Genomic DNA, 103,048 nt, shown 5'->3' with positions numbered 1-103,048 from the left:
CTGTCCCCCTGTCCCCCCTCCCCAAACCCTCTTGTCCCCCATCCTCCCTCCTGTCCCCTTGTCCCCCTCCCCTCCCCAAACCTCCCTTGTCCCCTTGTCCCCTCTCCCTTGTCGCCCTCCACTCTCCCCCCTCCCCTCTCCCGTCCCCTCTCCGTGTCCCGCCCCTCCACACCTCTTGCTCTACCCGCCCGTCCACTAGGGGGCGCCGCAACACGCCCTCCCCCCTCGCGGCCCCGCCCCTTCCCGGCACCCCTCGTGCCTCCCTTCCCGACACGCCCCGCGCGGGCGAGGCGGGAAGGCGGCCGTCAAGATGGCGGCGGGGCTGGCGGAGAGAAGCTGCCTGGAGCTGAGCGCCGCGGGCCGGGCGCCTTCTCGGCCGCTTCGGGACGTGGTTTTCAGCCCGCCGGGGACGGCCCCGCTGCCCGCCGGCCGCTACGCGGACAGCGCGGGCGGGTTCTGCTACCAGGAGAGCGCGCAGCTTGCTGCCGCCACCAGGAACCGCTTCGTGCGCTGGTGAGGGCGGGCGGGGGGGCCCCGGGCCCGGCCGGGCCTGCCTTGCTGCGGCCCGCCTCCCCGCCCTCCTCACCGCGGCCTCTTCCCTCTCAGGACCACCTCCGGGGACACGGTGGAGCTGGTGGAGGAGTCTCTGGACGTCGGCCTGCTGAACAACGCCGTGCGGCTCCGCGTCCGCGGCTGCCCGCTGCTGCCGGGCGGCGTCCACCTCTGCGAGGTGCAGAGCCACCTGGTCGTGCTGCTGGTCACGGCGCAGACGGTGCATCGCCTGCTCCTACCGCACCCGGCCCGCGCCTCCCGCAGCGTGAGTAACGGCCGCGGCTTCCCGGCTGCCCGCCCCGCGGGACCCCGGCCATCGGAGCGGCCCCAGGAGCGGGGGCAGAGGGCTGCGCCCGCCGGCGCGGCTCCTGGCTGCGGGAGGTTCTGTTCCCTTACGCTGGGGCTGTGCGTGGGACCTGTGCCTGGAGCAGCGGTGGCAGAGCCCGGGTGGTGCAGCGTTTGCCCGGCCCGGCTTATCACAGAGATTCACCACAGAGCTGTGGGGGTTGGGAGGGACCTCCAGAGCTCATCGGGTCCAACCCCCTGCCAAAGCAGGGTCCCTAGGACAGGTCACACAGGTTGGCATCCAGACGGGTCCGGATATCTCCGGAAAAGGAGATTCCACACCCCCCTGGGCAGCCTGTCCCAGGGCTCTGTCACCATGAGGGTTCTTCCACAGATTGGTGTGGAAATTTTCAAACTGCCCACCACATGAAGGGGTGAGGGGGTGGGTGCGACCAGGCAGATGAGCCAACCTAACCAGAGGGATGTTCTTTGTGTGCTTGGCAGTGAGAGGGAGAAGAGGGGGTTTGGGGTCAGGGTTAGCCACCTTTTGCTCGGGAAACAGCTGGGTGACAGTCTATCCAGGCTTTGTCTCCCTTGTTTACTTCTCTCCCCAGCTTTGTCCATTGCTTACCAAGCGATTATTTTATTTTTCCCCACAACCAAGCGAAGAGTGGGGCAGGTGACCAGTGCTTGGGGGCTGGCTGCCTTGGTATTGCTTTGCTTGGTTTTATTTTCTTATCCTTCCTCTTTCCTCTGCTTATTAAGCCATCTTTATCTTGACCCACGTGTGTTTGCTGCTCTCATTCTCCCATGGCTGGCCCACCACAACCGATTTGGCAGGGGTTTGTACCTCTGGTGTTTCTGGAGGTGCAGAGCTGGAACCTGTCAGGTTCCTCCTGGGTTTTGTGGAAGACTCTGCACTTCTGTTTCTTCCTCTCCAAACTTTTCCAGTTCAATTTCTTTACAGATACTTTAAACTGTTAAACTCCCAAGGCTCCAGGCTCTTTGCCCGATACAGCGGTTGTGTTCACTGGCGCAGGGCAGCTCTCGGTGTGGGAGAGAGGACTGCTGGGGAAGAGAGTTGGGTAGGAAAAGCAAGCTGGAAATCCTTCACTTTGGAACTGAAGGTTTTCAGGCCTCAGCCTGGGGATGCAGTGGCTGAAGACTTGAAGCGTTTGCCCCGGGGCTGGGGATGTTTCAGATTGGTGAATAGGGCCCCAATTTTGATGAAAGTTGATGTTACGACCCAAAATAATGATCAGGGATGTTGCAGGTGGCTCTGCTGATGGTCCTGGAGCCCAGCTTTGAGGTAGGGACTGAGTCCTTCAGGGAGAGGCCTGGCTGTGTTCGTAGCTTGCCTCTGCACATGGCATGGAAGATGGCTCTTACGCAGAGTTTACACCACGTGTACGCGTTTCCCATCACTTTATCAGCCGTGTCTGCTTCTTGTATGGCTTGTCAGGTCCCTTTCCTCTCCTGGGGAGCTGCTCTCTCGCTTTTAGGCGGCTTTATCTGAGGGGTGAAGTGCTACCAAGGAGCTGTTCCTCACAGCACTTGTTACCGGTGTTTTACTGCGAGCCACCTCAGAGCAGCTGACAGACGGTGGAGCTCCTTGGGGGTGTGACAGTATATGAGGCAGGGAGGGAGGGAGCATTCTACTAGCAAACCCCAGGTTTTGAAGCCCCTTTCCCATCCTTATAAAGAGCAATGGTTCTGGGTGAGCAGTAAGGGAAAAGGGAGTGGAAATGACGAGGGGTCTTCCTGGAAAAATCCTCTTTATCCAGTAGCAGCGTTGCAGTTGCTGTTCCACAGCTGTCTGCTTGTTTTTTCCCGTGTACGTGGCGCTCAGGCTTTGTTCTCTCTGCTGCTTTCCCTCCCCCAGGATGTGATAACGGAGAGCCACATGCACTCCGTGTTTACGGACATCAGCAAAATCAACTTCAGAGATCCTTCAAATTACTACGTGATTCCCAGCGTGCCGGGCTTGGCCTCTAATTCTGTCGCCTCGGCGGCGTGGCTCAGCAGCGAGGGGGACGCTCTCTTCGCCCTGCCCTCTGCTTCGGGGGGAATCTTCGTGCTCAAGCTGCCTTCCCACGATGCGCCCGGTAAGGAGCGGGAGTGGGAGTGGGCGGCTTCCTTGCAGAGCGCCGCTCCGCATGGCATCCCCATTCCAGCTCTGAGCCTGGCTTCACGGTCGGGTTTTGGCACATGTGTGGTACGGATTCGCTCCGCGCACCCGAAAGCTCTGTGACGTTGTGCCTGTGAAGCCCCCTGCGGTAAATACCCTGGTACCAAGCGCTTTGTACGTGTCCCTTAACCCCGCTTTCGTTTCAGAAGGGACGGTTTCGCTCGTGGAATTGAAACAGAGCTCAGTGGTGCAGCGTTTCCTCAATGGCTGGATGCCAACTGCCATCAGGTGAGTGTCTGGTGCCGAATAAGCGGGACTGATGTTGTCTCTTTGATTTCCTTGCCTGGAGTTTCCAGCTGAAGTCAAAGACTTAAAAGTGAGCTGGGTGGTGGGACCTATCGTGGTTTGGAAGCTGGGATTTGAGCTGCAGGTCGTAACGGGGTCCCGCTGATCCCACGTGTCAGTATCTGCAAATGTGGTATATCTAGTAATCAGCCTCGAAGGATTTGCCCGGGGTGTGGCTCACAGCCAGCACAGATTAAGGATTACGGCACTTGGATGTTCTTGCCCTTGTTCTGAAATGTCAGGCTTGTTCCTGCCTGGCAGAGGTTACATGTGGGTCACACGGGCGCTCCGTGTGCAGTCTGGGCTCGGTGTTGGATTGTGATCCTTACAATATCTTAGAGCACCCAACCAAATTCCAGGCCGTCTTGCTTGGAATTGGGATGCCCTGAATGACTTTGACCATCAGCCGTGCATTGCTCAGGGCTGGCTGGATCTTTGCTTCCCACCGGATCCTGTGTCCGTGTTGTGCAAGCACTGGGCTGGGGCTGGGGAAGCTGGGGATGGGCTTCAGCTCTGCCAAAGCTGCCGAACAACCAGGCGTTGCTGGTATGGTGGTGTGGTGGGTTCCTCTGCACCTCAGGTGCTGACTCACACCATCCCAAAATGCTGCTTGCTCCTAGTATCGTGCCACTGATACTTCGCACACGGTGCAAAGGAAGCCTGTGGTGCCTTGTGTCTGTGTGCCAGCCTCTCCTTTCCAGCTGTTGAAATGAACTCTCTTTTCAGAGGCGACTGTGCCCCGTCAGACTTGCCCGTCAGCCTCTCCGTTCACTGCCTCGATCACGATGCCTTTCTCTTTGCTCTCTGCCAGGACCATAAACTTCGGATGTGGTCCTACAAGGTGAATGAGGCATGGGTTTGGGGGAGCAGGGCCTTGCGTCACCGCTTGGGTGGCGGAAGGAGGGCTGGGGTGGCTGCCGTAGATTTGATCCCCTGTTGCATTGCGGTTGCGGCTCCTGCGTGCTGGGATTTGGGGTGGTTTGTGAGGCCTGTTGCAGTGTGTGTTTGTCGCCATGTTTGCAGAGTGGGTGGGTTTCCTCTCCAGAAAAGCTTTATGTGTAAGGTAAGAGGCAGCGCTAGGTCATTTCCATGCAGGGGAGTGTTCAGGGAGGCAGGCAGGAGCGTTTCGAGGGCTGAGGTTGTGCATCAAATATCCTTCCTACTGTTTTAGCAGCAATAAGTGCTGTAACTTGGCTCCTTGTCAACAAGAAGTTAATACCAGCCTCTGCTCACTGCGTGCCACTTCCTCCAAATATCAGAGCCAAAGCTAATCGGCCAGCACAACTGCTTTCACGGCTCATCTGCGCTGGAATGCGTTACGGGAGGGAGGGGAAGGTTTCTTGTTCATGCCTGGGCCCCAAAAGCCCACGTGCTCGAGGCAGAGGCGCAGGGAGAGGGCACAGGTGAGTCAGGGAGAGTGGTGCAGATACCTGTAGGGATGCTGTGCTTCCACCCTTCAGGGGAAGATGGGGAAGGGTGAAGGAGATGAAGGAGAAGGGGCAGTTTCTCAGTTACCTTTCTGATACCTTTTATCTTGTGCAGGATCAGATGTGCCTGATGGTTGCAGACCTGCTGGAGTTCATGCCAGTCAGCAGAGACCTGCGGCTGGCAGCGGGGACCGGGCACCGGCTGCGCCTGGCCTTCTCCCAGTCCCTGGGGCTTTACCTCGGCGTGTACATGCATGCACCCAAGCGAGGGCAGGTATGGAGGGACGGGGCTTCCTTGCTGTGAACAGTGGGTGTCTTTCTTGGGCTGCACGGAAAATAATGTCGTTCCCCCTTGGATTTTGGGTCTGTAAGGCAAGAAATAGGGGACAGCTTCACGTCTGACCCTCTGGGGAGAGCAGTATTTTCGGGATAAACAAAGTTTTTATTCTCAAAGCACTGCATGGCCCGTGGGAGCAGGGCTGCCTGTGTGATTAAGCTGATCTGCGAGTGTGACTTCACTTGCTCACCTCCTGTTTGGGTAGGATCCCAAAAGCATGTACGTGCCGTGGGAAAAGGGAAGGTCCAGAAGGAGCTAAAAGGATGGAAATACTGATCGTGTGTTTCTGTCAGGCTCCTGGGACTGCGTGAACACGTGGCTGTGCGTTGCCAAGCCAGTTCTGTAGAACTTCTGCTTCTTGCGGTGAATAATAAATTTAGCAGGGCAGGAGTGACGGCACAGAGTGGTCTCATCTGTTGGACAGCTTGTCCTTTCCAGTCCCAGGGGGATTCACATGTGGAGTAGGAGGATTTATCATGAGCTCTGCTGTCTCGCTAGCGCTCTGCTTGCTGTGGTGAGAACACCCAGAACTTGGTTTGTAGCAAGGGCCTTGAGGATTCGGGGCTTTTCAGATCAGTGGTTTGCTCAGCTTGGCCCAGCTCGGAGGGTTCTGGTAACCGCAGCATCAGGCGAGGAGAGGGACCAGAGAGACAAGCTTCCCTGTGATGCACTGCTTGTTAGTGTTGATTTCCTTTAGCAAATCACTTATGAGGCATGTTTGTAGTTCTGTGTCTTCCAGCTGGTGAGCACCGAGAGCAACCGCTACAGCCTTGACCACATATCCTCCCTGTTCTCCTCGCAGGTGAGTGCCCCAGAAGGCACTGAGCCGAGTGGGAGGGTTCTTACAGGCAGGCTGGAGCCCTGAACTTGTGGGGATTTAACTCTGGGTGAAGAATTCTTTCCCAAGTGTAGCTAAATGATATGAAGGAACATTTTTGCTGCTGTAACTATGCATATCTCTGCTCTGCTTGAATCTCTGACAAGAAGATAAACACGGACTCTCTTTCTTAGGAGACTCTCATTGACTTTGCCTTAACTTCAGCTGAGATCTGGGCGCTGTGGCACAACGAGGAGAACCAAACTGTTGTGAAATACATCAACTTTGAGCAGTGAGTTTCGGCCCTGGGCTGCTGGTGTTGGTAACCTCGTGGGGGTAGATGCAGCTCGTTTGAAGAACCGATCCGGGTTGACCTTTCTCCTGTCCCGCTTTCCTGGCTGAAGCGCCTGGAGATGCAGCGGTGCCCAGCTCTTCCTATCACAGAGTTTGTGTCACATGCACAGCTCTGTCTTCCTGCAGTGGAGATTACACCGTTTTGGGGGTGTTTTGTTTTCGCTTTATCATAAAGCGATAGCTCAGCTGCAGGAATGTGAGGAATGTAGAAAGCTGAGCAGCAGGCTCACCAGGAGCAGCGTCCTCTGCAAGGGCTGGACTCCACAGAGAGCTGCTTCGAAACAGGAATGGCTAGGCTCTTCCAAGAAAGACAGTTTTGAGGAGCCCAGCGATGTGAAAGCATTGGCTCTGTCAAGCTGAGAGTGCAGGCACAGTGCATAACGAGCCGGGGAGTCTAATTTGGGGTGGAAAATGCTGTGAGCGTGCAGGTTTAGGCAGAAGAATCCCATCTTCTGGTCGGTCTGGGAGTTGCTTGCTGACCAGGTGCAGTGGGGAGAGTGTCGATAGGAATTAAGGAATCCAACCTGCTGCTTTAGCTCAGGGCTGAGCATGCTGCTGTTCAGCTCCTCTGTCACCACATCTCAGGAGCCGGGACTACTCTAAAGTCCACAATCACTGGTGAAATAAGGGACAGGTCTGATTCTGGCACCTGCTCCTTGGCACGCTGTGTTGGAGCACTGTGATGCAAAAGCTGATCCTGGTTTTTTTTACCTCCAGAAATGTCGCAGGCCAGTGGAACCAGGTCTTCATGCAGCCTCTGCCTGAAGAGGAAGTGACAGTTCGACACGACCAGGACCCCAGGGTGAGCTGACTGTGAAACAGCAACAAAAAGTAACGAAGCTTCTCTGCCCAGGGGAACGTTAAGACAAGTTCCAGTGTGCAAAATTATATCGATGCAGTCTTAAATTTACCCCGAATTTAAGGGGACAAGCCTTAGCCTCTGTTACCATGGCATTAAAGTGTGGTTATGAAACCAGAACCTGAGGGATAAGGAGAATTTTAGGTCAGTCAAGAGGGAGCCTTGAGACCAGATATATGAATGAGCAAGATCTGGAGTGCATAGGGACAAGCGAATGATCACAGCTGCTAGGGGGACCGGAAGGGGGAAGCTTGGAACAGGTTGTAGGTGTGAACTGAAGCTGGCAAGAAACACGGATGCCGGGAATGAGCTGGAGAGTGGGAGGAAAGATGGGAAGTGGCCTCTTGAATGCTCTCCTCTTGACACATGTGTTTCCTTAAACCACGGTCTTTCGCTTTGCAGGAAACCTACCTGGAGTATCTCTTCATGCCTGGCCGGTTCACAAATGCAGCTATCCAGAAGGCTTTGCAGGTCAGTGGGAGGGCGTTTGCTGCGCTCTGTCCAGCTTTTCCTTTACAGCCTTCTAGCTGTGAGGCAGCAGGGTTCCTCGGAGCTCTTGGTGGGCGTCAGTTTGTGTTTGATAGCATGCAGACCTGTCAGTAGTCGCTGAACCGAGTTAGCGGCTGTTGTGCTGTTCCTTGGCCAGTGTGTGCTGACTGCAGGAGGCAGAATGTGGTGTCCAGAAGATGTTTTCTGTTAGGATGGTGGGTTGCTGAGCTTCCTTTTCATTCCTGCTGCTTTAACCAGGTGAACAGAGACTCTCAGCCCTCCGCAGCACCGTTTCTCAGAATACACCCGCTCAGGGCTGGCTCCTCGAGGCCAGGGCAAGGCAACACATGGTGCCTTCTCACCGGAAGCAGAGCTGCCAAACCTCTGCTGACACTGCCTGTTCTGAGTTTTTTTGGTCACAGTAACCCCCAGCAGCGCTGCAGGCGTGGGTCAGGGCAGCTGGAGAGCTGCCTGGGGAGAAGGACTTGGGGTGTTGGGGGACAGCTGGCTGGATGTGAGCTGGCAGTGTGCCTGGGTGGCCAAGAAAGCCAATGGCATCCTGGCCTGTGTCAGGAATGGTGTGACCAGCAGCAGGGCAGTGGTAGTTCTGTTGTGCGGCCTCACCAGAGCTGAGTACCTTGAGTGCTGTGTCCGGTTTTGGCGCCTCACTGCAGGAAGGACATTGAGATGCTGGAGCACATCCAGAGGAGGGTGATGAAGCTGGTGAGGGGTCTGGGGCACAAGTCCTGTGAGGAACAGCTGAGGGAGCTGGGGCTTTTTAGTCTGGAGAAGAGGAGGCTGAGAGGAGACCTCATCGCTCTCGACAGCTCCCTGCAAGGCAGCTGCAGAGATGTCAGGGTCGGTCTCTTCTATCGGGTGACAAGTGATAGGACAAGAGGAAATGGTTTAAAATTGCCATTGGTTGGATATCTGGGAGAATTTTCTGTACTGAAAGGGTTGTAAGACATTGGAACAGGCTGCCCAGGGAGATGGTGGGGCCACCATCCCTGGAGGGGTTGGAGAGGCGTGTGGATGAAGTGCTGAAGGACATGATCTAGAGGTGGGCTGGGCAGGGTCAGGCTGCTGGTTGGATTTGATTTAAAGGGTCTCTTCCAACCCAGGTGATTGTGTGATCCTTCATGCTGTGACCTGACCTTAGGAGGGCTGCAGCGATGTACGAGAGAGCTGCTCTGAAGGTGTGCAGCATTTGCCTTACGCCCCAATGCCTCCCTTTCCACGGGAAGAGTGAAGCTGCCCGTGCATCCCTGTACCCCACTGTCGTGGTTTTACCCCAGCTGAGAGCTGAGATCCACGCAGCTGCCTGCTCTTTAAAGGAAAAGAGCAGGGGAAGGGGGGGAGGGCGAGGCAAGGGAAGGGAAAAGGAAGGGGCAAATAACAACCCCAAAACCAAGAAACCAAAAGCCCGTGGGTTGGGATAAGGATAGTTTACTAAAATAGCAGAAAGATAAAATATAACAATGCTAACAGGACTTCAGAGCAAAAATATATGAAGCTGTTGATACACAATGCAGTTTCTCACCAAACCCACAACTCAGGCCGTGCCACCCAGAGCTGTCCCAGAACCCGACCGTCCCCCCAAAAACCGCGCGTCCTGGAGCCACTCCTGCTCCTCCTCCCATCAGCCCCCCTTTATACTGAGCAGGACGTAATTGGCATGGAATACTCGCTTTGGCCTGTTTGGGTCACCTGTCCTGGCTTCGCCCCTCCTTTCTCATGAATAGAGAAATATGAAGAACTGAGAAAGTCCTTGACTGTCTGACTCAACTAAAAACATCAGGGTGTTATCAGCACTGCTTTCATTTTTACTCTCAAACACAACATTCCATCTGCTGCTACAAAAGAAGTTAACTCCATCCTGGCCGAAACCAGGACACCCGCCTTTAGCAAACAGTCATGTGTCTCGATATTTGCATCCCACGGAGCGCTGGTCCACGCTCTCACGCTTGGTTTGCGTTGCTCAGTGCTGTTTGAACATCAGGGAGGCAGCTGTTGCTTTGACGTAAGAGTTCACTGTGCTGTTTTTCAGATCTTTTCCCAAGGAACTGAGACAAACGTGGAGCTGACGTGGGAGGAGTTGAAAAAAGAGGTTACCTTAGCTGTGGAAAGGGAGGTGAGTTGTTTTTTCCTCCCACAATATTTTCTTACGTCTCGTATTCAGTGTTGTGATGGTTTGGTGCAGTCAAATGAGATGCAAAGTGACCCCAGGCCTTGTGTTGTCCTTTGTCTTTCCAGGGCAGTTTAAAAATATACAGATCTTCATCCTTCCTGCCCAGCTTTTCTATTCCCTCCTCTCCTTTGGAGTCCTTTCTCTTTTTCCTAGTGTTCTGCTGTCTCTGCTCCCAGGGCATGCTTTGCTGGTCACACATTCCATAGTGCCTGTTCACAGCTCCCTGCACGTGGGTGCTTGCCACCACTGTGCAGAACTATTGGTCATCATTTTGGGCACCAGAAGATAATCTGCTTAAGGGACGTAGCTGAAAGATAAAGGGGCTGTCCTTTTGGGCCTGAACCTTCTCCATTTCATCCTTCCTCCTCGACGCTGTTCGGACTGTTGATACAAAGTTCACGCAAAAAGGCAGTTTTGTATCTTCTGTAGCATGGTGGTGTTAGAGGTCTCTGGTTCTTTATCTGAGGCTCTGTAGGAGCAGCCCTGGTGGGCTCTGTTCCGCTTGGCTGTGTGATTCACTGCTTTAGGGAAGACACACCTGTAACATGTTGATGAGAAGGTGGTGGGGAAGGGAACTATAACTGGAGTTGATAAACCTTGTGGCCATCCCAGTGTGTTCCCCCTAGTTCCAGGGCAGCATGACAGAGTACGAGTGCTCGCCGGAGGAGTTTTGGCAGCTGCAGGTGGAGTTCTGGTCCAAGTTCTACGCTTGCTGTCTCCAGTACCAAGAAGCGCTCTCGCGGCCCCTGGCCCTGCACTTGAATCCCTACACCAACATGGTGTGCATGCTGAAGAAGGTGAGGATGGGCATGGTGTTGGGCTCTTTGGCCCACCTGAAGCTGTGATTATTTCGGTGTGTATTTGGGGAGCTCACTGAAGGGCTTTCTCCTCACCTTTCTAGGGCTCCCTGTCTTTCCTCATGCCCTGCTCCTTGGTGGACCACCTCTATCTCCTTTCTAACGAGCACCACCTGAGTGAGGATGATGCTGCCATCTTTGATGGTGAGTGAGAAGACATGGAGCTCTCACGGTGTTGGAGGCTGAAACGCTGCGTGTTGGGAAGTGGCAGTTTCCACAGAGGCCTCTTGCAGTGCTCCCAGCTCCGTGATTATCTCCACGGAGGTAATTTTGTCCATTGGGCGTTGGTAGGGAGCTTCACTTTGTGATGCCTGCCACTGCGCTCAGGCCAGACATTGGAAGATACTGGCAGAGCTCCAAACCTGCCACGACTCATTTTGGGTAACTTTGAGAAGCCCCTTAGATGTCCCAGATGCGTTGGTGGATCCTTTGCCCTCGAGGCCTTACGAATGGCCTGTGTAGGCTGTGGTTGGTTAGCTGGCGCCGCCTTCATGCATTCTGTGGTACAACTCTGCCACGTTGGAGCTCAATAGTGTGCTGGCAGGTCCCCAGTTGTGTTGGGGAGAATGGGATGGAGCAGCTTGTGTTTCTGAGCATGGTGGTGGCTCCCCCAACACGAGCCCAGTTTAACATGGGTGCTGGCTTGGCTTTGCTGCCCCCTTCAAGAGCCATAAGGTCTACTCTGACATGGCACAAGCGGTTCTGTTTCACAGACACTCATAGCGTAAACAACTCCCTTCAGAGATTCCAGAAAAGAAGGACACTTGTGGTCCTCTGAGCACCCTGGGCTCGACTGCCTGGTTCTGCCAGCTTTGTTTTCAGTGAAATGTTGTAGTATAAATGTTCCTGTGTAAGCTGCAGGAAGGACTGTGCCTGTTCCTGTCTCAGGGAAGCAAACCCCAGTGTGCTTAAGAAGTTGTCATTAATATTGTCACCACTGCACTTTGCTGGCCATGGAATGACGTTTCACAAGAAAAAGGCAGTGGAAAATCTTGCCTAAGCTCCACTTCCATGCCTTAGTGATTTTTATTTTTTTTAAATATATTTTTATAAAGAAGAATCGTCATCCACTTGGTCGAGCTATTTCTGGATCTGAGGGAAGGGACACTGGAGGCCAGGGCTGGGTTTGGGAGGCTCGCAGTTCCTGCCTTTCAGACTTCTTTCAAACTTCTCACCCAAAAAAAAAGTGATTTGATTTTAAAAACTCAGATGTGAAGGGTTGGGTGGCAAAGCAGTGGTTTAAAGCCTAGGCATGGGATTTTCCCTCTCTTGGTCATGCGAGGCGATGCTACAGACAGGTAGCCACTGTAAAGGGAGCATTCTGCTCGGTGGAGCTAAGTGGAACCCCTTGCTCTGGGCCTTGTGGGGCTTTTTCACTCTTACACTGCACTAATTACTTCCTTTCAACCTGTGACTCGGGGGTGGGGGGGAAATTCCTGGGAGGGAATGTCCTTGTCTTGTTGCTGTGGCAGTGTTTGTACTTTGCAAAGCCCAACTCCTTCCCTCGTCAGCTCCTCTTAAGTGTTCATTTGGCCTCAGAGTTAACGGGGAAGGGTCAGTCTGACAGGTGGGACTGAGACTAACTTGCTGCTGGTGGTTTGCTAATGGAAGCTGAACTAACTGGTTTCTGAATGGTCCTCCCACCTTCACTTTGAAATCCCTCGTGAATGTACAGTTAGATTCTTTCATTACAGATTTGGAGATGTCTCGTGATGTTGTCTGTCTTGTCCAGTGCCTTCAACTGATCGGAGAATCAATTTCCATGGAAATGGCATTCATCATGGAAATGGCTTGCTTCCGCCTCCAGCCTCCAGAAAAGGCTGCAGAGCAGATCCTGGAGGACTTGATAGCTAATGACACGTAAGGAGATGTTTCTGCAGAAGGTCCCTGGATGGCTGAGCAGGGATTGCCTGGAGGTGTCCTTGATTGGCATCAAAGCGCTGTTTGGGAAGTCTGGGCTCTCTCCCTGTGCTGCAGGAGACTTTTCCAGGGCTCCTTGGAGATGGGAGGTGCGGGTATTGGTGACGTTGGCAGGGTTTTCCATCCAAAATCCTCTTCCTGTCGCCTGGGGCCCTTCTGAAAAGACATTTGGGGGATTCTCAGATAAGACAGAGCGAGCAGGAGAGGAAGAAGTTCCTCTTAGATGATCACTGCAGTGTGGAAAGCAAGTGCCTGCAGACCTTATGTTAGGTAGAGGTCAGAGCCTTGGCCAAGCCCTGTGGTTATTGTGCTCACCTCCTGCAGCCCATGCTCACCTCCTGTTCCATGGAATGCCAGCTATCCGACTGTTATTTCCTGGTCGCCTGGGGGAGCGCAGTAAATACACTGGTTACTGCAGGTGCTGCAATAAAACTCGGAGCCAGAGGAGGAGTCCCTTCAGGAACGTCTAGGCTGATCAGATACGCAGTAAGGGAGGAAGAGGAGCCCTCTTGTGTTTAAACATCACGTGGCTCACTTACTATCTTTACTTGCAGGGAAAATGTCATGGAGGACATACACAGCAAACTGCAGGAGATCAGGAACCCCATTCATGCCATCAGCATGCTCATCCGAGAGATGGACTACGAGACAGATGCTGAGATGGAAAGAGGTGAAGTCTCTGCAGCTTGGGCTGGGAGAGCTCAAGTGTTGTTGTCCTTCTGGTTCCTCCCCTTATCTCGGTGATTTTATCTTTCAGCCCATCACCTAAGCATGCGCATGAACCTCACCCAGCTGTATGGTAGCAGCACCGCTGTCAGCGTGGTTTGCTGCGGGGTCTGTAAGATTGCCACGATCCGTTTCCTCATCTGTCGGGACCTGTTGATCCTCCAGCAGCTGTTACTGCGGCTTGGAGATCCTGTGAGTACAGCCCTGAAGTGCCGCCGTGCTCTCTGAGCTTTTGGATCTGGGGCTCTGCTGGTGACAACCTCTGAGCTCTGCTCTTCCCACAAAACACCAGTGGCTGCTTGAACTAGCCCAAGGCTCGGGCAAGCCCTGTTCTCTCCTCAGCCGCTTCTGTCACCCTAAGCAAAGCAGCGGTGCGCTGCGCTCACGCCCTAACTCCCTCTTTCCGTGCTGAGCATCCAGGAAGCAGGAAGTAAAACCTTCTTTGTGGGCATCATTTCAGGCTGCCTGAGCACATACTGTTCTCCCACACCACCGCACAGTGCAGCACACGTGCGATTGCAGCCTGGTTCTCTGGCAGTGCAGCACTTTTGCGTCACAGCGGCGGTGTTAACCCAAACCACCATGGTTTCGGCCTCTCTGAGGCAGCTCTGGCCAGTGCAAACAGCCACTGTAGTGGCAGCTGTGTTTGTGGTTGTGGGGCTGGGCTGTTTCTGTTCTGTTGGCTGTGTGGCCACACAAGCAAGGGTGCTGATGGTTTGGGTGGATGCAGGGATGTGGAACGAGTTCCTGGACAGGGGGAGTGTTGTTTAAACCAATATTTACCTGGAAACTGCTGCAGTAGTTTCTTGGTTGAAAATAAATCCCCTTTCTCCTGGGTAAGCTTGCCCTAGGAGCATTTAGAGCCGGCTGCAAGGTGCCCTTCTGGAACCAGGCTCTCGAGGCGAGTGACCTGCTGCTTGCTTGCTGAGAAATTGCTCTTTTGACACACTTGTGTCCTTCCTGTGTCACCCAGCCATGTTGCTCTCAGCTGGAGCGTGCAGTGGTGCTGTGCCTGGCTGGCAGGGCCCAGCCCAGGGCTGGTCTCTGCAGCAGAGCTGCAGTTTCACTCTCAGTGAAGCACCTTTCTGCTGGTGTCCCAGGTGCTGGCGTTTGCAGGTTAGAGAAGCACTTGTGGTGCATGTAGGTCGGTTTGTTAAGCTTTTCCCGTGGGGTCTGGGTCACCAGAGCAGCTTACTCGCCCCTTGGTCCTGAGGTAATGCTGTATTTTGTACCTGGGTTACTCTGGTACGTGCAGGAGTCCTGCTGGTCTCCCAGGTGGGTTGAGTTAGTGCCCGGGCTACTTGCAACCGTGGCGTTGGCAGGAGAGATGAGCTCAGCCTGATACGGACTTCCACCGATCGCCCTCGTCATGCCCGCTCTGCACTTGGCCTCTCAGCATGCTCGCCTCTGTGGTCTATTTGCAGGTGGTTTTGGGAGGGGGACAGCTCTTCCAGTCCCAGCAGGACCTGCTGCACCGTACCTCTCCCCTGCTGCTGTCCTACTACCTGATCAGGTGGGCGAGCCAGTGCCTGGCATCAGACGTCCCCATCGACACGCTGTAAGTCTCTGCTGTGCCTGTTCTGACTCAGGATGATTGTAGGTTCCCTCTAAATGCACCTGAAATGCCCTTCCTGCTGTGCAGAACCTGTGGGAGCACTGCTCCAGGAGCTGGACCGTGCTGGGGAGGGCTGGGTTGGGTTTCTTTTTTTGTTTGGGTGACTCTTTGCCTGGTGCTAATCCTGTCTCACTGTTCTGTGTGCCATTGCCTTTTTCAGCAGTAGGAGTCATTCGGGTTGAACCGCCAGCATAATTAAAGCAGGAGGCGTTTTGTTGTCTCTTGGCTGAAGCCTTTTTTTTTTTTTTCTTTCTTTCTTCTCCAGGGAATCTAATCTGCAGCATCTATCCGTGTTGGAGTTAGCAGACACCACTGCCCTAACGCCCCATAAACTAGGTGAGGTGCCTGCAGGTCATCAGCTCTCTGCTCCTGTTATTTATACATCTTGTACTCCGTGTCTCTGCCACCCAAGGGAAACACTTCCCGCAGAGAGCTAATGAAGTGCCCGGTTGAATGACCCCATTCTGAGTGGAGATGTTTGTCACGCTCCCCGCCAAAAAACAACGATGACAACTTAGTATCTTGTAGCATTGGACTCGGACCAGAGACATGGATCTTATGCTTGGCCTCGCTTGGCCAGACATTAATTCTGGCCCTGTCAGTGCCAGCCAAGTTCACCTCTTGCTCCTTGGATGTTATCATGGCCGTAGTGGGCCAGGTCCATCCTGCTTGTTAGCCCTTATCCCACAGGGAGCAGGAGCAGCAGCTCGAGGATGCGGAGACCGTAGAAATACTTCCCAAAGGTTGCTGGTGCTTCCAGTGCTTTGCAGTTCAGATGGGAGCTCAGACAGCTGGTACCTCCGGGGGGAAATGGCAGACAATAATTTGCTCACGTTTTAAGTCTGGCTGCTAAGACCTGCACTCCAGGTTACTGTCTTGGGGGAGAAGCCCTGATGGGGGAGGACATAAAGCAACTTAATTGGGAGGATGCATACCTTGAAGTGGTTAGAGAGGGAGGTGCTGGGAGGGTAGGGGAGGGAACGCACAGGTAAAAGACTGCTCTAACTGGTCTGTGTGGTGCTCTGAGGCTGAGACACTTCAGGGGGAGCTGAGAAACAGTGACAAACAGGCAGCGGTGCCACATGTGAAGGGCTGTGAGCTGAAGAAGTATTTCCTCCGCTTGCTGACAGACCCAGGGCATCTGTGCTCTTTGGGAGCGGGCTGCAGTCTCTTGAGTCTGAACCCTCCCTGAATGAAAGTCTTGGTTCAGGAGGCAGTTCCCTCTGCAGAAATGTCAGTGTGTGAAAGCCGCATTGAAAACATCCTTTGTGTTGTGCCGGTGTCGTGGGTTATTTCTTGGCCCGCTCATGAGGAAAGTCCTGTTTGGCTGCTGTGCTTTTGGGGGAAAAGTATGTGAAACGTGGGGAAGATAGAAAGGAGGTGACCGCTTGGGGAGAGGCGTTGAGAACAGTTAGCTGGTGGGAGATGGGGCTGCTTGGGGTACTGGAATGAAGGAGGGAGGCGTTTGAGCAGAGCCCGATAGCCAAATCAGCACTCCCTCCGCCCTGCCCTGCAAAACGCTCCTGTTGTGCCGGAAAGCTGGAGATGGGTTGTGAATAGTGCAGCCAGAGAGAGAGCACAGCCCTTTATTCTTTGTGGTCTAATTGAGTTGCGGTTAATAAACGTTGCAGTATGTGGTGCTTTGATCTCCTTCTGCTCTCTCTGACTTAACCAGACAGCAAGAGAAACCCAAAACCAACAAGTTTGAGTATTGAACGTGCTTATTGTTTTGCTCTGACTTAATCCCCGACATTCGGGCTGACGAGCGCCACATGGAGTAGTGAGCCCAGGATCTCTGCTGCTGTCCCTCTCCTCAGTGTTTCTTTAACTTGTGTTTGTAGTGTCCGGCCCCCAGACAATCGTGGAGCTGTTCTTTCGGGAAGTGGCCAGAAAGCACATCGTATCTCGACTCTTCTCTCAACCGAACACCTCTTTGGCTGAAACAAGTTTGAACTGGCCCCATCTCATTACCGCCATCGTGGCCGACTTTCTGCCGCTCCTGTATCCTTGGCCGTAACTGGGCGGGTGGAGTGGGTTAGTTTCTCTGCCACGTGGCAGTGCCAGAGCCCCTGGGTGAGTTGTGAGAGGTCACATGGCAGCTGTGTATCATGTTCCAGTGGTGATGCTGGGAGCGTGGTGGGATGACAGGAGGAGGGTTGAGGCCAGCAGAGAGGGGTCAGGGAGGGAGCCACACTGTGCTGTAAGCTGGACGTTTCCACCACCAAGCCTTGCGCAGTTCCAAACTCAGTGTCTTCCCCACCTATTTTTCAAAGGCAAATCCCTTGAACAAGTGCCTGTTGTTCATGTTAATGAGATTTGTGGGTATTTTAAGATTTCATGGAATCCACCCCGTTGAGGTGCACAGTAATGAAGGATTTGGGGGTTTGACTTTAAACCCCTGAGCTCTAGCAACTTGACTTGGCGGGGTGTGTGGTGCTGGGAGATTTGGAAGGGTGACAAGATTTGGGTAGTTATGGATTAGATGTACTAACGGGTTTGTTGTAATATGGATAAATCTTATTACAGAACAACGACTTGTATAAAGAGCAGCTTAATCTCTTCTCCTTTCCCCCAAAAAAACCCTGAGCACTGGAGGTCTGCTGATTTTCAGACTAGTTCTCCAAGCTTTCTGGACTGGATTGTCCTCTGTTCCTTAACCTCGGCACAGGTGGCCCAGCAATCCCGGCTTCCTCTTCCCTGAGTGCCTGATGGGGAGCTGCCAGTACACCCAGCTCCAGGTGAGTCCCTTGCTGTCTCTCTCCCAGAAACTGAACAGGGAAGAGCAGGAGTGGGTCCGATAGACCCTTCTGTGTGGGGGTGCAGGTCTGCACCTTGGCCCATGCAGAGGTGGGACGCAACGTGAGTTCTGTGCACAGCCACGTTAGCTCTGCTTAGAAAAAACTACCCAAAATACCCTCTTCCCAGTTGCTGGAGTTGGTTCTGCCTTTCCCTAGTTGCTGCTTTCTGAGCTCAGCCATGAGCTAACCTTCCCAAGTATGCTCTGCTTCCACGTCTCCCTTTTGGAGGTGGTGGGCTGGAAGTCTGTCCAAAAGTCTGTTCTCCAAAAGGTTCTTTTGGAGAAGCGTTAGAAATATCTCCTACAACTACCACAGCATCAGTGCAGTGAACAGATTGTAAGGTAGCAAGTGTCTTTCACCTTCCTATCACGTCCCACTCGTTCCCTGAGTGTCCCCCTCAACCTTTGCTTAACACAAGGGCTTTCTGCTAAGTATCTCGTGCCTAGAAAATGCCACAGGGTCTATCAGACAACGATTCAGGATAGCAGTCTTACGGGTTTTATCTTTTACCTATTTTCAAGAGAATCCAGGGGTAGGTGCTTAGGATTATTATACACCCTTTTCATGGAAGAGTTAAGTCTCATGGGGCCTGTCTGACAGCGTGATACCATACGCAAGAAGCGTCTTTGCAGAGCGTGTTTATCACAGCAAGCTCGTAATCCGGTAGCTCGTTAGCTGCTGATGTACCCGCTGCCTTTCCTGTGCTGCAGGCTGCCTGCGGGATGGGCGGGTCAGAGGGCTGCTTCAACCCAGCGGCAGACCTGCTGTTTTGGGAGGGCTCTTCTCTTCCTTACATGCCCTTAACTAGTGACAAACGGCAATAAGAAGCTTGTGTCTGTTGTGTCTCCCTCACCAGCTGCGCTCCTGATACCTGGCAGCAAGGCAGACAGGCTGCTTTTTTGGTATTCAGCTGTCCCCATGAAGCGCTGTATTTCAGACCACTGGTTCTTCACTGTCTCTTCAGGGCTTGGCAGTTGTGGCTGCCTGTGTTTGAGCCCTGAACCCACCTGGTTTCTTGTCTGCAGTGCTGTGCAGCGTGGCTCGTTCTCTGGCTGCTGGTGGCCCTCGAGGCACGCGAGGCCAGGCAGGTTGTTCTTCGCAATGCATTGATTCTTCCCCCTGTGCTTAGCAGAAACCCTTTCATTCTCACAGCCCCTTACACTCGGGGGATGAGTTGCTTTTTTTTGTGTGCCTGTTCATGTTGCTGCTGTAGGAGGAATGTCAAACCCGCAGAGCTTTTGAGCCAGGAAATGCCAGGGCGGTTTGGGCAGCATCGTTCTGCCTCCTGGCACGTGTGCGCTCTCGTGGCATGAGCAGGCTTTCAATTTCCTTGCATTGCTTTCGCCACGCTTGCGTCCCGCCTCGAGGAGATGCAAGAGACTTTTATCTCTGCAGGAACGGGCTCTTCCTTCTACCTTCTGTCACGCTTACTGATCCCAGGCGGTCACGTAAACTTGGATTAAGTGCATTGACCTCAGGGAGCTGACACCAGATTTGCTGCGAGCGTGAGCACGGTGACCCAAATAGAGGTGAAGATTCAGGAAGCTCCCTGCGAGTAACAGGCGGGCACAGAGAAGGTCTAGTGACCAAAGCACTGGCCTGGGACGAGGGCCAAACCTCTCCTCCTCGCTTGTTCGGCATGACAAGCTGTTGAGCAGGCCTGGGGTGGGAGTTACTGTTGTAGCCAGCTAATCTGTGCAGTGAATCTGGGCTCAGAGGAATCGTTGCCATGAGGTTTGTAGTGGACCGGTGGCTGGGCTAGGGGAAGCACTCGTGCTGCTGTGGTTACACGCACACGAAGGTGCAGGTTGGACAGTGAGACCTTGGCTTTATCTCCAGGCCTTGGCTTCTCCTTTCCTACCGAGTCCCAGAGCCCTGCTAGTGGGACATCTCCGCTTCTCTGAGCGTGAAGAGCGTATGCCGCTCTCCCAGGCAGGAAGGATGCCAGCTTCAGAGTTTCCATCACGCCTCCTCGCTGCTTCTTGATAGGTGATGACACTTTGCAGCCCCTAGATTACCCTGACAGAGTGGGCACGGGGCCAGGCTGTGTCATATCACCCCAGTCAGCATTTGCATTGTGGTTCTTTGTGCGGTGTGTCCTTGGTGCTGTCACCTCTCTGCCCCATGCCTGGCAGTTTGTTGCTGCAATCTGTGGCCTTCCTTGGCTGCTCTCCCTCTCCTCCTGCCCTGCTGCTGCTCTTTAACACACGCTTTGCCTGTTCTCCCACTGCCTTCACACATGCGTGCTCCTGGCCAGGCTCTGTGCATGCTAGAGTAATGTTTCCTTTGCAGCTCTCTACTGTAGGTTTACAGCAGTTGTAGAGAGCATTGTGTCTGATTTCTGGGGGTGTTGGGTGCTGTTTGAGGCGTTTCTTACAGACACTTGAGCTGTTCAGAGCAGGTTGTTTCCTGGAACATGTTGGGAGACATGTCTCCCCATCTGTGCACCGAGGAGACGCTGGGACTGGGGGAAATCATCCCTCGTGCTGGAAGAGTGGGATTTTTGTGAGCAGTGTAGCTAAAAGGGCCACCAAAAATACCACTTTGGTGCTTGAGACCTACCCCTTCCTCTGACACAGGGTGTCTGCAGGCCATGGCCTTGTACTAGCCTGAATTGAAACTTTGGTTCCTCCTCTCCCATAGGAATACATTCGCCTGCTGCAGCCGTGGTGCCACGTGAACATGGGCTCCTGCTGCTTCATGATGGGCCGGTGCTACCTTGTCATGGGTGAGGGGCACAAGGTAAGGCCCTCATCTCTTGGCACTACCTCCCTCTGGGATCCAGGGCATTTTCCCTTGGGAAGGGGGAAGTGCACAGCCTTGTTTCTGCTGTGTGGGTCAGGAAACTTCCATCTCCTCCTCTGCTTCCTTCAGACAGAGAATGGGATTAGAGGGGGATGGTGGGATCTGCCCTTGGGGAAGTTCTCATTCGTCCTTTCACCAGTAGAGCAGACTGGTTCAGTCCCCCCAAAGAGCACACACACAAACTGTTTTCTGGTGCTCTTCCAGGCTTTGGACTGTTTCTGCCAAGCTGCATCAGAGGTGGGAAGAGAGGAGTTCTTGGACAGGCTGATCCAACCCGAGGAGGGTGAGGTGGTCTCCACTCCACGCCTGCAGTACTACAGCAAGGTAGGGCTGAGCCGCGCCGGCGCCCACGATCCTGACTGAGTAAATCAGCACCAAATCGTTCCATGCAGATGCTGCTTGGGGAGAGAATTCCCCCTTGGTCCCCAGCTTTCAGAGGAGAGGCTTTGCGACTCAGCAAACATACCTTTCACCTCCCCAGAAACCCTTAGCGTAGGCTGGTTACTTTGGGGGGTGGTGGCGAGGTAAGTGCAGCGTGGCAGCTAGACACTCTCCACCTGACAGCAGAGTACTCGGTTATCCAGCAGAAAAAGGCTGGATGAGATACAGCTGCTGGAGGCAGAAGCCAGACATGTCCAGGCTCGATGTAGGGTGCTGCGTACAGGGAAGGGTATTAAGCTTTGGGGCAAATGACAACGAATATCTTACAATCAAGAGAGGATCTTTCTTCTTGAGCAGTGCCGTAGTTCAGGCAGGCCATGAGTTTGGACCAAGGCTCATGGTAGGGGATTCCCTGACTTTAAAATCCGGAAAACAAGGATGGCCCTTGGAGAGGGAACTTCTCTTATACAGCTGCGAGTGTGCTTGGGGACAGGATCGTTACCTCTGTCGCCGTGCTTTGCTGTAACTGCCCATGCTAAAATGCTCCCGGTCTGCAGAGATGAACCCTGCAGAAAAGCCGTAGCCTGGCCCTGTCGTGCTGGGATCTGATCCAGATCTCCCCGACTTACCAAAACCTCTTCCAAAAGTCTGACCGCTTAAAGACATTGGCACAGTGACCACTCTGATGGTTAGTAGGGGCAGGAGCAGCTCTTCCAAACAAACACGTCCCCCTTGCCAGGTCGAGCCCATTCTTCAGTGCTGCTGCAGCCAGCCCTAGAGCATTGTCTTCTCCAGGTCCTGCGCTTGTTGGACATGGTGGGTTTACCGGAGCTGGTCATCCAGCTGGCTACCTTGGCTGTCATGGAATCGGCAGATGACTGGAGAAGCCAGGTACCGGTCACTTCTTTTCTGTCGAGGTGTTTCCTCAGGGAGCTTCTATGGGACTTTCCTCTTCAGATGTACAGCTCACAACATGCCGGTTTGTGCTTTTTGGTGTTTTCAGGCTACTTTGAGGACTTGCATCTTCAAACATCACTTGGATTTGGGCCACAACAGCGAAGCATATGTAGCCTTAACGCAAAACCCAGATCCAGGCAGGTGGGTGACAGCTTTGTGCCTTTACGCTTGCTTCTTTTGGAGCTCCTGTACAGATTTTTCCATCAGACTGAAAGGAGCTCTGTGATCCTTGGAGTCCCTTCCAACCCTGAACAATCTGATTCAGGGAAGAGCAAAAAACTCTGGCTAAGGAATTGCATGTGGCATTCGTGTATTTTACAAAGCTGTGGGATTCACATCAGTTTGGTAAAGTCTTGGGGTTGAATTTCTGTTGGAATACCTTCTGGGCAGTGAGGTGGGAAGAGGAAGCTTGACCCTAGCAGAGGAGGGTGTGATAAGCAGGGATGGCTGGAACGGACCTGCAGAGGAGAAGTGGGAATGTGTTTTAACTGAGGCTGAAGAAAATCTCACTAAATAGAGCCCTCCCAAGAGACCCTCGCAGAGAGGTGGGTCCCTGTTCTCCGGGATCCCCCTTTCCAGGGCAGGACAAGCCAGGCATAAAACCCTCTGGAGCTCATCAGAGCGGCATGCTGGTGTCTTTAAGCCAGCGCCCTGGCCGTGGGCGGGTTCTGCTCCTCCCGAGCCCTGTGGCTTCTCTCTTCGCAGGCAGCTGGACTGTCTGCGCCAGCTAGTGGTGGTTCTGTGCGAGCGGTCCCAGCTCCAGGACCTGGTGGAGTTCCCCTACGTGAACCTCCTTAACGAGGTAAGCGGCTGCGCTGGGAGGGTGGAAGGCAAAGCCACTCTGTTCCAAAGGGATTTTTGAGCCATCCGAGCCTCTGTGTGCCACAGGTGGTGGGAATCATTGAATCTCACGCCCGAGCGGTGGACCTGATGACCCACAACTACTACGAGCTGCTGTACGCCTTCCACATCTACCGCCACAACTACCGCAAGGGTAACGCGCAGCGTGTGGGCGCGTTGTGGTGTGAGGACCTGCTCGCCGTCTCCCCACGGCGCAGCCTATCCCGGGCCCTGACTGATGTCTTCCCCTTGTCTCCTCAGCTGGCACGGTGATGTTTGAGTACGGCATGCGCCTGGGCAGGGAGGTGCGGACGCTCCGAGGGCTGCAGAAGCAGGGGAACTGTTTCCTCGCAGCTATTAACTGCTTACGGCTGATCCGCCCAGAGTACGCCTGGATAGTGCAGCCAGCTTCTGGAGCTGTGGTAGGAAACACTTGAGCTTGCTATGAAGCCTCTGACCAGAGCTGTCCTGCCTGGGGGCACACTGACAGCTGTACATTAGGGAAGAGCTTCCAAAATCCTTTCTGAACATCAGTCCTGTCCCTCACCCTTGGGTTGTTGCCCTTTTTTGGAGCAGGGTGGAAGCAGGACAGCTTCTGGGAGTGGGGTGGTGGGTCTGTGTGGGAATGTATCAGCTTTAGTTGAAGACAGAGAAAATCCTTTGGGGAGGATCCGAACAGCAGGAATACCAGTCTGAAAGAATTAACGTAACACGGTTTGCGTTTCAAATCTCTTCACGGGGAGGTGGCGACCGTAGCCTGGTCAGCTAATGCCGTGCTTCTGATAGCCAGAGATAAGGGTAAGCTGAGCTGCTGAGTGGTGGCGTGTCTCTTGTGATTCAGATCAAGGCTTGAAACGGAGAGCTGGGGCTGTGTCTCACCGAGGGCATTTGTCCCGTGGAAACCAGGTGGGCATAAACCCTCTTTCTGCCTTTTTCTTGCAAGTACGAACGTCCGGGAGCGTCCCCCAAGAGAACACATGACGGGGAGTGCATGGCTATTCCAAGTAAGTGCCTGGTCCCAGTGTTTCCTCCCAACTGTGTGCCCCACAGCATTTCCCCTGTGGCCTCTGAGCTCAGCTGCTCCCACCTGAGCTGGGAGAAGGCTCCGGGCAGCTCTTGCTTCTGGCAGATCAATCATTTGGGGGATTTTAAGTTCGTCAACTCTCCCAGTGTTAAGTATCTCCTTTTTGATGTGTGTTGTCATGTAACAGCCTCTGCGCATGCTCCTCTGCAGTTTGTCCTGTGAGCACTTTCGCTTGCAGTGGAAATAATCTGTAATTTAAACAAACAAACAGCCAGAAGCCTTTGTGAGACAGTTCCTGGTTGTTCAAGGCTTCTGGTGTTTGTGCTCTCGGACACCCCGCTGGCGCAGTGGTAAGGTCTTTGGTCCCTGGAGTTACACCGCAGGCTAGACTCGCAATCCTCAGTGCTACAGTAGGAGAATACAAGGCCAGGCATTTATTTTTACAACAGTTATTCCTGAATGAGCTCTTCTGTGCTGTATGCTTAGGGGTCAGAGCGGCAGCTGTAACCACACATCAGATGTATCTCATGAAGGTTTGTCTCAAGGGGACAGGCACAGCTTGAGGTAGCAAAGAAGGGGTGACAAAACCTGCCCCCTCCTGCAGTGTTTTGTGTGGAACGACTCCTCTTAGGCTGGCAGAGGGATGCAGACGGTTTGTGTGGTGCCCGAGGAGCCCTTTTGGAAATGCTGAGAGCCCTTTATGTCCATCTGTTACAGCAACCTGCCAAATTGAGATCCTGGAGCTGGAGGATTTGGAGAGGCAGTGTGTGTTGGCCCGGATCCGGCTGACTCTGGTGCAGCATGACCTGTCAACAGCAGCTGTGGCAGGTGAGAGGGATGCAGCGCAGCCACCTCGCGCTTCCTCTGAGGCCTGTGCTAGTCACAGCGCTTTCTGTCCTCAGCACTGGTGGGGAAGCACCGATTTGTTTCTGACCCAGCCAAGAGCTGGCAGGTACCGACTTCTCAGTTGCTCGGTTTGCCTCCCTTGCTGGCAATGCCCCCTAGATGAAGTAGAATTAAAAAGGATTAGAAAAAAGGCACTTGTGAGACTGAACTGATTGTCCTGGACAAGCTTGCTTCGTGACACAGGGTTAGCTTATCTAAATTGTTCCTCGTTGGGGAGCAGAAGGCTGCAACTCTCCACCATTGGCCCTTTCAGTATGTTCTGCCGCTCTCTGATGTGAGCTACACACCATGTCTGCGTTGTCCCCCTTCCAGTACCAGGAGGAGATGACTTCCCAGGCTGTGATTGCAGGGAGATGATTGAACAGCTGGTTGGAGGGCAAGATGGTAATGCAGGGAGTTGAGTGCCACACTTTCATCTCCTCTCCTGCCGCTGCCCCTCCTGCCTGTGCTGGCAGAGTGGAGCTGGTGCTTTGTTCACTTGGATGCAAGCCCACTGTGCCAGCAACAAGGCTGTCCCCTCACTACTCACCCATGAGCAGTGGCAGTGCTTGACCATGGGCTGTTTGTTGCTGCCTGCATCCCTCCCTAGCTTCCATGCTCTGGGCCAGTGACGAGGAGTACCTCTGCAGGGTGCTCTGCTGTTAGCATGGTGCTGCTGGAACTCCGCCGCTGAATACCACAGGGTTAAACCCCAGTAAGCACTGGAATGTAACTGGGAGAGGCGCTTACCCATTCCTCCTTCCCTGCAGGCAACTCTACGCCTGAGGAAACGCTTGCACTGCTGGTCCGGGCGGGCCTCTTTGACACCGCCATCACCCTGTGCCAAACGTTCAAGCTGCCCCTGACGCCCATCTTCGAGGGACTCGCCTTCAAGTAGGTAGCGAGCTTCTCGCCCCCCACCCCGCCTTGAGGGATGTGCGCTGCATGGTGCTGGGCAGGGCACAGCTCCCCCGGGGTCAGAAGCCAGTGCTGTCCTGACCCGTCTGATTGCTGCGGCTGCTAATGCTGTGCACAGCCCTGGCGGCTGCTGGCTCAGCAGTTTTGAGGTGGAACTCAAAAGAAGGGAGCCTTGCTGAGCGGGTAGTGGAGGGAAGAGGTTTCCCCTTGATCTTGGGGGTGGGGAGCTGGTGTCTGGCAGTCTGAGCAGCTCTTAGAGCACTTGCAGTTCTGTCTGATCTCGGTGTGAACCTCTTGCTCTCTCACCTTGCCTCTGACCCCAGGATTCCTCTTCTTCCTGGTCTCCCCATGCTTCCAGAAGGTCCGTTGTGCCCTCAGTTGTTGAGGAGCTCTGTTGCAACCAGTTCCTGTGGCTTGGGTACACAGAGGGCATCTCTTACCAAAGCTTGCTAACATCAGGGCCATTATTAATTCCTCTCTGGCTCTTAGAGCAGCTTAGAAATCACTCTGATAGCTGGCCTGGCAGGAAGAGAAAGCTAATGTGCAGCCATTAGACCCAGCGGGGGTGTCTTCAATGCTGGGAAGGCCGGGCGGAAGGGCTGGGTGACCACCCTGGTGCTGCTCTTATCTTCCAGGTGCATCAAGCTGCAGCTGGGAGGGGAGGCAGCACAGGCAGAGGCCTGGAACTGGCTGGCAGCAAACCAGCTCTCATCACTGGTTACCACCAAGGAGTCCAGGTAGGTCCTGCTCCATGGGGGGAGAAGATGAGAGCCACATTTCACAAGGGAATTGTTTCAGGAGGCAGAAAGCCTTGCAGGAAGCCAGAGGAGTCCACTGGTTCATTACAAACCCCCTTAAACCAGACCCGCGGGACAGGGATGTGGGGAGAGCTGTGTTTCCATGCTGTCACTGTGCTTTCTCCCCGGCCTGTTGGATGCAACTGAACCCAGGCAGTGGGACAGGTTCCCAGAGCACACTGTGACCTTGCAGACCGTGTCAGGGGCTGCCGCCATGGGTTTCAAGAAGAAGTGTTGCCTTGCAGTGCCACAGACGAAGCCTGGCGGTTGCTGTCGTCCTACTTGGAGCGTTACCCGACTCAGAACAGCCTGTACCATCGCTGCGTCATCAACAAGCTCTTGGCACATGGGATACCTCTGCCCAACTGGCTCATTAACAGCTACAAGGTGAGAACAGGGAGAGAGAGGTCACTGTTGCCTGCTGGCCAAAATCCCAGCTGTCCCTTTGCTTCACCAGGCACCTTCTCATCACAAGCTTTGCCCTACCTTCCCATTCTCAGCCCCAGATACCCACACTGGTTGCTTTGTGCCTGTTCCTGAGGCTCAGAGCAGATTCCTCTGGGCATCATGGCAGTTCTCAGGATGAGGTTCCCTGGATGAGGTTTGCCCCTCTCTGCTTGCAGAAAGTGGATGCTGCCCAGCTGCTGCGGCTCTATCTGAATTACGACCTGCTGGAGGAGGCCGTGGATCTAGTCCTGGAGTACGTAGATGCTGTACTGGGCAAAGGACACCAGTACTTTGGAATTGAGGTGAGCTCACCTGCAGCATTGGGATGAGGAGGACTGGTCCTAGGGGCAGAGCCCGGTTTGGGTTTGGTGCCCATGACTTGCATGTGGTGCTGCCTGCGGGAGAAGTGGGTGTGGGTCTCCCTACACCCTGGGAGAGAGGGGACCTCTTAGTCAGGCAAGCAGGTGTTGGGATGTGGTTTGGGAGCTTTTCCTCACTGCGGCTGCCATGAGGAGTGTTTCTGTCTCGAGCATGGTGTGACACAAGGGTTCCCCTCTCCTCCAGTTCCCGCTCTCTGCCACGGCACCCATGGTGTGGCTGCCCTACGCCGCCATCGACCAGCTGCTCCAGGCACTGCGGGAGAGCACCGCCAACCATCACAATGTCGTGGTAGGTACAGCCGTCCCATGGGAAGGGAATGGTGTTGGTAAACACCCTGCGGCAGTGCCCGAGCCGAAGGGAAACGGGAATGGGGTTGGAGCGTGGGATGGGGTGGGACAGGACGGCAGCCCTCATCTCTGCTACCTGCTCTGCCCCTTGCCCAGCTCTACCAGAAGCTGCATGACAAGATAGAGGACTACCATGAGAAGGTCAGCATGGCCACCCAGGATCGCCTGTACCGTCACAAATAGCGACAGCTCCATCCTTCAGCTGCTGTCCGCAGGCCCCCGTCTCCGCCCCGGGACGGCACCTGCCTCAGGGTGCCATCCCACCCCATGCTGGCTGAGCCGCTGGTGCTGTCTTTACTCGTCTTCTCCATAAGATCACGGTTTGGGGAGGTGGGAGTGCTCCTTCAGCACGTGCCCTGGCTCCCCCTGTCCCTTCTGGGGGGTGGTCTGCAATTAGCAGAGCACCAGCGTGTGACCGTTGCCACAGCAGGCCCCTCGCTCTCGCCCTGTACCATACGCAACAGGTTTTTGGCGTTTCTTTTATTTATTGTTGTGGTTTTTGATGAACTTTAATAAAATCAAAATGTTATTACTAGTCTGTGTCAGGGTCAGTGCTTCTGCCTAAGCACCCCTGGGGGTGCGGTGAGGGTTTTCGGGGGGTGAGGCAGGTGGGGGCTGTAGGCTTCCTCGGCTGTCTGTGCTCAGTTTCTGTAGGACTGTTGTATAGGGTGCTGTGCGGCTATAGGGCTGTGCTGGGGGTTGGCACCCTGCTTTGGGGCTGAGGTGCAGTGCTGTGCTGTAGGGCAGCCTGCCCCAAAGGCCCAGCATCCCCCTGACCCCCAGCTGTAGGCTGGAGGACTGGGCTGTGCTGTAGGCTCTAGTGGAGCCCCTACTTATGCTGTAGGTAAGGATGCAGCTGTACGCCTCAAGGCTGGGGGGCTGTAGAGGCACCCTGCTGTAGGGCAGGATGGAGCTGTACCCAAAGGAGCACCATGCTGCTGTAAGCAATGCTGTGTGTATATGTAGAAGCTATGGAGGCACCGGCTGTGTGGGGTTGGAAGGGGCCCTCAAAGCCATCCAGTCCCCCCCTGCAGTGAGCAGGGACATCCTCACTAGAGCAGGGTCCTCGGAGCCCCTTCCAGCCTGACCTTGAATGTCTCCAGGGCTCGGGCCTCTACCACCTCTCTGGGCAACCTGGGCCAGTGACCCACCATCCTCAGAGTAAAGAACTTTTTCCTAATGTCCAGCCTCAGTCTCCCCTTTTCCAGCGTAAACCATCACCCCTCATTCTATTGCTCTATGCCCTGCGGAATGGTTCTTCCCTAGCTTTCTTACAGGCACCTTTCAGGGACTGGAAGGCTGCTATAAGGTCCCCCCGGGAGCCTTTTCCAGGCTGAAGCAGCCCAAATTTCCCAGCCTGGCTTCACAGGAGAGGTGCTCCAGCACAGGTCATTTCTGTGGCCTCCTCTGGATGTGCTCCAACAGGTCCATGTCCTGAGGGCTCCAAAGCTGGACACAGCACTCCAGGCAAGGTCTACTTAGATCAGAGCAGAGGGCCAGAACCCTCCCTCTGGAGCTGCTGGCTGCACTCCTAGGGGTGCAGCCTGGGATGCTATTACCCTCCTGAGCTACAGTTGCCTGTTGGTGGCTCCTGGCCAGCACCACTGGTAATGACATCACCAAGTCCTCTCCCAGTGAACTGGGCTGTGTGGACAGAAACTGTATTGAAAGGCAAGCTCCTCCCTTAAGGAGACAGGAGCACTGAGGTGATGGAGGGAGTGGAACCCCTTCCTTAGGAGAGGCTGATGGAGCTGAGCCTTATTAGTCTGGAGGAGACTGAGGCATGACCTTATCCATAAATGACCATGTCCATAAATATGCAAAGGGTGAGAGGCGGGAGGCCAGAGCCAGGCTCCGCTCAGGGATGGCAGCGACAGGACACAGGGCAGCGGGTGTGAGCTGGAGCAGAGGCAGCTCCATGGGAATGTCAGGAGGAACTTTCTCCCTGTGAGGGTGCTGGAGCCCTGGGACAGGCTGCCCAGAGAGGTTGGGGAGTCTCCTTCTCCGGAGACTTTCAAACCTGCATGGACACGTCCCTGTGGGGTTTAGTCTGGGTGACCCTGCTCTGGCCGGGGTGGGACGGGGTGAGCTTTCGGGGTGCCTTCCACCCCCTAACGCTCTGGGATTCTGAGAGAGAGATATGTTTTGCTTTTATATGTACGTGTTTATAGACACACACAGGCACACAGAGAGCACCAGGCCGCGCTCCAGCCTGAAGGGGCGTGAGGCCCGCCCCCCGCCCCGCCCCTCGCTCCTTCCTCCCTCCCATCGCGCACGCGCGGCCGCAGCCCTGAGGCGCCGTTCCCGCCGCCTCCGGCCTCCTCCTCCTCCCTCGGCCGCCATGGGGAAGAAATCCCGAGCCGCTCCGGGCCGCCGGCCCATCCTTCAGCTCTCCCCTCCCGGTCCCCGCCGTGATGAGGCGGCGGCGGTACCCCCGACCGAAGGAGCCGATTCGGGTTCCGAGCCGGGTAACGACGGAAGGAAGGGATGGGGAAGGGAGGCGGCGGCGGCGGCGTGGGGGGGGGGAACACGACGCTTTGTTGGCGGGGCGCGGCCTCGCCCAGGCCTCGGCGCGGCCTCCTCGTAGCGCTGCGGCCTAGCGATGGGGCAAGCAGCGGGGAAGGGTGGAGGGGGGAGGACGCAGGCGCCCCTGCGTCACCCCTTCCCCCGCCATCTCCGCTCCCGTTGCCCCCGTATCTAACGGCTTTTCCCTCACAGACGATCCCGAACCGGTGACCGAGCCCCCTCGCAGCGCGCCCAACCCGCCTCCCCCCGCCGTCAAGCCCACAGGTACGATGTGCTTTGTGGGGGGAGACGAGACACGCACCCCCCGCCTCAAAAAAAACGCTGTTCGGAGGGGTGTGTGTCATTCCCCCCGGCCTAATCCTAAACAAACCGGATGGGTTTTGCCCTAACCGTGGGGTTTGGTTGTTTTTTAAGGGGGCTGTGGTTATTTCTTCTCTAAATCTTTGGGGGTTCGGGGGGCTCGTTGTGTCCTTTCCCCCAAAACCTTTTCCTTTTTTTAGGGGAGGGGTAATTAACTCTATCCTAAACCATTTCTTTTGAGGTGATTGTTCTCTCTCTTTTTGGGGGGGGGAGATTTGGATGTATGGTTATTCCTCCTCAACTATTTTTTAAAATCACTATTGGGGTAGTATGATTACCCCGTTCAGTTCAGATGTTTTTTACTATTATTATTACTATTTGGGAGGAGTGAGGCAATCCCCCCCCCCCCAATTTTTTTGAGGGTGGAGGGTGTGGAGCAGGGTCATAGCCCCTGCTTTACCAATCCAAGGTGGACATATGATGTGAACCCCCCCCCCTTAGTGATTTGCAATGGTGAGATGATTTCTTGCCTTAAAAATCTGGATTAGAAGATGATAAGATTCTGCCCTGTGTGTTTTTTCCTGGGGGGATGAAGAAGGGTATTTTTTCCTCTCTCTGTTACTATCATAAACTGTTAATTAGTGCTTAAATAAATTAAACATCAATTTAATAAGTAAGATTTTGGGAAGCAATGACTTTGGGTTTTTTTCCAGACATGAGGAATTGTTTTTTCCTCCTGGTGTTATTCTGGATTTTTACCCCAGGGGGGTATTTCCTGCTCCCTGGGGGGCTGGTGTGTTCCCTCCTCCTTCCCCCCCATCCCCCCCCCCCGACTTCAGGGATGTCCCCAGGGATGTTTTGAAGAGGGATGGATGGGGTTTATTGCTTGACCGTTTGCTGGGGGGATGTGCCCGTTCCCCTGAAATGGTCCAGTGGCTCCCCACGTGGCTGCTCACCCCTCACGGGACTAGTGGGGTGATGGCAGGACCCCCTGCTCAGGAAGGAAGGGTTGGATCTGCTTTATCCCCGCTGCCCGCGCTGGTGGCTCCGAGGTGGGCTGTGCTGTGCTGTGGACCCCTCACTGAGGATCTACTGCTCCTCTCTTTACTCCTCCCCAATCAGGAGGCTTGTGTCTGCTCGGTGCCTATGCAGACAGCGACGATGAGGAGGGCGAAACCCCGGAGAAGTCAGCCCGTTCCGCAGACGCAAACGGCAGTAATTCGGCAGACATTGACAGCACGTTGGCAAACTTCCTGGCGGTTAGTGCGGTTCCGGTGCAAGAAGGGAGAGGACGGAGGGGAGTTTTTCCCTGGAAGGGAGGAGGGATGCGGAAAGAGGGCGGTTTCACACTCCTGAGATGTCAGCTTCGCATCATGACGTTGTTTTCGCAGGAGATTGATGCCATCACGGCTCCTCCACAGCCCGCTGAGCCCTCCGCCACATCCTCCGCGCCACCCCCGACGCCCCCCCGCCCAGAGCCGAAGGAGTTGGGCCCGGGCCAGTCCTCAGGCACCGCCAACGGTGCAGGCTCTGCGCCGGCCCCGGAGTGGCAGTATGACACCCAGTGCTCGCTGGCAGGAGGTGAGCCTGTCACCCACCCTGGGGCGGGGGCAGGGCTGTGCTTGCCACTGGGGAACGGTTGTAGCGGGGGGTGACAGCACCCTGGGGAACTGATCCGGTCAGCGGTGAGGTTCTGTGCATCCCGTGGGTGACAGCCTGTCCTCTTCCTCCTCAGTAGTGGGGGAGCTGGAAATGGGCGACTGGCAGGAGGTGTGGGATGAGAACACCGGCTGCTACTATTACTGGAACACCCAGAGCAATGAGGTGACGTGGGAGCTGCCACAGTACCTGGCGACGCAGGTCCAGGGCCTGCAGCACTACCAGCACAGGTGGGTGAGACCCCCCAGCCCCTCAAGGGGAGGCGCTTGGGTTTTGTCCCCAAGCCTGCCCTTCATACCACCTCTCTTCCTCAGCAGCACTGCGGCAGGCGCCAACGGCAGCTTTGTGGTGGCTGCCGAGCTGTATCCCCAGGAGAAGGGAGCTGCCACGGGTGGTGTTGGCCGTGGGGCCAGTCTCACCAAGCGAGAGGTGAAGAAGGTCAGTCAGTCAGGCTGAGCGCCGGGTTCTGGTTACCATGGGGGCTTGGAGGCACTCCCTTGGGCTTCCTCAGCAGCGGGTGGGTTGTTCTACTCTGTTTGCAGCCCAAAGAGGAGCCCTGGGAGCGCAGGGGCCGCATGGGCTCCTTCCTCTGTGGGCTGTGGTCTCCCTCGCTATTCGGGGGAGGTGCAGGGCTGGGGTGAGGGGGCAGAGAACAGCAACAGCAGCTGCTTGGAAAGCTCACACAGGGCTCAACCTGCAGGAAGTGAACGAAGGCGTGCAGGCCCTCTCCAACAGCGAGGAGGAGAAGAAGGGGGTGGCTGCGGCCCTCCTGGCACCACTCCTGCCTGATGTGGTGAAGGAGGAAGAGGAGCGCTGGAGGAGAAAGGTGATCTGCAAAGAGGAAGTTGAGCCGCCCCCGGTAGAGGAGACAAAAGCAGAAGAGGTGGCAACTGGCCCTGAAGAGCCAGAGCCCAGCAGGGATCCCCTGGAAGACACACCGCAGGAGGACCTGTGCAGCGTGGTGCAGTCAGGGGAGAGCGCTGAGGAAGAGGAAGAGCAAGACACCCTTGAGCTGGAGATGGTGCTGGAGAGAAAGAAGGTAAGAGGAAATGCGTCTCTCACAGAAGTGAGGAACAGCTGGAAGTAAACCAGGAGCAGATGTTTCCATCTGTCCTGGCTCTTTTGGGAGAGGGACCCTGCATTTCCCGTGCTGCTCCTGCACGTTCTCTGGATCCATATAGATCTGGACACAGATCAAATGTGGTTTCACTTGGACATTGCTGATGACAAGTCAGCAGCCGCTGGCCAACTCCCGCTCTCTCTTTGCTGCCATTAACACGGTGCCTTGATGAGAGCAGCTCTTTGCTCGTTGATCTGCCTGAGGGCAGGGAGGCTCTTCAGAGGGATCTGAACAGACTGGACCAATAGGCTGAGACGAATAGGATGAAGTTTAACATGGCCAAGTGTAGAGTGCTGCACATGGGACATAATAACCCCATGCAGCACTACAGGCCTGGGGGAGACTGGCTGGAGAGCTGTCAGGCAGAGAAGGACCTGGGGATGTTAGTTGACTGCAAACTGAATATGAGCCAGCAGTGTGCCCAGGTGGCCAAGAAAGCCAGTGGCATCTTGGCTTGTATCAAAACCAGTGTGGCCAGTAGGTCTAGGGAAGTAATTGTGCCGCTGTACTCGGCATTGTGAGGCCACACCGTGAATACTGTGTGCAGTTTTGGGCTCCCCACCATAAGAAGGACATTGAGGTCCTCGAGTGAGTGCAGAGAAAGGCAACCAGGCTGGTGAAGGGGCTAGAGGGCAAATACTATGAGGAGCAGCTGAGGGAGATGAGACTGTTTAGCTTGGAGAAGAGGAGGCTGAGGGGAGACCTTACCACCGCCTACAACTACCTGAAGGGAGGTTGTAGAGCGATGGGCGATGGTCTCTTCAGCCAGGTGACAGGAGATAGGACAAGGGGAAATGGCATGAAGCTGTGCCAGGGCAGGTTTAGATTGGATATTAGAAAAAAATTTTTACTGAAAGAGTTGTCAGCGCCTGGAACAGGCTGCCCAGGGAGGGGGTTGAGTCTCCTTCCCTGGATGTGTTTATAAAAAGGGTTGATGAGGTACTTAGGGATATGGTTTAGCATAGAATGGGAATGGTTGGACTTGATGATCTTCAGAGGTCTTTTCCAACCTTGTGATTCTGTCTCTCCTGGGTGGCTTGTAACCACCACTGGTCCTTGGGGCGGGCTCGGGTCCCTGAAGTGCCGCTCACTGTCGTGTCTCTTGGCAGGCAGAGCTGCGCGCCTTGGAGGAAGGTGACGGCAGCGTTTCAGGCTCCAGCCCGCTCTCTGACGGGAGCCAGTCGGCCTCGCAGGATGCGACCCGCAGGCTGGCCTCTAAGCGAGGGAAATGGAAACTGTTTGTTGGAGCCGCCAGCCCCGAATCCACGAGTCGAGGCTCCAGCAAAACAGGCCGGGAGAGCCCGGAAGCTGGAGAAGCAGGTAATTGGAAAGGCTCCCTTGGGAGGGAGAAGCAGGTGTTCGGAAAGGCCGCAGCCCTCTCCCGACAGGGTTTCTGTACCCTGAAGACGCACGGCGCATGCGGGAGCTGGGATGGGTGGTGAGGTACGTGTGCTGGGCAGGGGACAGGCTCAGGACAGAGCAGGAGTAAGCTGACGCTCTGCCAATTATCTCCATGATCCTATAATTAAGGAAAATAAATGGGAGAGCGCCTGCATTCAGCACTGCACGGGGGAAAAGTGAGTAGGAGAGTGCCTGCACTCAGTGCTTTGTCAGGAGGAGCACATGAGTGTGGTAATGGCTGCTTCACGCCCCACCGCCTTCCACTTCCCTCCCAGCCTTAGTCAGTGGCATGTGGGGAACCGTTACCTTCCTCTTTTAAAGTTCTGTTTCTAAGCTGCCTGGTAACGGTCGCCACATTTCCCAGGTGTTCCCAGAGAGCCACTCTGGCTCCGTGCTCATTGGTGCAGAGGAAGTGTGAGGCAGGACCTCTTTGTGAGGAAGACCTAGCCTTGTGTAGGGGTTGGTTGGTACCCAGCACGCGTTGGATACGTGGCTTGAGACACAGCAACGCTGTGCCTGTGTCTGCAGCCCTGACTCCCTTTCTGTGCCCCAGAAGGATGGCTGAGAGGGAGATAGCTGCTTTTCCCAGGAATAAGTACGGTAGGAAAGCATGCTGAGCTGTGCCCTGCTGAAGTGGGGGACAGGGCCTGCCCCAAAACAGGTTTGATGTGGCCCTGACAGGCATCTGCTTCAGACAGAGATGTCATCTGGATGGCAGGCCTGGCACTGCCATCAACAACGATGGTGTTTGCCATGGGTGGCTCTGAGGGATGGCTTTGCTGGAGGGCTTTTCCTTCTGCCTCGCAGAACATCCCCAAAGCCGGCTCTTCCAGGGAACAGGAAGCTGTTACGCTAAAACCACTTGCCAGGGCACACCAGTGGCTGTGTTGGTTTTATTCCCCCTGAGGGCTTTTGGTAGGAATCCCTCCAAATGTTTCATTCACTCCCTGGAATTTGTTGCTTGGACAGTGAATTAATTGGCTGTCCTGTGATGCAGCTGACATGAAACCTTACGGTCTTGACAGCTTTTTAGGAGCAGCTCCATCTTTGATGAGTGTCCCAGCTTAACCCTCAGTCCTTTTCTTGACAAATAATCTAAACTGACAGAGTTTGATGGTTGCCTGCTGGGCCGTTGGCTCTCTTCACGCCTCCTGTAGCCCCCTGCTTCAGGCTCTTCCTCCTTTGCACCTGTAACTCCCCGCTTCCACACTGTGCTTCTGGAAGGACCCCCACCATCAAAGCACAGAGGCGGTGACCCTCTTTTCTCTTTAATTTCAGGCTCTTGTCACTGGCTTCTGTAGGAAGAATTCTGGCTCTTACCCAGCCCTCTCCTGCTCCCTGGCACGGTGGCTCCCAGCTGTCCGTTGGCAGCACCGTGGTGATGGTGGGAGAAGGGCTCACCTGTCATTTCTTCTTCTGCAGCTGTGAGCACAGAAGCGCCTGATGCAAATTCAGACAAAGAGGCAGATTCTGAGGAGCCCCAGGAGAAAGCCAGAGTGCAAGGGGCACCAAAAATAGAAGAGGAGGAGCAGGACCTAAAGGTACGGAGACAGGGAGTTGCGTGTTGCGGAAGGGACGTGGCTGGGTGCTTGGCAACTCCCCTAAGGTCCCAGCCAGTTTGCTGCTCTCAGGGATCTGCCATGCTGCCAGCTGTGCGGAGGGATGCGCCAGCTCCCTTGGCCACCTCTGGCCAGGGGAGGCCAGCAGGGACACCAGAGCTTTGGGCTGCAGGTTTGGCACAGCTGGTGTGACCTTGTCCGTCCCCCATGGTGCCAGTGGGATGGCACTATGCCCCCGCTGGAGCTCTCAGCTTCAGATCCCAGTGCAGCTGCACGAGCAGCTTACCCCAGGAGAGAACGGCCCTGCGGGATCGCACTGGCATCTCTGCAGTGGGAGCCAGCAGCAGAGGCTTCAAAAAAAACCAGCAACCTAAAACAACAAGGGTCTGTGTGGGGTGTAACACCTGAACCCTGGGGCTTGTGAGAGAGAGAGCAACACCTTTGCCTTGACTGCCTGTTCACCGGAAATGCTGTTCCAGTCCTCTGGCACCTGCCTGTTTCCAGGCAGAAGGCTCCTCATCCGTAACACCTGTGTCTGGAGGCTGCCAGTACCCATTGCTCTGCCCTTCTCCTGCCACAACTCTCTGGAGTTGTGAGATGCAAACTGGGGATCCCCGCAGCTTTGGGCTGATGTTTTCTGTCCTGAGCCTTGGTTTGCTCTACCTGGCTGCAGCTGAACGATTCCCAGAGCCCCACTGTGCTCCATGGTGGTCGCACACAGAGCTGCAGGCGCTGGGCAATAGTGACTCGGAGTTGTAGGGGAGATCTTTCCTTTTGATTCCCTGTTTGTTCGTTACCCTGAGATCTCCTGCAGCCTTAAATTTGGCTCCTGAGTCACTCCATTTCATTTCCCAATATTGTTGCCTCCCTGTGCTGGATGGCTTATGAATGGGGAATCGCTGGCTTGTGGTAGAACCCGAGTGACAGCTGAGCTCTGGCACTGCCCTCATTTCCCACCACTTAATCACTTGTCCAGCCTGAAAGGGAAGGGCTTCCTTGCTGTCCTTGGGACAGATGTACCACGCCGCCAGGGTTTCAAGATGTGAAGTTCCCTGTCCCAGACTGCCGAGCCCTCCCTACTATAGCATCCACTAGAGCCTTGTCTGATTAATTTATTTCAAAAAGAAAAAGCCTGCTGCAGGCCCACGCTTGTTGGCTGCCGAAAGCCACCTAAGCTGTCACATTTGCTGTCCCCTTTTCTCCTGGTACTCTGTGACAGACCGTGTGCTGTAGTGTGGCGCTTTCCCATGCAGGATCACTTTGTCGGAGGAGGAATGCCGTCTCCTTGGGGAATGGGTACCGTTTGCTTCATTGGCTCGGGTTAACCTCTCTTCTGCCGGCTCTCTGGTTTGCAGGAGACCTGGGTCCTCCGCTGCGACGTCACCCTCTGCTGTGGAATCTTCCCTGGCTTCTCCGTAGCCACGTTAACGTGGGAATTCGTTCCCCTGCCTCAGGCCTCTCTAGTGCTGTTTGTCTGTCTGGCCCAGTCCCAGGGACATAGGCTGCCTTCTCGGCTTTGGGGACCTTCCAAAGCCTCTTCTGACAAGTGAAGGGAACCCCCACCCAGCCCCCAACATTTTTAAAGCCCTACTTAAAGCAATCATGATGCCCTTGTCGGCATCCACCTCAGTGATGCTCTTGATTGCTTTCTGGCCTGTAGCTGCTTTCACGCAGCCCCCTCAGTCAGGGGGGATTGAGACGGGGGATCCCCGTATCCCCACATAGTGCCTGAATCAGAGGGTTGAGTCCTGTGGGATTCTGGGGCTGAGTAATGGGTGTCACTGCAGCTGGCCCGAGTCTTGGCTTAGATGCTGTCTCTGCTCAGGAGTAAATCCAGAGCTGCTCCCCGTCTCCCATGCTTTCCAGCTAGTTCCTCCGGAAAGTGGGGACTGCAAAGTCCAGGATCCTGTCATGGCCATCCCCCCTGGGCAGTGGTTGAAGTTCTTTTTAACCCTGTGTGCCCTGGCAGCCGCTTCGCCATAACTCCAGAGCTGGGGTGCCAGAGCAGACGTGAGCCCCCTACCCTCCTGCAGCTGGTTTGGAGCGGTGACTGTGCTGGGAGGCACTGGGGACTGTGGCTGGGAGCAGGGAAGGGTCTGCAGGGAAGAGTTGGGGGTTAGCTGGTCCCTCCTGCAGCAGCATAGGAGGTCCTGTCCTGCTGCCCCACACTGAGCCTGTCCCTGGGGCGCAGGGGATAGCAGGGCTTGGAGGAGGAGGGGGTGACAGGCGCAGATGCTCAGGGTGATGCATCCCGGTCCTGCCAGGCTGAGGAGCCGCGGTCCGTCCCAAGTCCTGTTTGCCGGGGAAGGCCTCGAGCCGCGGGGCCGCGGCAGCCCGGTGACACTACCCAAGGGCGGCTCTTGACTATCCCCTCTCTCCCTGGCAGTTTCAGATTGGAGAGCTGGCAAATACTCTGACTAGTAAATTGGAGTTCCTGGGCATCAACAGACAATCTATCTCCAACTTCCACATGTTGCTGTTGCAGACAGAGGTAACCAAGCCTTCGCCCCTCGCTCCGGCCTTCTGTTCCGAAGCGGATCAAATACTGTCCGCCGTTCGAGCGCCGGTGCTGCGTGAACCTTGTGGCCGTGGCGGCGCCGCACTGCGCTGTGCGCCCGCCTCCTGCCAGGGCCCTTCCTCCGTGGGGGGGAGAGCATGGCTTTGCGCGGAGGCCGTGTCTTCCTCCTGGCCCTCCCCAAGTCCCGTGCTGTAAGGGAACTTCCCGGACCTCGAGTCCTGTCCCCAGGGCCGCATGCAGCCTCCCTCAATGGCTTCCCCCGGTTCTTGCCCTCTAGACCCGCATTGCAGACTGGCGAGAAGGTGCTCTCAATGGAAACTACCTCAAACGCAAACTCCAAGATGCAGCCGAACAGCTAAAACAATACGAAATAAACGCCACCCCTAAAGGCTGGTCCTGCCACTGGGACAGGTACGCGCTCTCCTACCTTTCTCACCTTTCATCTCTGACATCTCAGACATGATTTGTGACCATCACCACCCGACGACGTGGCGCCATCCCTCTGGGAGACTGAGAGCAGCTTCTGTTAGCAGTGCTGGGCAGGCAGAGAAACATCCGGCACTCGCAGAGTTTGGGCCAGACACCAAACTGGAGGATCCAAACGGAGTGCTCAGTGCTTTGAGACGGAGCTGATTCCCTGATCGGACAGAGCTGGTTTTCACTCTCACGAGTGTAAAGCGCTGTGGAGGGCGGGCCTGGGGGGTCGCGCATGCGAGAGCTCTGTGAACTTTGCAGGATCTCTGGATCACCTCTTCTGACCAACAGCTCTGACAAAGGACAAACTTCAACTCACCGACAGAGCGAAGAACAAGATTTCTGTCTCCTGCCAGCAGGTCAGACCCAAACATTTCTTTGTCTCTTTGGCTTTCTTGATTGGTTTTCCTGTGTTTGAAATCTTTGCTCTTTTGTTTTTCAGCTCCCAGATCCGCTCCCTCTCTCTAGCATTCACTGTGTGTTTGACACCAAGAGTATCATAAAAGCGACCTCCACGCACCACGGGGTAGGGGGGCAGCCGCTTCCCTCCATTGGGCTGTTCCCCGGTGCCTCTTCTTGGAGGGCGACTTCCAGCCAAGGCGGCGGCTGAAAGTCCCGGTGTTAGCGAGACGTCGCTGTGCCGCGTGCTGGCCCGCGCTCGCAGCCCTTCCCCTCCCTCGGAGCGGGGGGACTCGGGGCGACGTTCACGCGGCCAGCAACGCAAATAGCTTTGAGCGAGCCGGCTCGGGCCTTTCCTGCCTCTGTCCTCAAAAGTTGTTCTGGCACGTTTGGGAAGAGCGGCAGCCCTGCTGCGGAGGGTCTTCCCTGCGAGAGCACACCGCTGTCGTAGGCAGGCTCGCCTCGGAGTGTCGGTGGCGGGGGAGGGAATCTGAAGCCTCCTTCTCTTTCTTGTGATTTAGGGAGCATAGACGCTATTTCTATGTTAACGAGCGCTCGGGAGAGTCACAATGGGAGTTCCCCGATGGGGAGGACGAAGATGAGGGACAGCGAACCACTGACAGAAAAGCCGACAGTCCTCCTAAACCACCTCCAAAAGACAAAGGAGAGCACGCCGAGGACGCCGCCGAGCGCTCCACAGGTACAGACTGGCAGCAGGAATGGGGGGGAGTCGCTGGGTGTGGGGGGCGTGTGGAAAAGGGGGGGTGTTTGGGCCCAGAAGTGGGGTATTGCGGGGCCCCACCCAGCAGCTCAAGCCAAACATGGTGTTCCCAGCCTCCCTCCCCAGGCGCTTTGTGGCAGCTTTAGCGAAGCTGAGACAAGTGCCACTCAGAGCTATCCCCGTCAGTTTTAGGCTTCGACGTGCCAGGGAAGGTGGCATGTGGCTCACCAGTTGATGCTGTGGCCTGAGCTCTGCCTGCCCGCTCCCAGGCAGGGCCCTGGCAGGGAGGCAGCCGGCAGGAGCAGGCAGCGCGGTCCATAGCATGGGTTTTCAAGCCTGTGTCAATATGTATTCTTCAGGCTCCCTTTGTAAAGAATCCTTCTCAGGCCAAGTTCCTGCTACGTCTCTCATGCCGCTCACTCCATTTTGGACTCTGCTTCAGTCCTCTGTCCCGGTCCTCCAACCTCCTTTGCCTTTGGAAATGCCTCCGCCGCCTCCGCCTCCACCAGACTCGCCCCCGCCGCCGCCCCCACCGCCCCCGCCTCCCGGAGAAGACGGCGAGATCCAGGAAGTGGAGATGGAAGATGAGGGGGGTGAAGAGCCACCTGCCCCGGGAACGGAAGAAGATGCTCCACTGAAGCCTCTCCTGCGCCCAGCTGCCAGCGCCAGCCAGGTGAGTGATGGTGCTGGAGGATGGGGCTCGGTCAGTCCCCCCGCCCCACACCTGGCGGGTGCAACACCGGGGAGGGGACACTTATTCAAGCGTTTGGGAGGGGGGCTGTGCTGCTCCAGGCTCAGCACTCACCTCAGCACCCTCCTCCAGGGCACCACTGAACCCAGCCCAGCCCCACTGCTCTCTGCCAAGCCTCAGAAGAGGAAAGCAGCGGAGATGAGCCCGGGGCTGATGCAGCGCACGGCCACCATTGGCAGCTGCCCCGTCATCTACAGCCAGCCCCTGATGCCTGCGGGCAAGTACCAGCCTTCAGCCGTGCCCCTCGCCTCCCTCCGGCCACGCCAGCGACTGCAGGGCGAGATCCAGGGCCGCCCCGCTCTCCGCATCGCACCGGGCCAACGCGGTCCTCAGCCCACTGCGCTGGGCCTGCAGTCTGGCTATCTGGGTGTGACGGCACCCACTGCGCCCTCTGTCATGAGCTACGCCGAGTGCGCTGCTCCCGTCAGCCTGGCAGCTGCTGCCGTGCAGCCAGCTCCGGCGCGGGGAGCCCTGCCCGCTGCCAGCACCGCCGACCAGCCGCCTCCCCCACCACCGCCACCCCAGACCCCCCCACCTCCCACCCCCAAAGCGCCCCCGCCGCCACCGGAGAAGGAGAAGCCAAGGAAGGGGCGAAAGGACAAGGTAGGCGGCCACTCCTGTGCTGGTTCCTTGCTAGCACACTGGGCACCCCCCTCCCTTTCCAGCCGCCCTTACTGGGGCCTGTTCTGTCTCTGGCACAGGCCAAGAAGGGCAAGACGAAGATGCCGTCACTGGTGAAGAAGTGGCAGAGCATCCAGCGGGAGCTGGACGAGGAGGAGAACTCCAGCTCCAGTGAGGAGGACCGGGAGACCACCGCCCAGCGGCGCATCGAGGAGTGGAAGCAGCAGCAGCTGATGAGGTATGGGGTCTCATGAATCCGTCATAGCAGCCCCCCCCATGGGGCACAGCTCTGCTCCCTGCTGCGGGGTCTGTTCCCCTGCCCTCTTAACGCCGGCAGGCAGGAGGGTGGGTTCTGGGGACTGGTCACATCGTGCTGCCCTGGTGCTGACGCATTGCTCTGTCCCTGCAGTGGCATGGCAGAGAGGAACGCCAACTTCGAGGCGCTGCCAGAAGACTGGCGCGCACGGCTGAAGCGGAGGAAAACCGCGTCCAGCACGTGAGGCGCGCCGCACCCCTTTTTTACAGATGTACAGTTCAGAGCCCTTCACCACTTAACCGTTGTCCAATAAATGGTAGCAGTTTGGGATGTATTGTCTGGTCAAGCGGGGGTTGGCCCTGCCGCTGGCGTGGTGGCAGTTCGGGGCTAGTGTGATGCTGCGGGGGAACCTTTGTGTCCCTGGGCCTCTGCCAGGATAACTAAATCCCTCTGGCTCCTTTCCCGGACTGCCTTGTCCCTCCCCAGTGCTGACTGGTTGCTCAGCGACCGCGTTCTTGGCGCAGCTAGGCCAGGAGAAGGGTCTTGCCGCCACCTCGCAGCCATGGAGCCTGGGGCATGTCCCACTGCCCAGCTCAGGGAGGGGGCACTGTGGAAGTTTGGAGGGGCACTGCTCCCTGAGCCCTACGACAGATTCATGCACAGTCACCTGCGCTACTACGGCTACTTCCAAGGTGAGCCCTGGCCATGGTGGGGTCCCAGCCACTGCCCCATGTCCCCTTGGTCCCTTGCCGGGGGGCTGCAGCAATTCTGTCCCCCCAAGGCCCGAAACAGGGTGGGCAGAAGAGCCCCGAGTTCCTGGGGGGTCTCTCCACGCAGCATCCCACTGAGGCACCTAGCACAGGCAGCACTGGCCCCTCTTGCCTGCAGGGTCCTGGGATGGAGCTCAGCTGTGAGTGAGACCCCCCCCTGGGGCCCAGAGCTGTGTCCGGGGGGGGGGGGAAGTGGGGGTGGGGGGTGGTTTTCGGGTGTGTCCCCACCCAGTCTCCAGCCTGGACATGTGCTGTGGAGCCAGGAGCACACCATGTCCCCCCAGCCCCCCCCTGGTCCCCTTGCAGCCTCTAGGGTGCTGGAGCCGCCCCCCGAGCAGGGCACACCGCTTCCCTCGCTGCGGCACCGCGGGGCCCTGGGTGAGCCGCGGGCTCTCTTCGCCCTCCCCTCGGCGCGGGGCCCCCAGCCCCCTCCCCGCTGGCCTGTCGAGTGCGAAGTCATTGAGGAGACAGTGGAGCACATCGGTGAGGGAGCACGCTGCCCGCCCCCTACCTGGCCCTGCGACGGACACTCGCTGTACCCACAGCACCCATCTCTGTCCCCCACCCACAGAGTGGGTCCCCCCTGAGCCAGAGCCCTTCTGCCAGGCTACTGGCTGTGAGGGGGTCCCGGACACCCCCAGTGAGGAGCGGGACACTGTTGTCTACCACCTCAGACCAGGTAGGGGGGAGTAGGCAGCACCCCTAGGTGCCCTCTCGGTCTTTCCAGGCCCCCACCCCCATTCCTCTGGGCTTCCCCCCCACAGTACCCCAAGGCTCCTGCTTCACCCGCGCCCGCATTGGGGGGGCACCAGGCCCCCTCTCTGTGCCAGCAGCCCCCTTGGAGGGTCCCCAGGACACCACGCTGCTCTTTGAATCCCGCTTTGAGAGTGGCAACCTCCAGAAAGCTGTCAAAGTGTAAGAAAGAAGCTGAGGGGGGGGTTGAGGGATAGCAGTGTCAGGGCTCCAAGCCAGGGCATGGCCCATCCCACCACGCAGGGGCCCCTATGCGTATGTGCTGACGCTGCGGCCAGACCTGTACACCACCAAGCACACCCAGTGGTTCTACTTCCGCGTCCAAAACACCCGGCGAGAACCTCTCTACTGCTTCACCATCGCCAACCTGGCGAAGCCCAAAAGCCTCTACAGCCAGGGCATGCTCCCGCTGCTCTACTCCCAGCGGGACGCCCAGAGCCGCGGCGTCGGCTGGCGACGAGTTGGGACTAACATCCGCTACTACCGGGGTGGTGGTGGGGAGGAGCCGGCCTCCTTCTGCCTCTCCTGGTCCATGCATTTCCCCCACGATGGCGACACCTGCTTCTTCGCCCACTCTTACCCCTACACCTACTCTGACCTGCAGTGCTACCTGTGGGCGCTGGCCCGGGACCCAGTGCGCTCACAGTACTGTGCCGTGCGGACGTTGTGCCGCAGCCTGGCTGGTAACGTCATCTACCTGCTGACCATCACCAGCTCCGCCGGCGCGGCGGCCAAGCCGGCGGTGGTGCTGAGCGCCCGCGCGCATCCCGGGGAAAGCGGTGGCTCCTGGGCCATGCAGGGCTTCCTTGACTTCATCCTCAGTGCCCACGAGGATGCCCAGCTCCTGCGCCAGCTCTTCATCTTCAAGGTGGTGCCCATGCTCAACCCTGATGGGGTGGTGGTGGGCAACTCCCGCTGCTCCCTGGCGGGCCGTGACCCCAACAGGGCTTATGGCACGGCGCTCCGCAGCTCCTTCCCTGGCGTGTGGCACCTGCGGGCCATGGTCCAGAGGTGAGGTGGGGGCACGGGGAGTTGGGAGGATGGCGCTGCTCCTGATGCAGTGCCCATGGCCATATCCTGATGCATGTAGGGTGCTGGCAGAGCGGGAGGTGGTGCTGTACTGCGACTTCCACGGGCATAGCCGGAAAAACAACGTCTTCATGTACGGCTGTGACAGCAGCAAGGATGTCATTGGGCTGAGGCTGTGTCAGCGTGTCTTCCCCCTGATGCTGAGCAAAAATGCTCCTGACAAGGTGGGAAGTTTTGAGGCCAGGGAATGGTGTCCTGGCGACGCTGGATGGTGTCCCCCTGGGGCTGGGGAGGGGGACACATCCCCCCTGCTGCACTGACCCTGTTCTCTTTCTCCAGTTCTCTTTCTCCAGCTGCAAGTTTAAGGTGCAGAAGAGCAAAGCAGGGACAGGCAGGGTCGTCATGTGGCACATGGGTGTCTCTAACAGCTACACCATGGAGGCAGCTTTCAGTGGCTCCACGCTGGGTGAGGGGCGGCAGTGGCTGGGCAGTGACAGTGTCAGGCATGTCACGATGCACAAGGGCCCTGGGTTGAGAAGCTGTTCCTTGTTTTGGTGGCCCCTGTCCTCTCCAGGCGGGAGGAGCTCACACTTCACTGTGGAGGACCTCAAGTCACTGGGCTACCACCTCTGCGACACCCTCCTGGACTTCTGTGACCCTGATGCCACCAAGGTGGGACAGCAGCCGCAGTTCAAACTGTGGCACCCAGGCCCGTGCCATAGGAGTGACCCCCAGCTCCATTCTGCAGTTCCAGCAGTGCCTGTCAGAGATGGACACGCTGGTGCGGCAGCGCCTGGGCTGGGAGCCGGGATCGGGCGGCAGCTGGAGCGACGTGTCCCCCTCGGAGCTCGAGTCCAGGTAGGCCCCGGCCGCGCCGCCCCAAGGAGCCCCATAGCTGCAGGGGGCTGCAGGGTCTCGTCTCCCCCCCGCGCAGCACCAGCGGCTCCGACAGCTCCGCGTCCGACGCGTCGCCGGCCCGGCCGGTGAGTCCGCGGGTTCTGCCGCTTTTGGGGTGGGGGCAGGAGAGACTGGGCGCCGGGGAGGCGGGAGGGGCTGCGGGATGCAGACCCCCCGGCACCGCTTTGCCGTCCGGCGCAGCTGCAGCACCGGAGGAAGAAGCGGCCGCGGCGACAGAAAGCGAGGGATGCCCCGCGCCGGCCGGGTGCGGCGTCCCGGAGGAGCCGTGCCCGGGCCCTGGTGAGCCCCGGCCCGCCCCGCAGCCCTCCGGGCCCAGGGGGGACGGTCCCGCAGGGACGGTCATCCCCAGCGCCGTCCCAGCGCCGAGCCGGCACCCCTGGAGCCGCGGGGCGGCCTGATTCCTCTCCCCTGACCCCCGCCAAGGCCAAGTCGGGGCTTTCCAGGCCCCGCCGGCGGCCGGCTGTCCCCGGCACCTCCCGGGCAGGCGTCGCGGCGGTAGCGGGGCTCCTTCCCGGCGCGGCGGGACCGGGGTACGGCGCCCCGGGCGGGCCTCGGCCGGACGGCGGCACAAGCGCGGCGCGGAGCCATCGGCCGCCGCTGAGCGCCCGCCCCGCCGGCGCTTCCCCACCGGGGCCGGCCCGGGGAGCCGCTGCCCTGGGGCGCACGCCGTGCCCCCGCTCCGCCGCGCCGCGCTGCCGCGCCTGTGCTGGGGACTAGAGACGGCGCCGCGGCCGGGCCTCGGGGACGGGGACGGGCGGGGGCGGTCCCCGTGCGTTGCCGCCGTTACCATAGCGACCCGTCGGGCCCGCCCCCTCGGCGAGCGGCCGGAAGCGGGCGGCGGGCGCGCCGGAAGCACCGGGCAGCGGAAGCAGCGGCAGCGACGGCGGTGTCCTTCTGGGCCCGGGCGGCGCCATGGCGGACGCGGCTTCGCAGGTGCTGCTGGGCTCGGGGCTGACCGTGCTCTCGCAGCCCCTCATGTACGTGAAGGTGCTGGTGCAGGTAAGGAGGGCGGGTGGCGAGGGGATGGGGAGCCGGGGGGTGGGGGCGCGCCCCGGGCCCGGCTGCAGGCTGCCTGTCCCCGCTGCAGGTGGGTTACGAGCCGCTGCCGCCCACCCTGGGCCGGAACGTTTTCGGGCGCCAGGTCTACCAGCTGCCTGGGTTCTTCGCGTACGGTGAGTCTGGCCCCGGCGGCGGGACCGGTTTCCCCGCGGGGCCGGGGGGCTGCGGGGTGTGCTCTGCGCGGCGTGACGGGGCCCCTGCCGTCCCCAGCCAAGCACATCGTGAAGGTCGACGGAAGAGCTGGACTCTTCAAAGGCCTCGCCCCCCGCCTCTGCTCCAGCGCCATCGGCACCGTTGTGCACAACAAAGTCCTGCAGGTACAGGGGAGGCCCCAAGAGCCTCGGGGTGGGGGGGCTCAGGCCCAGGAGCAGGGTATGGGGACACCCCACATCTCACCGCATTGGCCGGACCCACCCTGGCCACACTGACTCTGTCTTTTCCTCCTCAGCGGTACCAGGAGGCCAAGCAGGATGAGGTAGGTGCAGTGCCGCTTCCTCTGGTGCATCTTTCCCTCTATCCCTACCCTGCGTCCCCAGGGCTGTGGGAAGAGGCAGCCCGGCACTCTGTGCTGTCCCCAGGGAGAATCTTGGGGTACAGAGGGCTCTGGTGGAGGGCACGGGTCCCTTTGGGGGCTTACAGTGTCTTTTAGGAGAGGGGGGTGCTGCTATTCCTTGTCTGATGCTTCTTCTCTTGGCCAGCCTGGAACCACCAAGAAGGAATCCGTGTCCTCCCTGGAGCAGGTCCTTAAGGAGGTGAGGAAGAGGAGGAGGAGGGCGCTGGGTGTCAGCCTAGTGCCCTGAGACCCGCCCCAGCCCCCTCCACCCCCTGACAGCCCGTTTCTCCCTAGACCTCCCGAGAGATGGTCGCTCGCTCTGCGGCCACGTTCATCACCCACCCCTTTCACGGTAGGTGCTCCCCCCGCCTCCCCTTTCCTACCCCTGTAGCAGGCGCACAGGCCTGGTGACGGGTGCTCGTCGCTCCCGCGTCACCCGCCTGTCTCTGCCCGCAGTGATCACCCTGCGCTGCATGGTGCAGTTCATCGGCCGGGAGACCAAGTACAGGTAGGGGGGCTGCTGGGGGTGCTGGGGCTGCAGCAGTGGGGGCTCCCTGCCCACGGGGCCTCATCTGACCGTGATGCTCTCCTCTTCCTCCCTGGCCCAGTGGTACACTAAGCGCCTTCACCACGATTTACCGAGAAGAGGGCATCCTGGGCTTCTTTGCGTGAGTGCCGTGCACCGGGGCCTTGGGTTGGGGCCAGGGGGTGGGGGGGAGCAGGGCTTCTCCCCCAAAATCCGTGAGCCTCGCTCAGGCGTTGCCCCTTGTTTTGGGTCTCTCTGGCAGCTCCCCTCTGAGCCTGCGTCCTTTTGCTCAGCCAGGGTGGGGGGAGTTCACTCTTCACCTGGCTGCTTCTCTTTCAGCGGCCTCATCCCCCGGCTCCTCGGGGACATCCTTTCGCTGTGGCTCTGCAACATGCTGGCCTACCTCATCAACACATACGCGCTGGAGAATGGGGTACGGGCTCTGTGCCCCACTTTGGAGGGGGGGGGAAAGGGTCTCTCAGGGGACAGAGCCCCCGTCAGGGTGGCGGCACAGCTCCGTAGGGGTTGAAGGTGCCTTTTCTCCTCCCCCAGGTCTCAACCATGACTGAGATGAAGAGCTATTCCCAAGCAGTCACTGGAGTGAGTACAACCCCTGTGCCCATGCATGACACTGTCCCCATGCAGGGAGGGTGAAGAGAATTGACTCTTCCTCACTTTCCCTGGGGAACTGGTGTGCTCCCAGCATCCCACCAGGGTCGGGGAGCAGAGCTGAATGCTGTGCTGGGCTCTGGAGCAATTGGCTCACAGGAGAAGGAATGCTTTGTGGAGGTGGCATGTGGTCTTGCATGTCCTTGGGCTTGCTGCCTTGGCAAGGAGTCTGGGGGAGAAGGCTCCCCCTGCCCTGGGAGGGGGTCCCTGGGGATCTTTTTGGGTGTGTTATCCTCACGCTGAGGGAAATAAGGGGGGAATCCCTGTGGGGTTTGTGTGCTGCTGCTAACCAGCCCTGCTCCCCCTCACAGTTCTTTGCCAGCATGCTGACCTACCCCTTCGTGCTGGTCTCCAACCTGATGGCTGTGAATAACTGCGGGTGAGTCTGCCTTCTCTCCCACCCCCCGAGGTTGAGCCCATGCCAGGAGGGGCTGGCAGGGGGTGGGGGGCTGGCGGGGGTCAGAGGGCTGCCTCCCTCAGCAACGGCTCGACTCCCAGAACTGCCTTGCCAAAGCTCCTGTTTGCCAAAGAAGTTTCAAACTCACTGTGGGGTCGACCCCTCCTCTGGTAGCACTGTGGTGGGGGAGGGAGGAGCCCTGCCCTGAAAGGGCTGTTTTGGGGCAGGGGAGTCAGCCTAGCGTGGGGCTGCAGAAGAGACGGGTGCTGCCCTGTGAGTCTGGGTGGAAATAATTCCCTGTGGGTCTCCCCTCTGTTCCCCAGGCTGGCTGGGGGCCTCCTCCCTTTCGCACCCGCCTACTCCTCCTGGCTGGACTGCTGGAGCCAGCTGCACAGGGAGGTAAGTCGCGGGGGGGGGGTTTGTGGGGAGGGGGGCCCACCCCAGGATCATGAGAAGCCCTGAATCACCCGGTGGTGACTGTCTTCTCCTTCCAGGGCAACATGAGCCGAGGGAACAGCCTGTTTTTCCGCAAGGTGCCCGCAGGGAAGCGATACGTGTGGGAGGAGAGGAGGTTTCGTTGAAGCTGGGAGCAAGAGCAGAGTCGTGAAGCTGACGGGCTCTGGAGGCAAAGAATGACAGGAGGGGTGATTTCTATAAATGTTTTTTTTTAAATCATTTAATGCTGAGAGGTGAAGGCAGGTGTGTGAGAGTGTCTGTCCTGGGGCTGGGAGCTTCCTGGGCAGGGGGAACAGCTGGTCTCCGGCAATCTCTGCCCCCCATCCCACCACCATCTCTGGAACTCCCTATTTTTCACCTGACCCCTTTTCGTCAGCCCAGGGCCAGCCCAGACGCTTCTGGGTGCGGCTGCTCTCAGCCCCGTGAGATGTCATCATGCCTGTTCCTGGCCCCACTGGTGCCTCTGTCCCGAGGCTGCCTGGTCCCGCTGCGGCAGCACTCCCTCGGTTTGCTGGGATCGGGGGCCTGGAGCCTGGCCCCGGCCTTGGCCCCACTTCTGGATGTTTTGGCAGAAGAAATTCCCCCAGGAGGGAGCAGGGCCGGGACAATCGTCTCCTTAGGCGGAGCTCTGTGTTCTAAATAACTGTTGCACAAGTGTCACTGGCACAGGGGGGGGTGCGGGGGGGGGGGAGCCCCGGGGCGGGGAGGAGGGGGAGTTGGAAATCCCTTGTTAGCAGCTGGGGATAATTGTGGGGTGGGGGCTCGGGAGGAGAGCGGCTGCCTGAAGGCCTTGTGTGCCTCAGTTTCCCCTTCCTTGGGGTGTTGGGGGCAGAGAGCAAATCGCTGCTGCTGTTATCCCTCAATGTGTGGCACCCGTGGGAGTGTGGTAGCACAAGGGGGGGGGTGGGGGTGTTGCACACCTGGTTGTGCAGCTGGTGGGGGGGGGCTAACACCTAACCGGAGGCTGCACAGCTGGAAGGAGAGCAGCACACCCGGGGAGGGGGGGACTGCGCACCCCACAGCAGGGCCGCACAGCGGGCGGGGGGCATAAAGCTGGGAGGTGGGATGTACACCGGGGGAAGGGGTCGCACCCCCGGGGAAGGGGTTGTGCCTCTAGGAGGGGATCGACCCCCGGCGGGACCGTCCCACAGCCCTTGGCCAAGGCCTCCGGCACCACGGGGCGCCCGGGGGCGGAGTCGGGGAGGCGGAGCAGGGGGCGGCCGGTCCCGGACGTCCTTCCCGCCGTCCCTCCTCCCCTCCCCCCTCTCCCGTACCGGAGCCATGGCGGAGCCGGGTGCGGACGACGGCGGGGGGTTCCTGAGCAGCGGAAGCGAGCGGCGGTGCCGGGCGCGGCTGGCGGCAGCGGCGGGGCGGCGGGGGGCGGCGGCGGTGGCGGCGGCCGTGCTGGTGCCGCTGTGCTCGGTGCGCGGCCGCCCCGCTCTGCTCTTCACGCTGCGCTCCCGCCGCCTGGGCGGCCCCCACAGCGGCGACGTCAGGTACCGGCGGCGGGGACAGGGCACCGGGACCGGCCCGGCGCTAACGGCGCCGTTGCCTCTTGCAGCTTCCCCGGGGGGCGGCGGGACCCGGCGGACGGCGACGCAGTGGCCACGGCGCTGCGGGAGACGCGGGAGGAGCTGGGGCTGGAGCTGGGAGCCCCGAGCGTCTGGGGGCAGCTGCGGCCGCTGCCCGACCGGGTACCGGGGCAGGGGGTGGGAACCGGGGTGGGGTGCCGGGGACACCGGGGGATGGGGATGGAGTGGGTGCGGGGGGCCCGGAGCGGCCGTGGACACCGAGGGCAGGGCGGCCGGGACGCGGCGGTGCCGGGTGCCAGGGTCACGGGGCTCCGGCTGCGGAGGGCGTTGGGTGCCGGGCGGGGCCGGGTCGGGTGCGGGGGGGGGGGTCATGGTGCGCCGGTGACACCTTGCGGGGTGGGGAGGAAGGGGTCGGGGTGCGCGCCGTGCCCGCCGCTGGCTGACACACCTTCCAGCAGGGCCTGATGGTGGCTCCCATCGTGGCTAACCTGGGGGCCTTGGAGGACTTGACGCTGACCCCCAACCCCGACGAGGTGGGTGACCCCGCGTCGGCTGGGGGGGTTGGTTGAGGGGAGGAGGAGGTGGTGGGCTAAACACCCCCTTCCCCAGCTCCCCCAGCCCCACAGTGTGTGTGCCAACAGGTGGAGGAGGTGTTCACCATGCCCCTGGCTCACCTCCTGCGGGAGGAGAACCAGGGCTACACCCACTTCCGCACTGCTGGACGCTACGGCTACACCCTGCCCGTGTTCCTCAACGGCCCCCACAAGGTGTGGGGGCTCACGGCCATCATCACCGAGCTGACCCTGGAGCTGCTGGCGCCCGGCCGCTACCGCAGGAAGACCCACGTGCCGCCACGCAGCCCTTCGGCCCGGCACCTCGAGGAGAGCTCTGCCTGATGCAGGGATGCAGGAGGGGACTGACGGGCTGTACAGGTGAAGCGCTCCCCAGCCTCAGCTCTGCACCCAGATGGTGACCTCACTGCGCCCACAGAGACAGGCAGGAGGGGGCTGCTGCTGAGACCGACCCTGTTGTCCCCCCTGCCACCATTGGTGCGCCACTGCCGCTGGGATCTGCATGGCCCCAGCTGCCATCAGACCCCAGGAGTGAGTTAGTAAAAGAGCCAAGTGTTGAACCACTCCTGGTGTGTGGATGGTGGTCAGTACTGGCACCATGGCACGGTGGGCACAAGCACCCACCCTGGCACTCGTACGGGCAGGTGCTGGCCCAGTGCCACTGCTGTGGGGGACAGGGAGCACGGCGTCCCAGGGGAGGGATGTGTGGCTGGGTGATAGCTGTGGCTGCACCGTGCTGCCCAGAGCACAACCTGGAAACTCATGGAAAGGCAGGATCTCCCCCTCACAGGGGTCCAAACCTCTGCTGTGTGATCCCCCAATTGCTGGGGATCTCCTCTCTGGGGAGGGCCCCTTCCCCCTGCTTCTACACCCACAGCCCCCTACCCCAGCAGGGAGAGGAGCCTTTGAGTGCAGCAACTTTATTGAGGACCCCCCAAGCTGCTACCAGAGTTGCTCTCCGCCCCCGGAGCAGGAAGCGGCAGGGCCACCGGCGCCACCAGCCCACGCTCCCCTGCCAGCTCCTTATGCCGATGCTGCTCGGGCTTTGGCCTCACCGTAGCGCCGCATCCTCTCCTCCAGCTCGGGTCGGAAGTGGCGGATGAGACCCTGCGCAAAGGGATGGAGTTCGTGGGGCAGAGGAAAGGCCACTGGGCTCCCCCCAGGCCCGCTCCCAGCCCCAAATCCCCCACCAACCTGCACGGGCCAGGCTGCACCATCCCCCAGGGCGCAGATAGTGTGGCCCTCAATCTGCTTGCTGATCTCCCACAGCGCATCGATCTCATCCACCTGTGCGTTGCCCTGCACGAACCGCGCCATGACCTTGTTCATCCAGTCGACACCTGTGGGGGGAGGAGGAAGGGCATGAGGGGCCTGCCCCCTGCCCCACAGACCCCGCCCCCCCACCAGCCCCCTCCCACTCACCTTCCCTGCACGGGGTGCACTGCCCACAGCTCTCGTGCTTGTAAAACTCAATGAGGCGAGCAATGGCTTTAATGACATCAGTCTGGGGAGGGAGAGGAGTGTGAGGGCCCTGCCGCGTTGCAGGGGTACGGGGAGGGGGGATCCTTCCTTACCGATTTGTCCATGACAATGACGGCGGCTGTGCCAAGCCCGCTCTGCGCCTGCACCAGGGAATCGAAGTCCATCAGCACGGTCTCGCACACCGACTTGGGCAGCAGCGGCGTGGAGGAGCCCCCAGGGATGACAGCCAGCAGGTTGTCCCAGCCCCCACGGACACCCCCTGCCAGAGACAGGGGTGGTGACAGGACGGGCTGAGCCGAGACCAGTGCTGATCTCGTGTGGCATCTCGCGGCGCTTACCGGCGTGCTTCTCGATGAGCTCCTTCAGTGGCACCGACATCTCCTCCTCCACGGTGCAGGGGGTGTTGACGTGACCCGAGATGTTGAAGAGCTTTGTCCCCGAGTTGCGCTCCCGCCCAAAGCCGGCAAACCAGGCGCCACCACGCCGGCAGATGGTGGGGGCCACCGCCACCGTCTCCACGTTGGCCACCGTGGTGGGGCAGCCGAAGACACCTGGAAGCAGTGGGAGCTCTCAACAGCTGCCTTGTCCCTGCGATGGGACGGCAGCCCGAGGACAAGTGGCTTTGCCCAGTCACTGCCATTTTCTCCTGCTCTCTTGCGTGGCAGCTGGGAATGAAAGCTTGTGCCACCGCAAGCCGGTGGCGGGGGGAGCAAAGCGGGGAGGGCCGGGGCCTTACCCACGTCGGCAGGGAAAGGGGGCTTCAGGCGCGGTTTGCCCTGCTTGCCCTCGATCGACTCGATCAGCGCTGTCTCCTCCCCACAGATGTATGCTCCGGCGCCCCTCACCACAAAGACATCAAAGGCGTACCCCGAGCCGCAGGCATCCCGCCCCAGCAGCCCGGCCTCGTAGGCCTCCCGAATGGCCACCTGCAGTGGGGAGGGACAGGTGGGTCTGGGCGCTCTCGCCCTCGGTGGGTCGTGGTTCCCCCTCCATCCCACCCCCTCACCTGTAGGTTGGAGGCCTCGTTGTAGAACTCGCCGCGGATGTAGATGTAGGCAGCGCGGGCGCCCATGGCGCGTCCTGCCACCAGGCAGCCCTCCACCAGCTTGTGGGGGTCGTGGCGCATGATCTCCCGGTCCTTACACGTGCCCGGCTCCCCCTCATCTGCGTTCACCACCAGGTACTTGGGTCTGGGAGAGGGGGGGGGTGGAGATGGGCGGTATCAGCACCGGGCTCCCCGCGGGGGAGGGAGCGGTGGTGGTGCCCATACCGGTCTCACCTGCCATCCGGTGGTTTGTTCATGAAGCTCCACTTGAGGCCGGTGGGGAAACCGGCGCCGCCGCGGCCCCGCAGCCCCGAAGCCTTGATCTCGCCGAGGATCCAGTCCACCCCCTTGAGCAGGATCTCCTTCGTCTTGTACCAGTCGCCGCGGCGCAGGGCGCCCTGCAGCCTAGGGCACAGCGCGGCCGCTGGCACCGGGCGGGGGGGGCAGCGCGCCGGGACTCCCCCCGCCCGCCGCCCGCCCCCCGCCCGGGACTCACCGCCAGTCGTGCCGCCCGTAGAGGTTGGTGAAGATCCGGTCCTCGTCCCGCAGCGACCCGAACTGCGTCTTCTTGGGCGCCGTCTGCGGGGACACGCGGGATCAGCAACGCTGACACCGGTACCGGTACCGGTACCGCTGCGCCCGCCCCGTTCTCCCCGCCCCCCCCCCCGCTCACCGAGAAGGAGGCGGCGGGCAGGCGCCGCAGCGCCAGCAGCTGCCGGGCAGCCATGGCGGGGCGAGGCGGCACCGGGCCCACCGTCACCTTCAGGCGCCCCCGCAGCGTCGCGACCCGGTGACGTTGGCGGCGGCGCCGCTGCTGCTGCGGGGAGGGAGGGAGGGGGGGGCGTGGTCACGAAACGGGGCGTGGCCCCGACAAGAGGAGGGCGTGGCCAGGGCTGGCGCCGCGCCCGCGCGGCCACGTGCCCCGGCGACCGGGCGCGGGTCGGGTTTCGGCGCTGAAACCGGAGGCGCCCGGCCCGCCGCCCCCCGGGGCGCCCCGCGCCGACCCCCGCAGCGCCCCGGGGGGGCCGGCTCCGCTCTGACCCCCGCAGCGCCCGGGTGGTGTGGGGGGGCCGCAGCGCTCCCCGCCGCCCCCCCCCACCGTCCCACGAAGCGCCCAACGCCCCTGGGCGGGTTCCGCTGTGCCCCGGCGCATCCCCCGGTTGGGAGCCACGTTCCTTCCCCCCCCCGCCGGCGGTGGCTTCGTCCCGGCGAGGCGGTGGGGTCGGGACGGGCCCCAGGGGATCCGATTTCCCTCCCGCCCGGCCCCGGGGGTGGTGAGAGGGAGCGGGGGCCGTCGGCGAGCGGTGGGACGGGGTGGCCGGCAGCATGTTCTTCCTCTTCCGCGGGCCCCAGCGGCGGGGAACCGGCAGCCCCGCGCCCCCCGCCTGCCGGGGCACCTCCCGCCCCCGTGGCCCTGGAAAGCGTGGCGGCCGCCGGCTCCGGACGGCCCTGCAGCTCGGGGGGCTGGCGTGTCCCGGCAGCTCGGGGAGCTGGGGCCGGCCCAGCCAAGGTGGTGCGTCCCCCGTGGAGGGTCGGCGGGCCGCCGAGGAGCCGGGGCCCCGGCTGCGCCCCGCTTTTGGGCAGGTAACCGGCGGCAGGGGAGAGGGGCTGGGCTACGGCGGGGCCGTCGGGCGCCGGGGAGGGGTGGGCGGCCCGAGTGACCCCACGGGGAGGCTGGGGGCCGGGGAACAGCTGGGCGGCTCCCCACATCTGGAGCAGGGCGGCCGATCAGGGAATAATCCGGGGGATTATGCATGTGCGCGGGCGCGGCGCCCCCCCGCCTGCCCTGCATATCCCCAGATATTCCATAAAAACCTCAAATCCCCGCGCAGCCACGGCCGCGATTGCACCCCCCCGGCCGCGGCGCCCAGGCCTGTGCCAGCCGGCCCCCCGGGGCCAGGCATGCCCTGCGGCGCTGGGGCGGCCCCCGGCCATGGGCAACTGCACCAAGACCCCTGAGCGGAGGCTCCCCAAGGTAAGGCCGGCCATGGAGGCGGGAGGAGGGCAGTGGATGTAGCCCCGGCTCGGTGACATTCCCCCCCCCCCGACAGCCACTCGCCGCTGACGCCTGCTCTACCCACAGGATGGGAAGCCACGCTCCGGCACCCCGGGCCCCGGTGACCCCGAGGAAGCAGCGGAGGTGGCGCAGTCCCCCCCGCTGCAGAACTACTCAGTGCTGCAGGGGCTGGTGGGGCCGGCCTGCATCTTCCTGCGGCAGAGCATCGCCATCACCCAGCTGGTATGTGCCCACCCTCTCCCCATGCACCAGGTGTGCCTGCTGCACTGGGCACTGTGATCTCGGCTGCACCCCCTGAGTTAACAGGGGATTTAGGATCCCTGGAGAGGGGAGGGGTTCCATGGCTCTTCCCGCTTTCTTTTTCCCAGGACCGAGAGCTGCGGCCTGAAGAGATAGAAGGTGAGGTGCTGCCCGCCCTGGGGCAGGGGGTGGGTGTGAGCAGGGCGGTGCTGCGGTGCTGGTGGTGACACCACACTGTCCCAGAGCTGAAACAGGCCTTCCGGGAGTTCGACAAGGACCGCGACGGGTACATCAGCTACAAGGACCTGGGCGAGTGCATGCGGACCATGGGCTACATGCCCACCGAGATGGAGCTCATTGAGCTGTCCCAGCAGATCAGTATGTGGTGGGACATGGGAGGGGGGTATGATCTCTGCCCCCCAGCAGCCGGGCATGTCCCTCTCCCCGGTGATTCCTCCCCTCAACCTGGTGACACCCCCTTTTTCTGCCGCAGCTGGGGGCAAGGTGGATTTTGATGATTTTGTGGAGCTGATGGGCCCCAAGATGCTGGCAGAGACAGCAGACATGATTGGGATCAAAGAGTTGCGCGACGCATTCCGTGAGGTGAGGGGACAGGGGGGACAGTGGCACAGCCCAGGCGCGGGCAGGCTGGCAAGCTGCTGGCAAGCTGCCGGCACACCAAGCACGGTAGTTGCCAATGGGGTGCTCGTTGTGCAGTTCGACACCAACGGGGACGGGCAGATCAGCATGGCGGAGCTGCGGGAAGCCATGCGCAAGCTGCTGGGGCAGCAGCTCAACTATCGGGAGGTGGATGAGATCCTCAAGGACGTGGATCTCAACGGCGATGGCCTGGTGGACTTCGAAGGTAGGGGCTGGGAGCAGGGCTGGGAACATCACTGGCTTTATTTGGGGTGTTCTGTACGTGTTCTCTCCCGGGCAGAGTTCGTGCGGATGATGTCGCGCTGAGGGCGGTGCGTGCCAACACGGGACCCAGGCCCTTGTCGTGCCTTATGAAGAGGAGAGGGCCACCACGGAGGAGATGCCTGGCTCCAGCTGCTGCGGATGGGGCCGTGCTGGCGCAGCTGCGGCGCCCAAACTCCGGGGCAAGACCCTCACTTCTTCAGTGACTCACCCTCAGCTGCACGCCTGCCTGGCTGCTGAGGTCCAACCACAGTGTGGGGCACTGGGGCCAGCGCCGGGCCCCTTTGCGGCACGGACCCAGCCAGGCTTCGACCGCTCTTATCCTGATCTCTGCTCTCTCCTGCAGCATCCCCTCCCCCTCCAACCTCAAAGAAGTTGTCCTCCCACCCTCCACCCTTCCTTCTGAGCCCTAGATCCAAGGCCGAGCCCCTCGCCTTGACCCCGGCTCCCTCCACACTGTGCTGGCATAACCCACTTCACCCTATGGTGTAACCCACTGCCCGTCCCCCGTTAGCCGCAGTTGGAGTTCACACCTCCCGCAGACCCTGCTCTGTCCCGCCCCACGCGGGTGCGCCATCCCTCTCCTTCCCAGGCTGCCGCGGGCCCTCACGGATGCTCTGTCCAACCCCCAGCGCAGGGGGCTCCTCGGGGCTTGGGCACCCTGGCGGAAAGAAACTGGGAATAAAGCGTCACCCTCCTCCGCCCGGGAGAGGCGTTGCGGGCAGGGCTGCTGCTGGCACCCTACTTGTGTGGGCTCCCTGCGGGGCCACTTGGGGTAATCCTCGTGCCCCGAGGTGCGCTCCCACCTCGGGGGGTGGGCGGGGGTGGGGCCTGTGCCCCCTGCGCGGCCCCAGCGGGGTTTGGGGTTTGTCCCTTTGCCCTGGGGAAATGCGGGACTCCTCTCCAGCCTGGCTTCGGCCTCTCCCGAGGGAGAGCTCAGCCGCCGCCGCAGCCGGTTGTAACCCCCTGCCAGTCACCGGCCGCGTCTCCCCACGGCAGGAGCCCCGTAGGCCCTGCGGGGAGCCGGGAGCCCCAGTACCGGGAGCGCCCTCGCCTGCGCCGCCCCGGGGACGGGCGGGCCCCGCTCCGCTCCGCGCCGCCCTGAGGCGCGGAAGACAGCGGGGGAGCGGGAGCAAGGGGGGGGGGGGGGGCGGGGCGGGGCGGACGCCGCGTGTCTCCACGGTGACGGGATTGGGGGAAGATGCGGCGGCGCGGTGACGTCGGCGGCGGCGTCGCGCGCATGCGTCATCAAGGCGAGCGGCCGTGCCGGCGAGAGGGGGAGGAAGGAGTGGGGAGAGGCCGGATCGGGTCAGGCCAGGCCGCGCCGCCGTGGGCCCCGAAGCGGTACCGTGCCGGAGCCACCGCGCTCCGCCGCCTCCCGCCCGGGCCGGGTCCGCGGGGCTGAGCTGAGCTGAGTTGCGGCGGGAAGCGGCGGCACCACCGGCGGGGCGAGCGCGGGGGCCGCCAGCCGACCCCCGCCGCGCTCCAGGGAGCCGGGAGCGGCGGGCGGCCGTCGGGGATGTCCTACAAGCCCATCGCTCCCGCCCCTGCTACCCCCGGAGCCGCCAGTGCCAGCCCTGCCCCGCCGGGGCCTGGGGCACCGCCCGCCGGTGAGAGCAACCCCCGGTCACCGCGGGGGCAGGAAGGCGCTGGGGGGGAGGGGGGGGGACACGCGGGCGGTTTGCCGGGCGCGGGGGGGAGCCAGCGTGCAAGCGGTGACCTTTCGTTCCCCGCAGCCACGAGCGTCCCGTCGCCCTCCGGCTCCGTCCCCGGCGCCGCCGCCCCTTTCCGGCCGCTCTTCAATGACTTCGGGCCGCCGTCCATGGGTTACGTGCAGGTGAGGCGAGGGGCGGCGGGCGGCGGGGCCGGGGGCGGCGGGGCTGGCTCTCAGCTCTCCGTCCACCCGCGTCCCCCCCCGCACAGGCGATGAAGCCCCCCGGGGCGCAGGGCTCGCAGAGCACCTACACCGATCTGCTCTCCGTCATCGAGGAGATGGGGAAGGAGATCCGGCCCACCTACGCCGGCAGCAAGAGCGCCATGGAGCGGCTGAAGCGGGGTAGGGGCGGCGGGGGGGACACGCACACAGCCACCTCGGCCGGGCCCCGGTGCCACATGTCCGGGGAGCCCCGGCCCCACGGAGGAGGCTGACGCCGGGTGTCCCTTCTGCTTCTCCCCGCAGGCATCATCCACGCCCGGGCGCTGGTCAGGGAGTGCCTGGCAGAGACAGAGCGAAATGCCCGCACGTAACGGCTGCTGTCACCCGGGACGCCCCCGGGACCCCCGGTGTCCCTGCCCCGCCGGCGGCGGAGGGGGGGGGGGGGTGTCACCGCGCTGCCCGCGCCTGCGGCGCGCTCTGCTCTTTATAAACGTGTGTTTTTATAAATAAAGGACGTCGTTGGGACTCCGCCTCCGGCCGCGTCGCTTGGGGGGGGGGGAAGGAAGGGGGGAGTCTCGGTGGGAACGCGTTACCGGTACTGGGGGTGTCAGCGCCCCCAGGGGCTGGGGCTGGCAATTGGGACACACCGGGGGGGGGCCGGGCCTGGCGCCGCGGGGCTGCGAGGGGGCTGTGCCCGGGGCAGTCCCGGGGCTGTGCCGGGGAACGTCCCCCCGGGCCTGGCGGTGGCTGCGCCCCTGCCCGCAGGAGGGGCGGGGGGGCGGGAGTGGGGGCGGTGGGAAGCGGCGGGACCGGTCCCGGCACACGCGGAGCGCCCGTGAAGCAGCGCTCGCCTCCTTCCTGTGTCTGACGTCACGCCCCCCTCCCTACGTCACGGCCGTCTCCGTGGGGACAGGCTGTGATGTCACGAGCCGAGGGGCCGTTTCGGAGCAGCGCAGGTTCGGCGGGGCCGGGGCACGGAGGAGCGGGGGGGGGGGCGGGCGGCACGGGGGGCGAAGGGAGCCGAGAGGAGCCGAGGGGAACCGAAGGCGGGCGGGGCCGAGCGGGCGGGGGGCGCGCGTTGCCATGGGAGCGGGGCGGGCCCAGCAGCCTCGCAGCGGGCTCCGGGCCGGGCCGGACCGGGCCTGGGCGAACCCAACTGAACCGGGCCGCGCCGCGCCGGGCCGGACTAACGGCCGCCCCCGCAGGCGCTGCCCCCCGCCGCCATGCTCATCAAGGAATACCACATCCTGCTGCCCATGAGCCTGGAGGAGTACCAGGTGGCCCAGCTCTATATGATCCAGGTGGGGACGCGGGGCTGAGCCCGGCGGGCTGGGGGCTGCGGGGGACTGGGCCCGGGGGGCTGTGGGGGACTGAGCCCGGGGGTTTAGCCCGGGGGTTTAGCCCGGGGGACTTGTGGGGGACTGAGCCCAGGGTCTGGGGTCTGTGGGGGGTTGAGCCTGGGGGGCTGTGGGAGGCTGAGCCCAGGCTCTGGGGGCTTCGGGGGGCTGAACTTAGGGGGGCTATGGGAGTCTCTGCTCGGGGTCTGGGGGCTGTGGGAGGCTGAGCCCGGGGGGCTGAGCATGGGGGCTGTGCACTGTGGGGCTGAACATGGGGGCTGTGCACTGTGGGGCTGAACATGGGGGCTGCCAGGGGCTGTGGGGCTGAGCTCGGTGGGCTGAGGACTGTGAGGGGCTGTGGGGCTGAGCATGGGGGCTGCCGGGGTCTGTGGGGCTGAGCCTGTGGAGCTGGGGACTGGGGGGGGCTGCAGAGGGCTGTGGGGCTGAGCCCAGGGCCTGTGGGGGGCTGTGGGGAGCTGAGGGCTGCAGGGAGCTGTGGGGCTACACACAAAGCCTGGGGGTTGCGGGGTCCTGCAGCTGCCCCCAAGGGTTTGGCAGGGTGTGGGGGGGTCTCACTGAGGTTTGGGTGGGTTTGAGGACATGGACCTGAGGGCTGGGGGATGTGGGAGGGCAGAGAGGAGAGGATGGGGACCTGGGGACCTGTGAGGTGCTGGACTTTTGGGGTATGTGGGCCTCAGGATTAGGGGATGCTGGGTGGTGGTGGGGGGGGCTGTGCTCACGCAGCAGCTCCCCCCGCAGAAGAAGAGCCGGGAGGAGTCAAGCGGCGAGGGCAGCGGCGTGGAGATCCTGGCCAACCGCCCCTACAGCGACGGTCCCGGTGGCAGCGGCCAGTACACCCACAAGATCTACCACGTGGGCTCCCACATCCCCAGCTGGTTTCGGGCGCTGCTCCCCAAGGCTGCGCTGCAGGTAGAAGAGGAGTCCTGGAATGCCTATCCGTACACCCGTACCAGGTGGGCCCCAGCAGGGTTTCGGGGTGGGCTGTGGGGCTGACCCTGCTGCCCGGGCTTAGCTCTGTCCCCACCCGTCCCTCAGGTACACCTGCCCCTTTGTGGAGAAGTTCTCCATCGAGATTGAGACGTACTACCGGCCGGACGCAGGCCAGCAGACGAACGTCTTCAACCTGAGCGCGGCTGAGAAGAGGCAGAGGATTTTGGGTGTGTAGGGTTGCCGTGAGGCCGGTTCAGGCGCCGGGCAGGACCCCATGCCCGCCGGGGTTCCCACGCGGCGCTCCCCGGGCCGGGTACGTGGGTGTGCCGCGGCGCCCGAAGGGTTCAGGTTCTTTGCCAGCGTTGGCAATGTGTTCGGCTTTGCTCTCCTTGCTGGCCCTTGTGTTCTGGGGACAGTGATGGGGGAACCCTGGCAGGGGTAGGCGCCTGCACCCCAAGCTTCCTGCCCTGAGCTTCCCGCCACCTCCCTTGGCAGCGCTGCTAAACCAGAGCCTGCATTAAAGGTGTTTTGGGGGGAGATTTTGCCCTCTGCCTTCTTCCCTCGCCTGTACACTTGCTTGCAGCTCCCCACCACCCGCTGTCAGCCTGCTCCTCTCCCCCTCTGTGTCCCAGCCCTTTCTCCATGCGGTTTGGCATAGCTTTGCCCACCTCAGCCCCTCTCCAGGGGGTATGTGGAATCCGTGCCAGGCTCCTGCGAGGCATTTCAGCTCAGCTGGGGGGAGCTCGAAATGTGCACCCCCATTGCCCCACCCCCTGTCCTGCTTCCCCTGCTCCCCAGGGCTTTGCTCCAGATCGTTCTCCGGGTCCATGCACCCCCAGCTGCTGCTTGCCAGGGGGATGGGTGGGCAGAGCCAGGAGCCTGGGGTGGGATTCTTCCCTTGCTGGTGGGTTTGGCGCTGGCTCCTGTGGCCTCCCTTTCCCGGTGGTGTTGAGCTAGTTGTTTTAGGTGCCAGAGTGCAGAGCGTGACGTGCTGCCTCTTAAAATGGAGGCCTAAAATAGGCACTCGGAGGAAATGATTCATCTGACCTATTTCTCTCATTGGTTCTCGTGGCACTAGGGATGTCCGGCCGGGATGCCAGCAGCTTGGGCCAGGCAGGGGGGACAAATTCTGCTCCTGTCACCGCTGGGTAGCAAGCGGGACGTGGCGCTGTGCCTGCCGCCCTGCCCAGTCTCCCCAGCCCCACGGGCTTTCGGCACAGCACACCCATGTTTTGGGTGGCTGCTGCCGAGGTGGGACCAGCCCCGATGTGGTGCCCGCGGGGATTTCCTTTGCCAGCTCCTGCTCTCTGCCCTCTGTGCCAGATTTAAACCCCGTCTCGTGTTTCAAAGGGCAGCAGAGCAAACAGCTGCCCTCTGGGCTTCCTGGGTGAGCCGTGGGGCATAACCCGCCTCCTTGATCCCAGTGGTAAAAGCAAAGGGACCCGGCGGTTGCCATGCTGCCGGGAGCTGCTTGAGCTTGGCAGGTCTGGTTCCCAGCTCTTTGTGCCACCACGTGATGGGTCAACCTGAGGGGTGCTGATTTAGGGGCCCATGTTTGCTGTGCAGTTCTGGTGCTGTTTTCTCACCCCATGGCGTGTTTGGGGGAGCTGCAGCGTGTTGTGTTTTGGCAGCTGGCCCTGGGAAAAGCCCCTCTTGCAGTGCTCCTGGCCTGTGGCTGCCCCATGCTCTCTGAGACCTTCCTCCCCCACAGTTTTGTTGTGTATTCTTAGCCTGAGCTGGAGCGGGGAGACAGTGGGCATCTCGGTGGGGCTCAAACATAGAGCCTGGGGACAGACCGGGGTTGGCTCTGTGGGAAGGCCCCGGAGGGCAGCGGGGTGCCCTGGGAGCCCCCAAACAGGGGGCTATCAGGAGCTGGCTGGAGACAGGGGTGAAGCAGCCAAACCGTGGGGGACTTTGTGCAGGGTTGAACCCAGACAGTCCCCCAGGGTCTGCTGAATCGTGTTTTCCTGGGTGTCATCCGTGGCCGCCTGCCCCAGTTTTGGGGACCCTCTCTGTATGGGGAGAGATGTGGCTGTCCCAACCCCCAGCTTAATGTGGGGGGGCTCCTCCTGGGTCATGGGGTGACGTTGCTGTGCTCCATGTCTTGTCGTTGAGGGATCCTCTGAGGGTCTGGGGAGGGGAAGGGGATTGGCGGTGGGGGGTGCAGCTGCACTGCGCCACTCAATCCAGCTGTCCTCGTCACCAGCCTCCACGTCCCCTGGGGTCGCCGGGGCCGCTCTCCCAGCTGCCAAATCTCCCAGCTAATGCGCGTATGTGTGTCAGCCCCGGCTCTTCGCACGCTCCGCCGCCTCCATGTCCCCCTCCTGCAGCTGTGCCGCTCCCCGGGGCGTTGGATCAGGCCCTGCGCAGGGACAGGATGGGACCTGTTATGAGTTTGATGTCATACCTGCGAGATAGGGAGTGTTTGCTGCTGTCCCTGTCGGACACTTGGCCTGTGGGGATAAATTGATGGATGCCCACTCTGATTTCTTTCTCCCCAAGGAGAGCTCCCACCCGCCCGTGTCCCCTCGCTGGGCGCTGCGGGGTGACAACCACTGTTCCCCTCCCCAGACACCATCGACATCGTGCGTGACCCCATCTCCCCCGGGGAATACAAGGCAGAGGAGGACCCCAAGCTCTACCACTCGGCCAAGACAGGCCGGGGCCCGCTGGGGGATGACTGGCTGGAGGTGGCTGCCGGCGGGCCCCTGATGTGTGCCTACAAGCTCTGCAAGGTGGAGTTCCGCTACTGGGGGATGCAGTCCAAAATTGAGCAGTTCATCCATGATGTGGGTGAGTGTGAGGAAGCAGCAGCCGGGAGCCCGCTCCCTTGCTGGCACCTTGGGTTTGGGGAGCCCCCTGGGGTCACGCCGGGTTCGTTTTTACCCACCCATTGGTCACAGGGCTGCGGAAGGTGATGCTGCGCGCCCATCGCCAGGCTTGGTGCTGGCAGGATGAGTGGACAGACCTGACGATGGAAGACATCCGGCAGCTGGAGGAGGAGACGGCACGGATGCTGGCGCAGAAGATGGCCAAATGCGGGGATGCCGAGGAGCCCCCTGCTGCTGGGCCCAGCCCCGAGGGGCGACTGGAGCCAGGGGGTGCCAGTGGGCAAGAGGGGCCTGAGGCGCAAGGAGTGGCCGATGCGTCCCCTGATGACAGCTTTGCCAAGCAGTGGTCCACATCTTCCCGGTCCTCCTACTCTTCCCAGCATGGAGGTGAGAGACCAGGTCCTTCCTGGGTGGGACAGGGGCCCCCAGCACCCCAGGCTGCTGCTGTGCTCCACAGGAGATGTCTTGGGGGACCCTTGCTTCCCTGGGTCACCTAGGGGTGGAGAGGGGAGCTGGGTCTGGGTGGAGCCATGGCGCAGGAGTAGGGGTCTCACCTTGGGGGGCTCTGGGTGCTGACCCCGTGCCGGTGGCAGTGGGGGTGTCTCCTCAGAGCCTGTCTGAGTGGCGGATGCAGAACATCGCCCGTGACTCCGAGAACAGCTCTGAAGAGGAGTTTTTTGATGCCCATGGTATGTGGTGCAGCCCTGGGGCTCAGTGTACCAGCCTGGGCCACCTAGGGGTGGATGCTTGATGGGTGTGGGTCTCAGGGTGCTCCCCCCACCCATGGCCCCCTCCATGCCGCTGCAGAGGACCTGTCCGACAGCGACGAGGTCTTTGCGAAGGAGATGACGAAGTGGAGCTCCAACGATTTCTTGGACACGTTGGAGCGGCCAGCGGAGCTGGACGAGGCGCTGGGTGAGTGCCAGGGGGGCTGCGGCCCCCAACCCCAGTGTGTGGGTGTCCTGGGAGGGGTCTGAGCCCTGCCTGGACACCCCAGCCGGGCTCACCGAGGCCGTGTGTTCGCAGGGGATGGAGCCAGTGTGTCCAAGGCGGATGGTGAAGGATTGGGGGTGTCCAGTTTCCCCGAGGTGTGTGTGCTGCTCGTGTCTTCCCTCAGGCTGTGCCCCCAGCGCCGGCACCGACAGCAGCACTGTCCTTCCCGCAGGGTGGCTCAGCGGAGAGCACGGCGCAGGCGTGCCGGATCCACGCCCTCTTCCTCATCCTCCACAGCGGCAACATCCTGGACCAGGGGGCGGGCGAGCCAGGCTCCAAGCAGGCGGATGTGCAGACGTTGGCGGCCACCTTCGATGCCGTCACCCGCGTCCACTTCCCCGAGGCGCTGGGGCACGTGGCGCTGCGCCTGGTCCCCTGCCCACCCATCTGCGCTGCCGCCTATACTCTTGTCTCCAAGTATGGATGGCAGTGCTGGGGCCCGCGTACCGCGCGAGGAGGGGGCTATGTGTCTGTGTGTCCCTCCCGACCCCCCGGAGGGCCATCCCAGAGCTGTGGGAACTGGGGCGGTGGTGGCTTCAGAGGGGGGCTTCCCTTCCCCTGCTGCAGCACCCAGGGCAAGCAATGGGATGGGGATGCTGCCTGGTGTGGTGTCTCGGGACGAGCAAGAGTCATGAGATGGGGTGGGGACACCAAGGTGGCCCCCGTGCATCCTCCCCCTGCCGTGTCCCCCCTCCTCCAGGCTCAGCCCCTACAGCCACGACAGGGACAGCCTGTCCAGCAGCCAGGACCACATCCCGCTTGCAGCTCTTCCACTGCTGGCCACCTCCTCAGGGAGCTACCAGCATGCCGTGAGTGCCGTCATCGCGCGCGCCAACCAGGCGTACAGCGCCTTCCTGCACTCTGGGGAGGGGACCGGCTTCTGCGGCCAGGTGAGAGGGGATCTGATGAGGGGAGCTCTGCTCCGGGCTGTGGCTGGCGCTACATCGCTTCTCCCCCGTTCTGAGGGCTTGAGGGGGCTCCATCCTTCCCTGCCCCCAGCATGGGTGCATGCTCTCCGCAGGTGGTGCTGCTGGGGGACTGCGTCGGCGGCATCCTGGGCTTTGACGCGCTCTGCCAGAGCCGGGTGGGCTCAGGGGGCAGCCGCAGCAGCAGCCGTCGCGGCAGCCTGGTGAGTGCCAGTGCCCTGCGACCCACCGGGGCTAGGGGGGTGGGAAGGGGCTCGGCATCCCCTGGGGGCAGGGTCGGCAGGGGTGTCAGTGGGGGCTTTTAAGCAGTGGCTGGGTGCTCGTTGCCTCTTGCAGAGCACGGAGCCCATCTCCCCTGAGCTGTGCAGCGGCAGGGATCCCCTGGCCGATGGGTCGGATGGAGCAGCAGTGCTGGGCCCGGAGCCGGGGATGCAGCAGCCTTGCTGGGAGCCAGGGAACAGCCACCAGCATGGCTCCTCGTGCAGGTGAGAGTGAAGGGGACGGCCAGCAGTGCTGTGGCCCGTCCCCATGAGAGCGCTAGTGACCTCCTGACTAATTTTGTGCTTTATGGAAAGGGCGAGGTTCCCGTCTGCACCAGCTTGGGAAGGAGCATTGCATGGGGGCATCCTGCCCCAGGGATGCCTTGCTGGAGCTCCCCTGCTTCCAGCAGCTCCTCCGGGCTCACGGGGCTATGCTGGGCACAGCCTTGTCCCCCGGGCTGGTGGGAGCGGGACGATGCCATCCCTCCCCATGCCCACTGGCCCTGCTGTCCCAGCCCGCAGGCCGGCGAGGCTGTGCTGGAAGCAGAGGCGCTGCGAAGTGGCACCGCAGCGCTGGACGGGGCAGCGGAAGGTGCCGGCACCTGCCTCAACTTTAAGGTATCCGGCTTCTTCCTCTTTGGCTCCCCGCTGGGGCTGGTGCTCGCGCTGCGCAAGACCGTCATGCCTGCTCTGGATGGTGAGGATCCCCTGCCAGCCGCGGTGCTAGAGCCCTTGTCCCCAAATCACACTCCCTCCCTCTCCCCCCCTGCTACCCCGGCAAGCCTGACACCTTCCCCAACCCTGCCCCTGGGATGTCCCCAAAGAGCCTTGCTTGGGTGTCAGCCCCTTACACGCCCAGCCCTGGCTGTGCACGTGTTGTTGCGGGCCCGAGCATCCCCCTCCCTGCTCTGTGCCAGCCCCAGCCGGTCCCCCAGCTGTCACCAGCATCCTGGGTTGTCCCTCCAGCCTTTCCTGTGCCAGGTCCCAATTTCCTTGGCTGCGCCGCCCCATCCCCTGCTCCTCTCTGTGCTGGCTGAGCATCCCTGACTTTCCCTCCCTCCCTGCTCCATCCCTGACCCTCTCCCTCCATCTCTGCCCCCCGATCTCTGCTCCAGTGGCCCAGCTGCGTCCTGCCTGCGAGCAGATCTACAACCTCTTCCATGCTGCCGACCCCTGCGCCTCTCGCCTGGAGCCCCTCCTGGCCAAGGCCTTCCACGCTGTCCCGCCGCTCAGCGTGCCGCGCTACCAGAAGTACCCCCTGGGTGATGGCACCTCCTCCCTGCTGGGTGAGCAGCTCCCGTGCCAGGCTAGTCCCACGTACCCCAGGGTGCATTATAGGCTCAGGTGTCATGCCAGGGCACGTAGAGCACCGACAGCGCTGTAGGAGCCTGTCCACGGTGCTCACCCCTTTCGGGCTTTGCTGGGGAGGAGTCCCAGGGTACTTGGTGTCCCTGGCGGAACTCTGGGTATCCTCATCCATCTCTCGCTGCAGCGGAGGCCCTGCAGATGCACTCTGCCCTGTTCCTGCCAGAGGTTGATATGGCTGCACCCCCCACCCCCACCGGCAGCTTCGGGGGCTTCTGGAGGGGCAGTGAGCTGGGGGAGCCCCCCACTCCCGCAAGCACCAGCGAAGTCGTCAAGAGTAAGTGTCGGCCCTGCCTGCACTGGCACCTCAGGATGCACGGCAAGGTCCAGGGAGGGATTCATTCGGCTTCTCCCCACAGTCCTGGAGCGTTGGTGGGGCCCGAAGCGCATCGATTACTCACTGTACTGCCCCGATGCCCTGACTGCCTTCCCCACCATCACCCTGCCCCACCTCTTCCACGCCAGCTACTGGGAGTCTTCTGACGTGGTGGCCTTCATCCTGCGCCAGGTACAGTGGGCATGGCAGGGCGGGTAGCACAGCTCACCAGGGCTGGTGGAGGCTGAGCCATGGCTGTGCCATGCTGCAGGTGATGGAGAAGGAGGGACCGCAGCCGGCAGAGAGCGAGGAGAGCTCTATCTACAGCCCCGCCATCCCCCGGGAGAAGTGGCAGCGCAAGCGCACCCAAGTGAAGATCCGGGTCCGTGCACCCTGGCTGGCGGGAGCCTGACCCTTGGCCAGGGCAGCGTCCCAGCCAGCCCTGGCCGTGGGGTGATGTGGCTGGGAACATTACTGCCAGGATGATGCTGGGAGGGTCCCATGGGCCGTTGGGCCCCTGGGTGCTGGCGCGGGCTGCTGAGCTCCCCCCGTGTCCCTGCAGAACGTGACAGCCAACCACCGGGCCAGCGATGTGATTGTGTGCGAGGGCAAAGCGCAGGTCCTCAGCGGGCGCTTCATGTACGGACCGCTGGATGTGGTGACACTGACCGGGGAGAAGGTACTGCAGGGCTCTGGGAGGGGACACGAGGCTGGTGTCACCTGTGGAGCAAGGGGTGCGGTGAACAGGACCCCGTGGGATGGGGGGAGAGGGTCACAGGGGCCTGAGGACACAGCGGGACCTGGGGGGTTTGGCCCATGCTCCACCCTGTCCCCTTTCCCAGGTGGACATCTACATCATGACGCAGCCGCTGTCAGGGAAGTGGCTGTACTACGGCACCGAGGTGACAAGTGGCAGCGGGCGCCTGACTTTCACCATCCCTCCGGAAAAGGCTCTGGCCATCGGCATCTACCCCGTGCGCATGGTGGTCAGGTGAGCTGCAGGTGTGCGGTGCTGCCCCAGCTCCTCCCCCAGCCCTTTCGGCAGCGGTCAGAGGGTGCTGAGCCTCCCCACTCTCCCGTCAAGGGGGGACCACAGCTATGCTGAGGCGTATCTGACGGTGGTGGCCCGGGGCACTGAGTCCGTCGTGTTCAGCATTGATGGATCCTTCACCGCCAGCGTCTCCATCATGGGCAGTGACCCCAAAGTGCGGGCAGGGGCTGTTGACGTTGTACGGTAGGTGTCATTTTTGAGGTGGGGACAACTTGATTGGGGAAGTCGGACTGTCAGTGTGGGCTGCCCTCCCAGGGGATGAATCGAGGGGGGGAATCTCCTGCCACCCCCTCACCCAGGGGGTTTTCACAGTGGAAGGGCATTCCGCTCCCAGTTTCAGCCCCGAAGTCTGCCGTGATACCTACCCCCAGCTCTGCTGCACGTTTGGCTTGCCTGAAATCCCCAGGGGCGAGGGAGGTTTTGGTGGCTACATCCACATGCGATGTCTTGGGAGATGGATACCCACCCAGGCTCCTGCCCCTGATGCTTGTCCCCTCCCAGGCACTGGCAGGACTTGGGCTACATGATCATCTATGTGACGGGACGCCCCGACATGCAGAAGCATCGTGTGGTGGCCTGGCTCTCCCAGCACAACTTCCCCCATGGCGTTGTCTCCTTCTGCGACGGGCTTACCCATGACCCCCTGCGCCAGAAAGCCGCCTTCCTCCAGAGCCTGCGCACAGAGGTGGGGACAGGGCCGCTGCAGCATGGGGATGCGGGACTGAGCAGGGTGGAGGGGCAGAGGGGCAGCACCTGCCTGCAGACATTGCGACTGTCCCTTGTGAATCGAGGGTGCCCTGGTCACCTGGGGACGTGTGTCCCTGTGGGAAGGGTTGCTCCCTGTCCCAATGCTCTTGTCTGTGGGCAGGCGGAGATCACCATCGTTGCCGGCTACGGCTCCACCAAGGATGTCTCAGTCTACAGCTCGCTGGGGCTTGCGCCGGCGCAGATCTACATCGTTGGCCGCGCCGTTAAGAAGTTCCACAACCAGTGCCAGGTACGGTGGAGGGCCTGGGACTGGGCCGGGGCAGCAGTGGGATGATGGCTGACTCTACCGGGGCAAAGGGACCCCGCCATGGCCAAAGGCCACTGACTCAGGCCCCCTGTGTGTCCCACAGTTCCTATCCGAGGGTTATGTCGCCCACCTGGCTCAGCTGGAGGCAGCAGCCCTAGCCCACTCGCCCAAGGGACCCCCACGGCCTGTGCTAGGCAAAGGCACCTATGGCTGCCCGGCCCCCGTAGACTTCCTCCGCAAGCAGAGCCAGCTCCTGCGCTCACGGGGCTCCAGCCAAGCCGAGCGGGAAGGGGGACCCCCACCAGCACCCCCAGGCCTGCCCCGGGCCAAGCCCCGCAGCGTCAGCCTCAAGCTGGAGGGTGAGGAGTGAGGGCAGCACGGCCACCGCCTCCCCTCCCCACTGCTGCAGCCTCTGTTTCCCGCCCCAGTGTTCCTGGGGCCAGAACCCACCATGAAGCTGTGGGCCAAGAGCAAGGAGATGAAGGCGCTGGGTCCCCAGAGACCACAGGACCCCGGGGTCAGCACTTTGAGCCATGCTGGGGGCTGGAGCTGTCCCCTCAGGGCTGAGCTGCCCCTGCTGCCCCCCAGCTCTGCCTTCCCCCAGTCCTGTGGGGCCCAGGGGAGCTGGGGTGCTGCCCCCTCAGCTCGTCCATCCCTGGGTGGCGTGCTTGAGGGGGTTGGGTCATGGCTTTGCCCCTGGGTGAGCAGCACCTCCCTGCTCCCCACCTATTTATTTCCCTTCAGTGTTGCCGGCCGCGGGGCAGGGACAGGCCGGGATTCAAAAGCAGTTCCTCTGTTCTCTTCGTTTTGGTGTGAAATAAACCAATGTAAAGATGAGGTGCTGGGGTCTGTGTGATCACTCTGTACCTGCCTGCTGGCCCCGGACCTGGTGTCATGCAGGGAGGTGGCCTTGGGGCCCAGCAGTGAGGTCTCAAGGAATTCGGGACACATCCTGGGGGATAAAACTCTTTCTTTCTGGGCGGTCCCGTCGTGTTCAGCTACCTGTTGATGCCCACGTCAAGCCGTACAGTGTGTGATTGGCTAAATAGCTTTCCCCCAACGATGGCCATGGGGTGAGGGCAGGGATGGAGGGACTGAGGCCGGCTGCGAAGTGAGGGCAGGGATGGAGGGTCTGTGGGGCAGGAGGCTGCAGGAAGCAGAGCATGGCCACAGCAGCTCCATCCCCCTGCCCTCACCTTCGGTCTGGGAGGAGGGTGAGGGCCATGGGGGGTGGGGTGAGCTCCTGCAGCATGGGACGGGGAGCGGGAGGGATGCCCCCGTGACAACAGCTGTAAGTGGTAGAGCTGGGTTTACACCACAAAGCCCAGGATAGAGCTTGCTGGAGTCATCCTGGTTCTAGAACTGAAGTCACCGAGCAGCTGGAGCATCCGACATGGAGCCCAGTGCATCCGTGCTGCTGTGCAGTGAGTTTGTGAGGCCTCAGGGCCAGGGGTGGTCAGGCTCCCCACCCCATTCCTGGCCCACCCCAGTTTTACTTTACCTCAGTCCCCTCTAACAGTGATCTCTGAGTGACCAGATGCCTACGACCAGTTTTACTTTTACCCTGGTGTAGCACAACCAGGGTTTCCCCTGGGTAGTGGTGTGGGAGATCCAGACATACACACATGGATCAGGATGATCAGGTGAATGCCGTTTATTCAAACCATTCATCTGCTTATATAGTCCCACGCCAAGTGCTCGTGTCCGGATAGCTCCATCCCGGCTGTGTGCACAGGTCCGGCCCCTATTGGCTGAGCACACACGACCACGCGCCCCAATACACTCTGTGATTGGCTACAAGCCTTACAGCACGCGTGCAGTTGTTACAATTCAAAGGCTGGATTGCTCACATGCCCATTGTCCACTAAAAAGCCTCCAACTCAGCAGTAACAAGCAGTTATTGTATTTAAAATATCACCGATGCCGACGTGATGATGCAGTACAGAGGGAACGCGGGCGTGGGATGACAGCAGCAGCCTTGCGACGTGACGACGCGGGATGTGGCACAGAGTTGCGGGCACGCAAGGGTAAGAGACGGGGCTGAGGCTTGGCACCGGAGCCCCCGGGGCTGCCACCCGCTCAGCCAGCCCCGGGCGCGCTGGCTCAGCCCCGACATACAGTATAAAAACCTCAGCACAAACAATAAAACCTCAACGAAAAAACGTGGCGGAGAGCGGGGGCTTGAGCTTGCGTGGCCCCCACGCATCTGTTCCCGGCGTAAACCGTGAACGCAGCCGAGAGCCCGGTAAGGAGCTTCGCTCTCCAACTGCGCTTCACCCGGGCACTGCGGTTGCCATACACTGCTTGATGCTGCAACGGAAGCGCGCGGCCGTGTCCCCGGGGCTGCGGCCAGCTCCCGGGTCGCTTTGAATGACTTCAAGTAAGTAAAAGTTGTATTAAACATTAATAAACATCGATGAACATTCCACATGTGGAATATCTAAAAAAGAACATGTTCAGAGAGTGCTGGGCTCTCCGGTGCGGCCGTGGGCTCTCTCTACTGTGAGAAGATGCCCTTGAAGCGAATCTTGTCCTCGGCATCCTTCTCGCGCAGGCGGGATTCCAGGCTCCGCAGCTCCTTGGCGACGACGGGGCGCAGCGAGGGATCGAGGGCCAACACTTTGGCGAAGTCAGCCTGGGCTTCCGCCACGTTCCACACCGCCGCGTGGGCTTTTCCCCGCTTGAAGTAGGCTTTGACGTTGTCTGCAGGGAGAGAGCTGCTGGATTGGCGGGGCGTTTGGTGGGCAGGGGGGAGCCCTCCTGGGTACCCGCTCACCCTGCTGGCACCCATGGCAGCCGGCTGGGCTGGCCAGCGGCTCCTTACCCTCGTATTTGTTGAGAATGGAGGAGCAGTGATCCAGCACCTCGTAGTACTCCTCGCACTGCAGCTTGCACTGGCAGTAATTTAACAGCAGCGGCGTGATCTTCTGGTCCAGCTCGATCCAGTCTGGAGAGCCGGGCTGCTCCTGCAGGAATGAGATGGAGTGGGGGGGGACACAATGCCATGAAGGGAAGCTCCCAAGCCCTGTGCACCAGGAGGGATGCGGGGAAGCCTGAGTGCACCCCCCAGAGAGGGCCCAGGAAGCTCCACCTTCATCTGCAGGTTCTTGAGACAGGCGATAGCATCATAGTATTTGGCTGCTGCCTCCTGCACCTTGCCCTGCCGGTACAGCTCATTGCCTTCCTTGTGGATCAGGGGTACAGCCTGCAGCTTCTCCTCGTCCGTCATGGCCCATGGGTCCTGCTGGTAGGAGCCGGGTGCCTCCACCTGCCGGCACCTTGAGATGAGGGCAGAGCCCATCTCCAGGCCAGGCCAGAGCCCCAGCACCCTTCCTCCAACACCATCCACCCAGGGACTGGGGTTGGGGTGGCTGTCCCCAAGCTCCCCACGTCCAGGGTCTCCCCGCTGCCCACCGGCACGAGCAGGCGCCTCACCTTGAGCACCTCAATGTCGAAGATGAGGGGCTGGGGGTTCTTCTGGAGCTCATCGAGGTCGGGGTAGCCCAAGGAGTAGTGGTCGTGCAGCTGGGCAATGCTGCAGCAGTGCCGCTGCCCCTCCAGCGGGTCCTTCCCAGCCGCGATGTTCCGCAGGCTCTTGGCCACCAGTGGGTACAGCACCACGTGCTGCGGGGAGGGAAGGGAACGGGTTGGGGTGGGGGGTAGGGGGGCATGGCGCTGGGCCGTGGTATGGGAGTGTGGCCGGGGGGAGGGGGGGGGGGACCAGAACGCTCGGCCTCGCACCCCGGGACACGCCAGTCCCCGCCCCAAGCACAAGCCCCGCCCCCCCCCTCCCCGCCCTTCTGGAACGGCCCCGCCCCCTCGGGGTTAGACACACGAGCCATGAAGCCCCGCCCCTCCGCCAAGCCCCACTCCCGCTACCCCGCCCCTCATTGGGTCCCGCCCCTCCCGGCCCCCGCCCATCATTGGCCCCGCCCCTCGAGCCCCCGGCCCCGCCCCACCTTGGCGTCGCAGCGGAAGCGCGCGCGCTCCCCGGGCCGCATGGTGCGCAGCGCCGCCTCCCACACCGGCAGCTTGAACTTCTTGCCGGCGATGAGCTCCATGGGCTTCCCCCGCGCCCGGCTGTCGTCCAGCGGCGCCTCCTCATCCCCGCAGCGCAGCGTGCGGTAGTGGAAGGTGGCCTGTGGGCGCCAAGCCGGCCGCGGCGTCACCGCGGGGACGGCGGGGCGCATGCGCGGATCGCTCCAATGCCCTGCCCCCCCCCCCCCGCCCCTGTTCCCCGCGGCCTTCCCCCGCAGCGGGTCTGACCTTGGTGCCGTCGCGGAAGTCGGGCAGCGGCCCGGTGCCCTCCCGCAGCACCTCCTTGTACACGCCGTCCGCCCGCAGCTGCTCCACTTGCTGCGCCATCGTCCCCGGCCGCGCCCCGGCTCGTCTCTCTCCGCCGCCGCTCGGGTCTTTCCGGAAAGGCGCCGTGGCGCCCCCTGCCGGCGCGGAGTGCGCCTGCCGGCGGGGCGGGGCCAGCCCGGGCGGTGGTGGGTTCGGGTCCCGCCCCGGAGCCCGGTGGCTCCGGAGACACGGGCGGGACTCCCCTATAAAACCCTCCCGGGACACCCAGCCTCTTTCCTCGAAGCGTCCCGGGGCGAGGCGGGGGCGCTCCCGGTGCGCTGCCGTGAGGCGCAGCTCCCGCTGGACCCGTGCCGCGTCCCGCTGCCGGCCCCAGCGGCGGGTGTGTGTGGGTCGAGTTTCCACCCGCCCCCGACGGCTGCTGGGCAGGACGGGCGGCCCGGCGGGCGGTGGCGGGGCCGCCCCGGGGTGACACGGTGGCGGTGGCAGGTGGCGGGTCCCGGCGCTGGCGGAGCATGGCGGCAGGTGGCGGTGCGGTGCCTCAGGTGTGCCCCGCGGCCCCGCCGGCAGCAGGCGCTTCCCCCCGGCACGGTCGGGGTGTCGCCAACGGCTGCCGCCGCAGGTCTCGGGGCCCGTCCGCTGCCACCGCTCTCTGGGCCTGTTCCAGCGCTTGCGGTGGCTTTGGGGTTACGCAGCTGCAGCTCGGAGCCCGCCCCAGCCCCCCTCTGCTGCATCACCTACCCTGTATGTCCCCCCCCCGCTGCATCACCTCCCCCGTGTTCTACCCTTGTCCCATCTTGGCCGCGACTACCGGCACCGCTCCGTGACGCCGGAGCCTGGCGGGTCCCGCGGCCGTGGGATGCTCAACCCTGTCCTGGTCCTCGTCCACCCTGCTCCCTCCCGCCTCCGGTGCCCGCGGCTTTGCTGGAGCTCGGTCCTGTGCCCCCCTCCGTGGCGTCGCCGCGGGCAGATACCGGCCCCACCGGCAGCGCTGCAGGTGGCTGGGGAGCCACGTGTGGTCGGTGCCGGTGCCGGGTCCCCGCCTGGGCTCAAACCGCCTCTTTCCTGCCCGCAGCGCGGGGACGTGACTGCCGGCAGCGCGGGCAGCACCGCCATGTGCTGCCGGGCTGTGTGAGGGGCTGGGGATGTGCCCCCTGCAAACGCCATGGTGAGCTGGGGGCTGCTTTGTGTAGGTGCCCTCTGGGGTCTCCAGGCACCCCAGGCACAGCAGCACCCCAAGAGTGGGACCCGACAGACCGAGACAGTTGGGCTTCACCCGGTGCTGGTGCTGAGGGCGACCCTGCGAGGGAGACGCCTGTAGGTTTTGGGCAGAACCCCATCGCCATTGGGCCTGGGCACTTGCCAGGCTCAGGCAGAAGGGTCAGCTCCATGGGGGACATGGGTGGGAAGGGTCTGCGTGCCTGGTGCCAGTGGCAAGTGTTCCAGGAGGTTTGGGGGGGCTGGCTCTGCCCAGGGACATCCGAGTGCCGACCCACAGTGGCGAGGTTCGTGACGCCAGAAGAAGAGTTGAGCTTCATATTTGGGCACAGAGCACGTTATTGGAGGGTGGGAGATAACCCACCTGATAACGGCTCACAAGGTGCTGGGTCTCCATTGGCTCCCAGCTGCGACGCTGCTGCCTATATATCACCCGCCCCGCACTGGGGGGGTTCCGCTTGGTATGATGGTGGCTGTCAGGGTGCTGGGGCTGCTCCTCTGCCTGCGGCTCTGCGGGGGTGACTCCTCGGAGCTGGGGACAGCCATGGGGCAGGGGACCACCCCTTACTCTACGCAGCCCCCAGCCATGCTCAGCACCCTCCCTGCTGCAGGCACCTGGGAGCTGCGGCTGGTGAATGGAGGCGGGCGCTGCGCTGGCCGGGTGGAGGTGAAGCACAAGGGCGAGTGGGGCTCCGTCTGCGTCTCTGACTACCACTGGGAATCCAAATGGGATGCTGTGGTGTGCAAGTCCCTGGGCTGCGGTCCGGTGGTCCACTCGTCTGTGTATGCCCCGTTCGGGCAGGGCACCGGCCGGATCTGGCTCCAAATCTTCTGCCGGGGCAGTGAGGAGTCACTGCAGGATTGTATCCACTTAGACTGGGGAAATCACTACTGCGACCATGATACAGACGTGGGGGTGACCTGTGAAGGTGAGGTGGGGAGAGGTGGCTGAGCTGGGGTACCCACCCCATGCCAGGGCATCTGCCAGCGTGGCTGAGGCCATGTCGGTTCCCTGTGCAGATGCGCTGGAGCTGAGGCTGGCTGACGGCAGAGGTCCCTGTGCCGGGAGGGTGGAAGTGAAGCTGCGGGGACGCTGGGGCACCGTGGGGGATGATGACTGGAACATGGACAATGCTGAGGTGGTCTGCCAGCAGCTGGGCTGTGGCTCGGCCGCTGGTGCCTATCCTGCCAGCACCCTCTTTGGCAAAGGCACCGGCTCTATCAGCCTGGTTCGGGTTGACTGCCGAGGGGATGAGACCGCGCTCTGGTACTGCAAAATCTATGGCTGGGGACCCTACCGTGGCACTCATAACTACGACACCGCCGTCATCTGCCAAGGTAGGAGCCAGGCAGCATGGGGGGAACATGCTGGTTCCGGCACAGCCCCCAGGACTGATCCCCGTGCCTCTCCCCACAGGCTTTTCCAGGCTGGTCAGCAGCGACATGGCCTGTGCTGGGCGGCTGGAGGTGCGGCAGGGCCGAACCTGGACCAGAGTCTGTGAGGGGGACGTGGACATCAAGGCCGCGCAGGTGGTCTGCCGGGAGTTGGGCTGCGGCCCAGCGCTGGCCATCCCTGGTGCCGGCTGGTTTGAAGCGGGAACGGGGCCGTTCTGGCAGGGGGGGTTCCAGTGCACAGGCACTGAGCCCCTCCTCTCAGCCTGCACCCGGCGGCTGCCCAGCAGCGAGGGCTGCAATGGCCACGCCACCATCATCTGCTCCTGTAAGCCCTGGGGATGCCGAGGGGATGTCGGGCTCCACACATGCCATTGGGCCCCCACAACACTCTTTCTTCTGCAGCCTACACAGGTTTTCGGCTGGTGGGCAACAGCTCGAGCTGCGCTGGGAGGGTGGAGGTGGAGGCGGGGGGGACATGGGGGTCCCTCTGCGCCAGTGACTGGGACCTGCTCGATGCCCACGTCTTCTGCCACCACCTCGGCTGCGGCCCTGCTGTCACTGTGCCCCTGGGAAGCTACTTCGGAGGGGAAGATGGGCTGCTGCGGCAGGACACCTTCGGCTGCAGTGGGAGCGAGCGTCACCCAGGCCAGTGTCACACGGCGGTGCTGGGGCAGCCTGCCTGCCTCCCCAGGCACGCCGCTGCCATCAACTGCTCAGGTCTGTACCGCACATGCCTAACGGGGCTTTTGGGACACCCCAGAAATCAGGAGCAGGGGCTAGAGGGCCATTTTGGGGCAGGGGATGGGCTGAAGCAGCCTCACGGCACTGCTGGGGATTTTGCAGGTGTTGCGGAGCCGCTGCGGCTGGTGGAGGGGGAGAGCCGGTGTGATGGGCGGTTGGAAGTGGCCACCAGCCTTGGTGCCTGGGCCCGTGTGCCAGCGGGGCTGTGGGATGCCCGGGGTGCCAATGTGGTGTGCCAGCAGCTGGGCTGTGGTGTGCCAGAAAAGGTCTACACGGTGCCAGGCTCCAGCCCCGCAGTGCTGCAGGGGCTGTGGTGTGCCGGCACCGAGCACAGCCTGGCCCAGTGCAACGTCTCGGGGATGGCCGCTGCGCCGACTGGCAGCCCTGAAGAGGTGGCTGTTGTCTGCTCAGGTGAGTGTCCTGGGGAGTGCCGGGGGGAGTGCTGACACCCTGAGCAGCCACCCCAGCCCAGACCCCTCTGTGCCCCACAGGCAGCCGGCAGGTGATGCTGGTGGGTGGCACCGGACGCTGCGCCGGGAGGGTGGAGGTCTACGTCAACGGCACATGGGGCAGCGTCTGCCGGGACGCCTGGGACCTCTCGGACGCCACCGTGGTCTGCCGCCAGCTGGGGTGCGGAACGGCACTGGAGGCACCCGGATCGGCTCCCTTTGGTCCCGGCACGGGGCCGCTGTGGCCAGATGCTGGTGGATGCGCCGGGACCGAGGCGTCGCTCTGGGACTGCCCGGCCTTGGCACCGCGTGTCTGCCAGCACGGTGGTGGGGCGGGAGCCATCTGCTCAGGTTGGTGTTGTGCGTCCCCTGATGGGAGATCGGGGGGACTGTTCTCCCATGGGGGGCCCTGGACAAGCCCTGCTGTGACCCCCCCCTTGCAGAGCAGCTCTCCCTGCGGCTGACGGGTGGCAGCGGCCGCTGCTCTGGGCACCTGGAGGTGCTCCACAACGGCACGTGGGGCCGCGTGTGCAACAACGGCACCAGCGCTGCCACGGCCACCATCGTCTGCCGGCAGCTGGGCTGCGGTGATGGGGGGACGCTGATGGATTCCCCTATCTCGGACGCGGCCCCCGCCTGGCTGTCCTGGGTGGGCTGCGAGGAGGGGTCCCGCTTGCTCTGGCGATGCCCATCAGCACCGTGGCACCTGCACACCTGCAGCCCCGGCGGGGACGCCTATGTCACTTGTCATCAGGAAAGCAATGACGCAAGTGGAACTCCTACCCCATCCCCAGGTAGTCACTGCCGCCATGGTGCACTTGCACAGACAGCTCTGCCTGTGCCAGTGGCCCCCCCATCCCTCACCCTGCCGGGGTACCCCCGTCACGCTGCCTGGTGATGTCCCCGCAGGTGTCCCTAGCAGCAGGGCCCCACCGGCAGCAGCAGGGACTGTGTCGGTGCCCATGGTCCTGTGCATGGTCTTGGGGACGCTGCTGTTTGTGGCCCTGGGTGTGCTGGCCATGTTGGCCGTGCAGGTGTGCCGTGCCCGGGCTTGGCGCCAAGGTGGGTCCCAGTGAGCAGGTGTCAGAGCAGACATGCTTTTAGGGGGGGTCCCTGTCCACGGGATGGCACAGATGGGAGCAGCTGGTGACCCCGGTGCTGATCCCGGTGCTCACGGCCCTGGGTGAGCACTGCCCATGGTTTCAGGCCCCCACAGAGCCCCCGATGCCATCTCCGATGCTGTCTATGAGGAGCTGGACTACACCCTGCCGCCGGACTACCAGGAGATGTCCAGTCACTCGGGTTGGTACAGGTCTCCATGCCCTGTGGTTGCCCCCCGAAGAGTTGGAGGCTCTCTGCCCTGTGGCCCCACCGCAGCAGCGGGGTTGGGAGCCCCGCTCAGGACCTGTCTGTGCAGCACTGGCTCATATCAGTGGCTTGGGATGCTCCAGCCACCCCCAACACATAGTCCCCTCCCACCAGGCTCCCCATTGGAAGGGTCAGAGACGAAATTGCCGTATGACAGCGGGGACATTGTGGAGGAGAGTGACACCAAGGCGGCTCCAGGTGGGGGGATGGGGAGCCTGGGGGAGGAGGGACGCAGCCCCTCCAGCTCTCAGTAGCTACAGCCCAGCATCACCATCCCTGCTGCTGAGCCCCCGCTGTGGCTTCATCTGAGAGCTTGCGGCACCAGTGCCTCCTGACAACGTCAGTGGTGTGACTGGAGTGGAGGCTCAGCCAGACTCCTGCCAGGGCGCTGGGGCTCACTGCAGCCTATCCCCCTCCCCGGGCCAGACTCTCCTGCCCAGCATGACCCCCCACATTACTATGACGATGCCATGGCTGCGTTGGAAGGATCCCCCTCTGCCAGCACTGGGGATGCCTCTGAGGGGAGCTGGGGCTGTGGCCCACCCACAGGTAAGAGGGGCCACAGCCGCCATGTCCCCTGGAGGGCCACCCCCAGGAGGGTGGACTGTGGTGGCGGGTGGGCAGGAGGTCTGCAGGGGCTGTGCCAAGCCATGGGTGTCCCCTAAGGTGGGAGCCTCCCCCCGTCAAGTGCCCAGGCAGCCAAGGACCCCATCACACAGCCCCCGGCGGGGGACACAGGCTATGACGACGTTGACATCAGCACCCTGGGGACATCGCTGTGAGGGCCATCCAGCCACAGAACAGACCCTGCACCCCTCCTGCAGTGGGGGCTCTGTGTGTGTGGTGTTTATTCTGTTATTGCAAATTTCCCATTTCTATTAAAACCTAAAACTTGTTTCCAGGCCTGGCACCCCATGCCGGGGTACATCAGCCATCCCTGGGGGATGCAGTGCAGGAACTGGACCCCCAGGCATGGCCCTGGTCATGGTGGGGAGGGGGCAGGAAGGAGAAGGCCATGGTGGGGGGGGGTCATTGGACTCACCCTGCACCTTTATCTGCCCTCAGGAATCACTCCCAGCTGCTCCTGGGGACATGCATGGGGCAAGGGGAGAGGGAAGAGCACAGAGCTGCTCTGTGGACAAGGACATCCTCCTCCGCCCCGCTATGCGTGGGGCAGGCTCAAGCCCAGGGAGGCTTCCCCCCATGTCAGCAGCCCCGAGAATGGGCTAGAAACATCTCTGGCTTTTGGCAGGAGCTCTACTAAAGGAGGGGAGCCCCTTCCTGCCCCCCAGACTCTCCCTGCCCAGCAGGACCCCCAGGGCCTGCAGCGAGCAGGCGGGATGCTGCAGCTGCTGGCAGAGCTGCAGGACACCGTCACATCCCAGCTCGTTGTCGCTCAGGTGCAGGCAGGTGAGGCTGGGGGGTCTACGCCAGCCTCGCGCTCAGGGCTTGGCAGCAGCGCCTGTCAGCCAGCAGCAACGCGGGATGCAGGGTGTGACAAGATGGTCGGCGAGTATCTCCGGGTGGGAAGGAGGGAGCAACTGGCCGGACCCCATGGCCTGTTGCTGCAGCGTCTGCAGCTGGCAGGTGCAGCACTGGAGCCCCTCGCAGGGTAGCAGCACCCCAGCATCACACAGCCTTTTGCTGAAGGACAGATCCAGCTCCTCCAGGCATGGGCTGGTGCTCAGCACCATGACGAGGTCCTCGCAGCAGGCACAGGTGGGGCAGGAGTACCGCAGCCTGCTGGGGACCCCCAGAGCCCACCGTGCAGCAGGGGAAGGGTGTGAAGAATGTGTGTGTGTGTGTGTCCTGGTAAGGAGAACATCTCCTCCGGAACTGACCCAACCCCCCATTCTCCCAGTCCCCGCCCTTCCCCGTGCCACACTGGGGGGAAGAAGGGAGCGAAATCATGGGTGAAGTGCAGCCTGCTAAGGAGGGAGGGGTTGGGGGTAAGGCGCTTTAAGGTCTGGCCGCACTTCTCATCACCTGACTCTGGTGTCACTGGGGGTGCAGGGCAGTGGCATCAATTAGAGTTTTCTTCCATTTATTCTGTTCCAACCAACAATTCCCATCGTTGGGCGGCTGCTGACTGACCATGAGCCAGCAGTGTGCCTGGGGGGCCAGGAAGGGCGACGGCAGCCTGACTTGTGTCAGAGACAGCGCGTGGCCAGCAGGTCTGGGGAGAGGATTGTGCCCCTGTACTTGGCATTGGTGAGGCCGCACCTCGAGTACTGTGTCCAGTTCTGGGGTCCTCACCATAAGAAGGACATTGAGGTCCTGGAGCGTGTCCAGAGAAGGGCAACCAGGCTGGTGAAGGGGCTGGAGGGCATATTCTATGAGGAACGGCCGAGGGAGCTGGGGGTGTTCAGCCTTGAGAAGAGGAGGCTGAGGGGAGACCTTCTCACCACCTAGACTGACCTGACAGGAGGGTGCAGAGAGGTGGGTGATGGTCTCTTCAGCCAGGGGACAGGAGATGGGACAAGGGGAAATGGCCTCAAGCTGCACCAGGGCAGGGTCAGATCAGGTGTCAGGGAAAAGTTCTTCCTTGAAAGAGTTGTGGGGATGTGGCACAGGCTGCCCAGGGAGGGGGCTGAGTCCCCACCCCAGGTGTGTTTAACAGGCGGGTAGATGGGGTGCTCAGGGATATGGGTATCACAGGACAAGAACGGTTGGACTCGATGATGTTAAAGGGCTTTTCCAGTCTGGTGATGCTGTGACTCTGTGTCGGGTCAGCTCTGCCCGTGACACTAACTGCGGAATGCCCTAATAGCCCTTAACCCGCTCCTCAGTCCCTCAGTACCTATTTCCCCGCCCCGCCCGGTTGAGCAGGGCCGGGACAGCCAGCGGCTGGGGCGGGGGCGGGCGCGGGCCTCAGCTGGGGCCTCAGCTGGGGCCTCAGGCACCGCCCAGGGGCCGCCCCTCCGCCAGCCTAAACGCTCGCTGGAAGCGCGGTGTTAGCGGCCTGTGCGGCGCTGGGCAGCGGGCAGGGCCCGTCCCCGTTCCTGTCCGTGCCCCGCGGGGCCGTGCGGTGCGTGGGGCAGGAACGAGCCGACCCCGGCGGCGCTCCCGGGGGCCGCTTCCCGCCGAGCCGCTCCGCTGGGGCCCCGCCCGCCGCCGTCACGTGACGCCGTGGCGGGCTTCTCCGAACCGCCGGCGGCTGCGTAGGTAACGGACGGGACGGGACCGGGCCCTGGGCCCCGCCGCCTGCTCCCCTCCCCTTCCCCTCCGCGTCCTGCCTGCCGGCCAGCTCCGCGGACGGGCTGAGGGCCGGGCCGGGCGAGTCAAGGCGCGGTAAGGAGCCGGGGCGAGGTGCCAGCCCCCAGCGCGGGTGAGACGCAGGCGCCGGCGGGCCGCGGGCCCGGCCTTGCCCGTTCCGGGAAGCCGCAGAGCGGCGGCGCTTCCCGAGGCAGAGCCCTACCTGCGGCTGCCGCGGCTCGGCCGGGGCCCTGGCCTGCCCGCGGCCCTGCCGTGCTCCTCGGCGCAGCGTGTGGAGTGGCACCGCGGGCCCAGGGCGGGCACAAAGGGGCCTGTCAAGGCTCCGAAGCTCCTTTCCGGGGGGCTCCGAAGCTCTTTCTGGGACCCACCAGGCGCTAGCGGTTGTGGTGGGCACGGGAGAGGCCTTTCAGCATGACCCCGAGTGCCGGCCACAAGCAATGCGTCTCCTGCTGTGGCCGTGTCACTTCCCGCAAAGCGGGATGCTGTTAGTGGCAGATCGTTTGTGCCATGTACCTGGACACCCAGGAGCTGTCTGTCCAGCCTCTCCGTGTTCCTTGCCAGGCAGCGCAAGAGTCACTGGGGACTTTTTGGGCTCCGGCCTTTTGCGTTGCGTCATGAAACGCGCTCGCATGTGATCGCAGAGAGGCGAGAGGACAGTCACATGCCCCTCGGGACGTCCTGTTAAGACGTTTTGAAATGTGTATCTGGTTGGAATGGTGTGTGTTGCATCACAGGGCGGTCTGGTTTCCTTCCAGTGGGGCCGTGCTGGATCCCTGGCGTGATGGCGATGCAGGCGCAGTTCGAGGCGAGCACGGATACGTCAGCAGAGGACGAGAGCTTTGGCCCGCAGCTCATATCCAGGTTGGAGGTAGGTGAGGAGTCAGCGCCACAGTAAGCTTCCAAGAGCTAGACTTCTTCCTTAAGCACGAGCTGCGCCTGAAAACTGCGTTGCTAAACTCTTACTGGCGATTTTTCAGGGAGACCCCACCCCAGCACGTTAACAGTTGCAGTTTGTATCTCGTTGCTGTGCTGCATCACTGTTCCTAGTGTGCGTGGGTCACCTCCGGCATCTTTTGAAACAGGGAATGGCACCTTCTGCCTGTCCTGTGGCATCTCTGTAGTTAGCAGCTTATGCAGACACACCATGGCGGTAGACGGACTTTATTTCTTTGCACATAGGTGCATGGGAAGGTACTGTTCCTTATGCTGCCTAGTAACAACAGGATTTGATTTGAAGCTGCTGAAGCCAGTTGAAGGCATTCAGTGGAAGTGTTGGTATCTTAGTGGGTCTCTTTCTTCCTCCCTCCTTTCAGCAATGTGGCATAAATGCAAATGACGTGAAGAAGCTGGAAGAAGCTGGATTTCACACGGTCGAGGCTGTGGCTTATGCACCAAAGAAGGAGCTGCTAAATATCAAAGGCATCAGTGAAGCTAAAGCTGACAAAATCTTGGTAAGGGTGTTAGGGGAAAGCTTTAACCCACAGCATTCAAGTTCTTATTTCTTCTGGCTTGAAGGGATGCAGTGGTCTGGGAAGGTCCCTGGTGATGATTCGCTGAGAGGGGCAGTAGGGGCAATTGGAGGTATGACATGGCTTTTTATGAGCAGGGACAAAACCCAGTAGGACCAGCTCCAAGCAGAAGAGAAGAGAGAAGGATTATTAGAAAGGTCTGTAAGACCTGTGGAGCGTACGAGGATTGTGTCTTGGACTATTAATATTTAGGAGTAATTGGTCTGTTATTACTAACTTGGTATTTCTTGTGATAAGAAGGCTGGTGATGAGCCCAACGTACTTTTCCGTACAGGTCATAACTGAGGAATGGAACTCCTTGTCCTGAGGTGCAGGGGCCACCTGTGGCATAAACTGGTTTACGAAGGGGCTAAGCGCAGTGTTTGCGGGGTAATGTTCAGCTCAAGCAGTTCGCTGCTGAACCCAGAGGGGCTACCAGATGGAGGGTCAGCCCCTTGTTCCGGTTTGTTGCGCTCTTTCCCTAAGCTTCCGCTGTATTAATTACCAGGGGGAGGTAAATGAGCGGGACGACCACTCCTCGCACTGCTTAGTCTGGTTTTCCTTAGGCTGAAGCAGCTAAACTGGTTCCAATGGGTTTCACCACAGCAACGGAATTCCACCAGCGAAGGTCAGAGATCATCCAGATCACCACTGGGTCCAAAGAACTCGATAAACTCCTTCAAGGTAATGATTTTATTTCTCTTTATTGATGAGCCTTCGTTGGTTTTTATTTGAAGTGCGTGACCTTTTAAAAATGATTGTTTTCCCTTCAGGAGGAATAGAAACAGGGTCCATAACAGAGTTATTTGGGGAGTTTCGTACTGGAAAAACACAGCTGTGTCATACCCTGGCAGTCACCTGTCAAGTGAGTAGTCCGCTTCGTTAAGATCATTCGGGCAGTGCAGCTTTGGGGTATCTGCTGATCCGAGTTACTGAGAAACCAGTAACAAATGTGCTGCATGTGAATGGCCGCAAAGAGCCTGAGCATCTGTAGCATCCTTGGCTGTACGTGCAGCTTTCGGGCATCCTCTGTTCTGTGCGTAATCTGCCTGCTAGGGTGCCTTTAGCAGCAGTTAAGTCATGATGGCTTTTACCTCTTTGGTGTTTTCTGTAGTGTTTTTTTTTCCCCCCCATATTTTTTTTCCTCTTTGGTGTTCGGGCAATGAAATTTTAACACATTAGCATTGCTTTGGGCCTGAAATGCAGAGAGGTGTTTGATCTTTCTTGGGGTGCCCTAGGCTCCCAAGGACCTCTCTTATCTCCAAGGGTGCTTGAAAAGAGAGAAGGAACCATGCTGGGTTCAGAGAGTTTCTGTGAGTGGCTGCTTTTGACCCTAAGGTGCCCCAGGCATGCTGGGCTTGACTTCCCAAAGAGCCTTTAGCTGGCTCTTGCTGTCAAGGAGCAGAGCAGTTTGGCATCACTGTTTCTTAACTCTTACTTTAAACAGATAGTGTGTTGTATTACTTCCCAAAGGTCACTGTTGCATGAAATAAAATGGCTTTGGGCTTAATTGGGTCATGTTGTTGTCACCTTTGCGCACCTGAGCTCGAGGTCAAGGACCTGTCTGTCCCCTTACGTAGGCATCGGGGACCGAAAGCAGGAATCGGAATCACCCTGTTGGTTACTTACTGTACGGTGCCAGTTGAGGGCACCAGGTGATAACTGGGCTGTCTGTTGATACTCGATTCGTTTGCTTCTCCTTCAGCTCCCCATTGACCGAGGCGGCGGCGAAGGAAAAGCCATGTACATCGACACTGAAGGGACCTTCCGCCCGGAGCGACTCCTGGCTGTGGCTGAAAGGTCTGTGCTCGGGACGGGAAGCAGACTGGCGTTAGCTGAAGAAAGGAATTCCTTTACTTGTGGTGCAACCCAGTGAATACAGGTCACTGCGTAGATCAGCCCGTCTCCTTAAATTAACGGGACTCTTGCAGCAAGGGCTGTCCCTGGGGCTCAGTTCTGGGTCCTTGCACATGGTCCTGCTGTTCCTTTGGCCCCATGGAGTTGGGCTGAAGCAGAGCTGCTGACGTGGTTTGCTGCAGGGCAGTGCAAGTTGCAGGTGCTGGAGCAAAGGAGGGGACAAGAACGAGCAGATGGAAGCAGGATGAAGGAGCAGGGATTTTGAATATTCCTCCCCAAAGTCCCTGCACGCTTGTGCATGTGGAATGGGGAAGGTACAGGAAGAGTGAGACATCCGTGTGCACTTCTGGCCCTGGACACCCACTGTGATGGCAGAGATGTGGTGACCCTGGGATGATGGAGCTCAGGATCCTGAGATGGGCACAAGGCATTAGACTGGATCGCAGTGCTAGACTTGAGGAGAGCGGCCTTTGGCCTCTTCAGGGATCTGCTCAGAAGTATCCCACAGACGCCCTTGAGTGAAGCAGGATGTAGGAGGGCTGGGTGATTGTCAGGGATCATCTCCTCCATGTTCAGGAACGGCCCATCCCGTTGAAATCCAGCAAAAGCAGTAGGAGGCCTCTCTGGATGAGCGAGGAGCCCCTGTTACACGTAGAATGGAGGTGTACTGGAGGTGGAGGCAGGGACAGGTGACCTGGGAGGAGCAGAGAGGCACTATCCGAGCACGTAGAGCTGTGCTGGGGATGCGGTGAGGTATGTAGGAAATGGCTTGGTGTTGGCCAGATGCTAGAACAGGTTGCCCTGAGGTTGCTTCTGTCCTTGAAGATGTTCAGAACCTGACTGGATGCCATCCTGCTGCAGCTGATCTCACTCTGGACAGCAGGGTTGGACTATGTGATCCTTTCCCGCTTCCAAGAGCCTGTGATTCCATGAAATACGCTGTCATGTGAACTGGAGAATGGGAGCAAATTCTGTATGTTCTCTGTCATTGGAAGGGAGACTACTGCATTTCAGATTCAAGGAGGGTAATGAGCTGGTTCTCCGAATTCTAGGGAGTTTCTCAGAGTGCCCTATAAAGAACTGAAGTGCGAGATGGATGCTGAACGTATCTCTCTTTTTTTTTAAAATGCGTTTATTTTGGGAGCAGAGTGGTGTCAGAGTTTTGTGGTGGAAGGCTGTTTGTCACTCTTTGCAATCAGCAACGCCCTGCTTCCAGAGTATGCTGTTCCAGAATGGTACCTTTCCTCATTCCTGGTTTTATTTTGAGGAGAATTCCTGCTTTTCTACTTTACTATTGTTCCTAGGCAGGGAAATAGTCCTAGGAAACGGTTTCCATTCGTTCTGTTCTCTTTTCAGAGCCGAGTTGTGTGGCACCTTTTTTTTCCTGTCCGTTTTTCTCTCGAAGCCTTTCCCAGGAATGTGAATTTCTATTCTAGCCTGCTAGATAACTCCTGTCGATGGAGCTGTCCCTTACAGGGTTTATTTCTTCTTTTGCCCTTGTCTCCAGGTACGGCTTGTCGGGCAGCGACGTCCTCGATAACGTGGCGTATGCCCGAGGCTTCAACACGGATCACCAGACCCAGCTCCTGTATCAGGCGTCTGCGATGATGGCCGAGTCGCGGTAAGAACCCTGGCTTAATTAGGGTGATTTCTGTGCCAAAACACCTTTGTTTTGTGAAGCTGCCTGCAGACGCTGGGCAAACCTGGGTGAAGCACAGAGCACGAAACTCTGGCGTGTCGGAGCCAGTGTCTGCTTCAGGAGTCAGCTTTCCTTGCTTGCTTCAGTGCTCCGTTGGATCAGGTTTTGTTCTTCCCAAGCTGTGTCGTGCTTCGGCACAGCTGGGGAACAGGCGTGGTGTCTCGGCAGTCAGCCCCCCACTGATACCACCAGCTCTAGGGTCACGGTGACTGACCTGAGCTGTGACAGCCAGTGATATGCCTGTATGAGGAACAAGCACCAGCCTGAGAAGCAATTTGAGAGACCTTCTTATATTGGCTTTGAGAGACAAAGTGTGCAGCTTTGGAGTGTGCAAAATACTGAAGGGACCTGTGCAGACAGCTGGAGTTTGAAATGAAGAGTTACTGGCCCCCTTAGGGGAAGGAGGGGGTGGTATGAGGTATGTTAGCCTGGAGAAGAGGAGGCTGAGGGGAGACCTTATCACTGCCTACACTGACCTGACAGGAGGGTGCAGAGAGGTGGACGATGGTCTCTTCAGCCAGGGGACAGGAGATGGGACAAGGGGAAATGTCTTCAAGCTGCACCAGGGCAGGGTCAGATCAGATGTGAGGGAAAAGTTCTTCCCTGTATGAGTTGTGGGGATATGGCACAGGTTGCCCAGGGAGGGGGCTGAGTCCCCACCCCAGGTGTGTTTAACAGGCAGGTAGATGAGGTGCTCAGGGATGTAGGTAGCACAGGACAAGAACGGTTGGACTCGATGATGTTAAAGGGCTTTTCCAGCCTAGGGATTCTGTGAGTCTGTGTATTGGAGCCTGCAGTGCTCCAACATGAGCTCCTGGGCTGGATTATAGGAGTACAGTAAATCTGAGGCTTTAATCATCAGCAGCTTCCTCTGGGTTTGCTGGGGTGGGTCATGTAGTTAGTAACCTTAACACCGTGGGTTACTACAAGTAGTAACTCTGCTAACTGCCAGGTAGTCCTTACACCCGCACCTGTGTGCAGCCTTACAATGCGGTCTCACCCTCCGCCGGAGCCGTTGTTCATCCTGGAAACGTGGAAACCTTGCCTGTCTCTTCCCCAGGTATGCGCTGCTGATCGTGGACAGCGCCACGGCCCTTTACCGGACAGATTACTCGGGAAGAGGCGAGCTGTCAGCCAGGCAGATGCATCTGGCCAGATTTCTGCGCATGCTGCTCCGACTCGCAGATGAGGTGAGCTGGGAGCTGCGCTCCGCTCTGCAAGGGACCAGTGGCCACTTTTCTCTCTTGTAGAGCTTTGCACAAAGGGCTTTCTGCCCACTCGGCGTCTGCTTCCACCTTGTTTTGAGAGCCATGAGAGCATGGTTGTGGAGAGCAGAGGGGGCAGCAGAAGGGCTTTTGTCCGCTTTTTTTCCCTTTTTAGGCCTTGGTTCAGGCTGTGAAAATGTCCTGGTTTCAGGCAGATAGTGTTAATTTTTGCTGGAGTTGGAGTAACAGACCCAACTTGGATCAATGTAATCAATGTTGAGCTCGTTTATTTAAACACAGAGAGAGCTTATATAGGTTTCTATATCACTACACGAGTTACATTATATTGCTATTGGTTATATGCCCTGTTCACCCGACTGACATGCATCTCACTATTGCTAACAATTGGTTAAAGCTACGCAGTCACATTAGGCCTTATAAGGCAGCTGTTGACATTCTTGCAGTTTCTTATGTCACAAGGTTGTTTCTCACAAGCTCCTGTTCTCACAGACATCTGCTCGCCTGTTACTGTGTTCCGATATTCGCTAGTTTCCCCAGGCCTGGTTATATTCGGGCATTAATGAGTCTGGTTGGGCCACAAACCCACTCCTCTCAAGTTACATTGCTACAATTTTTCTCTCTAGCAGCTGGTGTGGTGCCATGTTTGGGAGTTGGGATGAGCAGTGCTGATAACGCAGGGATGGTTTAGCTGTTGCCCAGCAGTCAGGGACTTTTCAGTTGTTCCTATTTCCCTGCTAACAAGAAGGTGGGGTGCATCCAGGGAGCTGGGGGGACACACAGCCAGAACTGGGGACCCGAACTGGCCAGAGGGGATATTCCATGCCAATTATGTCATGCTTAGCATAAGGGGGGGGCTGGTGGGAGGAGGAGCGCACAGCTCCAGGATGCGTGGGTTTGGGGACGGTCCAGTTTTGGAACGGCTCTGAGCTGTATGGCTGGAGCTGTGCAGTTCGGTGAGACACTGCACCGTGTGTCACCAGTTCCCTTTACTTTGCTATAACGTCCTGTTGTTATTTCTCTCTGCTGTCCCAGTAAACTCTCCTTATCCCAACCCGTGATGTTTGGGTTTCTCTGGTTTTCTTTTCCCTCCCTTCCCCCTCCCCAATTCCCCCCGACTCCCTCTTGGAGAGCGAGCGGCTGCGCGGTGCCCGGCGCTCAGCCGGGGTGAAACCGCAGCAGAAAACCAAATGCATGTCGATGTGTCCCTCTTCCCCTCAGTTCGGCGTGGCAGTGGTGATCACGAACCAGGTGGTAGCGCAGGTGGATGGAGCAGCCATGTTTGCTGCAGATCCCAAAAAACCCATCGGAGGAAATATCATCGCACACGCTTCCACCACGAGGTGAGAGGACAGGCGGCTGCTTTCCGGTAGCTTTATTTCGGGAGATTTTACAGACCTGGCTAGGTCCCTTTACATCCCGGGGTTCCACGTGGTCTGTCCGTGGGAAGTCCAGCCTGCTTTGCACAAGTGTGCCTCTCCCAGCGCTTGGTGATCCGCAGTAAAGCCAATACGGTGTTCTCGGGGGCTGTACTCACCTGCTAACTCCATGTTTCAGTGGTGATTGCGGGCTGCACAGCCTCACCCACTTGTTTCCCTTCTCCCCATCAGGCTGTACCTGCGGAAAGGCCGAGGTGAAACCAGGATCTGTAAAATCTATGACTCTCCTTGCCTTCCCGAGGCTGAAGCGATGTTTGCTATCAATGCCGACGGGGTGGGAGACGCCAAAGACTGAGGACTCTGCTTTGCTTCCCACGTCTCCCAAGGCCAGGTGTTGGTAAAAGACTCCTTCTGTCCTTTCGGAAAAGGGACTTCCGAAAAACTCCTTCAATGTTCCCCAGGGTAGCTGCCGGCAGGAGAATCACCGTATTCTGGCACAGAAGTCCATCAGGTGAACACGTTCTGGAACACGTCTGGGAGGAGATCCACCCTCTCGGGCTTTAGTCGCCTCTTACCTTTAGGTGGGTTTCTTGAGGTTTTCGGAGCACCGTACGTCACCTTTGTGTTTCCCTCACAGCTGTGGCTCCAGCCGGACGCTCCCACTGGGCGTCACGCAGCACTCTCAGACTACGTGGCTGTAGTCTGGAACTCGGTGAATTCGAGGTCGCGTTGGTGGGCTTCTCGAATAAGTAACACGGCGCCTTAAATACTTAGGGGGTTTCTTTAGTTGTAGAGTAAAGCAGGACAGCATTCCACAGCAAGAATTTGAGGGTATTGCTGGGATGGACGGCGATCACAATCCATCCATCGCCTTTATGTTAATTCTGTTGCGGGTGTTGCGACGTGCTGGGTTTTTGGGGGGACTCCTAATTCCCATTTCAGTTACCTTTTTTTTTTGTTTTGTTAATTCTCTGTGGAAATCTTCTTTTAATAAAAAGGACCATGAAAATATGGGCAACACTGTGGGTTTCTGGGATTCAGCCCAGCATTAATTTAGACCTGGGAGTATCCTATCTGCAGGTAGGAAGATGATGCCTGAATCTTCTGGAATTTTCCTTTGCTGTAACCCCTGCTCTTTGGTTAGCGATGTACAGCACAGCCATGTGCCAAGAGCCCTGTAGATGTCTTTTAAGAGTTTCTGAGGTTAAAAAGGTTCTTTTCTGGAGTATATTTAGCTAAGCCATGCTATTGTGAGCTGCTCAGGTCTGGATTAAGGAGAATAATCCTCTAGTGGTGGTTGGCAGCGCAACCCCCACAATTTCCTCCTTTCTTTTTCTTTGGGACCATTTTTCTAGGACAAATCATGATGGATACGTACAGTGGGGTTTGCTACTTACGTACCCACCCATTTCATGCTCACAGAAAGCCATGGGCACGGCGGGTTCCTGGTGCATTAGGGTGAGAATGTGACAGTGCTTATCCTTTCCCAGCTCTGGTTCTGTTACCAAATGTGAGAGTTAAAGAATAGCAAAGTTACTGCAGTAGCAGCAGGCAAATCTTAAACAGTGGCCAGTAGAATCATGGAGTCCTTAAGGTTGGAAAAGCCCTCCGAGATCATCCAGTCCAACTGTCCTTGTACCACCTCTATCACTCACTAACACACGTCCCTGGGTCCCTCATCCAACCTTTCCTTGCCCCCCCTGAGGGATGGTGGCTCCACCACCTCCGTGGGCAGCCCGTTCCAATCCTTGACTGGTCTTTTGGAGAAGGAATTTCTCTCGTTTCTAACCTGAAACTCCCCTGGCGCAGCTTGCAGCCATTCCCTCTTGTCCTGTTGCTAGTTATCTGTGAGAAGAGGCTGACCCCCAGCTCCCCACAACCTGGAATTGGAGAGAGCAAGAAGGTCTCCCCTGAGCCTCCTCTTCTCCAGGCTGAACACCCCCAGGTTCCTCAGCCACTCCTCATCAGAGTTGTGTACCAGACCAGCTTTGTCGCCCTTCTCTGGACACGCTCCAGTACCTCAAGGACCTCCTTGGAGTGAGGAGCCCAAACCTGAACCCAGTATTCAAGGTGTGGCCTCACCAGACCTGAGCACAGGGGAGTCATTGCCTCCCTGGTCCTGCTGACTACACTGTTCCAGATACAAGCCAGGATGTGGGTGAGTGTCAACCACCACCCCCAGATCCTTTTCCCAGCCACCCTGCCCCAGGCCTGTAGCACTGCTGGGGGTTATGACCCCCAGCGTAGGACCTGTGCATGCACTTTGCCATGTTGAACTTCATCCCTTTGGCCTCTGCCTGTCGATCCAACCTGTCCAGGTCCCTCTGCAGAGCCTTCCTGCCCTCCGGCAGATCCACACTTCCCTCCAGCTTGGTGTTGCCCGCAGACTTACAGAGGGTCCATCAATTCCCTCATCCAAATCCTTGAAGAGGATGGGCCCCAGTACCGACCCCTGGGGAACACCACTGCTGACTGGTCACCAGTTGGCTTTAACTCCGTTCACTACCGCTCTCTGGGCCTGTCCACCCGGCCCGTTTTTAGTCCCGGGAAGAGCGTTCCTGTCCCAGCCATGGGACAAGCTCCCCCCGCTCCCGCTGTGCCCGCGACCCCGGCCCGCTGAGCGCAGCCCCCGGCCAGCTGCCGGTTAACAAGGGGAGACCTACTCGCTGCCGCCGCCCGCTGACAGACGCCGGTACCGCGACCGTGACCCGCCGCGTGCTGCCGCCTGGCGGGCAGGGCTCGGTACTGCGGGCGGGGGGGGCTCGTTCCGGGCCCAGCCGGGCCAGCGGAGCTCGGTGCTGCTGGCGGGCGGCGGGGCGCGTTAAAGCGGCGGCCGCTGTTGCCGAGCGACCACGCCGCGGGAGCGCCGCCGGCGGGCGGAGCATGCGCAGTAGAGCGCGCAGAAGGCGGCCGGCCAGGGAATATGGCGGGATAGGGAAGGCGGCCGGTCATGGAAGGCGGCTGTTCAAGGAAGGCAAGGTGGCCCGTCAGGCAGGCGGCCGGTCGGTCAAGGCTTTAGTTTCTGGAAATATTTTGGATTAGCACAGTCATTAGACTCTGTAATTCTGTCAAAAAAGGTTTGGCTTTTCTTTCGTATGCAGACAACACGCTTGATGCCTCTCACTGGGCTTGGCTGCCTAACGCTTCCCAAGACCCCAGTGAGGTATTTCAGAAAGAATATTAAAACAGGCATAAATTGGCCCTGAAGTATCGTGTGCCCACTATATGTGTGCAGCTGCGTCAAGGAAGCTAGAAATCTGTGCAGAACCTTTCTCTGCAGAACCTTTCTCTCCCCAAAAGCCTTGTCAAGAGGTGCTGACTGCTGACACAAAAGGGCCTTGATGCTGTTTATGCAAGATCTGGTTGGCCTTTACTGTAGCCTTTACAGCACCACTGTTGATCCCCCCCATACCAGTGAAACAGAGGAGTCTGGAGTCTTTGCTCCCATCTCTTTGGAGCTTTGTGCATCTGCCTGGTACCGCACAACTTTGGGTTCTTTCACACAGCTGGTTTGCCTGTTCAAATGATACTGACAGGGTGCATGTGGTCAACAAAATTGTGGGTCCAGAAATATGTTCATGTGCCTTTTTTGCTCCATCTCAGCAGGCTTTGTTTTGGTTTGGGGTTTTTTTTTGCCAAAGGCTGCAGTGCCTATTTGCTCAAGACAGTTCATCAGTTTAGGTAAAAATAAGCAGATTGTGGCAGCTATCTATAGCTGAAATGTAGACAGACCTGGTTTTTATGTTTCTGTAGTAATATGTTGTTTCATGCTGTTCAGGCTCGGATCCTAAACAGAACTGGCTACCAGTTGCTGTTGGGTTTTTCAGTCTGCTCACTAGGGCAGAAGACCCTTTGGTGTGAGACCCCTGTGTCCAAGTCTCCTTCCACAAAGAGTGATGCCATGGTGTTTCAGTCACCAGGTGTTGCCCTATGCCATCTCCATTCCATTTGGTTGTACAAATGGTGGGATGGGCTAAAAAAAAAAACCAACCTGAAGGATATAGGTAGCATTATCTGACGGTTTGGTGATTAGGACCCTCTAATTGGAAGATTAATGGGGCAGGAAAAAGTTCATTAACTTGGGATTCTCTGGTACATGATGAACAGCCAGTACTGGCGCTACACTGCTTGGGGTAACAGGGCTCTAACCTCTTCTGGAGCTGCTGTGCTTCACTTCCAGTAACTCCTGAAGTCAGAGCAAGTGTGGTCCCATGGCCAGCTGCTCGATGCTGCCCATGCAGTACCACCTCTCTTCTGCAGCCCTGGGATCAGTCTCTGCTCCCTTGGGAATCCAGCCGTTTTGTCTGATTTCCTTGTGGCCTTTGTAGAAAATGCCCCCCAAGGGAAATGATTTGTTTTCCACTTAATAAAACGTTTCACTTACTCTGAAACCAAATGTTTGCAATTTGTTGGATATTCCAAAATACGTCAGTCTCAGGGGCACCCACACTACCACTTCCTTGTTGTTTTTCCTGTTCCATGACAGAACAGAATTAGTTAATTAGTGTTTTGGCCCACCACTCTTGTGCTAAAGGCAAGGCAGTGCAAGTATTGCACCACTGTCTCCCCTTGGTGCAGACAGCTGTACAAAAAGCTGTTGGGCTGAGGGACGCACGGTGACGGAGTGATAGGAGCACCCACTGACCCTGAGGGTTAGCTAGTGTTTGAGAGGGTGAGTCACACCTGGCTGTTTGCTTCTCAGCGAAATGAGAGGCGAGCAGTTCATAGGTTTGGGGCAAAGGGCTGAATTTCACATCAAGAAATGTCTTTTTGGCACTTTCCTCTCTACTCACCAACAGCCAAACCACCCTGTCATGCATCCTGCGACTGCTGAGGTGCTGCTTCCTCGATATACAACACAGGAATGCCATTCCTGCTGTCATGACAGTGACCTTCCCCCAGGCATGGAAAAGCATCCGAAGGAAGGACACGGTGACACCGCGGCCTCAGGCACTTTCCTCCCCCGCAGCTGCTGCCTCTGGCTCTCTTGTTTCCTAGCAACTCTGCCCGTAGGTGTGCTGCCTCTGTGTTCTGGGGGTGCCTTCACCTCTGCCTTGAATGTCAAATCTGTGCTTTTACTCATCGGCCTTTCTTTATCTGTTATTCAGCCCGTGATAATGGCCCTGTCCTCCTCATGAAGGCTAGACAGGGTGAAGGAGGAACAAGCTGTCTTCTGGCAACCCAGGAACAAAAAGCTGCAGCCACAATTGCAGTTACCAAGTGCATAAATGCTGTCATTCCTTCGCCAGCGCCCAGTCCCCATCCTGAGACAAAGCCTCTGCAAAGCCCGGCTGGCAGCCACCCCAGCCAGAGACATCTGTGGGGCACATCCCTACGGGGGTGTGGAGCAGAGGGGATGATCAGCCCTACTCTGCAATTAAGGTTCTCTCATTTTGTCACTTCTATTCCCTTCTCATGGAGGCTGGCGAAGCAGCTTATTGCTTCCCATCTCCCACCCCTACTGCAGTGCTTTATGGTGTTTGGGCGCTCCCTTCCCCCTCTGCAGAGCAGCTGCCACCACGTACCTTGTCCCCAGCTGCTCTGGCAGGACTGAGTGACCTGCACTCTGCCTGCCTTCAGATAAGTGACTCCCAACCACTGCCAGGAGGCATTGCTCAGCGCAGGGCCCTGGGAAAGCCATGTGTGCAGCCCTGTGCTGACATACAGAGCAAAGGCTGAAGTGTGTTTGTTTTTCTGTGGGTTCAGAAGGGCTGCCCAGGCCTTCCTTCCCCCCTTTTTTCTTAACAAACCCTCTTTTTCTATGTCTCTGACTTAAAGTGTGCTGCTGCCAGTCGCACGCGGTAATCGCTTGCACAGCTCTCCTGTCTAATGCTGCGCTGCCAGGGTGCTCCCAAGTGCTAAACTCTGACTGAACTGCTTAGCTGCCTGGATACGTGTACAGGCTGCTCTTTGGTTGCTGCTGGTCTGGTGTGATTTAAAGGCTTCACAGAGACTGAAGTCTGGACGGACCCTGGGAAGGAGACCGATCTGCTGCACTTCTCTGCCTTGTTACACCAGGGCATGTTGCAGGCTTTCCCCCGCCTTGTCTGATAGGGGCTAGTGCACATCCTTCGTCCTTCCTCCTAATGGACTTGCTCACAAAGATCATCTCCAAGCAGAGCTGTGTTTCTCAGCGTCCTAAACAAGGAGTCACCAGGCAGAATGAGTCACTAGTGCAATTTTCCATGGTTTAATCTAAACTTTAGGGCCTGATTTCATTATTGTTGCTTATGCTGAGTGGTTTCTTCCTGTGTGTTGAAATGGGCAGGATTACTTGTGTCCCTTGGGTGGAAGATTTTCTTTTTGAAGAACACAGGTTGTTTTAGGTCTGATTTCAATTAGCAAAGTACAGGAAGAAGTGCTGGACAGGTAAACAGAGCTGGTGATGAAAGATGCCTTCATGCAACCTTTCCTCTGTCATGTGTACTTTTATGTTACTTAAGCACCTGAGTGGTTTAGTAACTTCTGCAAGCTCCAGCCTGGAGCATATAGGTTGGCTCAAGGTGAGGTGGTCTGTGGGCAACTAAGAACGTATCTCTTACGGACACATGCAGGTTTTGGGAGAGCTGGGAGTTGGATGTGCTTTACATTTTTCCTTCCCAATAAATCCTCACTCAAATGGAGTAACTTCCCCAGACCATCAGAGCTAAATAGTCCAGAAAAAAACATTTAGATCTTTGAAATTACCCAAGACCCAATGTCCTTTCCTCACAGGCCATGAAACATATCTCTGATTCTACCCAGATTGTTCCTTTTTCCCCTTCTGTCCTTTCTTCTGCTAAAACAAACCCTGTCCTTCTGCAGGATTTCTTAGTATATTGGCCAGTCTAACTCGAAGAATACTCTTGTACTGAAGCTTTCAGACCTACTCTGTTACATGATCTTTCTTTAGTCATGTCTGTCTTTTCTTTCTAGTTAAGTCCTTTTCACAGGCATTAAAAAAAATCTGCTTATTTTGCCATATTTGCAGACTTACTGGCACATCTGTTCTGTCTCTCAGCCAAATGCAGACAGCTCAGTTCTGACAGTCTAGCTCGGTCCTCTCTCTCCTGTTTGTTTTTTTCTGCTCTGAGTTCCCCCTTTGATAATGTCTTAATAGTAATGTGCTGCCTGTTACTGAGCAAGAGTATCCTGGAGGATGTCACCCACAGATCTTAACCAACAAGGTTGTCGCTTCTTTCCTTCCAGACGTGATGAATTTCCTTGGATTATGTCAAAAACCCTTTTGCACAATAACATACCTTCCCCCTCCACTGCAGACTTTCTCAGAATTAGCTGAGGACAGCTTTGACCCCACCAGATCTAGGGTAAGAGACCTCCAGGGAGAGCAAATCGGGTCCTGGATCCCTGCTGCACTTGCACCCCAGTACTGGCAAGTCAGGTTGGCTACTGTGCTCCCCTATGAGCTCTGTCCTACTTCCTTCCCTTCATTTATCCCTTTTTCTCTGTTCCTCTTCTCGTGGCAAAACCAGTTCAGCCCTTTTTTCTTGACTCAGTAACTTTTTCTTTTTTTAAAAAAAAAAATCAGTTCCGTTTTCCCATGCTGGCTCTGTCACTCTACATGGAGACCTTTCTTTTCCTGTAACCCCTGAAAGTGTGAGTGAAAACTATAGTATATATTCAGATACTTTGAGAAAACAGTAATAATAATAATAATAATAATAATAATAATAATAATAATAATAATAATAATAATAATAATAATAATAATAAAAATACAACCCCTAACAAATGGTTACCAGAGGCTTCAATGATCTGATTTGCCAAGCAATTAGATAATAGAGTAGGTCAAGAATATGCCTGTCCCACTTTTGATTTTCTACTTTTCTTATGTTCTATTTCTGTAGCTTGTAGTCCTCATGACAAATAGTCTGTGGGGAGTAAGAATGAATCCCTTGAAACAGGTGTACCTGGAAGGCCTGAAGTAGCCTTTCCCTTCACAAACACTGGCATTACCTAACTGCACAGGATGTGTGAATATTCTCTCTGGCTGCCTGTGTGACCTGTAGGACCTCTCAGACTGTTATTTGCAGTAGAAATTGTGGAGTTTAAAGCCTGTATTTCAGGTTGAATGAGTCCTGTCCTTAAGCTGAGGCACAGGAATTATGCATAAGAATTGCCCTTGCTCATCCCACATCATCTCTGCTGCTTACAAGCGCTGACTGGTGTTTGCTGTGAGGCAGTAGCAACACCTAGGTGAGATACAGAGTGGAGGGGAAGGGAAGGAGAGCAGAAGTCAACCAGGGGAAAGATTGGATCATGAAGAACAGACTAGAAAAGGGAAAAACCTTCCTGCCTGGTCTAGCATAAAGCAAACAAGAGATGACAAGTGGGGTGAATGCAGCTGGTGGAGCTCCTCTTCCCAGGTCTGTGGGCAGAGCCATGGTGCCTGGGGCTTTGGCAGGTCCCCTGAGGGCAGCAGCCATCATTGTTTCGTTTTTGGGGCTCTGTGGAAAAGTCTCATGGGCTACTCAGGCTCCATCTGCTCTCTGTTTATACTGCAGTATGCTCCACGGGGCCATATGTGCAATGCACCCATAGAAACACAGAGTCTCTGCAGAGCAGGTGTCCCTTGTGACTCCACGTGCTGCACTGCCAGGATGGGCATAAAGCTGCTGCCTCCTGCCAGAACCCCTCCTGGCTCAGACCTCCTCTAAAAATGCAGAAAGCTCCAGTCAGGGGTTTGTTGTTACCACAAGTTTGAAAAATGTTTGTCCTTCTCCGTGCCTGGCGTCCTCAGGGATCTGATACAAAGCTGTGAAACTTCACATGGTGGTCCACCTTCTACAATATTTAACAGTCTCTAGAAAGCTAAAATTCAAAGAGGAAAGGTTGCCCTCACAGGGCCAGGCAGGTTTCAGAGAAGGGGCTGAGCTTGCCAACCTCAAACCTTCATCTGAGGATCTGTTTGGCTTCGTTATCGTTCTGATGCAGTTGTATATAGAGGGGGCTTTGGCCAGGTCCTCCTTGCTCGTTCTTCATGAGATCAACACTTTCAGATGCCTGTCCAAAAACTGTGACCTAAAATTCCAGGTCTGAGCCTGCTTTGCACCCCAGCCCACCCATGGAAATGGGAATGAAATTTCCAATGTCACTGACTGCCTGAGCTGCCCACACAAAGCCCTCTGAGGAAAAATCCGGCTCTGGATCTCTCCTCTCTGCACATTTTTTTCCTCTCAAAACAGCCAGACTTGATCAAAGCCAGTTTGACAAGGCATTTGTGAACTTGAGCAGACCTGGTCTTCCCTGCAGTTTGTAATGAAACCCCAAACCAGCAGTGCCTTGGCTGGTTCCAGGCTGGGCCTCACTTCGCTGCCAGATGCCAAGCAGCCTAAGCCGGGTGGGTTTAATAGCTACAGACCCTGTACTCAGTACAGTAGGATGCAAAAACAGGCTTTCAGCCCCTCATATCCTGATGGACAAACACAAGAGAGGTCCACTGTCTCCAAACAACAGGTTTGTATGGGAGTCGCAGGGAATTTGCAGGGGGAATTCTGGTGGAGCTGGGTTTGCACGGGGGCCAAGCACATTCCTGGTGCAGCACTGTTGACATCAGCACCCCATGCCTCAGTATTCTCATCCCTGTTTTCTTCTGAGCTCATATGGCCTGGCATCTGGTTTGTGCTTTTGTTGCTACAGCTGTTTGCTGGTCTAGCTGCTTCAATAATTCCCCTGGTCCCTGGAAAACCCACCCACGAGACCATCTCTAGAGCTGTGTGATTGCTTCACTAAACACAGCTTCTCAGATTGGCTCCCTCTCCTCAGGCTAATTCATCTGACTAATTACCCCCTTTGCTGGTGCTAGTTTGTCGTGAATGCAGAAATTTGGCCATTACAGTTTGCTCTATTCTTGACAATTCCGAGGTTGAATAATGATGGAAAGAAAAAGCCGTTTGTAAATTCAGATGCAGCAGTGAATAGTAGCAGCCCCTCTGGCATGTGAGGCCATCTCTCTCTTGAAAACGTGAGGCTGCAGCAGCAGAAATTGGGCTGCTCTGGGGGACTCAGGCGGGAGGCTGGCCTGTTGTCCACCGCTGCGGCAGGTACCGCTCACAGGCGCTTCCCTGAGCAAACTACTGACGAATTCCTGGGAAATTTTCCAGTGGGAAGGATGAAGGAAAGCTACCGGGATCTAAAAAGGTTTCTTGTAGTGGCGGTGGTTGAGACAAGAAGATGTCTACCAGGGAGTACCTCACCATCTCGGTGCATAGCCAGTCTAGCAGAACTAAAAGGCAGGAACTGCCACCCTGGCTTAGTTAGACCAAGAGCTGTTAGACCAAGAGCTCGTCACTGGACACAGCCTCCTTTGCTTCAGAGGGCAGCATAAAATGCTATTAAAATGGACATAGCACCATACCAGCAGACATGTTTAACTATAGAGATTGCTTCTGCTGTTTGCATAAAGCTCCACTGGATTTTTTACATTCCTGTAAGCACTTTGTCTCAAGCAAGTTCTCAAGACAAGGTCTGTGTCTTTCAAATTCTTGTGGAACCACCTGTGCAACTGTGCTCTGCACATCATAACTCAAAAGACTTTGCTTCAGCTTTATGTTTCAGGACTGAGGAGCAAGCTCGGTGGGTGGGAGGGACAGTTTTACACTTGGAACTGCTTTAACTGGGTGTTCTCTGGGCCTTACATTTTAAACATAGTCATTAGCCCGTGTCATTAGTCACAGCCTAAGCCATCTCTTCCACAGTTAGACATGGCTGCCCTCTTATATCCCTGCTTACCTGCCTCCTTTCTCTTTTAAAAGAACAATTTCTTTGGATCCCTCTGGTTTTATATGGACAATTTTCCAATCTTAGTGCCTCCGTTGTCTTTTTCTATTTTCATTTGGCTGTTTCTTTTGAAAAAGAAAACTAAATGCAGTTATTTTGGAGGATGGAGTACTATCCTTCAATTCTATTGTAATTTCAGTATTATCTTTGTAATCTTTTTGGGATGCCTTGAGATTGATGGGTTTGGACCACTGCTGAAATTTGAGCAATATTTTTACTGAGTAATTTGTAACTGGTTTAATTTTGTTTTTAAATTAGTAAAGGCAGCTTGTCTAGTCTCCTGTTGCCCTGTTCTCTCTGCAAGTTAGGACCTTCTGAGACACTTATAGATGTCTTTTCTTGATGTCAGGGGTAAATAACGCCAACCCTGGTTCAGGCAATTCCATGCCAAAAATAACCACTTATGCCAAATTTCCACCAGCTGCCTTTTTGCTGGAATGGGTATTTTTGAATTTATTAGGATTAGCATTCCTATCCTGATATCATTTAATTGTGGGGAAATGGGAAAAAAAATATCAGTACCTAGTTATGCATCTCTAAGAGCCACCCCTACAGCAACTCAACAGACATTCCTGCTTTTCAGGAGGAGTATGGCTACGGTGAGTAAAAGTAAGTTAAGGGTATAATTCCCTAAAAGAGCATAGCACATTGACTCCAATTCCATGAAAGCATTGTTACCTCAGGGCACCTGAAAGAGAGCAGAACCTTTTGCTTCTGCCATTGAAACGAAGAGGTTCACTCAGGGGTCAGAATTCAATGTAACTGTTAAGCAGGTATTCTGTATTAGCAGCCCTGGGCAGCACTGGGACCTGCTCCAGCACAAGTGCTAAACGGGTTAGCAAAGCACATCAATTGATATACAAAAATATAACATGTATTCATCAGAGTTCCTGGAAAGGACAGTCATGTGTTGATGAGTTCTTGGAATTCATTTACATAGTACAGGCATGTGCAGTAAAATTAGGGTTAGGCTCTTTTCACCCTCCATGGTCTCCCTCACACTGTTCACTAGTTGAACTCTGGGCTTGCTTGGTCCATAAACAGCGACAGACGAGGGGGGAGTGAAGGGGCAGGCACCGATTTCCTCTCTTTGGTGGAGAGGGAACAGTATGAAACTCTGACAGGCGAGGTTTAGGTTGGATATTAGGAAGAGGCTCTTTATTTGAGAGGGTGGTCAGGCACTGGAACAGGCTCCCCAGGGAAGTGGTCGCAGCACCCAGCTTGGCTGAGTTCAAGAAGCATCTGGACGATGCACTCAGTCCCATGCTCTGACTTGGCTGGCCCTGTGTGGAGCCAGGAGTGGGACTCTATGATCCTTGTGGGTCCCTTCCAACTCCGGATATTCTATGAGTCTTCAGTCCCAGATTCCCTGCTCTACCTGACAGCAGGTAGGAGTGTGCCTGAGTGGATAATACCACCTGGGATGTTTGTCCTTAGTGGTGTTTCCCCTTTGTATGTTCATGGGTAAAGGTTCACTTCTGTATGCCCTGTCTTTTGCATATCTTTGTATTGTCTGGGCCCATTGAAGCCAAAAGGAAACCCTCCAGCTTGACTTTGTCAGCTGAATAGCAGATTGATTGGCTGATGTATGGGCACATTTTAGTAGAGCCAGGCATCCCCCAGTTTCTAGGTGAACCCTTACCTGAGATAGAGGGTTTTTTACCATAATTCTTTTAACACAATTGACAGCAATACTTTCTACAGTAACACAAACAATAATATCTATTAATGTTTGCAGCAGGTTATTAATCCACCCATAAAATACTCAAAAATATTTCCTGACCAAGTGTCTTCATCTTCTGGAGGTTTTCCCAAAAAGGTAGTGACACATTAGGAATGGCAGTAAAGATTGTATGTACCACGGTAGGGTCTTAATCAAGGATGGTCAGGGATTTAACCCTTTCACCACCTCTTTGACTCTTTCTTGAGGCCATAGTTACCAAGTTCTCACCTGGTGCTCCTTCGTGGCAGATTTGAATTGTGTTCTTAGGTGAGAGTTCTGTTTCACCCAGAGCCACCACCACAGCCACTGTCTCGTGGACTACATCAGAAAGAAAAGTGGAGTATGAAAGACAGACAATCTGTAGCTGAAAGGTTGCATTCTCTTCCTCTTGCCTTAACATGCTGGGTTAAAAAAAGGTCCTTATATTATAAGAGTAAAGCTATTAGCTCTGGGGCTTCTCCCAGTAGGTCTCTGTTCAGTTTTTTCTCCAATATTGTGTGAGATGCAAAGTGACTTTTGCTGAAAATATTTGCTGTGGTTAACTGTG

At 59.0% G+C, this 103,048-nt stretch overlaps 12 protein-coding genes across 18 annotated transcripts; 10 read left to right on the top strand and 2 right to left on the bottom strand.

Annotated features, from left to right (window-relative positions):
- Positions 1-310: 310 nt before the first annotated feature.
- On the top strand, positions 311-28,003 carry NUP160 (nucleoporin 160; the record flags this gene model as incomplete). Its single annotated transcript, XM_084262928.1, has 35 exons — positions 311-513; positions 607-817; positions 2,720-2,942; positions 3,175-3,253; positions 4,037-4,151; positions 4,853-5,011; positions 5,799-5,876; positions 6,086-6,183; positions 6,963-7,047; positions 7,507-7,575; positions 9,641-9,724; positions 10,408-10,578; positions 10,683-10,782; positions 12,333-12,498; positions 13,113-13,228; positions 13,316-13,476; positions 14,709-14,842; positions 15,165-15,235; positions 16,741-16,900; positions 17,568-17,637; positions 20,341-20,439; positions 20,707-20,826; positions 21,679-21,774; positions 21,887-21,981; positions 22,546-22,642; positions 22,729-22,834; positions 22,942-23,102; positions 23,624-23,684; positions 24,422-24,532; positions 25,360-25,483; positions 26,143-26,244; positions 26,550-26,691; positions 26,928-27,053; positions 27,316-27,420; positions 27,576-28,003. The coding sequence occupies 35 exons, from the start codon at positions 311-313 to the stop codon at positions 27,660-27,662; spliced, it is 4,185 nt and encodes a 1,394-aa protein (XP_084119054.1). The 3' UTR covers positions 27,663-28,003.
- A 1,805-nt stretch (positions 28,004-29,808) lies between these two features.
- Positions 29,809-42,112, top strand: FNBP4 (formin binding protein 4). 4 transcript variants are annotated; one of them, XM_084262663.1, is made up of 17 exons: positions 29,809-29,947; positions 30,198-30,269; positions 31,428-31,564; positions 31,697-31,886; positions 32,041-32,194; positions 32,282-32,402; positions 32,665-33,003; positions 34,194-34,404; positions 35,908-36,026; positions 38,431-38,535; positions 38,840-38,973; positions 39,298-39,395; positions 39,957-40,135; positions 40,599-40,829; positions 40,980-41,510; positions 41,609-41,766; positions 41,938-42,112. In XM_084262663.1, the coding sequence occupies exons 1-17, from the start codon at positions 29,821-29,823 to the stop codon at positions 42,026-42,028; spliced, it is 2,997 nt and encodes a 998-aa protein (XP_084118789.1). In that variant the 5' UTR covers positions 29,809-29,820; the 3' UTR covers positions 42,029-42,112. The 4 variants fall into 4 exon arrangements, with proteins under 4 accessions (XP_084118789.1, XP_084118788.1, XP_084118791.1 ...); XM_084262662.1 differs by having other exon boundaries at positions 32,279-32,402; XM_084262665.1 differs by lacking the exon at positions 39,298-39,395 and having other exon boundaries at positions 40,516-40,829.
- Positions 42,113-42,346: 234 nt separating this feature from the next.
- Positions 42,347-45,971, top strand: AGBL2 (AGBL carboxypeptidase 2; the record flags this gene model as incomplete). The annotated part of the gene is made up of 11 exons (XM_084263151.1): positions 42,347-42,476; positions 42,861-43,037; positions 43,126-43,233; positions 43,319-43,469; positions 43,551-44,318; positions 44,398-44,560; positions 44,676-44,802; positions 44,911-45,008; positions 45,085-45,194; positions 45,271-45,319; positions 45,435-45,971. 11 exons carry the CDS (start codon positions 42,347-42,349, stop codon positions 45,969-45,971), a joined length of 2,418 nt encoding a protein of 805 aa, XP_084119277.1.
- Positions 45,972-46,131: 160 nt separating this feature from the next.
- MTCH2 (mitochondrial carrier 2) lies at positions 46,132-49,133 on the top strand. Its single transcript, XM_084263625.1, has 13 exons — positions 46,132-46,253; positions 46,342-46,426; positions 46,524-46,630; positions 46,762-46,788; positions 47,012-47,065; positions 47,161-47,218; positions 47,323-47,374; positions 47,475-47,534; positions 47,732-47,825; positions 47,945-47,992; positions 48,373-48,440; positions 48,782-48,857; positions 48,953-49,133. Exons 1-13 carry the CDS (start codon positions 46,167-46,169, stop codon positions 49,037-49,039), a joined length of 903 nt encoding a protein of 300 aa, XP_084119751.1. The 5' UTR covers positions 46,132-46,166; the 3' UTR covers positions 49,040-49,133.
- Positions 49,134-50,127: 994 nt separating this feature from the next.
- On the top strand, positions 50,128-51,577 carry NUDT8 (nudix hydrolase 8). 2 transcript variants are annotated; one of them, XM_084262978.1, is made up of 4 exons: positions 50,128-50,410; positions 50,476-50,608; positions 50,905-50,979; positions 51,088-51,577. In XM_084262978.1, the coding sequence occupies exons 1-4, from the start codon at positions 50,196-50,198 to the stop codon at positions 51,340-51,342; spliced, it is 678 nt and encodes a 225-aa protein (XP_084119104.1). In that variant the 5' UTR covers positions 50,128-50,195; the 3' UTR covers positions 51,343-51,577. The 2 variants fall into 2 exon arrangements, with proteins under 2 accessions (XP_084119104.1, XP_084119103.1); XM_084262977.1 differs by having other exon boundaries at positions 50,902-50,979.
- Positions 51,578-51,922: 345 nt separating this feature from the next.
- NDUFV1 (NADH:ubiquinone oxidoreductase core subunit V1) lies at positions 51,923-54,342 on the bottom strand. The gene is made up of 10 exons (XM_084262680.1): positions 54,219-54,342; positions 54,042-54,124; positions 53,780-53,950; positions 53,507-53,690; positions 53,237-53,426; positions 52,839-53,051; positions 52,593-52,759; positions 52,441-52,522; positions 52,213-52,358; positions 51,923-52,125 (listed from the first exon to the last, which is right to left on the bottom strand). The coding sequence occupies exons 1-10, from the start codon at positions 54,270-54,272 to the stop codon at positions 52,042-52,044; spliced, it is 1,374 nt and encodes a 457-aa protein (XP_084118806.1). The 5' UTR covers positions 54,273-54,342; the 3' UTR covers positions 51,923-52,041.
- Positions 54,343-54,871: 529 nt separating this feature from the next.
- CABP2 (calcium binding protein 2) lies at positions 54,872-56,822 on the top strand (the record flags this gene model as incomplete). 2 transcript variants are annotated; one of them, XM_084263474.1, is made up of 7 exons in its annotated part: positions 54,872-55,129; positions 55,629-55,784; positions 55,931-55,961; positions 56,046-56,180; positions 56,296-56,405; positions 56,520-56,667; positions 56,743-56,822. In XM_084263474.1, 7 exons carry the CDS (start codon positions 54,872-54,874, stop codon positions 56,766-56,768), a joined length of 864 nt encoding a protein of 287 aa, XP_084119600.1. In that variant the 3' UTR covers positions 56,769-56,822. The 2 variants fall into 2 exon arrangements, with proteins under 2 accessions (XP_084119600.1, XP_084119601.1); XM_084263475.1 differs by lacking the exon at positions 54,872-55,129 and adding an exon at positions 55,245-55,520.
- Positions 56,823-57,980: 1,158 nt separating this feature from the next.
- CDK2AP2 (cyclin dependent kinase 2 associated protein 2) lies at positions 57,981-59,124 on the top strand. The gene is made up of 4 exons (XM_084263995.1): positions 57,981-58,333; positions 58,460-58,560; positions 58,647-58,779; positions 58,903-59,124. The coding sequence occupies exons 1-4, from the start codon at positions 58,243-58,245 to the stop codon at positions 58,968-58,970; spliced, it is 393 nt and encodes a 130-aa protein (XP_084120121.1). The 5' UTR covers positions 57,981-58,242; the 3' UTR covers positions 58,971-59,124.
- Positions 59,125-59,475: 351 nt separating this feature from the next.
- Positions 59,476-70,470, top strand: PITPNM1 (phosphatidylinositol transfer protein membrane associated 1). The gene is made up of 24 exons (XM_084263854.1): positions 59,476-59,555; positions 59,805-59,900; positions 60,696-60,910; positions 60,993-61,114; positions 63,459-63,680; positions 63,791-64,105; positions 64,312-64,407; positions 64,526-64,633; positions 64,745-64,806; positions 64,884-65,128; positions 65,412-65,601; positions 65,733-65,840; positions 65,974-66,122; positions 66,413-66,594; positions 67,013-67,183; positions 67,390-67,539; positions 67,622-67,770; positions 67,850-67,960; positions 68,141-68,257; positions 68,421-68,569; positions 68,663-68,812; positions 69,131-69,314; positions 69,498-69,626; positions 69,748-70,470. The coding sequence occupies exons 2-24, from the start codon at positions 59,823-59,825 to the stop codon at positions 70,012-70,014; spliced, it is 3,669 nt and encodes a 1,222-aa protein (XP_084119980.1). The 5' UTR covers positions 59,476-59,555; positions 59,805-59,822; the 3' UTR covers positions 70,015-70,470.
- Positions 70,471-71,297: 827 nt separating this feature from the next.
- On the bottom strand, positions 71,298-74,037 carry AIP (AHR interacting HSP90 co-chaperone). Of its 2 annotated transcripts, none has more exons than XM_084263986.1 (6): positions 73,911-74,037; positions 73,604-73,783; positions 73,080-73,268; positions 72,736-72,912; positions 72,469-72,610; positions 71,298-72,347 (listed from the first exon to the last, which is right to left on the bottom strand). In XM_084263986.1, exons 1-6 carry the CDS (start codon positions 74,007-74,009, stop codon positions 72,142-72,144), a joined length of 993 nt encoding a protein of 330 aa, XP_084120112.1. In that variant the 5' UTR covers positions 74,010-74,037; the 3' UTR covers positions 71,298-72,141. The 2 variants fall into 2 exon arrangements, with proteins under 2 accessions (XP_084120112.1, XP_084120113.1); XM_084263987.1 differs by having other exon boundaries at positions 72,799-72,912.
- A 1,593-nt stretch (positions 74,038-75,630) lies between these two features.
- Positions 75,631-79,899, top strand: LOC311191054 (scavenger receptor cysteine-rich type 1 protein M130-like; the record flags this gene model as incomplete). The annotated part of the gene is made up of 12 exons (XM_084263150.1): positions 75,631-76,093; positions 76,185-76,502; positions 76,582-76,884; positions 76,962-77,276; positions 77,403-77,711; positions 77,792-78,100; positions 78,193-78,543; positions 78,659-78,811; positions 78,956-79,051; positions 79,232-79,315; positions 79,544-79,595; positions 79,806-79,899. 12 exons carry the CDS (start codon positions 75,631-75,633, stop codon positions 79,897-79,899), a joined length of 2,847 nt encoding a protein of 948 aa, XP_084119276.1.
- Positions 79,900-82,303: 2,404 nt separating this feature from the next.
- On the top strand, positions 82,304-90,354 carry RAD51 (RAD51 recombinase; the record flags this gene model as incomplete). The annotated part of the gene is made up of 10 exons (XM_084263471.1): positions 82,304-82,408; positions 83,089-83,201; positions 83,647-83,784; positions 84,408-84,525; positions 84,615-84,706; positions 85,547-85,641; positions 87,206-87,319; positions 88,458-88,587; positions 89,842-89,963; positions 90,231-90,354. The coding sequence occupies exons 2-10, from the start codon at positions 83,115-83,117 to the stop codon at positions 90,352-90,354; spliced, it is 1,020 nt and encodes a 339-aa protein (XP_084119597.1). The 5' UTR covers positions 82,304-82,408; positions 83,089-83,114.
- Positions 90,355-103,048: the final 12,694 nt, after the last annotated feature.

This window comes from Gallinula chloropus (genome assembly GCF_964237585.1).
Source record: "Gallinula chloropus genome assembly, chromosome: 4".
NCBI lineage: Eukaryota > Metazoa > Chordata > Aves > Gruiformes > Rallidae > Gallinula > Gallinula chloropus.
This window is presented reverse-complemented; position numbering and strand designations above follow the sequence as displayed.

Bases quoted from the DNA above. Each gene is read 5' to 3' on its own strand.
- FNBP4 (XM_084262662.1), top strand. From the start codon at position 29,821: ATGGGGAAGAAATCCCGAGCCGCTCCGGGCCGCCGGCCCATCCTTCAG. The intron at 29,948-30,197 runs GTAACGACGGAA...TTTCCCTCACAG, and splicing joins CGATTCGGGTTCCGAGCCGG to ACGATCCCGAACCGGTGACC. The intron at 40,830-40,979 runs GTGAGTGATGGT...ACCCTCCTCCAG, and splicing joins CAGCTGCCAGCGCCAGCCAG to GGCACCACTGAACCCAGCCC.
- MTCH2 (XM_084263625.1), top strand. From the start codon at position 46,167: ATGGCGGACGCGGCTTCGCAGGTGCTGCTGGGCTCGGGGCTGACCGTG. The intron at 46,631-46,761 runs GTACAGGGGAGG...TTTCCTCCTCAG, and splicing joins TGCACAACAAAGTCCTGCAG to CGGTACCAGGAGGCCAAGCA. The intron at 47,066-47,160 runs GTGAGGAAGAGG...GTTTCTCCCTAG, and splicing joins TGGAGCAGGTCCTTAAGGAG to ACCTCCCGAGAGATGGTCGC.
- NUDT8 (XM_084262977.1), top strand. From the start codon at position 50,196: ATGGCGGAGCCGGGTGCGGACGACGGCGGGGGGTTCCTGAGCAGCGGA. The intron at 50,609-50,901 runs GTACCGGGGCAG...CACACCTTCCAG, and splicing joins TGCGGCCGCTGCCCGACCGG to CAGGGCCTGATGGTGGCTCC. The intron at 50,980-51,087 runs GTGGGTGACCCC...GTGTGCCAACAG, and splicing joins TGACCCCCAACCCCGACGAG to GTGGAGGAGGTGTTCACCAT.
- NDUFV1 (XM_084262680.1), bottom strand. From the start codon at position 54,272: ATGGCTGCCCGGCAGCTGCTGGCGCTGCGGCGCCTGCCCGCCGCCTCC. The intron at 53,951-54,041 runs GTGAGTCCCGGG...GCTGTGCCCTAG, and splicing joins TACGGGCGGCACGACTGGCG to GCTGCAGGGCGCCCTGCGCC. The intron at 52,126-52,212 runs GTTGGTGGGGGA...CCCTTTGCGCAG, and splicing joins GTGCAGCCTGGCCCGTGCAG to GGTCTCATCCGCCACTTCCG.
- CDK2AP2 (XM_084263995.1), top strand. From the start codon at position 58,243: ATGTCCTACAAGCCCATCGCTCCCGCCCCTGCTACCCCCGGAGCCGCC. The intron at 58,334-58,459 runs GTGAGAGCAACC...CGTTCCCCGCAG, and splicing joins GCCTGGGGCACCGCCCGCCG to CCACGAGCGTCCCGTCGCCC. The intron at 58,561-58,646 runs GTGAGGCGAGGG...CCCCCCGCACAG, and splicing joins CGTCCATGGGTTACGTGCAG to GCGATGAAGCCCCCCGGGGC.
- PITPNM1 (XM_084263854.1), top strand. From the start codon at position 59,823: ATGCTCATCAAGGAATACCACATCCTGCTGCCCATGAGCCTGGAGGAG. The intron at 61,115-63,458 runs GTGTGTAGGGTT...TCCCCTCCCCAG, and splicing joins GAAGAGGCAGAGGATTTTGG to ACACCATCGACATCGTGCGT. The intron at 67,771-67,849 runs GTACAGTGGGCA...GCCATGCTGCAG, and splicing joins TGGCCTTCATCCTGCGCCAG to GTGATGGAGAAGGAGGGACC.
- AIP (XM_084263986.1), bottom strand. From the start codon at position 74,009: ATGGCGCAGCAAGTGGAGCAGCTGCGGGCGGACGGCGTGTACAAGGAG. The intron at 73,784-73,910 runs GTCAGACCCGCT...TGGCGCCCACAG, and splicing joins ACTTCCGCGACGGCACCAAG to GCCACCTTCCACTACCGCAC. The intron at 73,269-73,603 runs GTGGGGCGGGGC...CCCTCCCCGCAG, and splicing joins GCTTCCGCTGCGACGCCAAG to CACGTGGTGCTGTACCCACT.